General features: G+C 43.4%; 4 protein-coding genes across 9 annotated transcripts; 1 reads left to right on the top strand and 3 right to left on the bottom strand.

Moving 5' to 3' along the window:
* Positions 1-28,691: 28,691 nt before the first annotated feature.
* LOC106579209 (rab11 family-interacting protein 3) lies at positions 28,692-78,823 on the bottom strand. Of its 3 annotated transcripts, XM_014158894.2 has the most exons (13): positions 75,430-78,823; positions 54,798-54,891; positions 52,087-52,163; positions 46,495-46,667; positions 40,737-40,940; positions 38,581-38,718; positions 37,389-37,424; positions 37,097-37,190; positions 36,436-36,680; positions 34,713-34,794; positions 34,278-34,415; positions 33,675-33,971; positions 28,692-32,857 (listed from the first exon to the last, which is right to left on the bottom strand). In XM_014158894.2, exons 1-13 carry the CDS (start codon positions 77,101-77,103, stop codon positions 32,744-32,746), a joined length of 3,366 nt encoding a protein of 1,121 aa, XP_014014369.2. In that variant the 5' UTR covers positions 77,104-78,823; the 3' UTR covers positions 28,692-32,743. The 3 variants fall into 3 exon arrangements, with proteins under 3 accessions (XP_014014369.2, XP_045558503.1, XP_045558504.1); XM_045702547.1 differs by lacking the exon at positions 38,581-38,718 and having other exon boundaries at positions 75,430-78,822; XM_045702548.1 differs by lacking the exons at positions 52,087-52,163; positions 54,798-54,891; positions 75,430-78,823 and adding an exon at positions 49,131-49,437.
* Positions 78,824-80,395: 1,572 nt separating this feature from the next.
* Positions 80,396-86,529, bottom strand: decr2 (2,4-dienoyl CoA reductase 2, peroxisomal). Of its 3 annotated transcripts, none has more exons than XM_014158506.2 (10): positions 86,285-86,529; positions 85,564-85,684; positions 85,300-85,368; positions 84,815-84,866; positions 84,560-84,695; positions 84,008-84,132; positions 83,724-83,817; positions 81,784-81,888; positions 81,228-81,471; positions 80,396-80,880 (listed from the first exon to the last, which is right to left on the bottom strand). In XM_014158506.2, exons 2-9 carry the CDS (start codon positions 85,659-85,661, stop codon positions 81,251-81,253), a joined length of 900 nt encoding a protein of 299 aa, XP_014013981.1. In that variant the 5' UTR covers positions 85,662-85,684; positions 86,285-86,529; the 3' UTR covers positions 80,396-80,880; positions 81,228-81,250.
* Positions 86,530-87,559: 1,030 nt separating this feature from the next.
* On the bottom strand, positions 87,560-93,633 carry LOC106579211 (retinol dehydrogenase 13). 2 transcript variants are annotated; one of them, XM_014158896.2, is made up of 7 exons: positions 93,440-93,633; positions 93,034-93,152; positions 90,977-91,132; positions 90,685-90,789; positions 90,315-90,527; positions 90,075-90,176; positions 87,560-89,893 (listed from the first exon to the last, which is right to left on the bottom strand). In XM_014158896.2, the coding sequence occupies exons 1-7, from the start codon at positions 93,502-93,504 to the stop codon at positions 89,556-89,558; spliced, it is 1,098 nt and encodes a 365-aa protein (XP_014014371.2). In that variant the 5' UTR covers positions 93,505-93,633; the 3' UTR covers positions 87,560-89,555. The 2 variants fall into 2 exon arrangements, with proteins under 2 accessions (XP_014014371.2, XP_014014372.2); XM_014158897.2 differs by having other exon boundaries at positions 93,067-93,152.
* Positions 93,634-98,735: 5,102 nt separating this feature from the next.
* sbk1 (SH3 domain binding kinase 1) lies at positions 98,736-126,723 on the top strand. The gene is made up of 4 exons (XM_014158895.2): positions 98,736-99,504; positions 122,887-123,134; positions 123,754-123,956; positions 124,398-126,723. The coding sequence occupies exons 1-4, from the start codon at positions 99,467-99,469 to the stop codon at positions 125,238-125,240; spliced, it is 1,332 nt and encodes a 443-aa protein (XP_014014370.1). The 5' UTR covers positions 98,736-99,466; the 3' UTR covers positions 125,241-126,723.
* Positions 126,724-135,939: the final 9,216 nt, after the last annotated feature.

Genomic DNA, 135,939 nt, shown 5'->3' with positions numbered 1-135,939 from the left:
CGCCTTACAGTCAGATGCCAAGCAGTTGCCATACCAGGCGGTGATGCAACTGGTCAGGATGCTCTCGATGGTGCAGCTGTAGAACTTTTTGAGGATCTGGTAACCCATGCCAAATCTTTTCAGTCTCCTGAGGGAGAAAAGGTTTTGTTGTGCCCTATTCACGACTGTCTTGGTGTGTTTGGACTAGAAGTCGACCGATTAATTGGAATGGCCGAATAATTAGGGCCGATTTCAAGTTTTCATACCAATCGGTAATTGCCATTTTTGGACACCGATTATGGCCGATGACATTGCACTCCACGAGGAGACTGCGTGGCAGGTTGACTACCTGTTATGCGAGTGCAGCAAGGAGCCAAGGTAAGGTGCTAGCTAGCATCAGGGGCGGACTGAAACAATAATTCAGGCCGGGAATTCAGGCCATCCCAGGCCACCCTGTTCACACAAACCACCAGACCGCAAATTTTGTAGGCCAACCCTATTTGTTGATGTAACGGGTATAAAACTAGTTATACATTTGTCCACTATGTTAATCTGGGAATAAAGTTATCCACATTACAAAATACAAACATTTGGGACTGACCAACAAGTAGCCTATCAGAACAGAGTTTTCATGCTAAGGCTATGGGTGCACCCTCAAAAACTCACTAAGAATACACCAATCATAACACATACAAAATGTACAAGGCTAGACACACAAAACAATTATCCTACACTTTTTAAAAAGAGAATGAGATATACAGAGTTAGCTCAAATGTTCAAATGATTATCTTTATATTCAAGCATATCAAAAGTATCAAAAAACTTCACACACACATTCGCTGAACTTGAACATACGCTACAACAATGTAGGTAAGTATAGTACAAAAGTCGAAAAAGCACTCCTCTACAAAAAAATGTACATTACATAGTTCACTCACTGGTGTCCATAAAGCGTGGTCTCTTAATTTGGAGTGGTCTCAGAGCTGTATATTATTGTAGTAACTTGTAATGGTGGTACTAATGGCGCAAACGATCTTTGTCATTGCCTGTGCTGTGTCACACAGGCTACTGTGTTACGTTCATGGATGTATTATGGTTATGTTACTGTAGCCTGTTTTGCTGTACAGTGCATGTGCACTTTCCCTGGCTTATGTGGCATGAGTCATGACCGAATGCTAGCAAGTCCATAGTCTAGGTTTACTATGTTTTACTAGATTAAACATATTGCCTTCAAAGTCATATTATGATCGCTATGTTGCACTCATTGCTATGATATAATTCCTCCACGAAGCAGTGTTGCCAACTCCTCAGTTAGGAAAGTAGCTATTGGCTGTCCTAAAAGTCACTAGAAGTCGCTAAATGACGTCATCACCTAATTTGCATAATTGGCCATGTGCATGTAATTGTGATGGACGCTGTAGGAGAGAGGAATAACGTTGTGGGAGAGACAAAAAGTGAGTAAAAAAACACCCTAAATATATTTAGAACTACAAATGAACTTTCTTCTGTCGATTCTTGTTTTTTTTTATGTCACAATTCCAACCCTCCTCCTTTATCCGGGCTTGGGACCGGCAAAAGTGACCCAAAAGAGACACTCTGGCAGAGTTACTTAGTTTTTATTATATTTTTAATTTTTTAGTTTTTTAGTTTAGTTTTCTTAATTTGGTTTGGTTTTTAACCTTATGGTCCACTTAGGAGCCTGCAACAAGTCACAGTAAAACATGAACATTTTTAACCATAACATTTAAAAAAAAAAATTGTATACAATCTACATTAACAATCTAAATGGACCAAAAAGAGAGAATAGAAAAAACTGTCAATGGCAATGTGAGAAAATGATGGTAACTAGTCTGGCCCTAATTCAGGTTAATTTTTTTTTTTTCCAGACCCCCCTCCACACACACACAGGCTGTGCTGGCTCACAGAAAGAGTGGGTCATCTTCATTTTGGTCAAGGCTCTCTATGGCAGGTTCAGCAACTGAGGGAGCTGACTTAAATTTTATTTATTTATTTATTTCACCTTTATTTAACCAGGTAGGCAAGTTGAGAACAAGTTCTCATTTACAATTGCGACCTGGCCAAGATAAAGCAAAGCAGTTCGACAACATACAAAAACACAGAGTTACACATGGAGTAAAACAACATACAATCAATGATGCAGTAGAAAAAAAAATAAGACTATATACAATGTGAGCAAATGATGTGAGATAAGGGAGGTAAAGGCAAAAAAATGCCATGGTGGCAAAGTAAATAAAGTATAGCAAGAAAAACACTGGAATGGTAGATTTGTAGTTTGAAGAAAGTTCAGAGATAAAATATAAATAATATGGTGCAAAGGAGCAAAATAAATAAAATAAATAAATACAGTAGGGGAAGAGGTAGTAGTTTGGGCTAAATTATAGATGGGTTATGTACAGGTGCAGTGATCTGTGAGCTGCTCTGACAGCTGGTGCTTAAAGCTAGTGAGGGAGATAAGTGTTTCCAGTTTCAGAGATTTTTGTAGTTCGTTCCAGTCATTGGCAGCAGAGAACTGGAAGGAGAGACGACCAAAGGAGGAGTTGGCTTTAGGGGTGACCAGAGAGATGAGTAAGCAGATGAGTAAGCAGCTGATGAGTAAGTAATGAGTAAGCAGCTGATGTGCCAAAAAGCTGCAAAACATTATCAGGCAGCTGGTGCTCATAGCAAGCCTCACCAGACAGCTTCAGTCCATATCGAATGTACAGGATGGAGTTACGGGTCTGCAAGGACATCCGATTTCAAAGTTTGCTTTTTACCACACTCATCTGGCTGAATACTCTCTCGACTTCAGCATTCGAGTGTGGCAAGGACAACACAGACACAGCAGCCATGGCAAGTTCTTGTGTTTTCTTGCTGGACAATCCTGTCTATCTCTGCAGGGGCGTAGCCAAGGAGCTTGGGTATTGTTTCTATTCCTCCAGGGCTCTTATTGTGCTTTAGAGTTTCCTCCACATTGAAAACTGACATGTACTGCAATGCTTTGATGTTGTCTGGCAGTCTCACCCTCAACTCATTAGTGAGGGAGATGCTGAAGGCTACACACCGCTTTCGGACAATGTTTTCATCCTCAGGTGCAAGGTGGAGCTCAGCTGCCTTTGATTCAAAAAGGTAACCAAGGTACGGTTTGGGACTGATGTATCCATCTATTGGCCCTTTGAGTACATCAACATTTGCCAGTGGATTCAGCACCCTGCTGCTCACAGACTTTATCAGGCTAACCAAGCTGTCAAGTAGCTTAAGAGGATCTACTTGCTCTCCCTCAAGAGCCTTGATGGCCAACTGTACCTCACCCACCCAGCACTGACTTCAAAAAAGTCAGATACAATATGTTTTGAGGATCACTGTACATGGAGTATAAAACCTCAGCCATGTAGCAGTGTTCACTGGACTTGGTGACTGCGAAATGCAGCCTAAGCTCCTCCCACTGGTCCAAAATGCGTGAAACCGTGGGTTCAATGGAGAGCCAACGTGTGGCACACACCTTGGTTATCTGTAAAGGTTTGTCCCCACAGTTCATGGTCTTATATAGGGCCTTGTAGGCCTCCCTGTGCTTTGGAGACACTGAAAACCAGTTATAAGTCTCTCATTCTAAGTACTCCACACTACGGGGGATGGTGTCATTGGAAGCAGGCTGTAGAGAGTGGCACACAGCGAATAAGAACCAGATATTTGAGGCCATACTCCTCCTTCAGCAGTTCATGGACCCCATTGTTAAAACCTGTTGGGGATAGGGGGCCGTATTTGCACGGCCGGATAAAAAACGTACCCGATTTAATCTGGTTACTACTCCTGCCCAGTAACTAGAATATGCATATAATTGGTTGATTTGGATAGAAAACACCCTAAAGTTTCTAAAACTGTTTGAATGGTGTCTGTGAGTATAACAGAACTCATTTGGCAGGCCAAAACCTGAGCAGATTCCAAACAGGAAGCGCTCTCTCTGACCATTTCATGGCCTTCTTGATCATCTCTAACCAAAACAGGGGATCTCTGGCATAACATGACATTTTCTAACGCTCCCATAGGCTCTCAGAAGGCGCCAGAAAGATGAATGGTGGCTTTGCAGGCCCTGGCTGAAAAACATTAGCGCATTTTGATAGTGGTCGATCTGAGGACAATGAGACTGGAGGCGCGTGCACGAGCCGACACCATGTTTACTTTCTCTCTCTTTGAACGAAAACAACGACTCCCGGTCGGAATATTATCGCTTTTTTACGAGAAAAATAGCATAAAAATGGATTTTAAACAGCGGTTGACATGCTTCGAAGTACGGTAATGGAATATTTAGACATTTTTTGTCACGAAATGCTCCATGCTCGTCACCCTTATTTACCTTTTCGGATAGTGTCTTGAACGCACGAACAAAACGCCGCTATTTGGATATAACTATGGATTATTTGGGACCAAACCAACATTTGTTATTGAAGTAGAAGTCCTGGGAGTGCATTCTGACGAAGAACAGCAAAGGTAATCAAACTTTTCTAATAGTAAATCGGAGTTTGGTGAGTACCACACTTGGTGGGTGTCAAAATAGCCCGGCCATCACAGGCTAGCTATCTACTCAGAATATTGCAAAATGTGCTTTCACCGAAAAGCTATTTTAAAATTGGACATAGCGAGTGCATAAAGGAGTTCTGTATCTATAATTCTTAAAATAATTGTTATGTTTTTTGTGAACGTTTATCGTGAGTAATTTAGTAAATTCACCGGAAGTGTTCGGTGGGAATGCTAGTCACATGCTAGTCACATGCTAATGTAAAAAGCTGTTTTTTGATATAAATATGAACTTGATTGAACAAAACATGCATGTATTGTATAACATAATGTCATAGGATTGTCATCTGATGAAGATCATCAAAGGTTAGTACTGCATTTAGCTGTGGTTTGGGTTTATGTGACATTATATGCTAGCTTGAAAAATGGGTGTCTGATTATTTCTGGCTGGGTACTCTGCTGACATAATCTAATGTTTTGCTTTCGTTGTAAAGCCTTTTTGAAATCGGACAGTGTGGTTAGATTAACGAGAGTCTTGTCTTTAAAATGGTGTAAAATAGTCATATGTTTGAGAAATTGAAGTAATAGCATTTCTAAGGTATTTGAATATCGCGCCACGGGATTACACTGGCTGTTGAGTAGGTGGGACGCTTGCATCCCACCTAGCCCATAGAGGTTAATCCCCGTCATAACAGAGGCATTGTCAGTCCCTATCCCCAGGAGTTTCTCTTTTTTAAAACACTTCTCGAGGAAAGCCACAACAGCACAGGCTATAGATTTGGCATCTCCTCCCTCCAACTCAACAAGCCCCAGAAATGTTGATACAATTGTCTGCTTGGTGTCACTAAAGTACCTTATCACAACCCCCAGGTACTTAGAAACACTTACATCCGTGGACTCATCGAGGAGAAGGCTGAAACGCTGGTCACCCACATCTGCGATCAACTTTTTCAGAAAGTATGGTGCTATAACACCATGAATCATTTCTGTGCACTTTGTCCTGTGCATTTTGAAGTGGGTAGCAGCAGTGGAGTCTGAGAAAGCAGCTCTATATGCTTCTCCAATGTGATCACATGCCAGCATGGAATAGTGTTCAGCGATAGCTAATGCCATGGTGGCCTCAGCCTTTTTTGCAGAGTCAATTTCTTTAACCATAAATGGCAGTTTGTTTGGGTGGAACTGTAATAAGGCTTTGCCTTTTGAGTATGTTTTTGAGTTGTCATGTGTTTTTTTACATCACTAAGTTTGGCGTAGAAATCAGCCTTACAATACAGGCAGTATGCCCATGTATCAACTCCAATAAACGGCTTCAACCAGCCTTTGAATTCAGGGTTTGATTCCAAATCCTTTCTGTATTTTTAGTGTACAGTTTAGACTGAGACATGATGAGCTAGCCAGCTAGATGTTTAGCTTATGTCACAGAGAGGCACACACACAGTGGACAAGGTGAGTAAATGACAGACTGTGTGAGTCAAATGCAGTGATTTATTTTTGTGCAATGATTTATTTTAGACAAAGAACATTTTACATTTACATCCAGGGCGGGATCAGCCAGCGGCGGCTTCCCGCATACGCAATTCATTTGCAGTCTGGACGCGGAGGGGTGAACATCTCCTGCTCTGACTGCAGCTGGGAGGGACTACTGCGTGAGGACTGGGCCTCCTGTGAGTGCTTTGGGACAGGGGTGGGGCCCACGGCAGCACCCGCTGCTCGTTGAGAAGAATAAGAACGATACGTGCTTTCACGTCAGTCTCCAAAAGTCTCCAATAACACCAGAAAAAGTCACTAGATTTGTCGCGAGTCGATTTTTTGAAAATGTGTCGCTAGAGGGGTCTGAATACTCGCTAAATATAGCGATAAAGTTGTTAAGTTGGCAACACTGCCACGAAAACGTAAGACGTGCAAACTGTTTAGCCTACCAGCCGTTGTGTCACTACTATTAGCTAGGCTACTAGCCATGCTCTGTGTCGTGTGTGTGTCAGTGTGTGTTTTAGCTAGTATTTTTGACTGACCTGGTCCCTTACTGGTGAACATGTCGCTTATTTTGCAGCATTTAGCTGCGTCTGTGACAAGGGCGTTTCTCTTTTTTATTCTCTCCCTCTCTGCTTCACCTTTCCTTTTCTGACCGTCCATTTCGTCGTGCAACTTGTCTAAAATATTATCCGTAGAGAAGCAGGTAGACGGTTGCTATGTGCGTCGCGGAGAGACCTGATGTCATTTTTGGCATGGGGACATCGCAGCGAGAGAGTGAGAGTCGCACCTGATACGTGGATTCCCCATCAACTCATTCCTGCTTGCTATATTATCGCTGATCAAGTTGACTACTCACTGCAGGCCAAAATGACCCACAGGCCAACGGGAACTCTCCCGGTGCTCCCAACGGCCAGTCCGCCATTGGCTAGCATTAAACTTATCTTAGAAAAAACGATCAATCTTAACATAATCACTAGTTAACTACACATGGTTGATCATATTACTAGTTTTCATACTAGTTTTCAAAGCTTGTCCTGCATTGCATATAATCGATGCGGTGCCTGTTAATTTATCATTGAATCACAGCCTACTTCGCCAAACGGGTGATTTAACTTTTTAGGGTATAGGGGGCAGTATTTTTGATTTCGGATGAAAAGCATGCCCAGAGTAAACTGCCTAATACTCTGGCCCAGAGTCAAATATTTGCATATTATTAGTAGATTTGGATAGAAAACACTCTGAAGTTTCTACAACTGTTTGAATGATGTCTGTGAGTATAACAGAACTCATATGGCAGGCAAAAACCTGAGAAAAACCAACCAGGAAGTTGTTGGATTTTATTTCACTTATTAGATGTGATGCATTACCTTTTACAGTAGATGTAGGCCTAAGTATGAATGGACTGTAATGCACTAAGAGGTTTATATTGTATTAACATAGATTGAGCAACATATAATAGACATGACTAACTGGAGGGTTGCTGGCTAGTAGGAGTGTAGGCTGAGTAGACTCTTGACACACACACACACAATGCCTGGTTGTGGGGCCGCTCAAGGACAGGTGTACGGGAGGGGCTGGTAGAATGGAAGATGGCTGTAGCACAAAAGCAGAAACTGTCCTAACTGTAGCATAAAAACAGGCACTGTCCTTGGGTGTCTGACTCTCGGGTACACACATGAAGATAAGCTAGAAGACAACTATGCTTGGCAACAAAGATGCGTCTAGAGGCTGGGACCAGCCTGCACGCCAACGATAGGATGAGTAAGTTTAAACCACGCTCATCCTCCCTCTAACAGGTCAGCATTGAGCGGGAACTATCTCTGTCAGAGTATTTAATGAAGAACTTATGATGTCATTTTCAGTTCTCCGTTTGCCCTGCGAGGTGTTAAAGTGAACCCGTATATACGGAAATTGCATTTACCATTTATTCTGCTTGACTAATTCTATTAAAAAACAGCTGAAAATATATTCAGTAGCCTAGTGTTAAATTTTGTTCTGATACCAGAATTGAATTGACGCAGCCTTAACAAAGTGTAGAAATCTGAGAATTGTAGTTCTTCTTTTGAATCCCTATCGAAACTACAGTGTCTGTGGGGTCATGTTGCACTTCCTAAGGCTTCCATTGGCTGTCAACAGCCTTCAGAAAGTTTTTCCATCATTCTCCTGTTATTGGGCAGAGAATAGGAGCTCAGTCAATGAGTGGACTGCCTATGGGACAAAGGACTTGGTGATGCGCGAGCCCGAAAGTGCGCCTCTCCTTTTTCTTCTTGAATGAATACGCTATTGTCCGGTTGGAATATTATCAACGTTTTATGTTAAAAAATAACCTAAGGATTGATTGTAAACAACGTTTGACATGTTTCTACGAACGGTAATGGAACTATTTGACTTTTCGTCTCTGGTACTGGGCTCGCGCGTTATGCCTTTGGATAGTGATCTGAACGCACGAACAAAACTGAGGTATTTGGACATAAATATGGATTATTTCGAACAAAAATAACATTTATTGTGGAAGTAGGAGTCCTAGGAGTGCATTCTGACGAAGATCAGCAAAGGTAAGAGAATATTTATAATACTAATTCAGAGTTTTGTTGATGCCAGAACTTGGCGGGTAGCTGTATAGCTTGCTTCGATGGCTGAGCTATGTACTCAGAATATTGAACAATGTGCTTTCTCCGTAAAGTTATTTTGAAATCTGACAAAGCGGTTGCGTCAAGGAGTAGTGTATCTGTAATTATTTCAATAACTGTTGTAAATTTTATCGACGTTTATGATGAGTAGTTTTGTAAATTGATGTGCACATTCACCGGGGGTTTTGGTGGGAATACATTTTCTGAACATCACGCGCCAATGTAAAATGCTGTTTTTGGATATAAATATGTCACGTCCTGGCCAGTATAAGGGTTAATTGTCATTTTAGTTTGGTCAGGACGTGGCAGAGGGTATTTGTTTTATGTGGTTCAGGGTGGTGTGTTAGTTAGGAGGGCGTTTGATTTATTATTTCCGGGTTTTGAGTTATGGTCTATGTTGATGTATTTCTATGTGTAGTCTGGTTGATCTGTTTCTATGTTGAGTTAATTGGGGTGGACTTCCAATTGAAGGCAGCTGTGTGGTGTTGCCTTTGATTGGAAGTCCTATATTAGTTGGGTGTGTTTGTCTGTGTATTTGTGGGAGATTGTTCCGTGTTTAGTGTGTGTAAACCTAACAGGACTGTCAGTGTATTGTGTGTTCGTTTTTGTTATTTTGTATGTTCGTTTTGGAATTTATTAAAAGTTCAAAATGAACCATCTCAACTCTGCTGCATATTGGTCCTCATTTTCCGATGATGATTTCGCCATATCGTCCTCCGACGAAGAAATCCCTGACAAAATATGAACTTTATCGAACAAAACATACATGTATTGTATAACATGAAGTCCTATGAGTGCCATCTGATGAAGATCATCAAAGGTTAGTGAATATTTTAGCTGTACTTTTGGTTTTTGTGATGCATGTCCTCACTTGGAAAATGGCTGTGTGGATTTTCTTGTGAAGTTTATATCCTAATATAATCTAATTTTATGCTTTCGCCGTAAAGCCTTTTTGAAATCGGACAATGTGGTTAGATTAACGAGAGTCTTCTCTTTAAAATGGTGTAAAATAGTTGATTGTTTGAGAAAATGAAATTATGAGATTTTTGCTGTTTTGTATTTCGTGCCATGCTATTTCACTGGCTGTTGAATAGTATGGGACGGTCACGTCCCACCTAGCCCAGAAAAGGTAACAAGCGCATTCGTGAAAAAAGCACTGTCGTTGCACCAATGTGTACCTAACCATAAACATCAATGCCTTTCTTAAAATCAATAGACAAGTATATATTTTTAAACCTGCATATTTAGTTAATATTGCCTGCTAACATGAATTTATTTAACTAGGGAAAGTGTGTCACTTCTCTTGCGTTCTGTGCAAGCAGAGTCAGGGTACAGGCAGCAGTTTGGGCCTCCTGGCTTGTTACGAACTGTGTGAAGACCATTTCTTCCTAACAAAGACCGTAATTGCCAGAATTGTACATGATTGTGACATAACATTGAAGGTTGTGCAATGTAACAGCAATATTTAGACTTAGGGATGCCACCCATTAGATAAAATACGGAACTGTTCCGTATTTCACTGAAAGAATAAACGTTTTGTTTTCTAAATTATAGTTTCCGGATTTGACCATATTAATGACCTAAGGCTTGTAGTTCTGTGTGTTATTATATTATAATTAAGTCTATGATTTGATAGAGCAGTCTGACTAAGTGGTGGTAGGCAACAGCAGGCTCGTAAGCATTCATTCAAACCGCACTTTCCTGCATTTGCCAGCAGCTCTTCGCTGTGCTTCAAGCTGTTTATGACTTCAAGCCTATCAACTCCCGAGATTAGGCTGGCCATAATAAAGTACCTATTAGAACATCCAATAGTCAAAGGTATATGAAATACAAATGGTATAGAGAGAAATAGTCCTATAATAACTACAACCTAAAACTTCTTACCTGGGAATATTGAAGAATCATGATAAAAGGAACCACCAGCTTTCATATGTTCTGAGCAAGGAACTTAAACGGTAGCTTTTTTACATGGCACATATTGCACTTTTACAACACTTTGTTTTTGCATTATTTAAACCAAATTGAACATGTTTCATTATTTATTTGAGACTAAATTGATTTAATTGATGTATTATATTAAGTTAAAATAACTGTTCATTCAGTATTGTTGTAATTGTCATTAATACAAATATATATATATATAAAAATCAGCCGATTAATCGGCATCGGCCTTTTTTGGTCCTCCAATAATCGGTATCGGCGGCGAAAAATCATAATCGGGCGACCTCTAGTTTGGACCGTGATAGTTCATTGGTGATGTGGACACCAAGGAACTTGAAACTCTCGACCCGCTCCACTACAGCCCCATCAATGTTAATGGAGGCCTGTTCGGCCCGCCTTCTCCTGTAGTCCATGATCAGCTCCTTTGTCTTGCTCACATTGAGGGAGAAGTTGTTGTCCTGGCAAAACTCCCTATAGGCTGTCTCATCGTTGTCGGTGATCAGGCCTACCACTGTTGTGTCGTCAGCAAACTTAATGATGTTGTTGGAGTCGTGTTTGGCCACGCAGTCGTGGGTGAACAGGGAGTACAGGAGGGGACTAAGTACAAAACCCTGAGGGGCCCCAGTGTTGAGGATAAGCTTGGCAGACGTGTTGTTGCCTACCCTTGCCACCTAATTTGCACATTGGCCCAGGCAGCCAAGTGTAGGGTACAGCGAAAAGCTGTAGGCAGAGATGGAGAAGAAAGCAAGACACCCCACTTGCTGTTGTTTTTTCTGGTTCAATGAAAGTCAATGAACTAAGTAGATCAGACCCAGTTGCTATTGCATTGGTGTCTATGGGAGACCCATTCCGTTAAGTAGACCGGAACTGACAACTCTTCATTAATCCACCATCTTTGCTGTAGCCCAAGATTATCTATTATATTGCTCAGCTCAGTCGCAACTCGCAAACTTCGCAGATGTTTCTGATTAATAAACAATGCCATGATGGTGGGTGGTATCATTAAAATAAAACCCAGCCCTGAAACAAACGTTGACTCACAAAGAATTTACACATCATTTCATAGGAAAAAGACACATCATTGGCACCAATTTGCACGAAGCGGGGAGTTCGGTTTTGTCACTTCAAGCCTGAAATATCATACTTTGACTAAAACGATGACTTACATCGTTGTGCAATATCATGGGCAAGCTCTGGCCATCATTTTCCAGCTTAAAAAAGTGGAATTCTACTGGTGTGGCCATTTAAATGCAAGGCTACATTTAACACAGTTGATTCACATTGAAAACGTGTACATTAAATTAAAGTTTCCATGATCCTGCAATTGGACTTCTGGACTATTGGTAATATCCTTGGGAAAATTAAAATTCCCATTGATAAGTGAACGATGTCACCGACAAACTTTGCAGGACAGGATATCCTGGATTCCCTGACTGACGCACACTGAGCAGCTGCATGAACATGTGGACTGTGCTCTTTTAACCACATTCTTCCCAAAGATACACACAAGATCAGCCCTTAATGATGCCATCAAGCATGTGTAAAACCTACAACGCTAATGTGACATGCTAGCAACCCAGCAGTAGGCTTAGGGTCAGAAATACCCTGAAAACAAATCTGCCATTTTCAGGTCATCAACAAAATCATTATTTTTAAGAAGTGGGACTGCAGTGTGGAAATAGCAAGGAACACGTAGATGACCACTGCTTTGAGCGTTTTAGCGCCAGTGGCAGCTTAAGCATCACCCTAGTGTGTGCTGCACATTATTAGAGGAGTGCGCCTACAAAGTCCCGTGTGGATGTAGAGAAGCTGAAGAGGACTGAGGATCACCTGGGGACCAGAGAGCAATTTAACATGACTCCGGCTGGTACCCGAACTAACCTCTCCCAGTACATCATACCAGCAGCCAACTGAATGATCATCATTCACTGCAATGTACTGCAATTCAGCTCTTAGCTGCCAAATATGGCCTACATTTAATATTCATAATAAACTACTACTATGGTCGATAAACGTACATCCTGAATTGGCTGGGTAAAACTAAATTAACTCCAACTCCGCCCAATACGTTGAGATACAGTAGGCTGGTCTCCACTACTGCATGTAGTAGCTATATTCTATCTCACCTGCCAGCCATGCTCTGGTCTCAAATAGCTGATCACGGAGCTCCACCAGAAAATTCTGACTTGGCATGCTCAGAAAGACAGAGCAGACAGAAAATAGGACTCCTCGCCACACCATCCTGTGTTAGGAATAAAGAGGTTGGGTAAACCATAGACCAATTGGACGAAAGACGAAAACAGTTTCCTATTTATGACCTGTGTTCAGATATACTCACTGGTCATCGCAGTAGCGTACAGCCCAGACAAAGTCCAACAGAGCTCTGCCCATCTAAGTGGCCATCTGCAAAACACCAGACACCCCATTGAATCACATAATCAAGTCCCAGCAATGAGGACATTGTCTGAGGCGACACCAGAATACACAGTAGGGAATGATGGACATGTTTAAGACACCTCACTCAGTCACATACTAGTCTAGTCACAACAAGGGTGACATCTTATGAGGTCACAACAGGTTATACAGTGCATTCGGGAAAGTATTCAGAACCCTTGACTTTTTCCACATTTTGTTACGTTACAGCCTTATTCTAAAATGTATTAAATTACTTTTTTACCTCATCAATCTACACACAATACCCCATAATGACAAATCTAAAACAGGTTTTTAGAAATGTTTGCTAATAATAATAATAATTATTATTATTATTATTTTTTAAATACCTTACTTACATAAGAATTGAGACCCATACTCTGAATGATCGGCTATGAAAAGCCAACTGACATTTACTCTTGAGGTGCTGACCTGTTGCACCCTCGACAACCACTGTGATTATTATTATTTATTATTATTATCTATGAACATTTAAACATCTTGGCCATGTTCTGTTATCTCCACCTGGGACAGCCAGAAGAGGACTGGCCACCCCTCATAGCCTGGTTCCTCTCTAGGTTTCTTCCTAGGTTCTGGCCTTTCTAGGGAGTTTTTCCTAGCCACCGTGCTTCTAAACCTGCATTGCTTGCTGTTTGGGGTTTTAGGCTGGGTTTCTGTACAGCTCTTTGCGATATCAGCTGATGTAAGAAGGGCTTTATAAATACATTTGATTTGATTTGACTTTACTATGAGACTCAAAATTGAGCTCAGGTGCATCCTGTTTCCATTGATAATCTTTGATTGGAGTCCACCTGTGGTAAATTCAATTGATTGGACATGATTTGGAAAGGCACACACCTGTCTATATAAGGTCCCACAGTTGACAGTACATGTCAGAGCAAAAAACAAGCCATGAGGTCAAAGGAATTGTCCGTAGAGCTCAGAGAGACAAGATTGTATCGAGGCACAGATCTAGGAAAGGGTACCAAAAAATGTCTGCAGCATTGAAGTGGAAGAAGTTGGAACCACCAAGACTCTTCATAGAGCTGGCCACCCGGCCAAACTGAGCAATCGAGGGAGAAGGGCCTTGGTCAGGGAGGTGACCAAGAACCTGATGGTCACTCTGACAGAGCTCCAGAGCTCCTCTGTGGAGATGGGAGAACCTTCCAGAAGGACAACCATCTCTGCAGCATTCCACCAATCAGGCCTTTGTGGTTGAGTGGCCAGACGAAAGCCACTCCTCAGTAAAAGGCACTGAGGAAACAAGATTCTCTGGTCTGATGAACTCTTCGGCCTGAATGATAAGTATCACATCTGGAGAAAAGTCAAGGGTTCAGAAAACGTTCCGAAGGCACTGTAGAGTAGGAAGTGATGGACAGGTTTCGACACCTCACTCAGTCACATACTAGTCGAGTCACAGCAAGGGGGACATATGTGACCAGATTAAGGATCGTAGGTTTTTGATGGCATTTCCTACTTCACAGTAGGGCAAACATATTTTTTCTCTTCAGAAATGCCTTCTTGAACATGTGAACGTTCATATGCCTTAATGATAAACTTGTATGGGATCTGTAAATATGAATAAAACATTTAAATTACGAGCCTAGTTTAGCAAAGGAGAAATTACTGAGCTTTGTAGAAAGGTGATACCAGAAGAAATGGAGCCTACTGGAGCATTGACTGCTAGGTGCGTCAGAAGGGCTAGCGTGTGTATCAGTCTCCCCAGGACCAGGTGGTTAATGCCCAGCAAGTCAAAGGTCACCTGAGGCCTAGGAGTCAAGGTCAAGGAGGAATGTTTTAGTCATGGAACAACAATGTCTTTCACTTGAACACAAGATCTCAAATACAACTAAGGTGTAACACAAATACACTATACTTCAAATGAACACACACACACACACACTCTCTCTCATTGCCTCAATCTCACTTGTTAATGACCCACAAACACACACACACACACACACACACACACACACACACACACACACACACACACACACACACACACACACACACACACACACACACACCTGTCATAGTTCCTGAGGAGGGGGAAGAAGAAGTGTCCAGCAACGGGCATAACGGTTTGAGGTAGGCTTGGTTGGGGGGCGGGTGACACCCTAAAGAGACGGCAAAACAGAACACATCTTAACACTGATCAGATTTAGGTACAGTATGGTTTGAGTCTTAAATATTACTATTTTAAACAGTCCTCCCCTCAGCAGCCTCCACTGTAGTAAACAGTGTGTGACCTGTCACCTCTCTGGCTGTAGACATGTTCTTCCTTACCAGACCATCAACAGCTCTCAGACGGAGCTCCACAGAGGAGAGGAAGGCTGGGGAGAGATGGAGGGATGGGTCAATCATTCAATTAAGTCAGTAAAATTAAGAGAGCATAGATAAGCTTTAATGTCCATCTTCCACCCATCGAGAGATACTGTATCTTACCCTCCAGACAGTCTCGGAGGCTTGGTTCATCTCCTGGTCAGCTGACATGTCATAAGGGGTGAGCTCATCATCACCAGCTCAAACACACAAAGGACAGGGACATAGAGCCTAGTTAATACAACACTACTACACCATGCTTTCTTAAAGGAAAATTCCACCCAAAAACAATCTTTTGGTATTTGTTTCATTAGTCCATTGTTGAGTTAGTCCCAAAATGTTTGGCATGTCAGCAATCAAGTTTTCAAGACATAACTTTCAAAATACAGAAATACAGCCGGTATGATCTAAAATGCAACATAGTGGCTGTAACACAGTAACACATACAGTATCAGTCAATAGTTTGGACACACCTACTCATTTAAGGGTTTTAATTTATTATTACTATTTTCTACATTGTATAATAATAGTGAAGACATCAAAACTTTGAAATAACACATATGGAATCATCTAGTAACCAAAAAAGTGTTTTTCAAATCAACAAAACAAAAATGTATTTGAGATTCTTCAAAGTAGCCACCCTTTGCCTTGATGACAGCTTTGTATTGAAAACAGGGGTGCAAATAATTTTGACCCTTATCTTTCTAGATCCGTTCATCATGTGGACTGACCACAAGAACCTGGAGTATCTCCACACTGCCAAGCACCTCAACTCCAGGCAAGCCAGATGGGCCCTGCTGTTCACAGGGTTCAATTTATCCCTCTCATACCGGCCAGGATCCAAGAATGTCAAGCCGGATGCAGTGTTCCGCCGCTATAGCCCCACGATTACTACCCCGGAACCCGAGACCATCCTTCCCACCTCATGCCTGGCAACGGCACTCAGCTGGGGAATAGGGAAGCAGGTCCAGGTGTTCGTTCCCGACACTGTCCGCTCCACTCCTCCAGGCTGGCCTGCCATCCGGGCACATGTCGGACCCTGGCCTTTGTGCGACAGAGCTTTTAGTGGCCTACCATGTTCCCGGACGTGTCCGCATTCGTCACCGCTTGCACAGTTTGTGCACAGAACAAGACTCTCCAGCAAGCTCCGGCTGGTCTCCTACAACCTCTGCCTGTCCCCCACCGTCCCTGGTCTCACATATCTGTGGACTTTGTCACAGGTCTTCCCTCATCTGATGGTAACACCGCCATCCTGACCGTGGTGGATTGGTTCTCCAAAGCCGTCCACTTCATTCCTCTCCCCAAACTACCCTCTGCCAAGGAGATGGCCCAGCTCATGGTGCAGCACGTCTTCCGGATCCATTGACTGCCCGTGGACATGGTCTCCGACCGGGGTCCTCAGTTCTCGTCCCAGTTCTGGAAGGCGTACTGCACCCTCATTGGGTCGTCGGCCAGCCTGTCCTCCGGGTTCCACCCCCAGTCCAACAGCCAGTCGGAGCGAGCCAACCAGTACCTTGAGACCACCCTGCGCTGACTGGTCTCCGCCAACCCCACCACCTGGAACCAGCAGCTTCTGTGGGTGGAATATGTCCGCAACACCCTTCCCTGCTCTGCCACTGGCCTATGTCCCTTCGAGTGTTCCTTAGGGTATCAGCCCCCGCTCTTCCCTGAGCAGGAAGAGGAGGTCGGCATACCTTCTGCCCAGATGTTTGTCCGCCGCTGTCATCGTACCTGGAGGAGAGCCCGGTCGGCCCTCCTCAAGGCCACCTCCAGGTATCGATGACAAGCGGATTGCCATCGGACCCCGGCATCGTCTCGGGCAGAAGGTATGACTCTCCACCCGGGATCTGCCCCCCCGGGTGGTCTCGCAAACTATCCCCCCTGTTTATCGGCCTTTTCCCCATCCCCAAGGTCATTAGCCCCTCTGCTGTTTGTCTTCTGTTGCCCCATACCCTTCGTATACACTCCACCTTTCATGTGTCCTGTATCAGGCCCGTGTCTCACAGTCCCTTGTCTTCCATTTCCAGGCCCACCCCTCCTCCCCGTGTCGTTGATCCAGTGTACACGGTGAAATGCCTCCTGAGGGTTCAACCACGGGTCAGGGGTTTCCAGTACCTGGTTGACTGGGAGGGTTATGGCCCGGAGGAGAGGTGCTGGGTCCCTGCTAGAGACATCCTGGACCCAGCCCACATCGCGGACTTCCACCGCCAGCACCCCAGTCAACCAGGTATGCGCACAGGTAGGACGCCAGGTGGCGCCCCTAGAGGGGGGGTACTGTCACGCCCTGATCTGTTTCACCTGTCTTTGTGCTTGTCTCAACCCCCCTCCAAGTGTTGCCCATCTTCCCGATTATACCTGTGTTTTCTGTTTATCTGTTGCCAGTTCGTCTTGTTTGTCAAGCTTACTACCGTTTGTTCTGTCAGCTCCTGTTCTTTTCCAGCCTCTCTTTTTCTCGCCCTCCTGATTTTTGACCCTGAATGCGCCCGCCTGACCACTCTGCCTGCCCCTGACACTAAGCCTGCCTGCCGTCCTGTACCTTTGTCCCTATCTGGAGTTCTGACCTCTGCCTGACCTGAGCCTGCCTGCCATCCTGTACCTTTGCCTCTGTTGCTGTAATAAACATTGTTACTTTGACACGGTCTGCATCTGGGTCTTACCTTATCCTGATACTTACTTGTTGTACACTCACCTATATAAGTAGTGACCTTCTCTCCCTATCCTGTGCCAGGTAGCCGAGAAGAATCCTTAACACACGAGTCTGGAAGAAAATAAGATGAAGACTTCTGCTATTACAGAGGCTTTTCCAATTCCAACAATGACAGATTGACTAGACTCATAGTCTAGTTCACCTTCTCACTTCATACTTGTATTGGAGCAGCAGCAGTTTACAGGTGACAACAAACTGAGCCTTTATGTTCTTCAATACCAGGTTCGCCATGATCCTGGACAGAGCATCAGGCCTAGGGGAAAAAGAGGACTTACATTACAAGAGAAAGATAAATACTTTTTTGACACCTTTCGATAACCTCTAGCCATCTCCCTTTCTCTCACCGTTTGACAGCCTGCACCAGCCCAGTGAGCACACTCTAGCCAACAGCTTCCAGCACAGCCTCTGCCACACCATGTCTGAACGCATGCAGGAGGAGAGGCGAGGGGCCATAACCCCAAATACTAACCCTGCAGAGAGAAACACATAATGATGTAACCTTTCTGATTATACAATGGGAAAGTGTTGCAGTAGGCAATCATCAATGCAGGACAATCATCAATGCTGCCTTGCTTACCAACATGTCCCTGAACACAGACCTTGCCCAGTGCCTTGGCCACAAACGTCAGGGAGCAGTCTTTTCCATCTAGGAACAACAGTGTATTGACAGTGAGTGACACACATAATAACATACATTTCCGATAGGACAGTTAAAGTTAAAACAGAATGTACTATCTTCTGCAATAAATAAAGTAGACATACAAACCTCTCAGAGCCTGGCAGGTTCTCTCCAGCGCGGTGAGCATTCCTCTGGCCAGTAGTAGGTAGTACAGCTGGGGGAGGAAGGGTCTTGTTGTGGTGGTGTAGCTGGTTGGCTGTCAGGTCAGGCAGAGCCACCAGTCGGGGACCAGTCGCCTGACAGCGGGACCACTGTAGGACTGTCAGAGGACCGCTCTGAAGGAACCCGCTCTAGGATGCTGACCAAACGGTCCAGACCTGCACTGGGGCTGCTGGAGATAGACGATCACTCACTCACACTCACTCAGGGACATGTACGAGATGAGTATATCATTACCACACAGGTCCCCACCAGTAAAGACACAGTTCTTCATAGTATCCAGTAGCCCCATTGTATTGACTTTCAATGCATTGTAATGCAATTTTCCTTCCTGTCTCGCTGTCACGGAGAATGTGTAAACAGCCCAGACTTTTGTTTAAATGTTAACAATCATCGCTTTCAATAGAGTTCAGCAAACTTTGGAACTTTAATACCACTGAGATTTTTTTTAACAACATAAAATTACAGTAAGTGTATCTTTTGTATTTGTAAAATTCTTTCTTGATGATATGAAAGTGAAGTTCCAAAAGTTTCCAAAACCGTCTTGCAAGCGAGGATTAACATTAAGACATTGGGACTGTTGTACACATTGGGACTGTTGTACACATTGGCCGCGCTGAGGTCCATGGCTCAAATAAGAATCCGAGAGGGCTGGAATGGCCCCTTGGATTCTCGAGGATCAAGTATACACTATCAACATCTTCCAACATGTTTCTCACCTCATTGCGACGATACCATCCATCAGCACTAACACAATTATGTGTGCTGGGCAGCGGAAAGAAGCTGGAACCAGCATTGATGTTAATGATGAGAAACTGTAGGACCCGGGTGTTAGTGGGCTCGACTGAACTCTGCTCGCTGAGCTGAGGGGATTGTACTCTGAGACTCACTGTCCAGGTAACTGGTTAGTGTGTGTAGAGCTTTGGTCACCTTCTTCTCTTTGGAGGTATTGAGAGTTCGGACACATTGGCCCACTGAGCATTGAACAACATCTGGGGTTAGGGACTGCATCCCTCAACTGCACCTGGTCGGGACAAGATGAGCTTCAATGCATACATTATCTAAATAACTTAGCTAGCTAGTTACCTAGCTACATATTAAATATACCTAACAAAAATATAAACGCAAAATGTAAAGGGTTGTTCACATGTTTCATGAACTGAAATAAAAGATCCCAAAAATGTTCCATACGCACCAAAAGCTTATTTCTCTCAGATTTTGTGCACAAATTTATTTAAATCCCTGATAGTGAGCATTTCTCCTTTGCCAAGATAATCCATCCACCTGACAGGTGTGGCATATCAAAAAGCTGATTAAACAGCATGATCTTTACACAGGTGCACCTTGTGCTGGGGACAATAAAAGGCCACTCTTAAATGTGCAGTTTTGTCACACAACACAATGCCACAGATGTCTCAAGTTTTGAGAGCGTGCAATTGGCATGCTGACTGAGTTGTTGCCAGAGAATGTAATGTTAATTTATCTACCATAAGCCGCCTCCAACATCATTTTAGAGAATTTGGCAGTAGGTCCAACCGGCCTCACAACCGCAGACCACGTGTAAGCATGCCAGCCCAGAACCTCCACATCCGGCTTCTTCACCTGCGGGATCGTCTGAGACCAGCCATCAGGACAGCTGATGAAACTGAGAAATATTTCTGTCTGTAATAACGCCCTTTTGTGGGGGAAAACTCGTTCTGATTGGCTGGGCCTGGTCCACCCATGGCTGTGCACATACCCAGTCATGTGAAATCCATAGATTAGGGCCTACTGAATTTATTTCAATTGACAGATTTCCTTATATGAACTGTAACTCAGTAAAATCGTTGAAATTGTTGCGTTTATATTTTTTGTTCAGTATACATACATTTGGTAACAGCATAATGAGATTTTATTTAAGTAACTACTGACAGCCCAATCCCATAATTGCTATTATTGGACCAATTGCTATTGACCATCACACAGACATCAACAGAAGAGGTCCCACGTGGGGATGCTAATGATAGACACTTAATAGGCACTCACCTGAATGTTTAGCTAGCTAGCCAGTAGCCACCGTTAGGCAGGCTGACAGGTTGTATTTCCACATCGTGGGTGATAAACGACACATTTTAAACGGTTTGAAGCAGTGAATGAACATAAATGAACAAATACTATAGCCGAAAACAAGCTAAGGTTCAAATTGCTTGAAAAAGTTATTATTTATTATTCTAACTAGCTAGTATTAGCTAGCTATTTTTCACGATGGTAAAAATCGCCTCCTGCGCTCAATGAGTGCGCTAACAAAAAACGTCCTTACTGAATAAAAGTACATACTGTGTATCAAGCAAGGGACATTTCGGGTGAGGATTTTTTTAATAGCATTCATGTTGGTAACAAGTCAGAGTTTTTATTCAGACTTTTCATTTATTCTGAATGAACCTGAATTGAAAACATGAATAAACATACTAGGTGCAATTTAGCATAAGCAATACTCAACATCTTTATTTGTACAGCGGTAGGCTACTTTGAATGATTTAAAAATACATATACAATTATATGATAATATTGTACTGGTCATATAGAAACCTCAATATTCTACTAATGATTTTTTATTGTACAATCCTCTACCAGCTTTATCTAGTGAAGTGGCCAAACTGGCCAAGAGGAATATGACTACTGTACAAGGAATGATCCTTCACTCCAGTATCTCTCCTCCTCAGAACTCTGCAATGATGCCAAAGTACATCGATAAAAGACAGTACTGTGCAGTCGTCTCCATCAACCTGGCCAAGGCTTTCGACTCTGTCAATCACCGCATTCTTATCGGCAGACTCAATAGCCTTGGCTTCTCAAATGACTGCCTCGCCAACTACTTCTCAGATAGAGTTCAGTGTGTCAAATCGGAGGGCCTGTTGTCTGGACCTCTGGCAGTCTCTATGGGGGTGCCACAGGGTTCAATTCTCAGGCCGACTCTTTTCTCTGTATATATCAATGATGTCAAATCAAATCAAAGTTTATTTGTCATGTGCGCTGAATACAACAGGTGTAGACCTTACAGTGAAATGCTTACTTACAGGCTCTAACCAATAGTGCAAAAAAGGTGTTAGGTGAACAATAGGTAAGTATAGAAATAAAACAACAGTAAAAAGACAGGCTATATACAGTAGCGAGGCTATAAAAGTAGCAAGGCTAAATACAGACACCGGTTAGTCAGGCTGATTGAGGTAGTATGTACATGTAGATATGGTTAAAGTGACTATGCATATATGATGAACAGAGAGTAGCAGTAGCGTAAAAGAGGGGTTGGCGGGTGGTGGGACACAATGCAGATAGCCTGGTTAGTCAATGTGCGGGAGCACTGGTTGGTCGGCCCAATTGAGGTAGTATGTACATTAATGTATAGTTAAAGTGACTATGCATATATGATAAACAGAGAGTAGCAGCAGCGTAAAAAGAGGGTTTGGGGGGGTTGGGGGGGCACACAATGCAAATAGTCCGGGTAGCCATTTGATTACCTGTTCAGGAGTCTTATGGCTTGGGGGTAAAAACTGTTGAGAAGCCTTTTTGTCCTAGACTTGGCACTCCTGTACCGCTTGCCATGCGGTAGTAGAGAGAACAGTCTATGACTGGGGTGGCTGGGGTCTTTGACAATTTTTAGGGTCTTCCTCTGACACCGCATGGTGTAGAGGTCCTGGATGGCAGGCAGCTTAGCCCCAGTGATGTACTGTTCCGTACGCACTACCCACTGTAGTGCCTTGCGGTCAGAGGCTGAGTAATTTCCGTACCAGGCAGTGATGCAACCAGTCAGGATGCTCTCGATGTTGCAGCTGTAGAACCTTTTGAGGATCTCAGGACCTATGCCAAATATTTTTAGTTTCCTGAGGGGGAATAGGCTTTGTCATACCCTCTTCACGACTGTCTTGGTGTGTTTGGACCATTCTAGTTTGTTGTTGATGTGGACACCGAGGAACTTGAAGCTCTCAACCTGCTCCACTACAGCCCCGTCGATGAGAATGGGGGCGTGCTCAGTCCTCCTTTTCCTGTAGTCCACAATCATCTCCTTAGTCTTGGCTACGTTGAGGGATAGGTTGTTATTCTGGCACCACACGGCCAGGTCTCTGACCTCCTCCCTATAAGCTGTCTCGTCGTTGTCTGTGATCAGGCCTACCACTGTTGTGTCGTCTGCAAACTTAATGATGGTGTTGGAGTCGTGCCTGGCCATGCAGTCGTGGGTGAACAGGGAGTACAGGAGGGGACTGAGCACGCACCCCTGTGGAGCTCCAGTGTTGAGGATCAGCGTGGCAGATGTGTTGCTACCTACCCTCACCACCTGAACGCTGAGCTGTAGTCAATGAATAGCATTCTCACATAAGTGTTCCTTTTGTCCAGGTGGGAAAGGGCAGTGTGGAGTGCAATAGAGATTGCATTATCTGTGGATCTGTTTGGGCGGTATACAAATTGGAGTGGGTTTAGGGTTTCTGGGATAATGGTGTTGATGTGAGCCATTACCAACCTTTCAAAGCACTTCATGGCTACGGACGTGAGTGCTACGGGTCTGTAGTCATTTAGGCAGGTTGCCTTTGTGTTCTTGGGCACAGGGACTATGGTGGTCTGCTTGAAACATGGTGGTATTACAGACTCAATCAGGGACATGTTGAAAATGTCAGTGAAGACACCTGCCAGTTGGTCAGCACATGCCCGGAGCACACGTCCTGGTAATCCGTCTGGCCCCACAGCCTTGTGTATGTTGACCTGTTTAAAGGTCTTACTCACGTCGGCTACGGAGAGCATGATCACACAGTCGTCCGGAACAGCTGATGCTCCCATGCATGCCTCAGTGTTGCTTGCCTCGAAGCGAGCATAGAAGTGATTTAGCTCGTCTGGTAGGCTCGTGTCACTGGGCAGCGTCGGAGAACCGATGTAGTATGATTCAATCTTAGCCCTGTATTGACACTTTGCCTGTGTGATGGTTCGTCGCAGGGCATAGCAGGATTTGTTGTAAGCTTCCGGGTTAGAGTCCCGCATCTTGAAAGCGGCAGCTCTACCCTTTAGCTCAGTGCGAATGTTGCCTGTAATCCATGGCTTCTGGTTGGGGTATATACGTACAGTCACTATGGGGACGACGTCCTCGATGCACTTATTGATAAAGCCAATGACTGATGTGGTGTACTCCTCCTCAATGCCATCCGGAGAATCCCGGAACATGTTCCAGTCTGTGATAGCAAGACAATCCTGTAGTTTAGCATCTGCTTCATCTGACCACTTTTTTATAGACCAAGTCACTGGTGCTTCTTGCTTTCATTTTTGCTTGTAAGCAGGAATCAGGACGATAGGGTTGTGGTCGGATTTACCAAATGGAGGGCAAGGGAAAGCATCGTACGCATCTCTGTGTGTGGAGTACAGGTGATCTAGAATTATTTTCCCTCTGGTTGTACATGTCGCTCTTGCAGCTGGTGATTCTCTGATCCACCTCTACGCAGAAAACACCATTCTGTAAACATCTGGCCCTTCTTTGGACACTGTGCTAGCAAACCTCCAAACGAGCTTCAACGCAATACATCACTCCTTCCGTGGCCTCCAACTGCTTTTAAATGCTAGTAAAACTAAGTGCATGCTCTTCAACCGATTGCTGCCCGCACCCTCCCGCCCGACTAGCATCACTACTCTGGACGGTTCTGACCTAGAATATGTGGACAACTACAAATACCTAGGTGTCTGGTTAGACTGTAAACTCTCCTTCCAGACTCACATTAAACATCTCCAATCCAAAATGAAATCTAGAATCGGCTTCCTATTTTGCAACAAAGCCTTCTTCACTCATGCCACCAAACATACCCTCGTAAAACTGACCATCCTACCGATCCTTGACTTCGGCGATGTCATTTACAAAATAGCCTACAACACTCTACTCAGCAAACTGGATGCCATCTGTTTTTATCACCAAAGCCATATATACTACCCACCACTGTGACATGTATGCTCTCGTTGGCTGGCCCTCACTACATATCTGTCGCCAAACCCACTGGCTCCAGGTCATCTATAAGTCTTTGCTAGGTAAAGCCCTGCCTTATCTCAGCTCACTGGTCACCATAGCGACACCCACCCGTAGCACACGTTCCAGCAGGTATATTGCACTGGTCATCCCCAAAGCCAACACTTCCTTTGGCCGCCGTTCCTTCCAGTTCTCTGCTGCAAATGACTGGAACGAATTGCAAAAATCTCTGAAGCTGGAGTCTTATATCTCCCTCTCTAATTTTAAGCATCAGCTGTCTGAGCAGCTTACCGATCACTGTACCTGTACACAGCCAATCTGTAAATAGCACACCGACTACCTCATCCCCATATTATTACTTACCCTCTTGCTCTTTTGCACCCCAGTATCTCTACTTGCACATCATCATCTGCACATCTATCACTCCAGTATTAATGCTAAATTGTAATTATTTTTCGTCTCTAGGGCCTATTTATTGCCTACCTCCCTACTCTTCTACATTTGCACACACTATACATTGATTTTTCTATTTTTCTTTTCTTTTGTGTTATTGACTGTACGTTTGTTTATGTGTAACTCTGTGTTGTTTTTGTCGCACTACTTTGCTTTACCTTGGCCAGGTCGCAGTTGTAAATGAGAACTTGTTCTCAAATGACCTACCTGGTTAAATAAAGGTGAAATAAAAAAATTAAAACATGGGTTAATTTTCATGAACCGTTGGACTGTTAACCGCACACTGCCCAAGCCTATCCCAACCACAGGGACCACTGGTATACTTCCCACCATCATGACTTCCATCTGAGGACACACAGGCCCTATCTGTTCCAACACACGCTTGTCATACTGTAGGTGGGTGTCTGTGGTACCTTTATCGCTGGTGGTGAGAATGGAGCCCCCTGATACTGTATGGTAGTGAGCTCCATGGGACAGATTGCCTTACTGTTGCTCAGTATGAGAGGATGGTGTATAGCCAGTAAAGCTAAGACTGTGCTGGGCAGAGCCTTGTTGTGGGCTCTGGTAGTACATGTCCATAGCCTGCAGGTGGGGATGATGGGTTGGAGATGGAGGGGTCCAGTATTGAGAAGGCTGATCGTTTTTTTAATTTAACCTTTATTTAACTATGCAAGTCAGTTAAGAACAAATTCTTATTTACAATGACAGCCTAGGAACAGTGGTTTAACTGCCTTGTTCAGGGGCAGAATGACAGATTTGTAACTTGTCAGCTCGGGGATTCGAGCTAGCAACCTTTCAGTTACTGGCCCAACACTCTAACCACTAGGCTACCTTTCACCCCATAGTGGGAAAGGCAGGGACCTGGCTGGGGGGGTTCTGGTTCTTGGGATGGAGAGGGTATCCATAGGTCAGGGGAGTGGGTGATAAAAAAGGAAAGGCTTCCTCTGGATTGAATGGGCAACACAAGAGAGAGCTAAGACCAAGCCATTGTATTAGACAAAGTATTTTTTATTCAAAACTTAGACAGTGCTTTCGGAAAGTATTCAGATCCCTTACCTTTTACCACATTTTGTTACGTTGTTATTCCTCATCAGTCTACACACAAGACCCCATAATGACAAAGCAACATTTTAGCACATTTATAAAAAATAATAAACAGAAATACCTTATTTACATACGTATTCAGACCCTTTGCTATGAGACTCGAAATTGAGCTCAGATGCATCCTGTTTCCATTGATCATCCTTGAGATGTTTCTGCAACTTGATTGGAGTCCACCTGTGGTAAATTCAATTGATTGTATATGATTTGGAAAGGCACACACCTGTCTATATAAGGTCCCACAGTTGACAGTGCATGTCAGAGCAAAAACCAAGCCATGACGTTGAAGGAATTGTCCGTAGAGCTCCGAGACAGGATTGTGTCGAAGCACAGTTCGGGAGAAGGGTACCAAAAAATGTCTGCACCATTGAAGGTCCCCAAGAACACAGTGGCCTCCATCATTCTTAAGTGGAAGAAGTTTGGAATCACCAAGACTCTTCCTAGAGATGGCCGCCCAGCCAAACTGACAATTGGGGGAGAAGGGCCTTGGTCAGGGAGGTCACCAAGAAGACGATGGTCACTCTGACAGAGCTCCAGAGTTCCTCTGTGGAGATGGGACAACCTTCCAGAAGGACAACGATCTCTGCAGCACTCCACCAATCAGGCCTTTATGGTAGAGTTGCCAGATGGAAGCCACTCCTCAGTAAAAGGCACATGACAGCCCGATTGGAGTTTGCTAAAAAGCACCTAAAGAACTATCAGACCATGAGAAACAAGATTGAAATCTTTGGCCTGAATGCCGAGCATCACGTCTGGAGGACACCTGTCACCATCCCTATGGTGAAGCACGGTGGTGGCAACATCATGCTGTGGGTATGTCCTTCAGCGGCAGGGACTGGGAGACTAGTCAATATCAAGGGAAAGATGAACGGAGCAAAGTACAGTGAGATCCTTGATGAAAACCTGCTCCAGAGTGCACAGGACCTCAGACTGGGGCAAAAGTTCACCTTCCAACAGGACAACGACCCTGAGCACACAGCCAAGACAACACAGGAGTGGCTTCGGGACAAGGCTCTGAATGTGCTTGAGTGGCCCAGCCAGAGCCCGGACTTGAACCCAATCTAACATCTCTGGAGAGATCTGAAAATAGCTGTGCAGCGACACTCCCCATCCAACCTGACAGAGCTTGAGAGGATCTGCAGAGAAGAATGGGAGAAACTTCCCCAATACAGGTGTGCCAAGCTTGTAGCGTCATACCCAAGAAGACTCAAGGCTGTAATCACTGCCAAAGGTGCTTCAACAAAGTACTGAGTAAAGGGTCTGAATACTTATGTAAAGGTGATACCAGTTTTATTTTTTATATATATTTGCAAAAATATCTAAAAAACAGTTTTTGCTTTATCATTATGGGATATTGTGTGAAGATTGATGAGTGGAAAAAAACAATGTCATCAATTTTAGAATAAGGCTGTAATGTAACAAAATGTGGAGAAAGTCAAGTGGTCTGAATACTTTTCAAATGCACTGTATAGGCTACTATTAATCACCCTTTGCCCTCAGAAGAGCCTAAATTTGTCGGGGCATGGCCTCTACAAGGTGTCGAAAGAGTTCCACAGGGATGCTGGCCCATGTTGCCTCCAATGTTTCCCACAATTGTGTCAAGTTGGCTGGATGTCCTTTGGGTGGTGGACCATTCTTGATACACATGGGAAACTTTGGAGCACGAAAAACCCAACAGCGTTGACGTTCTTGACACAAACCAGTGAGCCTGGCACATACTACCATACCCCGTTCAAAGGCACTTAAAGTCTTTTGTTCATCCTCTGAATGGCATACATACACAATCCAATTGTCTCAAGGCTTAAAAAAATCCTTCTTTAACCTGTCTCCTCCCCTTCATCTACACTGATGGAAGTGGATTTAACAAGTGACATCAATAAGGGACCATAGCCTTCACCTGATCAGTCTATGTCATTGAAAGAGCAGGTGTTCTTAATATTTTGTACACTCAGGCTGCTTTAAATAACCTGTAGATAACACTGGGAACATTTTAGAATGCCTGAACAATTTACTAAGGAACTTACCATTTCAGTTCTCCCTTGTCATATAGAGGGACATTACTTTTTCAATCTCTGGATTTACAGCAAAATGACGTGAGAAAATAGATTAGTGGTACAATCCTCCAATGAGCCGCAATCCAGGAAATATAATTGTCTACATCACAAATACTATTGGTCAAGACACTTCGAAGTACACTGCATTCTCTCTCCATGGAAACCACATTCTTATCATGGTTACAAGATACCACTGTGTCTTCATCACGTATGTCTTCATGTATGCAGTCTTGGAAATGTGATGAGCAATATCATACGAAATAACGAGATATCATTTTATTATTTGATTTATTTTCTAATCTTACTTCATTGTTTTCTTTTACCTTTTTACAATGACTTGAAATGATAATTCCCCAAGAACAACAAGGAGTACATCATTCAGGGGATCTTCAAAGAAAAACAGAGCAGTAAACAATACATTATCCTTCAGAATAAGAATAAACTTCAGTTGTACAATTCTTGTCTCTACAATGTTCTCTTTTTCCCTTCCCATTCATTTTAAATGGCAAGCCATGCACTACTATAGTAGTGATGTTTGAGCCTTGAGCAAAACTTTCTTTGGACATTGGAAGCTAGTGTGAGAGCAAAAAATTCACATACCATTTTATATACACATTAAAGTTTTTATAATTATAATTTAACAAACTGACAGTCACATACGGTCAGTGCTTTCCAAGGGCTCGTCATCAGGTTAGTAAGAGGGAAAATTATGAGAGAGAGGCACAGTGTTAAGACTAGCAGGCCAGTTTTTCAGGGCAGAGTTGGACTCAGCAATGATAATGAATTACTTTTCTGATGATAACGTTTTCAAATTTCAGCAAAGAGAGTGTGAGCCGATAGTTAAAATGGTCAGTGAGAAGTAAAACTTCTGTTCTTTGGTCAGTTTTAAAATGATGTGGTTAAAAAGAAATTGGAACGTGTTTAAAGTGCATTAGAGAATCCCATTGAACCAAGTTTAATGTCTGGACAGAACTCTGGCCGTAGTCTAATCAGTCAGCTAGCAATCATGCTACTGTAAGTCTCACAACTAGCTGTCTAAACTACAGTAGACAGTCTGAAATAAAAAATAAACAAGGAATAAACAGAAAATAGGGTAATCCTGCTGCTGTATCCAGATAAGATATGTGGGAAGATATGTCTTACGGTTTCCTCCTACTAATGCATCACTGGCTGCTGGGTACTGTAGTAGTAAATGATTGGCTGAAGCCTCCTGAGCCTCATATCTGCTGGGGAAAGCAACCTATTACACTTAAAGGCAGAATGACTTGAACCACTCAGACAGTTCAGCCCTCTGTGGGCTGGCTTTCTGAGGCCTCACTATCTGTCACGAGGCATCAGGCGCAGCGCAACTCCACTGACCTCCATATGATATGGATCGGTGAACCTAATGATCGGTTTTAAAGATTCAGAAAGTGATATACAATAGTGATCAGTAGTTCTGTGCAGTGCCTGTTCTCAGCTGGGGCGATAACAGAGTTGGCATGTGTCACTGACGTTAACTATAAAGATAAAGTCCTTTAAGAGGCTACTGTCTGCAACCTCAGCATTACAGTGGATCACACTTCAGTTGGGTTGAAGTGGAATGACCTCACCATAAACAGATATTTTGAATTGGTCAGACGAGACTGAAGCACACCAGTGTTGCCAATTCAATTGGTGCTCAATGCCTTGAGTACAAGATATACATTTCAATCTAAAATAATCAAATATTTTTCTCAAATCAACAATTTCCCCTCGAGTAGCATTCAACCATTAAATCCACTGAATGCCAGTTTCCCTTGAGAATCCATAGATTCCAAAACTATTTACAAACTTTTCCCTCAAAAACAACTGCTATTAGAGAGAAACAACAGGGCAGAGACTGTGAAGTGAACTGTAGAATAAATATCTGGATGTGATTCACAGACGGGAGAAATTGACGTGTACGGGCTACATGCTAGAGCGGCATACACAAGACCTTCCCATGGGGGAGGATCATATTATTGTTCAGCAGAAGACCAAAAAGAAAATGATGAAAAATTCATTTTTTCCCCCCTCAACTAGAAAAATACCTAGAATCTAAAGGTTCGGGGAAAAAATGACATGTACAAGTCGTTTACATCCAAGGCCATTTTCCATGGAGCGCTGCAGAGGAGAAAAGCATGGTGACATACTGTAGCAAAAGTTTTATAGGTGGTGGAGGTGGCTGCGTTAGTTTTTTAGTATAGCTGCGTTGGTTGGTACAGTATGCATTGATGTTCATCCCTTTCACCCAGAGACAAACCACAAGCTGTCAGCAGTTCCAGCAAGTAAGAGTCAGCAACAGTGATATCCTTCAATATGTCCAGTATCTCAGTCTCATGGAGTGCATTAGCCAATAGGCAGCACTGATGACGCGTATTAATCGTCTTCCATTCTCATTTCCTCTTGCTTACGTCCAGAAATGTGGCGAAAAGTTCCGGGAAATTCAGATTGGTGCTTAGTCAACTGAGGCTCATACAGTAAAGAAGGGAGTTTTGTTGGTTTGCTGACGTCCGTTTGTCCATGAAGTCTGTTCTTCTTCGTTCCCCACTGTTCTTCAAAACGTTATTGCTTCATCTAAGTGTTAAACATGTTCTGCTCCTTTACATCAAAAAGCTGCGGGAGAGTAACGACATGTAACCTCTTCGAAAAAGGTCAGTTTTCAAATCAATTCCGCATTCTTAATGAATTCATATTGTTTTAAAACAATATATCGTCATATTAGGATTACATCCCTTCACAATAAACTTTTTTTAAACATTTTTTTTTTACAAACAATACTTTTTTTGTCTAAACACAAAAAATAAATGAACCGATTCTATTCCTTCAATAAAACATGTCAAATTATTCAGCATTATCTGTCTGAAATTTTTTTATGGAAAGTAAGTCACTTATCCAGTAAATGTTTTTGGTTACAAGCAGACCAGACATGTCCTTCCCACTGGATAAACTGGCTCCCTTTTACTTTCACTCAGCAAGGGTCCAGAAGGATCAGGTGGGTCAGTCACACTATAAAGAACAACACATCCCAGCACACTCAGTTCAAATAAAAACAACATAGCAACATTTTCTCTCAATTTGATTTAGTGTCCAAGTTAAACCATCCAATTATTTCTTGTCAGTATGACCAACATTTATGTCAGTATTTGTCAGTTTTTAACTAACCCAAAGTCAGAGCTTACATTAAAAGGAATTGATGTGGTGGAGAAGTGTTCTCGTATTGGAGTATTTAGCCCACCTGACCCCCTAGGACTCTGTTTCATTGTAAAAACAAACGGAGATGCAGCAAACAATAAGCCACTCAGCTTCACTGTGGAGACATTGAGGCTCACAAGAATGAACATGTCATTCGTGTTACTATTGTAGTCACCAAACCTTTTTAACCTTTTTTCAAAACAAAGTATTGCAAGCAACACAAAATAACGTAAAACACACATACACAAATGCATGCACTCACACACACATAAACCCTCAGGGCATTTCTTGTCCTCTACCCCAGGAAATGTCCCTCACCTGGGTTGTGTTAACTCACACTGGGAATATAATCCAAGTCAAAAGTCAAACCAGGATAAAGACTTACACTGCAAACGTGACACGGTTTATGTAGTAGGTGGCACCGCAAGTCTGTGTTCAAGAGAGCAGCCAGGGTCAACTTCATCTGACCTCGTCCCCTGACCAGTGCTACATACGGTTTTAAACATGGATTAAACACGGTTCAGTCCGATACAGGAGAACGCTGCCAAACACCCCAGGAGTTCATTTACTGAGCTCATGGTGAAAGACGGTATCGGCTGATATGTAGTGCAAGGACAATACATTTTTAGAATCATGCTAGCACTGGGGCTCATAAGATTTCATTGCCAAGAAGATATTTAAGGGGACAGTGACACGTTAACCAGGTCTTCCATGGATTCCAAGAGTTCCTCAGAGAAAACACATTTGCACACACAACCTCAGACACACAAGGAAAACTCAGATCCCTCTACCCAAATGCAGGGAAGTCATTAGAACCAAAGCCTACTGCATACAGGGGGAACAGACACACACACACAAAGCAAAGCTCAAATCCCAGGGACGTTAAACCATGTGGCTTATTTTCTCATAGACAACAGCCACCAACGGTGACAAAAAAATAAATCTTCTTTAATCTTCTTTAACGGTAATTGGAGTACTTTTTTACCACCTAATATAGTTCAATAGGTATTGCTCTCTCTGTGGTCAGTGTCAGTAGCCAGTCTTTAAGTGTTTAGCCAGTCTTTCCTAGTATGGCAGTCCAGTGAGGCGGAGAGGCCGCCAGGCTGCTCTACTCCAAGTTGGCCACCTCTACTTGACTTCCAGCATGGAGGGGTTGGACTCCATGATGGCCACGATAATGCGGTCGATGTAGTCCTGTAGTCGGAAGTTGACGTCCTCCTGCTTGCGGATGGCCTCCATCAACTGCAAAAACAAAAAAAACAGATCTAATGTTTACAAGGATAGTAACTTATTGAGACCTTTTCATTTGCACTGAAAAAGTATTCAAGATGGTAAAACGACACAACAAGATATACAATAAAGAGTTCAGCAATATACGTGAAAGATTCAGAATTGTGATGGGGCCGCCATCTGGGCACCAGGAGTCTTAAGAAATGTATTTTATTCCACCTTTAATCATCAAGGTTAAAAGAGGGAAAGGGGGATACCTAGTCATTAGTACAACTGAATGCGTCTTCCACATTTAACCAAACCCCCCTGAATCAGAGGTGCGGGGGGCTGCTTTAATCGTTAGTCTCACTAACCACATTTCTATCCAATGGCAGTAGAAACGCTTTTATGCACAAACATTGATATAATAACCAGAATATCGAAGCAAACTTGCGATGACGTGTGGTCCTCCCACTACGACGCGGGAAATCATGCAGTTTATTAGGTTACAGATGAAATAAGTTATGATGAACTTCACAGGGTGGTGAAAGTGCAAGGTGATGAGCTTGATGCTGCTTTCCAATAAATATTGAGGGTCTTATTCTGGTGACTTTAAGATCGATGCTTGGCTGCTGTTTGACAAATTAAAATAATCTCGCTCTGTCCTTTTGCCCATAATAATCTCATCACGTAGGCTATACCTGCACTGCATCTGCCAGCTGTGTGTACAAACTTTTGACTGGTACTGTATATTTATGGCCTTTACATTTTTGGCCTTCTCTGTATATCTATGGCATGTACATCTATGTGTATCTACTGTTTCCATGTATCTATCTATATTGTGACTCACCTCTCCCCGGGAGACAGAGTTGATCTCGGCAGCCAGCGACTCGGAGAAGGAGGCCGTCACCAGGTTCTTGGCTCCCTGGATGCTCAGGTTGATGATCTGGCCGTTCAGCTCATCGTTCTGCTCCTTCAGACTGCGGTTGTCCTGCTTGAGGCGTCGGATCTCCTGCTCCAACTCGGCCTCGCGGGTGCGGCTCTGGTACTCCTGCAGCCCGGCACTGGGAGAGCGTCCTCTCCTAGCCTCTGCCTCCAGCTTGTACAACTGCAGGTGCTCCAGCTGCTTCCGCAGGTCCTCAATCAGCTGGTGGAGGGAGAGAAGGGGGGATAGGAGAGAGAGAGAAAGACCGCTGTTACAGAGAGATACCGCAATAGTGAGAGATACTGCAAGAGCAACTAGTCACCAACTGTTGGAGGGGTAGGTTGAAAAATAGAAAACCTTTTTTTACATACCCAGCAGCAGAGAAATAACGAAAAGCGAAAAGGAACCCTACTCATCGACAGACCAAAACTAAACGACGGACAGGATAGCCCTCCACATTTTACGTGCATTCAGAGTCAGACGGACGTACAGTTGTCGACGTACAGGTGTCACCTCGTGACCTCTCACCTCCTGCGTGTGCTCCTTTTCCTTCTGGTTCTGGTGGCGCTCGTGGGTCAGCTTGTCGGTAGTCTTCCTCCGGGTTTCCAGCTCCTCGTTCAGCCGCTCCGTCACGTCCTCCACCTCGTCTTCCAGCTTCCTCTTCTCCTGATGAGCGAACGACAAGGAGGAGGAATGAGAGATGATAGGAGAAATACATAGACAAGGTATGGGAGGGAAGAGAAAGGACAGATGAGTGGGAGGGAAGGAAACTTGGAAAATGGGGGTTGAGGTAGATGAAAGAAGAGGTGGATGAGAGGAGAGGTAAATAGACAAGGGATTGGAGGGAACAGAAAGGAGATGGGGAAGAGAAGGAAACTGGAGGTGATAGGGAGGTGAAAGAAGACGAAAGGGAGGAGTAGAAAGAGGGGGAGAAAGACGAGGAGGAGGAGAGAACACTCTTACCTCCTCTAGTCTCTCGATGTTGGCGCGGTAACAGGGCACACAGGATTTCAGCTCACTGTTCTCCTCATCCAGCTGCTGCAGCCTAGGGCAGAAAACTGCGCAGTTAAATTACATTCACCAATGCTAGAGCCACGATACACAACACATTTGACAAAACCAATTCAATCTATTCAAATCATTCATTCAACAAATTAAATTAACATTCTGTTCCACACACTGGCACATTCACAGCTGAGCAGATACAGTACAGTACAACTGACCTAGCCTGACGACTCGCGCTCTATTCTTCCTCTGCTCTGTGGTTCGCGACATGCTTTAGTCTGAGACTGCCATCATTGAAGCCGTTTGTGGTGACGAGGGGCACGAGGGGTGTTGTACAAAACAAAGTCATCAGAGATTGGATCGTCTCTAACCAATCAACTATCAAAGCCAATGACACGTTTTCAAACCACCGCTTTACCCACGTGTTCTTGCTCAGGCCCAACCCATCGGTTTCTGGACCAATCAGACAGCCCCGAATGCTTTTGCATTTGGTGAAGGGTCAGGGAAGTACTCAGATTCAATGCGGAGAAGAAACTAACGTCCGTGGGCGTGGCCTTTGGCCAAAGCAAGGAGTCTGGGTTGTCAGGCAACAACTGACCTGCTGTGACACCTACAGGTAACTGTCAAAATAATGGAAACACCAACATAAAGTATCTTAATAAGGAGTTGGGCCACCACGAGCCGCCAGAACAGCTTCAGTGAGCCTTGGTATAGATTCTACAAGTGTATGGAACTCTATGGGAGGGATGCAACACCATTCTTCCATGAAAAATTCCATAATTTGGTTTTTGTTGATGGTGGTGGAAAATGCTGTCTCAGGTGATGCTCCAGAATCTCCAATAAGTGTTCAACTGGGTTGAGATCTGGTGACTGAGACGGCCATGGCATATGGTTTACATCGTTTTCATGCTCATCAAACCATTCACTAACCACTCGGTGCCTGTGGATGGGGGAATTGCCATCCTGGAAGAGACCACTTCCATCAGGATAAAAATGATTCACCATAGGTTGAAGGTGATCACTCAGAATGGCAGTGTATTTACCTTGCCCTGTATGGAGTTGAGTGGACCTAAACCATGCCAGGAAAATGCACCCGATAACAGAGCTGCCAGAACCCTCATTTACTCAAGTGTTTCCTTTATTTTGGCAGCTACCTGTTACAAGTCTACTCTACTGAGAAACAGCTTTGGGTTCAAGGGCTTTGGGAGGGTGGTCCTGGGGCCCCCCCTGGGTGCACAGTTTTTGCCCTGGCACTACACAGCTGATTCAAATAACCAACTCATCATCAAGCTTTGACGATTTGAATCAGCTGTAAACCAGTAGGTGTCAGTGAAGCCCCACAATGTCACTGACCGACACAATCATTGGAGCAGTGTTGACAATCACAGCCTCTAAAGGCCTATGTACCAGGCACACCTGCTGGACACCCTTGCTACAGTCACACACACACACACACACACACACACACACACACACACACACACACACACACACACACACACACACACACACACACACACACACACACACACACACACACACACACACACACACACACACACACACACACACACACACACACACAGAGTACCTGGGCAGAGCTGAGGATGCTACACACAGGATGCTAACCACTCTCCTCGTCTTACTGGACACGCACATCACACACCCACCCCCCACATACCTAGCCTGCAGGTTCTCCAGCTCCAGGCCCCTCTCCCGCTCCAGCTTGGTGAGGGCGTCCTTGTGGCGGCGGGTCTCCTGGTGCAGGTGGTCCTCAGCGCGGAGCTCTTGCTCCTTGAGCTGCTCCTCCAGGGCGTTGGCCCGGTGCACCAGCTGTAGGTTCTCCTGGCGGAGGCGCGCGTGCTGCTCCCCACTGGCCTCCGAGTCCTTCTCCAGCTCCGCCACGCGACGCTCCAGCAGGAGCACCTGGGAGGAGGACGGGGTGAGGGTTAGCACAGAACAGTGTTGTTTGTTTATTACGATCTCTTTAAGCCCACAATGGGCGGGGGGGCTACAAGTGCCACTACACTGTGTAGAATTGACCGGTGCTTTGTTGCATTTAAATGATGCTATTGAGAATTGAATGATATTTGTATTTAATGTTCAGTGGTTTCAAGTTTTAATGTCAAATGCACAGTTACAGTGAAATGCCTTTCTTGCGAGCTCTAAACCCAACAATGAAGTATAATGCTGTGTATCATACACGGCATGTGTTGTTTGACGCTGAACTCTTTCCTTTACATTGACATACAGTGCTGTATAACGCTGTTTGACACTGTTGATAAACTCGGTATGATGCCGTATAATCTTATGATGGCTGTGTTGTGATGTTGAACTCTGACCTTGTCAGTGATGTCGGTGTCAGCCAGGTCCAGTATGTCCCGGGACAGCTCACTCATGCTGTCCAGCGTCATGGAGCTGTTCTGGAGGAGGTGTCTGAAATGCCAGGGAGAAGAAATAAATGTTTGTGATAAAGAAAGCAGCTCAAAACTGTTCCGTCCTGGAAAACTTTCACTTTACAATTTCACGATAAGTGAACATAACTAGTTGTGTTTGTCAAAATCAACCATATTTTCACGTTCAATCTAAAATAATTTCCTACTGAATTGATTAAACTAACTAATTTTGACCAACCGTGCTACTTTCTTGCTGGACAGCCTCTTGCTGGAGCTGAATGGGGGGGGATAGAACAACAGAAAACCAGTCAAGAAGGGAGAAAAAACAGATGAAAGAGACAACGTCTGTCTCTTGGTGTCCTTCCGCCCCACCCCCTCATCCCTCGCTCCAAAAAGCAGAGGGATAAAGAGGTTGTCATACCGGGAGCATAGGATCCTAATGTAAGGTACATGTTCATATGCACATCTGCAGACACGCCAGAGCAATAAAACACATACACACGCGCATTTGAAATGAAACCGAAAACAAAAATGCATGTTTTTTATTGGACTGGTCTAGGAGGTAGGCCTAGACACTCCCTTTTTCAGTCCATTTTCATCCGTTTGGTGCCTAATGAACACAACCCAGACACAAAAGCATGTGTATCAGTTAAAAAGGTTGTTTTTTCCATTAGCACTCATGCTTGAACAGGTACAAGATGATTCAGTCCATTTGTAAGGTTGTAATAGAGTGAGTACTTTACATGGAATATGAGAGCAATGATATAAGCCATGCATCACTGCCAATGACGTCAATTACCTGGAAGTTAATTCAGGTGAAGCATATTTTTTTGTTGTTGTTGCAACGTTTGTCACTGCACACATGGAATTGTTTCCATGACCTTGACAGGATGCGAGATATGTATGCATGGAACTCATAAGGCATGCAATGATACGAGCAATGGGAACTCTGGGCAGACATTCTGTTGGCCACCTGGCACCAACAGCTAGAGCAAAGCGTGGCGGTCCACCAAACTCACCTTTACCAACATTGATTATGAACCTTAGAAACCTTATTTATAACGCCACAGTACAGACACCATGAGCAAGCTTGAGTTTGAGTGAGAGGTTCTCCCCAAAGCTGAGTCGAACCAAGCACTAACGTTGTCAACACACCGCAACTCACACACAAACGTGCACTGAAGAGTCAAGATGATTGGAGTGGAGATGTGTGTGACGACCTATTCAAAAACATACGCACAAATGCTGTCAAACTCTGTGCATGTGTCCGTCTGTTTGACAGTATTAAACACAACACACCTGTGTGCATCTTACAAACGGAACACAACAGGACAGCACACGCACAGAGAGCGAGAGCAGTGTGTGTTACCTAGTCAACACGGCAATACACACACACACAGGATAACTTTAGTGGTGGTGGGGAATGTTACCTATTCATCTCTAGGAAATTGAGGCGAGTGGAGAGGTCCTCCAGGCGAGAGATTTGTTTGTGACATTGGTTACAGAAAAAGTCCAGCGCCTCCTCCCTGAGGAAGCTCTGAAAGCTGGCAGGGAGAGTAGTGGGGGTGCTGGGGAGAGAAAGAGAGGAGGAAAGGAGGAGAAGGGGAGTGAGTGACGGAAAAGGGAGGTGCACCGTGATGGAGAAGAGAAAGCGTCAGGGATCAAGAGTGTAGGATCATGAGAGTTTGTGAAAAGTGAAACTTTGTGAGTAATTGAGCTGTGTGGGGGTAAACTGAAAGGATGGACTCCGTCTAAGAGCGCTGTTCCAACCAAGGGTTCTTCCCGTCCCTTCAACAGAAGGGCTACTGTCATGGGGAACACTTTTATCTGTACATTCATGTATTACTTTAGTGACTTGGCTCCGAGGAGCTGCAGTGAGGTTCATATTCACTTCACTATAACTAGCACACAAACAAACATCAATAGTTAACAGGTGTGTGTGTGCCCGCCGCAGCATCTCCTCACGTCACCTTTTCTGGCTGATTATTTACTCAGAAGAGTGCGCCTCTGTATGCGTGGCGTGTGCGTCGATTCCTGTATGCGTGGCGTGTGTGTCTCAAGGTGGTCATAGGTTCCTGAGAATCACTGCTGTGCTGTCTCAAGCATGTTCTGCTGGCTGGCCTGTAGTGAAGGACACTTATGTGAAGTAACAGCTGCAGTAGGGTTTGTGTGTAGCAGTAGTAGTGATGCAGAAGTGTGGGTTTGTAGACAGAGTGGCAGTGAAGCAGCAGTATAACACCTAGGTGTGTGTGTGTCTAGTAAGATGAGGAGAGTGGTTAGCATCCTGTGCGTACAGAGGAGTGTGTTTACACACAGCAGTGTGGAGAGGGTCAGAGAAATTCTACACTTCAGCTCTGATCAGTAGTAAGTCTCTCGGCATCACCGCCTACACTACTGCACTAACCACAATGCTCCTGCAACACACTACGAATCACAATGGCTTCATTCAAATTGCCTTAGTGCCCACTCATTCTAGTTGGAAGGAATTTACGGTTGTAAGGTTGACTTACAGAGGGAGGGAAAGGTTTAGAATTACTGGTAACTCGGAAGGAATCATTAAAGCCAATCCATTTAGGCCGGCTTATTTCCATATTGTGACCGAGAAAAACCTAGGCAGTTAGCTGGCTAAGAATTTGCAGGCATGAAAGATAGGGAAAAATATCACCCAAATGGGAATTACGCATTATCCGGCTTAGGGTCTCTGATGAAAACAGAGTGTAGGAGAAGGAGGGGGTGGAGCGACTGCAGAAAAAGAGGAGAGGAAGTGCTCAGGAGTGTTCAGGCAGAGCAGTACTGTGTCAGAAGAAAGAGAGAGGGGAGTGAGTGATCAGGTGTGGTCAGGTGAGACAGACTTAACACAGTCCATACTGGCTGGCTCAAACGCCAGCTTTGTTAGCGAGCCTATGGAAAGCCTATAACTCTCCGTTTTGGTTGAATTCCATTCAATAAATACGCTTGGTTATGTCTCCCCTTAATGACTGGATATGTGTAAGTGTCTGGTCTGCAGTAGCTCTAAAGAGTAAGCAGCAACAGGAAGAGTTGTAAGTAAGTGAACTTTGCCCTTGTTCCCTTTTACCTCGCCCTTCAGGAGCAGGAGTCAGTGGGAGTGGACTGGAAAGGAGGTCTCCAGAGAGTTCTTATCCATGTTTGACCTCCAGTCTTTCCAAACATACAGCCAGTCAGTCTTGTTATAACAGCACCAGGGAAGGTTGTGGCTAGGACACTGCAGCTGAGAATGTAGCTGGGAATGTGCCACCACCATTTCCAGAGACTAAATCCACCGTGCTACTCTATCCAGCAAGACAACACGTTCCCTGTTCCCTGACAGGAGCCAATGATGAAGACTACCAACAACTGCACTGTGTGTTTGACTTTAGAGACGATACCCTAGGAAAAAGTAATGTTATTGTTGGTAACAATGTGGCAGCTACTGTGGGTGACCTTCATCCGACACGCCAGAGTTTTGAACTGATTTGTGGCACTTAAAAACAGCAGTTGTGTCGTATATATGAACGTGTAGGCTGTCACAGTCTTACTTTGAGTGCTCAGTATGACCCTGGCTGCTGTTCTTTAGGGTGGCCCGTACCTGGGAGAAAGTAGCAGGGAGGAGCAGTTGCTCTGGTTGGGGGTCTGGAGGTGGGATGAGTCCCCCTCTCCCTCGGTTCCCTCCTCGGTGGTGTCCAGCAGCAGCTCTGAGGTATTGCTCTCCCCAAAGTCCTCAAAATGTTCCTCATCCCCGCCAATCACTGTCACCAGGGTGTGGCTGTGCAACTCAGAGCTCAGGGAGAACCTGAGGGAGAGAGAAAAGAGGGATGATTGTGTATAAAAGAGAGTGAGAGAGAGAGAGAAACATAGGAGGAAGAATACCCCTTCAGGTACACACACAGGAATTGCATATAGCCACGTTCACTGAGGTATTTTTATACATTTACCCAACTTTGTGCCTGTATTGGTGTCTGTATCAATGGTGTCTCGGGTGGAAATGCCAGAAAAATCGGGAATTTACCTACTCATGGTTTGTGGTTCTATGCCTGTATGTGCGTTTGTTCCTTACATTGTGTACAAACTCATTTACGGGCTAAGGTTAGGGCTAGAGCTTAGTTTTTACACCTGACTATCTCTGTTTATCACTTCACTGTAAAAACAGATCTGGGTTTCCTTCACCAACAGACCACGGAGGCATCGTTTCCGTAACACGGACAATCTATTTTAACACGGCTTCAACCAAATTAGAAGCGCTCAACTATTACAGTACGAGTGTGGATATGTTCCAAGTTCTATATGCAGACTTTAGAACACAGTTTGTGTTGAACTGTGATGCCTTGAAAGCAACGAGCCTAAATCCAACAAATAGAATATTTGGCATCCCAGATTAAGACAGCCCTACAAAGCGCCCGGCAATCTGGACAAGTTTTAAAATCAGTTGTCTTTAAGGGTAATCTGATAATTCATTAATCCCACAGACTCTTGGTCAAGATGAAGCACATTTAAATGTTTGTGGTCCACCGGCAATGTACATCTGATGTCTAGCTACACTCGCTGCATGAGCGTGGAGCTTTCACTGGGTTCTATGTAGGGTAAGCTTGAGGGGTGACCTTAATTGAGAAGAGACAGGGCGAAGCTTCTCGTCAAGTTTAAAATTAGCAGGCAAATCTTCACACAAATACATGGAAAGCTAAAGTTAGCCATGTTTAGCCACCAAAATCGTCATGCTTGGCTGGTCTGCGACGGCTAAATTGGTAGGTTCACCTGAGTTCAGATGATATACAGTACAGTGGCCCTGCTTTCTGTAACAAGAAAGGGTATTAGATAGCCAGACTTTCCTTTGTACCCCAACAGGACATGAAGGGTGGCTGGATTGTAGCTACATACACACAGGATATACACCTCAGCACCATTCCAAGGGTTGCTGTCATCCAATGACAAAGCCTAGTTCTATTTCTTGTGTTTACACATACAGAGTCAACAGACTTTTAACCCACTCAATCCTACCTTCAAATTCACTTTACGCTAACCACCGACAGGGTAGCCTGCACTTAGACACTGATCAACTTCAGATACACTTCAGCCTCTCTCAACCCAACATTAAAAAACAATTAACACCGACTCAGCACAACGCACAACACTTGCAACACCCTAACACTTGAACACTTTAGCATAGCACTCAAAATCTCAACCTCAATACATTTGACTCGCAACCCAACATTCGGACCCACTTACCCACTACTCAGCCCAACACTGAGGTCCCTAGTAAGGTCCCGCACATGGAGGGCAGGTGAGGAGAGAGACCGCATCTTTAAACGCCGTCCGCTGCCCCCGCGTCTCAACCTCGGAGCAACTGGAGACAGACGACCTCCAGTCAACCAGAGCGGAATCCTGAATGCTCACTGGTTACACCAACCCAAGAGGAGTACTGCCCAGTTCTTCAGTTAGGAGACGATCCCAAAGACCTTGTCCACTCAAGGGATTAGTCCATGGTACCCAGAAAATGTTACTGATAGTTGCACACTCTTCTGTCCTTGCACGTTTAATAGGTTACCACCAACTTGGTCGACTAGAAAGTCTTCCTCACAGTCTGTAACCACAAATGATCAGCCCTTACAAGTGACCAGCCGGTTGTCCCCTGTTACCACTGGCTCTTCCGCGTAGACTTGAGGCAAGACGGGGAGGCAGGCTGTGAGTGGCTGAGGGTTAATACGATTAAGGGCTAAGCAGAGGCACCAGGCAGGTGCGGTGACCGGCCCGGGCCCAGCCGAGTGAGGTAGTGCTGGGGTAGGACACGAGGGGCAGACGGGCTGGGGCTGGGTAATCCTGTTAAACTCCTAATCCCCAGCCAAGAGCATAGACTCAATCATGTAACGGCCGTCTCCCGGGGCACAGAAACTACTAGGAGGTGTTGAAAAACCAAAGCTTAAACATTTTGTTAAATGTTACTGACACAGTGTTGAGTCATCATGTGTAGGAATAGAACATTTGTCTAGGTCTTTATGCAAGAGCACATGACAGGGAGGTGGGAGTGTGTTGTTATTGCTCTGATTCACTTAATTCGTTTTTTTTTTTTATGGGGCAGGATCATCATGGGACTCATCACACGTTTCCAGTGGACTCCAGTGGAATATGATATGAGATACACACATAGGGCTGCTGTACAACAAATGCAGCGTCTTTCATGAAGCCAATTTATAATTTTAGAGTAGCACATCTGATTGCTGCATAATTCTTTATTTTTTTTATTTTTTTACCTCTGATGGTCAAAGGGGACTGTTGTGATCCCACCGATGACACCAATTGTAAACCTTTTCACCGTGACGTCAACTCAAAATGGTTGTGGTTGGTTTGTGTAACTCACCTGCAGTGATCTTCTGACTCAGTGACAGACAGGGCAATTCAAAACAGGAAATATGGAACTCAAAGAAAGAACTGAGCTGAAACGCAGAGGAATCTGCCTCAAGGAAGAATTGATAGGTGAGGCCTGAGATAGCCACAACAAGCGAAATCTAGAAAGTTGTATAAGAAAACACCTGTATGGCAAGAGTAACAGGGGCATGATCTGACATAGCAGAGTAGAAAATGGATGTTGGATAGACTTTGCAGTTTGGCAGTGGAATACATTTCTATTCAAAATGTGTCAACACGATTCAGCCCAGCGAAAGGTCAAAATACACTGAAAGTCCTTTATTTCTTGGGAAGTTCAGCCCTGGTGAGTCAGGGGACGACCTTCCATGATTCCTGGCAAACCGCTGATAGTGCAGGACTGCTGAAACAGGAGAAAATGGAAGCGCCTGCCGGCCGCGCTTTGGCCCCCATCAGCATGAAGGAAAGATAGGGCCCCTTCCAGAAAAAAAGGAAAAGAGCAAAAAAAGAGCAAACTCCACACTTCCTGGAATTCAAGGCACATCTGTTGACAGGAAGTCCAAACACATCCCTGTTAACTGGTCCACCCCCCCCCCAGATCCGTCATCTACCCGGACAGACAGGTTACACAGTCAGCAGATAAGACCTCATTCCTCTACACTTCCTCCTCCCTCGTGACTGACCCCAGCACTACAGGCAAAAACAACTAATTAAAACAGTCAGAATACAGACCCCAAACAGTAGCTACTTTCTTGAGCGGATGGTCAGGGGGCCAGAACATAATTCCAAATCATTTGTAGACTGCATATTGACCGCAAGAAGCCCAAACAGATATAAGATGACTAACACATAATAATTTCAAACCTTACTTACATTTGTGTCTGATCAAATGTATCTCTCTATTATGCAAGGGAATACTTTGGAACAGATTTCCAAAATTAAAATCACTTGGAGCTGTTTTTACTTGGGGGGCATATAAAATCCCTCGTGGGCCAAATTCGGCACGCTGGCCACCAGTTGGGGAACCCTGGCCAAAAGTAAAATCAAGTTAGCCTACATCAAAAATGAGTTGATGTAAACTTCTACAATTAGGTATCAAACACTTAAACGCATAAGCTCTTGACAGAGATATCTGGAACTGCCTGTGAAAAAGACGTTGTCAAGTGGCTGTTCCAAACAGGTTGCGAGCACTAATCTGACATCTTAGGAACAGGGTGTTGGGGGTACACACTACAGAGTGACCACAGCTAATAATCTTTGCTTCATTCTAACCATTGACTTAATTAAATCCTTAGGGGTGGAAGAACCCTACCAAAACAAATCCTTAGACAAAGAGCGCAAGACAATGGTAATATGTTATCAGTATTTTCCCCGAAGGGACAATATGTCTAGTTTTTTGCACTAAGGGGACAAACAAATTAGCATCGACTTGAAACAAACTTGTTGGGCATTGATAATACTACACAAATAGAGCTAAAAAAGGTGTCATGCTATTGCCTGATTTCCACTAACCAGAAAAGTTGAGGTAAAAGTGCAGGTAAAAGTCAACATAGAAGATGAACTTACTGTAATCATTGCAGCAACACATAACTCTCGGCCACTGAAGATCAACTTGTCTCAAAGCTCACAGTCAACCAAAAGACAAACTCAAACATACAGTGGATAGATCAGGGCACACGTAGCTGTCTCTTCAAGGTCTCTGGATTTTACATTGTGTCTGAGTGTGAGGTCATCTCGAATATCGTGCAGCACCAGAACAACAAAAAAACAAGGGCAGAATGTTCAACAACCAAAGTGTAGTTTAATAGCGGGGTAAGCAAGTTAATTTCAAACTGTCAGTGATCTATTACGCCTTTGAAAATGATGTCGATGACCTTAGATCTCTATTCTCTACCATCTGGTCCTAAGCAAATAAATACAATCGTCACTCAAAATAACTATGATCTCCAGGCTTTGTTCCTCAAATAACCATGTGCTGCATTTCATCACAATCATCACTTTATAATGCTTTATCTTGCAAGTTATCTGCCATGTGTTGAAGACAGGTCCCACTGCAAATCTAAGAGTTCAAAACACATCTGGCCAACAGTAATCGTCCAATAGTAAGACAATAACATGATCTATGTAATTTGTTAACTGATCAATACAAACCATAGTAATTAGACTAGAGGCACATTAGAGCCTGCATGCACTTGAGGAGCAGCCAGGACCAACCACCCTGGAGCAACCATAAACAAAAGGCGTCTTCAGTTAGATTGATATGATAAGACGTTTTGTTCTCGGTAGACGAAAGGTATTTTAAGCCCAGGGCCATTACAATGGTGGCTATTATTGCCTCTCTTTAATCTGTCTGGTGACCCACATAAGACTCCAAGTCGTCTCTAGAAACTAAGACGGGATACAGAGGCTTGATGATACCGAGGCTGTGATGACTGGAGCTAGCGTTAGTTTGACTTATCCTAGTTAATTACCATTACTATTTCGACCTATATGTACAATACTGTTACAGTCAAACCCTGGTGTCTGAGTGATTAGCAGTGACTCAACGTGGGTGGTATTCAGGACAGCTTCGACCTACCTTTGCCTCACCTCGATTTAGCTACATACGAAATTACAACTTTAGCTGAAGGTTAAAGGTAGACTCAGCGATATGACGTAGACGCAGAAAGTAAACTGCACGGAGGATCAATATCCGTAGCAACTAAGAGTGTTGAAGAGAGAGGCTCAACTTCGTCGCTGTTTTGGTCCCGTGGCTAGCATGTTGTAAAATCATGAAGCGTACCCGTGCACATGAGCAGATACTGTGTGCGACTACGTGCGAGTGTCTTGCATTTCGCACATCGCAATAACCGCTGTGCTGCTCAACCGTATATGGGTCGAGTTAAGGGCCGGAGGTTAGAGTTGACGATCAGGACTAACTATTGGGCCAGGGGCCTGTACTGAGAAAACTGCAAATGACCATGCAGAGGCAAAAGTAAGCCAGAACTGACCTGTTGCTGCTGTCCTCAGGGTCGTGGAGTGTGGCCTCGATGCCGCTGTCCGTCTCCACATCCTCGTGCATCTCTGGCTGGACCAGGGCTCCTGTGTCCTCGTCGGTGAACGTCTCACACTCGCTGTAAGTGCTCTCCGAGCCCAGGTATGCACTGTCCGTCACCTCGTTTTGCTACAGGAGGGAAGTAGGACATTTTTAGTTATGCTATAAGACAAAGTTAGTAATCGTATAACGTCACAATTGTGGTCTAAAGTATGTACATGTTTTGTTATTTAGCAAGACGCTCTTATCCAGAGCGACTTACATAGCAATTAGGGTTAAGTGCCCTGCTCAAGGGCACATCGGCAGATGTTTTACATAACTCCCGGATTCGAACCAACGACCTTTCATTTACTGGCCCAAACGCTCTAAACCACTAGGCTACCTGCCGCCCTGGTACACAAAGAGAGTTAAGTGGACATTATTTGAATTGAGAAATCATTAACAGGTGACTAAAAACAGCAGTATGATGTCTGGTAGGTACAGTGCATTCGGAAAGTATTCAGACTCCTTGACTTTTTCCACAATTTGTTATGTTACAGCGCTATTTTAAAATGTATTAAAAAAATACAAATCCTCATCAATCTACACACAATACCCCATAATGACAAAGTGAAAACAGTTTTTTAGAAATGTTTAAAACTTATTTACATAAGCATTCAGACCCTTTTCTATGAGACTTGAATTGTGTCGAGACAGGATTGTGTCGAGGCACAGATCTGGGGAAGGGTACAAAAAAATGTCTGCAGCATTGAAGGTCCCCAAGAATGCAGTGGCCTCCATCATTTTTAAATAGAAGAAGTTTGGAACCACCAAGACTCTTCCTAGAGCTGGCTGCCTGACCAAACTGAGCATTTGGGAGAGAAGGGCCTTGGTCAGAGAGGTGACCAAGAACCTGATGGTCACTCTGACAGAGGTCAACAGTTTCTCTGTGGAGATGGGAGAACCTTCCAGAAGGACAACCATCTCTGCAGCACTCCACCAATCAGGCGTTTATGGTAGAGTGGCCAGACGGAAGCCACTCCTCAGTAAAAGGCACGACAGCCCACTTGAAGTTTGCCAAAAGGCCCCTAAAGGATTCTCAGACCATTAGAAACAAGATTCTCTGGTCTGATGAAACCAAGATTGAACTCTTTGGCCTGAATGCCAAGCGTCACATCTGGAGGAAACCTGGCACCATCCCTACGGTGAAGCATGGTGGTAGAAGCATCATGCTGTGGGGATGTTTTTCAGCGGCAGGGACTGGGAGACTAGTGTGGATCGAGGGAAAGATGAACAGAGCAAAGTACAGAGAGATCTTTGATAAAAACCTGCTCCAGAGCGCTCAGGACCTCAGACTGGGGCGAAGGCTCACCTTCCAACAGGACAACGACCTTAAGCACATAGCCAAGACAACGCAGGAGTGGCTTCGGGACAAGTCTCTGAATGTCCTTGAGTGGCAGGGCCAGAGCCTGGACTTGAACCCAATCAAACATCTCTGGAGAAACCTGAAAATAGCTGTGCAGCGACACTCCCCATCCAACCTGACAGAGCTTGAGAGGATCTGCAGAGAAGAATGGGAGAAACTCCCCAAATATACGTGTTCCAAGCTTGTAGCGTCATACCCAAGAAGACTCAAGGCTGTAATCGCTGCCAAAGGTGCTTCAACAAAGTACTGACTAAAGGGTCTGAATACTTATATAAATGTGATATATCCGTTTTTTATTTTTAATAAATGTGCAAAACATTCTACAAACCTGGTTTTGATTTGTCATTATGGGATATTGTGTGTAGATTGCTGAGGAAAAAAAACTATTTAATCCATTTTTGAATAAGGATGTAACCTAACAAAATGAGAAGAAAGTCAAGGGGTCAGAATACTTTCCGAATGCACTGTACATACAGTAGCTAATGTGTGGGTGGACTGTATAAGCAAATCAACACCCAGTTCAGAGCTGATGACTAGAGGCTGTACTGGACACGGTTGACTCTTACGGCCTACTTTTTTCCGAGTTATAATTTTGCTGACAGCATGCATTGATATCAATTATGACTCCAGAGGAAAGATGTTTATCTGTGACGCATCCTGAGCAGATACGGAAAGAAACAAACGGTGGTAATGATTAACAAGCTGTTACGTATATCATGAAACCAAGCAGAACAGATCGTCGTACATTGTAGAGGCCAAATTGTGTAAATCTTGAGATAAGCCTGTTAAAAACTTCACATCACCAATCATAGACGGTTCATCAAAGAAAACAAGCAAAGGAACAGTATTCTCATAGGAGAGCGTAGTCACAATTCAACTGTTGCCAATGGCAGTGAAAAGCCAATTAGAGCCGCGTCCAAACAACTGATGCGGCATAAACACATTTCAGATCCAACCTGTCAGGTTTCAGATGTCCGTGCCAAGCAAAGCCTACTGTGTCAACACCTTGAGTCAACATTGACTAACACAGAGATTTCACTTCCTAAAGCTCGAAGCACAAAAAACATCAAAATGTTCAGATAGATACCCAATAGAACTTCACAAGACCTTTAGCTATAACAAGAGCCTGCCAGGTGAGTCTCAATGAGTCCAGAGCAAGAGAGCCATCATGGGAGAGCCTCCCATACCTGTCTGTGTGGAGTTCCAGGAGGAACCGGGCCCAGAAGGCTGTCCACCATGCCCAAAACCATGCTGTCTGCCTGGGGCTCACGGGCAGGAAGACTGGCCTGTAATGAAACCCCCCAGTAATTTCACCTCCTAGCGCTTCCTCCTTTTCAATCTCAGAAAGCAAGAGTGTAAAACATAGAATGCCCAACACAAAGTTCAGCTCCAGTGGGTTCTCAAAAGGGGTGGAGTCTGGAGACTGAAAGAGTCCGAAGGGTAGGGGAAGGCAAGGGTACAGCACGTACTGCCACTACCACCCCAACTACCCCTCTCATGGAATTTGATGATTAAAATGTCATATGAACGGGAGCAATGTCCCCTTTAACTTTTTCTACTTCAATGTCTCTAGTTCCTGGACCAATGTGACAGGGTGAATCATTAAGCCACCGCCTGTTCTACCTGTCTTTACAGGCTTGTATGATGTGATGAAGAGGGCCATATAAACTGTACGTGCATAGCCGTAAACTGACTAGTTGTTTACCTTAAAGGCCCAGTGCAGTAAAACATTATATATATATATATATACACGTCAGCCTGTTTTGGTGGGACGGCGTTTTGGCCGTAAATTAGTTAATAGAACAATGAGAGAGAGAGTTCCAAACCTCTCTGCCAATAACAGCTAGTTTTTACTTTTCCCCTACCCATTCAGACCACTCCCAAAAAGTCTTAGCAAAATTATTGCTTGAGAAATGTCTCTTTGCTAAAAAGCATTTATTTATTTTTTTGACCATTTTAATTAAAAACAAACCACAGTAAGGTACTAAATTGTTAATACAGAAATGATTTGATACCGAGTTAAAAACGGCTGCATTGGACCTTTAAGGAGGCAAAACCAGCAAGTTGTAAGCACAGAGTTCGAGCCATTGGAGTAGAGGAGTCTGGATTGGCTGTGTTAATGCATCTCTTCCTTATAAGAAGAGGTTTGGCCACAATGGCTAAGTATTGACAGGGAGAGATACTCTCAAAATAACAAGGGGTGAAAACACACTGGTTGGGTGTTTTTGGGGACGTAAACAAGCCGGCTGAGAGCGGGAAGGACCAGGAAGAGGAAAAGTAGGAGGAGGAGGGTGAAGTGTTTGGTTTTCTCAAGGCAAGCAGGCCCTCCGCCCAGCTACCTCACCTCTCCTGTTTTGAGAGCAAACAGGGTTAGAACAGTGTGGCCATTGAGTGAGGAACCTTACTGCCAGGACCCCAGGGGAAAAACAACGAGTTCAGGGACACAGGTGTGGCGTCGATATTAAAAGCACCAACCATCAACTCTCCCCAAACTCCGTCCAATACGGCTACCACTATTTCTTAGGGCAAGACATTTGTTAGAAATGTATACTGTAGTGATACAGCAGGTAATGTTTAATTCAATGTCATGGAGAGGACACCCAAAACTGATTTTAAGCAAACCATTTCTGCAACTATCTTCCCTGTGTTTTTGGAGGTGTGTGCAATAACTAAAGGCTAGTAGTTGTAATTTTCCTGTCCCGTGTGGCTCAGTTGGTAGAGCATGGTGTTTGCAACGCCAGGGTTGTAGGTTCGATTCCCACAGGGGACTAAAATGTACATTTAAAACGTACCCAAACCAGATAGGTATTATTGGAGGGCTAATACAAATGAAAGTCCATTGGTTGGACTTAATTCAACCTGTCAAGTAAACTCTAAGACCTAAGTGTTTAAGTGCTAGGTTAGAGCCAAAGCTTGCCTGGCCAGACCACTGCTGTATATTATACTGAGACTACAGACTGCACTAATTAGCCATACCAATGGGGGGCGCTGAAACTACAGTGTTGGAAGCAAACTGACTGAATAATATTCTGCCTATTTATTGCCTTACCTCCCTACTCTTCTACATTTGCACACACCATACATTGATTTTTCTATTGTGTTATTGACTGTACGTCTGTTTATGTGCAACTCTGTGTTGTTGTTTTTGTCACACTGCTTTGCTTTATCTTGGCCAGGTCGCAGTTGTAAATGAGAACTTGTTCTCAACTGGCTTAACTGGTTAAATAAAGGTGAAATAAAAAAAAAAATGTAAAAACAGTCGAAAGAAAAGGTCTAATCTTCATATTCATCATCTCCAGCACCACCCCAAAGTCAACCTATGTGAAAATGGCGCGTTTATGTTTCATAGTAAAAAAGATTAAAAAGATAAGTATTTCCAATGACATCATCAACCAATTAGTAGGCAACGCCTACTCACAATTGGTCAAAATCACACGATGCCCACCGATGTCATTGGAAACACTTATCTTCCACTATATTTTTTACTACAAACATAGAAACCCACCATTTTCACCATGTTGATGTTTGGGTGGTGCTGATGAGGATGAAGTAGAACATTTTTGAATATACAAGTCCACACACAAGAGGAGTCAGGAATTTTAGATATGTCTACTGCAGCTGAAAAAACATAACAGCATGCGTGTGTAAAGTACGACCAGACTCCAACCATTCAATATTTAGTCAAAAGAAAAATACGACGTGAAAACTCAGCCGGATGTCATTCGATGGGTGCCAAACCGTAGTGTTCAGCATGCGGAATATTCACAGTGGGGTAATGGTAGCTTTTCTGGCCACTTGCTGAAAATACTGTGGGATGTGTGAGTGCACAGAGACATCAGCCTGGGAGCTTTATGCAAATGGGCAATGGGAACAGCACAACCGGACCACACAAGACCATAATAAATTACAATGGACCGTCACAGTGGTGTTGTAACATCACAGTGGTGTACCATGCTATACACGACTGCTCATTCACCACCCTGGCCCATATTATGCTGCTTTATGTTGGGGGTTCATAAACTGTGGTGCAGTCAGTCACACTGCTTTCCTGATGTACTTAAGTCTGTGTGAGTGGTCATATTGCTGGTAGTAACTGTAATGTAACCAAGAACTGCGATGACTATATCCAATGACATCACCCACCTCATCGTACTCCTCTGGGCAGCCCACGGCTCCGTCCCCTGGGCTGAAGTGCACATCGTAGAGCTGGGGCTCTGTCCCTGCAGACACAGACAGGACAAGGTCAACACACGCAGGCCAATAACACACAGCAAACACATACAGAACAAAGTCAACACAATGCTATGGTAAACACAGAGCCAATATGCCAACGAAAACATGACAGAACAGCGCCACTACACAGGTGTAATACAGTAAACAGAGAAAATACTGTAGGGTCAACTCTAAGAGTTAAAGATTTAACTACAGGTTAGAGAACGAATAATAGGCTGCACTGTATAAGTCAAGCAAATCAAAAAAGAATTTCAGCTTTTTTATTAAAAGTGCAAACCTTGAAAGTATACAGAAGGGGGGGGACACTAAATGTCTGAAACAAAGTCAAATGTGCAATGGTCAACTACAGTGCTTATTTTACCGTACATGTCTTCGCTGCTCTATTTAGAAAAATAGTCTTTATGCTTGGAGTAACAATCAACATTATGTAACAGTCACATATCAAGGGCTGCCGTGTACACAGTGTGAGTGTGTGAAGTGTGTGTCAGCTAAATCAACCAATAAAAAGAACACGAAATGACCCCTATCAAATTCAGATTTAGAGACTCCAATGAAAGCACCTGCAGATAAGTGCTGTGAAACCCGAGACCAACCAATCGGGAGTGGACAGTAGGTTGTTGGGCCAGACTCCCAGCAGCCATTGGGGCAGGCTCCTGTATCTAGTTAACAAAGCTCTGAATAACACCCTGCTGCTGAGCTAAGAACACAAACAGTGCTCTTGACAGCAGCGGTCGCTGGACCACATGCAGGTTGTACCTTGGTCTTACGTAACAGCCGCTGCTGCTCAGGACTGATACAAATGACTGGCCAGTTAAGTAGAACATAAAGTCTCATTTTGTGCTGGGAGGAGGTTCGCTTGAGAGGGTTGCCTGTCCCTCTGTATAAGGCGGCAGAGCGCTGGACTCGCTTGGCACCGACTCAAAAAGGGTCACAATGGACAGACACATATTGTATTTTCTAAGAGTTGACAGACTTTATTCAAGTCGTCTCCCTATGCTACACTGGCTTAGCTATACCAGACATGCCATAGACACCACGGGGGGTAAGGTATTTCCACTGCCAACAGGCTTTCTTTATTAAAAACACATCCAGCCAGTAACCGACAGAGAAATGACAAGGAGAAACCAAGTTAAAATTAAAATAAGTAAACATTGTAAATGAACTGGGATTCCAGTTGGAGCTGGAATAGCAGGTTTTTTGATGTGACTCCAAAGAAACGAGGTGGGGGTGACCAGTGCAGAACACTTGTAGCCCTGAGCTAGGTTGGCTATACAGACAGATGGACTGGAATTCTGACAACCAAGTGTGAGAGGCCTGGGAAGTTAAGGGTGACTCTTTCTCCTGTCCTTTGTGAGGTCTCATGAAATGGATAAGGAGCTGGCATGAGAAGAAAGACATAGAGAGACGATCAGAAACGAGTGGGGGGGAGAGACAGAGAGAGAGAGAGAGAGAGAGAGAGGAGAGACACTGAATTATTCAGGCGAATAGGACTCAGCCCAGTCCCTCTCCCTCCCTCCTTCATTCTCTAGCTGAAACCTGGCCTAGCAGAAGTCCATGTGCCTCGTGTCTCATGCTTTCCAGAATATTACTTATTAACGGTCCGGGTAACTGGAGCGGTTGTAACCCAGAAAGCACAGGGAAAAACTCCAACACAGACCAACAGCAAAGCAAAGAGCTGTGGTGGCAGCCAGGGCAACAACACTGTTGCGATGACATCAACACAAACCTCTGCAGCACGCTAACACAGCTAGTGTGTGATGTCAACACTGTCTCAGTATGATGATGTCAGCATAGCCCAAGCTTGACATTCGTTACCATAATGATGGCAATATTATGACTCATAACAGGATTGCAGTGGAATATTTGTTTTTTTATTCCACCGGTTTCATTTGCAGCAATCTATGATTTTCATGGGTGGCCTGAAAAATGGACATTGTGTAAACAAGCAGTCTACGGCCTACACATACTTTTCAGGACACATCTCTCACTCGTCCTTGAAGTGGATGAGAGAAACCTGATGACTCAGTAGTCAGGCACATGATACATTGCTTCCATTGTTTAGAAAAGGAAGGTTTATAGTAGGCTAGGCCTTTGTATACTTTCCCACTTTTTCTCAACTCATGAAATGAGCTGAGGAGGAAAATGTTCCGTGAAAGAAAACCAAAGTGATTTGAGTGCAGTCTGAATGAAATTGGGTCACTGTTTTTTTTTCTCCTCCTCGAAACCTTTCACCTTAGCTAAATGTGAGCATATGAACAATGGCCGCTGCAATCAGGAAGAAGCTGGGATAGATAGAGCCTGATAGGACCGACATATGCTACTGGTCAATGGTGGCCCTGATCTTAAAACTGAACAGCTCTCCATATTGTTAGAAGTAGCAGACTTAATGAAATGATAGCAATTGCAAATAGACTCCCATACATCATCATTTGAACTATCTAGTGGATAGCGATACCAACTGATTGACAAAAGACGCCCCCATTTTGTCCGATTTTCTTGGCATGTCAGTGAGAGCACATAGGCCTCATTTTCAAGCTTTCAAAGGCGTTTCCAAATAAAAGTCCAAGCTATGATGGCAGTCGTGGTCATCACAGCTTTGTAAGAAAGATCCTCTGACTCACCTCCATTGCTGATGGCCGAGATTCCTCGATGGAAGTCCTCGAAGCTGATCACCCCCAGTCCACTTGGATCCAGGAACTTGGTCAGATCCTTCACCTGTAATAAAGACAGCCATGATGGACCTTTCAAACACACTTAGACACAGCAATCAAAAAGCTCACTTCACCATATAATCAAATCAGCTGTGTTGCCTCGAGTGCTTTGTGAGTAAATCAGATTGCATTCTGTCCAAATTAACGTGATGTACGGGCAATGCTTACACATGGTAAAAATTAGCGAATAGAATTAAGGAACAGCGGAATGCATTCAAATTGAAAGGTTGTAGCTTTGCTAACGCAAAGGACATTAAAACAAATGGACTACCTAAAATTACTGATTTCATTGAGCTTGGTCACGTAATGGAAATTTGTCAGGGACGGCAAAAACATCATTGAAAATTCGGCAAAATTATTGAACTGTCTCACTGAGCCTTCTGTGGTTAGGCTCCTTCAACTGGGATGATGTTTCTTTTCAAGACAAGATAATAAGAACCAATAAAAAAGTGCTCTGACCTCCACAGAATCATACGTTTCTGCACACGTAGACATATTTCTGATTTCGTAACTCTTTCATAAAAGGTACACGGGAATGCGCTTCAATTTTACAGGACTGCAGTGTCCTCAGACAAGGTGAGCTTATGGGTTGAGCTCAAGTGTCTCACCTCCCTCAACACAAGCCCAACACGTCTCTATAAGCCTACTCAAAGCAAAAGACACACACACACACACACACGCATGCACTCTCTCTCACACACACACACAATGCAAAACCTTGCTACCACAACTTGCATTTTACAACTTAAATAAAGATTTCTATACACAAAGAGACAGAGTGCACCTAACCTGGCACTCAAATGACAAGATACAATCAGTTATGTGATGTCCCTGTATCCATTCCCCGGGTAACCTGGCAACAAGAGGTGGTATCCAAGGAGATAGGCCTACTAGTGTGTGTGCACTTTACACCCTAATGTATAAGAACTAGACCGAACAGCCAACATAAACATTGTTGTGGGGCTGAAATGTGGAATGGGGGAATATGGAATGCGCTTCATTGTTTTGTTTTCCTAAAGGTGAACTGCACTCACTGATTCCGCATGTGTTTCTTCCGGTGCTCATTAAAAGATTCAGCGGCCATTACTGAAGCCCAAACGAGAGTCGTCTTTGGGGTATGGCTTAATGTGGGTGTATCTTGGGTGTGTCCTTGCCATTCAAATCACAACAAACAAACAAGGGCAGTAGTGAGTAACTCAGTAACAGCGAGGTGAGGTAAGCTAAGCTAGCTTTGCTAAGGAGACAAGTTGATGTTGAAGACGTCTCCCCTCCTGACAGACTCACCATCTCAAGATGATCTGCTGGTTCAGTTCTAGGTGTAGGCTAAAGCCTGCGCTGACCTTATGTTTAGCCAACCTGGCAGTATTTAGATAGCTAGCTAGCATAGCAATATTTATCTGTCAAATCCCAGTTATATCAACATAGCAAGAAGTACCAGTGTCTGGGATGTGTTTCATGAGACACTCATTCGACAACACCTTGCTACTAGAGTAGCTTGCAACTTCAAGTTTTATCACATCATCTAAAGACATGTTACCGTGGAAATGACAACAACTGCGAGTTGAATTCCCGGTCTTCAGTCAGCTCAGCTGTCAACACAAATGTATATTTAAAACAAAAGAATATATGGTTTTAAGTGAGAAAAAGGCATTATATTCACATGAGCACCACAATGCCTACTCCACCCATGCTCTACTAAGGTTTTCCAGCACACAGCTTTGACCTACTACAGTAGCGATGTTGGTCTATTGTACTTCAAACAATGTGAATGCTTCTCAAATCGCCTAATTCATACTCTTAGAGGAGGTGCTCCCACAATAATGTGAATTGTACCGCATAAGTTAAAGTACTGGATTCTTTACACACCACACTAATCCCATTCCATTACCTTTTCAAGCTTTTTTTATTCTATGAAAACAAGCTTTGCTTTTATACCTATAAGACTTGATTCAGCAAGCTGTTTTGTCTTGTTGTAATGTGGTGCCTAACTGTATATCCTTAAAACATTTTTATTTAGCAATACATGTCATTGAGAAGAAAAAAAAAATCATAAAATCTTTTTGGGGTCAGTAGGTGCCCAACACAACACTAGGTGGTGTGGACACAGTCCCTCATTTATTAAAGGTCTATTGAGCCTGTCTGCATTCCTGATTTCCCTAACCGTTAGCTTACCTGTGTAATATTGACATAAGCTCAGAAACACTTGTTTTGCAATCATGGTCCTGTTTTATCAATTGCTGCTTTGACATTTTTTTTTTTTAAGTTTAATGAAAAATAAAACAATAATAGACTGTATCTTGATTAGATAAGTATTCAACCCCTTGAGTCAATACAGTCACCTTTGGCAGCGATTAGTCTAAAAGCTTTGCAAACCTGGATTGTACAATATTTGCCTTTAAAAAAAAACATTCTTCAAGCTCTGTCTAGACAGCCAAGTCGTTCCATAGTTTTTAAAGCAGATTTAAGTGAAAACTGTAACTAAGCCACTCGGGAATATTCAATGCTGTCTTGGTAAGCAACTCCAGTGTATATTTGACCTTGAGTTTTAGGTTATTGTCTTGCTGAAAAGGTGAATGCCTCCTAGTGTCTGTTGCTTAGCTCTATTCCATGTATTATCCTAAAACCACTCCCTAGTCCTTGCCGATGACGAGGATATCCATAATATGACGCAGCCACCACCATGCTTGAAAATATGAAACTTGGTACTCAGTGATGTGTTGTGTTGGATTTGCTAATGCTTTGTATTCTGGATAGAAGGTTAATTTGCCACATTTTTTTTGCAGTATTACTTCAGTGCCTTATTGCAAACAGGATGCATGTTTTGGAAAATGTGTATTCTGTATAGACTTCCTTCTGTTCATTCTGTCATTTAGGTTAGTATTGTGGAGTAACTACAATGTCTGCAACTGTTTTAAAATGACCATTGGCCTCATGATGAATCCCTGAGCGGTTTCCTTCATCTTCGGCAACTGAGTTAGAAAGGACGCCTGTATCTTTGTAGTGACTGGGTGTGGGGTACAGAGCTGGGATAATCATTCAAAAATCATGTTAACAACTACTATTGCACACCGAGTCCATGCAACTTATTATGTGACTTTTTACTCCTGAACATATTTAGGCTTGCCATAAAGGAGTTTAATACACTTCAGCTTTTAATTTTGTATGAATTTATAAACATTTCAAAAAGCAAAATTCCACTTTGACATTGTGGGTTATTGTGTTTACATCGGTGGCAAAAATAAAAGATCCCAGAAATATTCTATACCCACAAAAAGCTTCTCTCTCTCAAATGTTGTGCACAAATTTGTTTACATCCCTGTTAGTGAGCGTTTATCTTTAGCCAAGAGAATCCATCCACTTGACAGGTGTGGCATATCAAGAAGCTGATTAAACAGCATGATCCTTACACAGGTGCACCTTGTGCTGGGTACAATAAAAGGCCACTCTTAAATGTGACCCCTTTCAATAAACTAGGAGTATGTTGTGGGTCATGACTTCACAGGAGAGCTGTTTGAAAGTAAAGTTTTTTTGGTTTTTTTAACACGTGAACTTTCATGTGCCTTCATAACAAACGTGTATGCCATCTGTAAATACAAATAAAATTGTTAAATTACAAGCCCAGTTGGTTAAGTCACAGAAAAAGACAGCAACCTTCTCGCTAGCCATGATTGGCTAAGTTAATGAGTAGGCTGGACATGGTGAGTTTTGATTGGTCTGCTATATAGCACGCTTCTGTCTATTTGATCTGGTCAGAATGTGTAGGTAATCCTGTCTAACACGGCGTAACCATTTTGCTGTACCGTTTACACCTTCTGTAGAGACCCATCCACTTAGCAAGATGTGGCTGGGGTTATTGCATTTTCACGACCCAGTGTGTCGTCATCTAATAGTTATAAAATATTTTTATCTGGACACTGAATTTTTTCCTTACTGTAGGCTACTAATTTTACCACTTTTAGTCTTAATCTTTACTACACTACTCACTGTTTAGCACATGACCTCACATGTGAATCCTTAAAGAGATGGGTGGGACTGGCTTAAGAGGGTGTGAACAATGCTGAATGGGTGTAGACAAAGGAGAGTTCTCCAGTAGATACCAAAACATTCAAAGGCCATTTTCTAAAAAGTAGAGTTCACAATTTGATCAACATTCAAAGCAGAATTACTTTCCAATTGTTCCTCAAATGCAGTGTATGATATACCATTTTGTAGCGCTGTCTCTGCTTTTATCTAATGTAAAATAACACAATTTCAAATTTTTCTACAGAAGACCGAATCAAGGTGGCCGGTCACAAATGTGCAATTTTGTCACACAACACAATGCCCCAGATGTCTTAAGTTGAGGGAGCGCACGCAATTGGCATGCTGACTGGAGGAATATCCAACAGAGATGTTGCCAGAGAATTTAATGTTCATTTCTCTACCATATGTTGTTTTAGAAAATTTGGCAGTACGTCCAACCGGCCGCACAACCACAGACCATGTGTAGCCACACAAGCCCAGGACCTCCACATCCGGCTTCTTCACCTGCACGATCACCTGACACCAGCCAACCGGACAGCTGATGAAACTGAGGAGTATTTCTGTCTGTAATAAAGCCCTTTTGTGGGGAAAACTAATTCTGATTGGCTGGGCCTGGCTCCTCAGTGGGTGGGCCTTTGTCCTCCCAGGCCCACCCATGGCTGTGCCTCTTCCCAGTCATGTGAAATCCATAGATTAGGGCCTAATATATTTATTTAAATGAACAGAGGAGTGCTGTTTCATTTGCTCGGAGACTTTCTCCGGTGAGATTTACTTTTTTGCCAGAAATTGCTATGGAACATCCAGGTGCTCTTTTGCAAACATCAGATGTGCAGCAATGTTTTTTTTTGGACAGCAGTGGCTTCTCCCGTGAACATCCTTCTTGTTTAGTGTTTTACGTATTGTAGACTCATCAGAGATGTTAGCATGTTCCAGAGATTTCTGTAAGTCTTTAGCTGATTCTGCTTTGCCTCATTGAGCATTCTGCACTGTGCTCTTGCAGTCATCTTTGCAGGACGGCCGCTCCTAGGGAGAGTAGCAACAGTGCTGAACTTTCTCCATTTATAGACAATTTGTCTTACCGTGGACTGATGAACATCAAGGCTTTTAGAGATACTTTTGTAACCCTTTCCAGTCAACAATTCTTAATCTTAGGTCTTCTGATATCTCTTTTGTTCGAGGCATGGTTCACATCAGGCAATGCTTCTTGTGAATAGCAAACTCACATTTTGTGAGTATTTTTTATAGGGCAGGGCAGCTCTAACCAACATCTCCAATCTCATCACATTGATTGGACTCCAGGTTAGCTGACTCCTGAATCCAATTAGCTTTTGGAAAAGTCATTAGCCTAGGGATTCACATACTTTTTCCAACCTGCACTGTGAATGTTTAAATTATGTATTCAATATAGACAAGAAAAATACAATTTGTGTGTTATTAGTTTAAGCACACTGTATTTGTCTATTGTTGTGACTACAATGAAGATTAGATCAAATGTTATGACTAATTTATGCAGAAATCCAGGTAATTCCAAAGGGTTCACATACTTTTTCTTGCCACTGTACATACATTATTGACTGCTCAGTGTTCTGCACCAGCAGAGGGTCTGTGCTACTTCTTCCACTCATGCAGCAAACAAGATTTGCTTAGAATTTCGTGGCATTATTAATAGTATGAAGAATACAATTGAACATAGCTGAATAAACTAGAAAGGATATTTTCTCCAAACGATTTGGGGGAGTGTGCTCTGTGTTGAGCGGTTAACAAAGAAACAGGTCCTCCTATATATGCTTAATTTAGAGTTATGTAACTTTAGTTGATACAAATGTTGATACAAATGTTGGTAGGTGATACAAATGTTGGGCTATATGTTTTGATGAGACTGATGATGATTTGAAAAAGTCGCATGAAAGGCATGAGCTCTGCTTTGTTTTTTGCGCAGGCTATACACACTTCATCAGTCTCTCACTCACAATTTGACAAGCATTTCATAATGCCTCAAATTTCCACCTGCATCCCATTTGTGTGGCTGTAATGCCCCCTAAAATCCATGCATTTTGTGGCCAGTGGCCATTGTGCCCTTGGGCTGAATATAATAATTATAATGACCTTCTCCTGGCTGTGTGCCGAAGCACCTCTCACTCACATGGCTCTCTGTCAAGTGATCAGGTCTTTCTCACAGGCTACAAGTGAAGGCAGACTGACTTCATGACCAAAATGATCCTATTTACACTTTGTAATGTTTCTGACTCATATCGATACCACATTTATAACCAGAGAAGTTGGTTCTAGGAGGCAGTTCTCTTTAAAGAATAGGCTCCAAGAAATAATATCACTGCTAGTCGTGACCCAATTTCTATAAAGTTTTAGATACAAATGCAGTATGTTGCAATTACACATCCCATACTCATTATGCTGTCATTCCATACATGTATCATTTACAATTAGCTGGGAGGTTAAAGGAAGTTTGTGGGCAAAACACAAGCAGAAGCCTTGGGAAAACATTCAACATGAGAGTAAACCGAGACAATAGATGACATAGTACCACAATAGATAACATAGAACAAATCTGACTGGGTTTAACATGGCCATTCAACAGAGGCTTTAACTTTGTGAATAGACTTTCCTGTTCGGCACTTTTGTATCAGTTACACACACCCAAACAGTCGATCTGCTTAGCAAACATAAGCTATATCTAAAGAGGTAGCAGCTGAAACTCTTAGCAAACTGTGGATTGACTTAGCCTGAGAACTACAGCCCTCAAGGTGATAGACCGATTCACTTTACCTGCTTGAATATTAGATTCTCCAGTACTTTTGTATACTTTTTAGCCAGCAGTTCTGAAAGTAGCGTTCACGAGCCACATGCAGATATGTGCACCACGTCATTGCGCTCTCACGCTCTGCTGTTTGTGCATCTTGCTAGCTGTAACTCAAATGAAGAGGGGCTGAACCTCATTGGCTGGAACTCAAATTTCTAGGGGGCTGGCCCAGGTGGGGTAAAATGGAACTGAACAACTTCCAGTAAACAGTTGCTTTCAAATCAGAGATTTCGTGGCTAATTGAGGTAAAACAGTAATTCTGCTCATAGATTATGCACGTACAAACTACACATTGACACATCCAGCCCAAAGCGGGAGGTTTAAAAAAATACAAGTTGCCAAAGTTCCAGAGCATGTCTTTAAACACAACTGAAGTTTTAAAGGCAAGATCAGACTTGTTTGCCTTATTGGTGGTTTAACACTGAAATGTTGATATAAGATTTCAGGTTAAATTTGATAGCCAAGCGCTCGCTGCTATGCAAATCTTTCATAAATTAGGTTGGTCAGGAAGTGGATGGCGGTGAATAGATGGGTCGTTTAAAGCGGTTGGAAGTTATAAACAGCAGTAAATGAGATGGAGATTGACATTTGACAGGTGAGAGTGAGTGGGTGTCTCCCTGCACTTGAGCTTTCGATCCTCCTCAGAACAGGCCACAGACAACCGGAGCGCAGGGTCACCACAGCACAGGAAACACCTCTCTTCACACCTCCAGTTAGAGAATAGGTGAGACCAGCACATGTAGGTGGGGGTTTCACTACTGTCAGTGCTGTGCTTTTGTAGTCCTGACAGCAAAAAAGGCAGGGAAGAAAGACCCCACCATATGTACAGTAACCCAACGAGAACGGCCCTGGGGGGACAGTCTGGGGAAAGCACTAGTCATAATATCTCATGGGCCAAAATGGGCATGTCCTTCCATTTACATGGCAGTGAGAGCCTGGATGGATGGTGGTTATTCTGGGTTTCCTCTATTTGTGTCTAATCAGTGTTCCACGCAGACCACAGTTGTGCAGTAAGACGCAGTAACATGCCGAGAGTGAGATGCTTATTCCTATGGGGGGTTTCACAACAGCGTGTCTTCAACAGAGTATTACTGTGCTGAATAACTATTACTGACACTTCACTAGCAATTGCCTAGATGGATAGGGAGATGGAGCTAATGGGAGATTCTCTCTGTGAACAACAATGGAACACACACACAGACAGGATGGGGGTTTGGGACAGGGCATCGGACATTCCGCTGAGGATTAGTGGGAATGTACGTAAAAGCAGGACAGGGGAGGCTGACTGGCTGGCTGTCTGTAGAGGGGAGAGGGAGGTGGATGGACAAGAGCTGCCTGCCACCACCACAATGCAGGGCCAAGGGCTTTGTGTGGAAACTAGGTCAAAACCCACTGGAGTGTTGGTTGAAAAGAACCTTGTCCAATTTGTGATCTTCCAATTCCCTGATAAAGCCATGTCTTCACTCCTGGGGTGACCTTATTTTGAGGGTGATCAATGTGCGATAACGGAGGGTTAGGATTGTGGCTGTGAGTTATGCAGCAGGGCTTCCTGTACAATACACGCAAGTTACTTATTTACTGTAACATTTTCTGATCATCAGACCTCAGGGAAATCAAAACAACTGTGAGACAGACTAAAAGGCTGAGGTGGCTAGACTGGCTACATCATGAATCCCCGCCTGCAGTCTCATCTCTTTCATTTGCTCCGCTCTTCCCTCTCATTCTCATTGACTCCACATCATCACATTCAGGCTCTTCCTTCATCTCAGTCTTCTTTTCTCAGCCCAGTTACATTTTTGTCCCTTGCCACTAACTTGTCTAACCCTTCAGATCTAGGGTTGAATGGCGGGAACCCGATTACCGAGATTTAAAAAGCGTGAATTGGAACGGTTAAATTATATGCAAAGTCTAAATCTGGCTTCTCTATGGCCTCTGCATGATGAATCACCAACGGTCATGGTGGAGACAGACAGCCCATCTCAGTATGGAACGCAGCTCACAATGCATGTAGACCTATCATCTCATGGTTTTTCTTGGAACAGGTATGCCTACATTTGCTGCAGCATAGTCTATGCTACAGTAATACAAAGACCGAATGTATGTCTAATTTATCCATCTCCATCTGGCTTTCGGGGGGTCACCTTGTTTTTTTAATTGTAAAGATGTTTTTTTTTTTTGTAATTGCAGCTGCAGAGCTTTAAAAACAGCCTATCACTCACGTGAGCACAATCTCGCAGTCTTTCTCCAACTCCATTTAAACTGCATCCAAAATAGATCATCCTATTCTACACTGAACAAAAATGTAAAATCGCAACATGCAACAATTTCAAAGATTTTACTGAGTTACAGTTCATAGAAGGAAATCAGTATATTGAAATAAATTAATTATTCCCTAATCTACAGATTTCAAATGATTGGGCAGGGGCACAGCCATGGGTGGGCCTGAGAGGGCCTAGGCCCACCCACTGGGGAGCCAGGCGCAGCCAATCAGAATGATTTTCCCCCACAAAAGTGCTTTATTACAGACAGAAATACTTTTTACATCAGTACCCCAGTATAGGGGCTTAGCCACTGTCAAAGGTCATTCTGTGATGGAGTATATACACTTACATTCAAGTCATTTACCAGACGCTCTTATTCAGAGTAGTGAGTTCATACATTCATACTTTTTTCGTACTGGTCCCTCATGGGAATCGAATCCACAACCCTGGCATTGCAAGCGCCATGTTCTACAAATTCTTCTTGTTCCCTTTTCTTTCCTCCGATCCACACTGTTGCCTGATTGTCCCACACCTCTTCCTGGAATGTTTCCGGGATGGGATTTGCATTCAACTCTGAGGCCCCATTAACGGATTAGGACATCCATGCAAATATCAGATATCACACCGTACATGCAATAGCTTCCCTCGTCTACAACTATCAACGCAGAGAATGTCCTATGCAGGCCTAGCAGTGTAAAGTTAGCTAGGTTAGATATTAATTCTCCTCTGCTCAGACCTACCTGTGAAACATTTTTAGGTACATGAGAGATTTGCCAAGAGCTTCCACCACAAGGAAAATAAAGTGATTTGTGAAGCTTACAGGCACAATAAAAATCCACAAGGACAGACAAAATGTACCACATAAAATAAGTTGCTGTAAACAAATGTTATATGCCCATTGCCCACACTGTCATGCTGAACACCACTTTCTATTGACTTTTTATAGGGTATATTTTGTTTGTGAAATGGCATCCTTCACATGACTATGCTAAACTGTCATTGAATCGACAAATACCAAACCCACTCATAAGGTCATTAAATAACATTCTTCAAATTCTACAGATAAGTCTGTCTACTGCTTGCTTACTTTCCTTAATGAAGAACGCAAACCATCTAAGCCCATCTTTCTCTCTCTAGTCATGATAGGCCAGGCGGACATCTGAGAAGCAATTGAATAAGCTGTAAAGGGCGCAAGCTTTCCCACAGCTCATGGAAACCAGACATGCAATACCTCAGCTCAACGAGAGACACTGAGGTAATCAAATCTGCACAACCTGGTTTGCGATCCAAAACAAATCCTTGATAAACATGGATGTCAGGAAAACCACAAGGATACTATGGAGCTACTCATGGAAGAGGCCACCAGAAACCAAACACCATGGAATAACACTGAGTTAGACTACACCAGCGATCTAGGAGGGTTTCCCAAATGTCATGTTAATTTATCTCTCTCCATAAAAAAACAAGATATGGTACCTCGTGGTGATGGTCCAGAGTGAAGCAGTCCCCCCTCCCTCTCAGAAAACGGGGTCGTAGGGAGGTGACGGTACCCTACACATTTCGGTATCCTACACATTTCAGCCCCCCTGACTCTGGGGAAATACAACGTTCTACTTAATCCTCCCTAACCACTCAGTCTGGGGAGCCAGAGATACCTACGGGGTGTACAGGAAAAAACAGGGCTGACAATGGTGTTATGAACTGGGGGAAGGGGATTTAAAGAGACGATTAGTCAGCCAGCAATAGAGCCTGCTAATCTATCCTGTTCCCGTTGCAAAGAAATCACTGTCAATGTTTTGACTAGGCCTAAATGGTGGTTTGACTCGAGTGACTTTTGTTTGCCAACCACTACGCACTAACTAACTTGTATAATGTTGAGTGCATCTGTGCTTAAAATGCCATGGTAAAATCTAAAATCAGGGAAATGAGGTTAACAAAATAGAATGTCTCCTCTGAAAGAATTGTGGATAAAGCTACAATGGAAGTTCTTTAATTGCCTAAACCCCCCCACATTCCAAGATCTTCCTTTCAGCAACCACATTCAGGGTCAGTCCTGAAATTCTGTTCTAGCCTACAATTGGCAAGATAGGCTAAATGTGCTGAAGAAGGCCTATACGGAATGGTAATCATTGAAAAGATAATTAAATCGTGAATGTGTGTGTCACCAGTTACAATGGTATTTGCATCCAACCTTTCGCCTATTATTTGCAACTGAAAGGTTGGGTGCTTACAGGAAGTAAGGACTACTTGTTATAAACATACTTTTGTGACTGGCACAAAAGGCAAGAATGTTGGACAGAGGAATGAACCTGACACCTTTTTTAACTTTATTGTTTATGTACCGAGTTTGTGTACATATAACCACATCCAACACCTTGGCCCAGCCATGTCCTCGTAGACAAATAATAAAATGAACTCCATGGTCTTGCAGAGAAATAAAGCAGGGTGGATTCTGAGTAAAACCAAAGGACTATGAAAAAAAACTAAAGGGGGAAACTCTAGCCTATACCCACATACAATTATTTTCACAAAAAGGGATGGAGGCCAATCAAATTATTTATTTTACACCTTTCACCGCCCAACAGCTGTGGAAGGCATTTTAATGTTTTTCTTTAATTGGCCTCACTTCCTAGCGAAGTAAAACCGCAGAATTTAAGTGATACTTCGGGTGTAAAGCAAGATGCCTGGGATGGAGAATGGGTGAAGGTCATAGCTGGGGCAGGATGGCGCAGCCATTACACATGAGATTATGCAGTACAATGGAGTGAGGTATGTTGCCTATGGGCAGATTTGATCATCTTCGTGGCTTGTTTTGCAGAATAAGAGGGCTGGAGGTACCAGGCCTGTCCTGTCAGAATTAATTTCAGCCTGTATAATTTCCTTCAGATTTATCACGATTTTCATGCCAAATCCCAGCTATTGAACACTGACCAATGAGAGATTAGGCAAAATATTAATCCAAACAAGGTTAAGAATGAGTGGCAGTGTTGGCCAAATCTATTCTCAAATCCATTGGCCAACAAGCATTCTCTGGGTTTAACGGGAATAAGTGACCCGAGATCATCCTCAGATAATTCATTTCAAACCTAAGCTATAGAGCATGAAATTACTCTCAAGCCTTGTCTGATCATGTTTCAATAGTGTGTTCACAAACCCTTTGTGACCTATTGTAGTCTAGTTTAGAGGTCAACCGATTAATCGGAATGGCCGATTAATTAGGGCCGATTTCAAGTTTTCATAACAATCGGCATTTTTGGACACCGATTTGCCGATTTTTTTTTACATATTTTTTTTTAATTTAACCTGTTAGGGCTAGGGGGCAGTATTTACACGGCCGGATAAAAAAACGTGCCCGATTTAATCTGGTTATTACTACTGCCCAGAAACTAGAATATGCATATAATTATTGGCTTTGGATAGAAAACACCCTAAAGTTTCTAAAACTGTTTGAATGGTGTCTGTGAGTATAACAGAACTCATATGGCAGGCAAAAACCTGAGAAGAGTGGCCTGTCTGACAAGTTCTTGTTCTTCTTGACTCTCTTTATTGAAAACTGAGGATCTTTGCTGTAACGTGACACTTCCTACGGCTCCCATAGGCTCTCAGAACCCGGGAAAAAGCTGAATGATGTAATTCCAGCCCCTGGCTGAAAAACATTAGCGCCTTTGGTAAGTGGTCTATCAGAGGACAATGAGACTGAGGCGCGTGCACGAGGCGACCCCATGTTTTAATTTTATCTCTCTTTGTACTAAAACACAGATTCCCGGTCAGAATATTATTGCTTTTTTACGAGAAAAATTGCATAAAAATTGATTTTAAACAGCGGTTGACATGCTTCGAAGTACGGTAATGGAATATTTAGAATTTTTTTGTCACGAAATGCGTCGGGTGCGTCACCCTTCTTTACCCTTCGGATAGTGTCTTGAACGCACGAACAAAACGCCGCTATTTGGATATAACTATGGATTATTTTGAACCAAACCAACATTTGTTATTGAAGTAGAAGTCCTGGGAGTGCATTCTGACGAAGAACAGCAAAGGTAATAACATTTTTCTTATAGTAAATCTGACTTTGGTGAGGGCTAAACTTGGTGGGTGTCTAAATAGCTAGCCCTGTGATGCCGGGCTATCTACTTAGAATATTGCAAAATGTGCTTTCACCGAAAAGCTATTTTAAAAATCGGACATAGCGAGTGCATAGAGGAGTTCTATATCTATAATTCTTAAAATAATTGTTATGTTTTTTGTGAACGTTTATCGTGAGTAATTTAGTAAATTCACCGGAAGTTTGCGGGGCGTATGCTAGTTCTGAATGTCACATGCTAATGTAAAAAGCTGGTTTTTGATATAAATATGAACTTGATTGAACAAAACATGCATGTATTGTATAACATAATGTCCTAAGATTGTCATCTGATGAAGATCATCAAAGGTTAGTGCTGCATTTAGCTGTGGTTTGGGTATATGTGACATTATATGCTAGCTTGAAAAATGGGTGTCTGATTATTTCTGGCTGGGTACTCTGCTGACATAATCTAATGTTTTGCTTTCGTTGTAAAGCCTTTTTGAAATTGGACAGTGTGGTTAGATTAACGAGAGTCTTGTCTTCAAAATGGTGTAACATAGTCATATGTTTGAGAAATTGAAGTAATAGCATTTCTAAGGTATTTGAATAACGCGCCACGGGATTCCACTGGCTGTTACGTAGGTGGGCCGAAATCGTCCCACTGGCCCTAGAGAAGTTAACTAGGCAAGTCAGTTAAGAACACATAGTGGGTTAACTGCCTTGTTCAGGGGCAGAACGACAGATTTTTACCTTGTCAGCTCGGGGATTCGTTTTTGCAACCTTCCGGTTGCTAGTCCAATGCTCTAACCACCTGCCTTACATTGCACTCCACGAGGAGCCTGCGTGGCAGGCTTACTAACTGTTACGCGAGGGCAGCAAGAAGCCAAGGTAAGTTGCTAGCTAGCATTAAACTTATCTTATAAAAAAACAATCAATCTTAACATAATCACTAGTTAAAACTACACATGGTTGATGATATTACTAGTTTATCTAGCGTGTCCTGCGTTGCATATAATCGATGCGGTGCCTGTTCATTTCTCAATGAATCACAGCCTACTTCGACAAACGGGAGATGATTTAACAAGCGCATTTGCGAAAAAAAACACTGTCGTTGCACCAATGTACCTAACCATAAACATCAATGCCTTTCTTTAAAATCAATACACAAGTATATATTTTTAAACCTGCATATTTAGTTAATATTGCCTGCTAAGATGAATTTCTTATAACTAGGGAAATTCTGTCACTTCTCTTGCGTTCCGTGCAAGCAGTCAGGGTATATGCAGCAGTGTGGGCCGCCTGGCTCATTGCGAACTGTGTGAAGTCCATTTATTCCAAACAAAGCCGTAATTAATTTGCCAGAATTGTACGTAATTATGACATAACATTGAAGGTTGTACAATGTAAGAGCAATATTTACACTTAGGGATGCCATCCGTTAGATAAAATACGGAACGGTTCCGTATTTCACTGATAGAATAAACGTTTTGTTTTCGAAATGATAGTTTCCGGATTCGACCATTTTAATGACCAAAGGCTCGTATTTCTGTGTGTTATTATGTTAGAATTAACTTTATGATTTGATAGAGCAGTCTGACTGAGCGAGGGTAGGCACCAGCAGGCTCGTAAGCGTTCATTCAAACAGCACTTTCGTGCGTTTGCCAGCAGCTCTTCGCAATGCTTCAAGCATTGTGCTGTTTATGACTTCAAGCCTATCAACTCCCGAGATTAGGCTGGTGTAACCAATGTGAAATGGCTAGCTAGTTAGCGGGGTGCGTGCTAATAGCGTTTCAAACGTCACTCGCTCTGAGACTTGGAGTAGTTGTTCCCCTTGCTCTGCATGGGTAACGCTGCTTCGAGGGTGGCTGTTGTCGATGTGTTCCTGGTTCGAGCCCAGGTAGGAGCGAGGAGAGGGACGGAAGCTATACTGTTACACTGGCAATACTAAAGTGCCTATAAGAACATCCAATAGTCAAAGGTATATGAAATACAAATCGTATAGAGAGAAATAGTCCTATAATTCCTATAATAACTACAACCTAAAACTTCTTACCTGGGAATATTGAAGACTCATGTTAAAAGGAACCACCAGCTTTCATATGTTCTCATGTTCTGAGCAAGGAACTTAAATGTTTGCTTTTTTACATGGCACATATTGCACTTTTACTGTCTTCTCCAACACTTTGTTTTTGCATTATTTAAACCAAATAGAACATGTTTCATTATTTATAGTCTTCACAGTTCACATATACCCTGACTCTGTTTTCAAGAGAAGTGACACATTTTCCCTAGTTAAAAGAAATTCATGTTAGCAGGCAATATTAACTAAATATGCAGGTTTAAAAATATATACTTGTGTATTGAGTTTAAGAAAGGCATTGATGTTTATGGTTGGAGCAACGTGTACCTAAGCGATTATATACAACGCAGGACAGACTAAATAAACTAGTAATATCATCAACCATGTGTAGTTAACCTCTTACATCTAGACGTTCCGCTAGCGGAACACCTGCTCCAATATCCAATGATAGGCGTGGCGCGAATTACAAATTCCTCAAAAATACAAAAACGTACATTTTTCAAACATATGACTATTTCACAGCATTTTAAAGACAAGACTCTCCTTTATCTAACCACACTGTCCGATTTCAAAAAGGCTTTACAGCGAAAGCAAAACATTAGATTATGTCAGCAGAGTACCAAGCCAGAAATAATCAGACACCCATTTTTCAAGCTAGCATATAATGTCACAAAAACCCAGAAGACAGCTAAATGCAGCACTAACCTTTGATGATCTTCATCAGATGACACACCTAGGACATTATGTTATACAATACATGCATGTTTTGTTCAATCAAGTTCATATTTATATCAAAAAACAGCTTTTTACATTAGCATGTGACGTTCAGAACTAGCATACCCCCCGCAAACTTCCGGAGGAATTTGCTAAGAATTTACTAAATTACTCACGATAAACGTTCACAAAAAAGCATAACAATTATTTTAAGAATTATAGACACAGAACTCCTCTATGCACTCGATATGTCCGATTTTAAAATAGCTTTTTGGTGAAAGCACATTTTGCAATATTCTAAGTACATAGCCCAGGCATCACAGGGCTAGCTATTTAGACACCCGGCAGGTTTAGCCTTCACCAAAATCAGATTTACTATTATAAAAGTTTGATTACCTTTTGTTGTCTTCGTCAGAATGCACTCCCAGGACTGCTACTTCAATAACAAATGTTGATTTGGTCCAAAATAATCCATCGTTATATCCGAATAGCGGCGTTTTGTTCGTGCGTCCCAGACACTATCTGAAATGGTAAATCAGGGTCGTGCGCATGGCGCAATTCGTGACAAAAAAATTCTAAATATTCCATTACCGTACTTCGAAGCATGTCAACCGCTGTTTAAAATCCATTTTTATGCCATTTTTCTCGTAAAAAAGCGATAATATTCCGACCGGGAATGTCCATTTAGCTAAACAGAGGAAAGTAAACAAAGCTTTCGGTCGACGCGGGCACGAGCCTGAGTCTCACAGTACTGTAACCAGCCACTACCCAAACGCGCTACTTTTTTTCAGCCAGAGCCTGCAAAGCCACGATTCAGCTTTTTACCGCCTTCTGAGACCCTATGGCAGCCGTAGGAAGTGTCACGGGACAGCTAAGATCCTCACTCTTCAATAAACAGAGACAAGAAGAACGACACCTTGTCAGACAGGCCACTTCCTGAATGAAACCTTCTCAGATTTTGGCCTGCCATATGAGTTCTGTTATACTCACAGACACCATTCAAACAGTTTTAGAAACTTTAGGGTGTTTTCTATCCATATGTAATAAGTATATGCATATTCTAGTTACTGGGTAGGAGTGGTAACCAGATCGGGTACGTTTTTTATCCAGCCGTGAAAATACTGCCCCCTAGCCATAACAGGTTAACTAGTGATTATGATTGATTGATTGTTTTTTTTTATAAGATAAGTTTAATGCTAGCTAGCAACTTACCTTGGCTTCTTACTGCATTCGTGTAACAGGCAGGCTCCTCGTGGAGTGCAATGTAAAGCAGGTGGTTAGAGCGTTGGACTAGTTAACCGTAAGGTTGTAAGATTGAATCCCCGAGCTGACAAGGTAAAAATCTGTCATTCTGCCCCTGAACAAGGCAGTTAACCTCTTGACGGTCGCCTAGGATAGGGGGCGCCACAGCGCATTTTGAAAAAAATGTGTGCCCATTTTAAACAGCCTACTACTCAAACTCAGAAGCTAGGATATGCATATAATTAATACTTGTGGGTAGAAAATACCCTAAAGTTTCTAAAACTGTTTGAATGGTGTCTGTGAGTATAACAGAACTCATATGGCAGTCAAAACCCCGAGACAGATCGAAACAGGAAGTGGAATTCTGAATTGCGAACTCAACTTCATCACGTTGCCTATTAATCACACCATGAGCTATGGTTCATTGAGCACTTCCTATTGCTTCCACTAGATGTCCCCAGTCTTTACAAAGTGGTTTGAGTCTCCTACTGTTAAAACTGAATGAATGAGACGCTGTGGAACGTGGTCACACGGAGAGGGCCATCACCATTATGACGCCGGCGCCCCTGGTTACCCTCCCCTTTCGAAACGTTTTGAAACACAATGCAATCGTCCCCCTCGAATCTTATTGGCTCTCTTGTTGAAAAACGCCCTGAAGATTTATGTTATACAACGTTTGACATGTTTGAACGAACCTAAATGGAAAAAAAATGCATTTTCTCGAAATGGCTGTCCCGCGGCCAATGGAGCATTTGGATCAGCCTTCAGACGCGCTAACAAGAACAAGCTCTTGGAACATAAAGGAGTAATTTTTTCGAACGAAAATACATTTGTTGTGGACCTGGGATTCCTGGAAGTGCTTTCTGATGAAGACAACCAAAGGTAAGGGATTATTGACAATAATATACAAGACTAGATGTGATATGCGATTGTTCCAAGATGGCGCTGACCTGTAACGTTAGCCTATTTTTCTGAGTATCGCATCCCCTTTCATCGCAAAGTATGATTACCCAGTAAAGTTCATTTTAAATCTGGCATTACAGGTGCTTTCAAGAGATATTCATCTATAAATCTTAGAATGACAATATTACATTTTAAAAATGTTATCGAATAGTAATTTAGTAAATTGTAGCTCTGTTTCATCGGATGCATTTGAGGGAAAATAGTTAGTCAACGTTACGCACCGATGTAAAATGCTGTTTTTATAAATAAATATGAACTTTATCGAACAAAAGAATGCATGTATTGTGTAACATGATGTCCTAGGTGTGTCATCTGATGAAGATTGTCAAAGGTTAGTGCTGCATTTAGCTGTTTTTTGGTTATTTGTGATGCATGTGGTTGGTCGGAAAATGGCTATGTGGCTACTTTTACGATATACTCCTCTAACATAATCGAATGTTTTGCTTTTGCTGTAAAGCCTTTTTGAAATCGGACAACGTGGTTCGATTCAGGAGAGGTGTATCTATAAAACGCTAAAAATTGAAAAAAAAAAATTATAAAATGTTATTATGCTAATGGCGATATGATTTTTCGCTGGATGTCGAGGCCGCACAGGGGTTAACTCACCGTTCCTAGGCCGTCATTGAAAATAAGAATGTGTTCTTAATTAACTGACTTGCCTAGGTAAATAAAGGTCTTAAAAAAATATATTTTTTTATTTATTTATTTAACCTGTTGGGGCTAGGGGGCAGTATATTCACGGCTGGATAAAAAAACGTACCCGATTTAATCTGGTTACTAATCCTACCCAGTAACTTGAATATGCATATACTTATTATATATGGATAGAAAACACCCTAAAGTTTCTAAAACTGTTTGAATGGTGTCTGTGAGTATAACAGAACTCATTTGGCAGGCAAAACCCTGAGACATTTTCTGACAGGAAGTGGATACCTGATGTGTTGAATTACCTTTAAGCCTATGCCATTGAAACACACAGGGGTTGATTAATGTTTTGGCACTTCCGATTGCTTCCACTAGATGTCACCAGCCTTTACAAAGTGTTTTGAGTCTTTTACTGTGAGATCTGACCGAACAAGAGCCATGGAACGGTGATGGCCGATTAGACTCTGGCGCGAGTTCATGTTGGGTACCCTCGTTCCAATACGTTATAAAAGAGAATGCATTCATCCACCTTGAATATTATTCATGTTCTGGTTAAAAAAGGCACTAATGATTTATGCTATACAACGTTTGACATGTTTGAACGAACGTAAATATATTTTTTCCCCTCGTTCATGACGAGAAGTCCGGCTGGCTTAGATCATGTGCTAACAACACGGAGCTTTTTGGATATAAATGATGAGCTTTTTTGAACAAAACTACATTCGTTATGGACCTGGGATTCCTGGAAGTGACATCTGATGAAGAGAATCAAAGGTAATGGATTATTTACATAGTATTTTCGATTTTAGATCTCTCCAACATGGCCGTTTGTCTGTATAGCAAAGCATATTTTTCTGGGCGCAGTGCTCAGATTATTGCAAAGTGTGATTTCCCAGTAAGGTTATTTTTAAATCTGGCAAGTTGATTGCGGTCAAGAGATGTAAATCTATAATTCTTTAAATGACAATATAATATTTTACCAATGTTTTCTAATTTTAATTATTTAATTTGTGGTGCTGACTTGACTGCCGGTTATTGGAGGGAAACGATTTCCTCAACATCAATGCCATAGTAAAACGCTGTTTTTGGATATAAATATGAACTTGATAGAACTAAAAATGCATGCATTGTCTAACATAATGTCCTAGGAGTGTCATCTGATGGAGATTGTAAAAGGTTAGTGCATCATTTTAGCTGGTTTTATGGTTTTGGTGACCCTGTCTTTGAATTGACAAAACATTACACACAGCTATTGTCAATGTACTCTCCTAACATAATATAACTTTATGCTTTCGCCATAAAACCTTTTTGAAATCGGACAACGTGGTTAGATTAAGGAGATGTTTATCTTTCAAAGGGTGTAAGATAGTTGTATGTTTGAAAAATTTGAATTTTGACATTTATTTGGTTTCAAATTTGCTGCTCTTGAAATGCACCTGCTGTTGATAGGGTGCACCACGGGTGGCACGCTAGCGTCCCACATAGCCCCAAGAAGTTAAAATCGGCCAAATCGGCATCCAAAAATACCGATTTCCGATTGTTATGAAAACTTGAAATTGGCCCTAATAAATCGGCCATTCCGATTAATCGGTCGACCTCTAGTTAACACGCATGCAGAACCCTTTCAGATGACCAATCCACCATGACCTTAAAACTGCCTCATGCACTGACTGGGAACTGAATAGCAAAAACAATGCACAGACAAAAATCTAAAAAGAGGTGCGTCTCACCTGGTCAGCCCCATAGGCAGCAGCAAACTCCATAAACTCCTCAATGCGTACAAATCCATCCCCATCCTGGTCCAGAGCGTCAAACACTGCCTTCAGAGGTGACGGGTCTTCCTCTCTCTGATTCACTACAGGGACCATGGAGTCAGACCCCACCATCTTAGAGAGTGACAGCGTCTCTACTGTTTGTTCACTAGTCCATCCAGAGTCAGAAGACAAACCATTCAACTCCAGAACTGGGCAATCAAAACTATCACGTTTGTGACAACCCATGGTTCCGGCAAACAGGTCCAAGTCTGCCAACCTTTCCCCATCACGCTGTTCAGTTTGTAAGGCAGGAACACTGTCACCCTGTATAGCCCCAGGTGGTTTCAAGTCCCACGTTTCCTCATCGGGCAGCGCGTCTGAGGTTAAGCACTGATCCAGAGCCATTTCCTCCTCTCCCTCATGTTTGGTAAAATCAAAGATAATTTTGTCTTCCATCAAATCTTGGGGGCCATTCTCCTTGGAGCTGCAGCCACTGGGCAGGTGACCAAGGACCGAAGCATCTCCGTTGGAGAGGAACTTTGGCGACGGGGGTTCAATCGATGGTGAAGAGTTCAGAAGGAGGGACGAGTCCCCCTCACCTCTGTGCTCTGATAGAGTCAGGATTGAAGTAGCCAACGTGTGTTCCTGTTCTGAATCCTCTGCAGGCGATGCACCCGTGTAGGTAGGTGACTCAAGAGGAGTAGGGCAGAGGCTGAGGCTGCTGTCACAGTCAGGAACCTCCAGATCCAGCAAAGGCACAGATCCCACCTGAACCCCTGGCGATTCGCTAGCGCAGTCAGTAGGGATGGCGTCGTGTGAGAAGCTGCTCTCAGGTAAACCTTCAGGGGTACTGTTACTGACTGTGGGTAGATCAGTCACAGGTTCCTGGAATAAACCTTTGTCCCCGGTTTCAGGTGACACAGTCTCCCCGCCCTGTAAGGGAGGAGGGAAGCCACTGTCCTCATCCAGTGATAGGAGTAAAAGCTCCTTACTGACACCCTGTGGGTTCACCTCACCTGAAGGGGCAGGGCTGGGGGAGAAGGGGAAGTGTTCAGATGAGAGGTGATCTACCAGCAAAGAGGAAGCCTCTGTGTTGGTATCTGGAGTCCTATCTGAAACCTTCACAGGGGAAGGAGGTTCACTGAGGGTTATCAGCTCCTTGTGGCTGTTAACAGAGTCTGTGTAACTCACAGGTGGATCTTGCAGGGAATTTAGTTCCTCGCACACTGAGTTGTCCCTGAGCAAATCAGTGGTTTTGGAGAATAACAGCCAAGGTAGAGGACTGTCGCTTACATTGTTATGTTCCTCAATTTTGTCTTTGAGAGGCGATAACTCTGAAGGTTTGTCCAGGGGAACATCTTGGGAATGATTAGATTGATCTCCCTCCCATGGCAAAATCTTGTCTCCACCAGAGTAACTGGAGGTCCTGAAAAGACTGTCTAAATTTAAGGCGTTCTCCTGGAAAAGCTCTTCCAGGCATAGAGATACATCCTGGTCAACTTTCTGAAAATCCAAAGCTGTCTGACCACCTTTTCTCTGAGGCATTATGGCTCCTTTGTCTGAATCCAAGAGGATGAATCCATGGGAGCTTGTGCCTTCTGGATCCCACTCAGAACGCCCCAGAGGGCTAGACATCAGAGTCTGTTCCATTTAAGTAGATAATTCCTGAGCAAATTTGAGAAAGCTTATAATTCCTCTTACTTGAAAGTCAAAATCCAATTCTTTCTCAATTTCAATATTGCTATTCTACACATGGTAGTTGACATCCTTGATTAGATCAATTGGCAAATTTTGCATGATGGTAAATAAAAACCTGCCTGTCTAGCTCCGAATTTATGACATCTCAGCACTGTGTAAACACCTTAGCGCTTATAACCAGCGCACTCCCTATATTCATTGACTTGTCTACTTGCCATAATTGTTGATGTTGCCTTAAATGACCCACTACTCGTGCATTTACAGTGACTAACCATGCATTTTTTAAAATGTTTTCAACAACTAATCCAATGTGCATTTTCAGAAAAACGTATAATTCATTCCATAGAATTATGAACTTTGATGTATACTTTAGAATGCAACATTCATTGGTGACATGTGGCTTCACAAAATAGCACAGACTAAATAGAAATGTTCTAAGAACCAAACTATTACTGGGGCAACAGGCTAATGTCCATATCGATCCTATTAAATTACTCTATTCAAATAGTTAGTATTCTAATTCCATGCCAATGTCATACAAGGACTATGATATTACAAGAAAATATGAAGTGACATCACACACAAAAAGATGAGTTCCTGTGATAGTAAGGGAATTGATCAGTTTAGCTTGATAGAAAATGGTCAAACCTGACCAAGGAAAAAGGAAGCAAATGATAAACACGGCGTGCTATCTAAAACAAATTCACTGTCCCCATCTCAAGCATCATTGGGACGGACTAATTTTAGCTGTCAGTTGCCCCGGTTGTTGTCAAGCATCGTCTTGCTAATACAGCTGACTGCCAAACACTTCAGTCTGAAAATAAGCTGAACATGGGATTCATGCTATACATTGGATGCAATAATATCTAAATATCACCAACGTTTAACTACTTTTAACATGTACTAATATGTGCCACTGGGTTATCGACAATTTGGTTTCAAAGTGTGACTGTAGCTAACGTCAACTGGTTAACCAGCTAGCTAGCTAGCTTTTAGCCAATGCGAGATGTGTTTAACTTGACAGTGGATTATAATACGCCAACCTTCGAGTAAATAAATAGCTAGCTTGCTAACTTAGTTAGCTAGCAACGCTGAACTCCATGTAAAGCATGGCAATGCTTGCTGACTGACAATAACGTGTTTGGCAATATTAACATTGATTTAACACTAAGGCGTCCAAGCATCCCTATAATATCCTGAAGGAAGCTCGGGCTAGTTAGCTTGTTAACTAGCTAGCTAACGAGCCAATTCGTCAGTCTCTGATTCTGAAGCAAAATTAGACTGAATATGAAGACCTTCAGCTAATTTCCTTTTCCCATTTAAGTCAGTTTATTCGTTCTGACGATAATTCTCATTTACATCCGCGTTTTGTCTTTTTCTCCAGACGTTTCGAATCCAACAATCATCCACCTGTGTCAGGAACAAATTCAGTCTGCTTGCTTAAAATGTCTTCAGCTTCTCCCGGCCTCCCGAAATGTATTTACCATCCTAACGCTCTCCAAAGACATGATTCTCCGTCTGAAGATGCTTCTGTATGTGTCAAACATACAAAATATGTTGCCACATTTCTTAACCGTGATTACAGCACTGAGGTATAACGATATAAAGGAGCGCAGAGGCCGTTCACACTGTCATCAGCATCAGCAGCAAATGCCCGGCCCTTGCCATCCCTCAGCCGCATACAGCGGTGACGTTTCACGCACGCGCACAGAACGAACCGCAGTCCAAAATACGATGCAAAATACCTGTGTAGGCTTTTAATTGCATTGTCTAACCATTGTTTATTTCATACACTATATATACAAAAGTATGTGGACAACCCTTAAAATGAGCGGATTCAAATATTTCAGCCATACCCGTTGCTGACAGGTGTATGAAATCGAGCACTCAGCCATGCAATCTCCATAGCCAAACATTGGCAGTAGAATGGCCTTACTTAAGAGCTCAGTCACACAACGGCTGTGTGCTGAAGCACTAGTGTGTAAAAATCGTCTGTCTTTGGTTGCAACACTCACTAAAGAGTTCCAAACTGTCTCTAGAAGCATCGTCAGTACAATAACTGTTAATCGGGAGCTTCATGAAATGGATTTCCATGGCCGAGCAGCCGTACACAAGCCCTTGATCACCATGCGAATGCCAAGCGTCGGCTGGAGTTGTGTAAAGCTCACTGCCATTGGACTCTGGATCAGTAGAAATGGATTCTCTGGAGTATCACGCTTCACCATCTGGCAGTCTGACTGACGAATCTGGGTTTGGTGGATGCTACCTGCCCCAATGTATGGGGCCAACTGTAAAGTTTGGTGGAGGAGGGATAATGGTCTGGGGCTGTTTTCCATGGTTCGGGTTAGGCCCCTTAGTTCCAGTGAAGGGAAATCTTAATGCTACAGCACACAATGACATTCTGGACAATTCTGTGCTTCTAACTTTGTGGCAACAGTTTGGGGAAGGCCCTTTCCTGTTTCAGAATGACAATGCCCCCATGCACAATGCGAGGTCCATACAGAACTGTTTTTTGAGATTGGTGTAGAAGAACTTGACTGGCCTGCAGAGCCATGACCTCAACACCATCAAACACCTTTGGGATGAATTGGAACACTGACTGCGAGCCAGGCCTAATCGCCCAACCTCACTAAAGCTCTGAATGGAAGCAAGTCCCCACAGCAATGTTCCAACATTTGGGGTGACCAACTCCATATTAATTCCCATGATTTTGGAATGAGATGTTCCACGAGCAGGTGTCCACATAATTTTGGTAATGTAGTGTATTTTTACATTCATGGCGATGCACATTCTCCAAAAGACTTCACCTAGCACCAACAGTGATTGAGTGGTACCCAGCCTTTCTCATGTAGGCAATAGATTAAATGTACTTGGTTTTCTTGGGCTTTGTTTAGCATAATAATAGTGAACGAATAATGTAAAGGGTATATTGGCAAGTTCAACATCTTAGCAACACAACACACATTGAATCCAAAGCAAAGGTGCCAATTTCTACTTCATTGTACATTGGCGCCCCCCTGTGGCAGATTTTAGTTAATGCATATTAATAATAAATGTATTATCTTTCTGGCTATACTATTGGTGCTACTGTTTTGTTCGCCATTTATCTAGAGCAATATGGTCATACAGTAGGGCATGCAATGTGAAAACTCAGTGTTTGCTTGGAGGAGTCATTTTGAATACTCATGTTCAGTACATGTATGATGAGGTTAGAAAAGTGTTGTGATATTCGAAATGGAGGCAGTTTTTAAAATGTCATTATGTCAAGGTTTATTAGGAAAAGTTCTGGACATTGTGTATGGAAATTGTAAGTGCTTTACAATGTAATTTCAACAACTAGCCTACATGATTCAACAACTACAGAAGCCGATTTTACTAATCACGTTCATCAACATATTGATTCTTAATCCAAAGTAGTTATTGTAGTTAGAATTTTTTTAAATGGTGTGGATTAACTCATTATCCAACGCTTGAAACATGATTTGGCCAATCTATCCCGTTTTCAACATGTGGCTGTGATGTTCTTTTTAGGTAAAAAAAATTCTGTCAATATTTTTGTGTTTACCTCCTACTGTCCACTTAACCACTATAAACTATGGTAGCTTTCCAGTCTCAAAGATCGTACATGGCAAATCCATTGATTTATATTTTGCAGATTATTCCAAATCTGCCACTTCATCTTCATCTTCACCATCTACTTGTCTCTCTTCAGTTCAGCTGACCAATAGCCTGAAAGCAAAATAAACACAATTTAATTTGAAGACTATCTGCATATCAAATAATAACAGTCGATGCTTCTCTATCTAAAGTGTCTTTAGGCGAAAGGCCACAGAAGAAAATGGAACACAAGCCAGACAATTAAGCAATCAATTTTGCCCAACTCAGGGCAAAACACTACCCCTATAACTATGCCACTTACTCCAATCAATCAAATTTTACATCAGCCGATGTCACAAAGTACAGAATGTTTTTTTCTTCTAGATTAAAGATAAATGCACTCTACTTATCCACAACACACTTCACAACGTCCTCTTCCCCTAGACCTACAGCTGCACCTCCTTTCCTGTACTACACACCTGGGACAGCGAGAGGGGCCGTGTCAGAGTTTAGCAGATTGAGAGGAAGCAATACCGAGCAGCAAGGACACGTCATTGGCTGAGGTGAGCCAGCTCCCGCCGTCAGCCACCATAATGTGGCCCGTCACATAGGAGGAGGCGCGGCTGGCCAGGAACAGCACGCTGTGGGCCATCTCAGTCTTGTTGCCTGCCCGCTGCAGCGGAATGGATGAGAAGGCGCCCATGCTGTCTGCTCTGTTGCCACCTGAATACAGGGGGGGGGGGGGGGGTGAGAACAAGTATTTGGGGCAAAGAAAAAATGAGACTGAAGAGGACTTAATTTAGTTTACCTCTCCTAAGGCTCTGCTCTTGATACCTTTGACCTCACTAGCATAGAAATAACACAGAATTACCCAGATCTACTTAAGTGTATACAAAAACATACTTCATTAAAAGGTAGAGAAGAGTGGCAAAATTTATCACTAAAAAGTATGTGTGGCCATATGTGAGTTTGGCACACGGCTTAATCAATCAAACATGTTTATCAAATCCGAGCCAGGCAGCCAGAGATCCTTACCCAGTCTACGGAAGCCCTCTGTCCCAGAAATAGGACCTGGTGCCAGGGTGTTAACCCTTACCCCACTTGGTCCCCACTCAACAGCCAGGTGCTTGGTCATGGCATCTGGGGGAGAGAGATGTGAAAAGAAAAATGGTAGTGGGATGAATAAAGAGATGGGAAGTTGTTAGTGGGCTTGCTGTTATATCTGAGAAATAGTGCCGAATCAAAAGACTACAGCTACTTCTACCAAATACATGGAACCACATAAAAACATAACAATATAGTAACAATCATATACAGTTGAAGTCGGAAGTGTACATACACCTTAGCCAAATACATTTAAACTCAGTTTCACAATTCCTGACATTTAATCAGAGTAAAAATTCCCTGTCTTAGGTCAGTTAGGATCACCACTTTATTTTAAGAATGTGAAATGTCAGAATAATAGTAGAGAGAATGATTTGTTTCAGCTTTTATTTCTTTCATCACATTCCCAGTGGGTCAGAAGTTTACATGCTACCAAATACTAATTGAGTGTATTGCCTTTAAATTGTTTAACTTGGGTCAAACATTTCATGTAGCCTTCCACCAGCTTCCCACAACAAGTTGGGTGAATATTGGCCCATTCCTCCTGACAGAGCTGGTGTAACAGTCAGATTTGTAGGCCTCCTTGCTCGCACACGCTTTTTCAGTTCTGCCCACACATTTTCTATGGGATTGAGGTCAGGGCTTTGTGATGGCCACTCCAATACCTTGACTTTGTTGTCCTTAAGCCATTTTGCCACAACTTTGGAAGTATGCTTGCGGTCATTGTTCATTTGGAAGACCCATTTGCGACCAAGCTTTAACTTCCTGACTGATGTCTTGATATGTTGCTTCAATATACCCACATAATTGTCCTTCCTCGTGATGCCATCTATTTTGTGAAGTGCACCAGTCCCTCCTGCAGCAAAGCACCCCCACAACATGATGCTGCCAGCCCCATGCTTCACGGTTGGGATGGTGTTCTAAGGCTTGCAAGCCTCCCCCTTTTTCCTCCAAACATAACATGGTCATAATGGCCAAACAGTTCTATTTTTGTTTCATCAGACCAGAGGACATTTCTCCAAAAAGAACAATCTTTGTCCCCATGTGCAGTTGCAAACCGTAGTGTGACTTTTTTATGGCGGTTTTGGAGCAGTGGCTTCTTCCTTGCTGAGCGGCCTTTCAGGTTGTGTCGATATATGACTCGTTTTACTGTGGATATAGATACTTCTGAGCCCGTTTCCTCCAGCATCTTCACAAGGTCCTTTGCTGTTGTTCTGGGATTGATTTTCACTTTTCACACCAAAGTACGCTCATCTCTAGTAGACAGAACGTGTCTCCTTCCTGAGCGGTATGACGGCTGTATGGTCCCATGGTGTTTATACTTGCGTACTATTGTTTGTACAGATGAACGTGGTACCTTCAGGCATTTGGAAATTGCTCCCAAGGATGAACCAGACTTGTGGAGGTCTACAATTTTCTTTCTGAGATCTTGGCTGATTTCTTTTTATTTTCCCATGATGTCAAGCAAAGAGGCACTGAGTTTGAAGGTAGGCCTTGAAATACATCCACAAGTACACCTCCAATTGACTCAAATGATGTCAATTAGCCTATCAGGAGCTTCTAAAGCCATGACATCATTTTCTGGAATTTTCGAAGTTGTTTAAAGGCACAGTCCATTTAGTGTATTTAAACTTCTGACCCACTGGAAGTGTGATACAGTGAATTATAAGTGAAATAATTTGTCTGTAAACAATTGTTGGAAAAATTACTTGTGTCATGCACAAAGTAGATGCCCTAACCAACTTTCCAAAACTATAGTTTGTTAACAAGACATTTGTGGAGTGGTTGAAAAACAAGTTTTAATGACTCCAACCTAAGTGTATGTAAACTTCCAACTTCAACTGTAGTTATAACACTGTAACGTTTCTTACCGTTGGCAGCCTTGGCAGAGCCAGCATGCACCTGGAGAGCCTGACCCCTGTAGCCAAGGGTGGCAGAGATGTTTACAATGGCACCCCCATGGTCCTGAACACAAACATCAGACATGATCAAGTCTATCTATCCATACATTTTACCAGAAGTATGACTATCTGAGGTAATAGCACAACAATGAAAAACAAACAGGAATATCCATGCAAGTCATGCGAAAAGGTAGGTAGTTAGATTGAAGGAAATTGATTGAAAAATCTCAGTGCATACTGAGAGTGTGCCGTACCTTGAACCACTTCTCATAGACCACCTTGCTGGTGTTAAATGTACCCATGGTGTCTATCTCCAGGACTGTCTTGAAGGCATTGAAGGAGAGGGAGGTTGCAGGGCACAAGAAGTTTCCAGCAGCATCTATAAAATAAAATAGATCGCTAGACAGTTCCTTACATATTTCAAACAACCAATATTAACACGTTTCCATTCGAAATTGGATATTAAAATGAAAATGTACAAATGTAAAGAAAGACTGAGATTGAAATATTGTGAAATGCAAATCAAGTTAGAAACGTAACAAAAATGATTAAAGGCAGAACAGATGATGACTTCGTGATCTGAAATAGGCCTATATGATAACAGTTGATAAAGAGAGATTGACATAGCTTGAGAAAATTCAATAATTAAAACAAAATGACACTGCTTTCACCCCATCATAGCTTCATTAAAATCAATTTCGCACACAATTTCACAGCAGAGCCAATTTCATTTCACCCCAACCTACAATGTTAATGTATGGGTGCATGCGCATGTCTGTCTGTGCACATGTGTGTGTTCTACATACTATTAATGAGGATATCAATCCTGCCCAGCTCTTTCAGCGTCTCGTCCACTGCAGCGGAGATGGTCTGGGGCTGTCGCACGTCAACGGTCAGAGGGAGACAGTGGCGTCCCGTCGCTGCCATCAGCTTCTTAGCAGCCTGGAAGAAAACACAGACTATACATCAGCATGATAAATCAACATTTATTCAACGTTTATTCAACATTAAATCAACATCGTTTTTTTGTTTGGTCTACTACACAATATAAGGGTAGCGACCTCTGTCAGCTTTTCCAAGTTTCTGCTGGCAATCACTGTGTCACAGCCGTGCCTGAAAGAGACAAAAGGTGAGAGGTTAGGGGTGAGGGGCATGATGTTCCGTGTGTGATGACATGCGGCATAAGGTTTTAGTTGTCTCTAATGGTGGTTTGCGGATGACACAAGGAAGCTATAGGTAGAACACAGTGGCATAAGGTGAGCCGTCCCAGGTGTAGGCAGGGTACAAGGCCATGGGAATGTGATAGATGAGGGGTGAGGGGTGCAGGGACATGTCAAGTGAAAGGTGCAAGTTTAAGGCTGAGATCATGTGGTGTACTGAGAAGCCAAAGGTGACAGAGGCATCATTCAAGGTCTTAGGTGAAGAGTAATATGCTCTATAGGTAAGAGAAGATAGGCAGACACAGGCAGTGATAACCCAACCAGAGGGTTAAAGTACAGTCTCAGGGAGCATGGAGTAGTACGTCAAGAGACTCCAGGTACAGTACCTCATGAGCACTTCAGCTATGCGCAGTCCAATTCCAGTTCCCCCTCCAGTTATGAACGCCACTTGGTCTCTGTGAAAAGATATTGTTAAAAAATGATGTTAAGTACCAGTATTATACAAAGCGCCCTATGTCTGTCATCTTTTCCTATTACATCACTTATGGTGATAACATGTCCCTATAAAATCTACTGGCCATTGCTTTTGTTCCAAATGAGAATGCACAGCTCAAGTACAGTTGGTACGTTAAGGTTGTATTTCCACTTACTTAAGTAAATCTGGACTGTAAATGTGAGTGTATGAAGTCATGCAGTCATCTGTGTCTACATCCTCGGGCAACTCTCCCACCCTCTGTGGCTCTGCCATACTGATGTTCCAAAGGTGCCTGGCTGTAACAAAAATATTCATTTATTACACTTCTAAGGCACACTTTGTGCAATGTAGCAATCGCTGGGATATAGACTGCATTGCAGACTGCATTGCAGACTGAAGATGCATGGAAGAATTTAAAGTTGACAAAGGTCAAAGATTTTTTTATAACCCAAAGATAGACCACAGCCAATCGTTTCCAATGGGAGCAAATGAATCATAGTAGGCAGAACAAGCACGAGCTAACGAGATCCTACTGGCGCGTTCTAGCATGTATTTGCATATTTCGGTTAGAGAACGCTTAGTCTGAATCTCAATTCGCCCTTGCACTACAAAACAACGGAATTTGTTTTGAAACTTTGGCAAAAAGTAGTATGTTCGTAACATATTTTAGTTTTGGGAACAGAACACTGTATTGAGATCAAACGTTTCATCGATGAGAAAATTTGCAGAATGTCGTCCAAAATCCATCTCGCTCCGTCTTCTCCCACTGCCGGCCACTGGGCTTCCTCTCATCACCATATTTGGTGTTGATTGGAAACTCCAACCGGATGCTTCAGATTTCTACATCCGGTAAAACATCTGGCTTATTGTTCTATCTATGGTAAAGTTGCACTCACCGAAAGTGTTGTTGTGTTTTTTTCTGTTGTAAGCGTTTGCTCTGTAATGACACCGACGCACAAATGTCTCTCGACGACCAAATGCACTCTGTTGCAGATTAACTTCACAAATTGCGACTGAAGACGTTTACAAATTCACTAAATTGTCAAACAGCAAATTTGCTCTCTGGTCATGAAAATACTGTACCTTGAACCTATTTTTTGTGAAACGACAAGTGCATTTTGGGATATGTAGTTCAAGAGGGGTCTGTTCAAGAGCGCAAACGTCATACTCATGCTGTCATTCTGTACAGGAGTTTCCCATCCATGCAGAGGATAGAAAATGTGTTCTTTGCTTATTCATAAAAATGCTGGGATAGAATATCTAGTGTTGTTTTTTTCTGTTGAGATGCTTAAACTATACTGAAACAATTTATATATATATATATATATATATATATATATATATATATATATATATATGCAATATGCAATAATTTAATAATTTTTACTGAGTTACATTTCATATAAGGAAATCAGCCAATTGAAATGAATTCATTAGGTTCTAATTTATCGGTTTCCCATGACTGGGCAGGGATGCAGCCATGGGTGGGCCTGGGAGGGCAGTCTGAAGTGCTGGTGTGCAATAGTCTGTGAAGTGCCCTTGCACTACTAAACATCACCATTTAAAAAAAAAACTTCAGCAACAATTAAAGTCTACTAAACTTAGTCCACTATGTTCGTAACACATTTACCAAGACTGGACAGGGGCGCAGCCATGGGTGTTAGTTTTTTTCCACAAAAGGGCTTTATTACAGACAGAAATACTCCTCAGTTTAATTTCGGTGACTGGTCTCAGACAATCCCGCAGGTGAAGAAGCCAGATGTGGAGGTCCTGGGCTGGCGTGGTTACACTTGATCTGCGGTTGTGAGGCCGTTTAGACGTACTGCCAAATTCTCTAAAACGATGTTAGAAGCGGTTTATGGTAGAGAAATGAACATTAAATTCTCTGGCAACAGCTCTGGGGGACATTCCTGCAGTTAGCATGTCAATTGCACACTCCCTCAAAACTTGAGACATCTGTGGCATTGTGTTGTGTGACAAAACTGCACATTTTAGAGTGGCCTTTTATAGTCCCCAGCACAAGGTGCACCTGTAATGACTACACTGTTTAATCAGCTTCTTGATATGCCACACCTGTCAGGTGGATGGATTATCTTGGCAAAGAAATGCTCACTAACAGGGATGTAAACAAATTTGTACCCAAAATCTGTGAGAAATAAGCTTTTCGTGCGTAGGGAAAATTTCTGGGATCTTTTATTTCAGCTCATGAAACATAGGACAAACACGTTACGTTTACATTTTTGTTCAGTATACAAATGCCTCAAGGCTCACTCAGACATTATAGACATGTTTCTAAATTCTACCTCAAGGCAAGAATGAATAAATCACTGCAGAACCTTCAGATAAGATACAGAAACAAAAAGGTAATTGTTCTCATTGTCAAAAGTGTTTCAGTAACACCATATTCTAGGTGGCCATTAAAGAATATAAAGCATTTATTAAATGTATCTGTGCATGTTTAGGGAGAGCAATAACAGTGTCTCTTTTATGGCCCTTAATAACCATATGTAAAAGTCTTTCTGGTATTCCACTTCACAAAACATTACCTGCTTTTCCAAATCAGAGGGATGAGGAAAACCCTTGATCTCCTATTATCCTCAGCTTTTTAGCATGGCACCAGGGAGTGTCATTGCTGGTAAACTGACACCAGATTTGGCTGGTGAATGGTATTAGTTTCCAGGGATCGATGCTCATCAGAGTACATTCGGATGGTGGATGGCTTTCTCTCAATCTGAATTTAGGGATTTTATTGACAGGAAGAGCCCTGTGAAATGGATCCCTCAGATAGTTCAGGGCTAATATATCCAAAGCACTTAGGCTGTATGTATGCCAACAGTATCCATTAATGCATGCCAGCCTGGACAGATTTATCAACAGTTTTCTGACTCCAGATAGTGAGATGATGTGTTGTTATAAAGCAACAATGCAGCTACAGGAAAACATCAAGACATGTAAGTAACATTTTTGGTGAGACACAGTCAAAGCTTGCAGAAGCTCTGTGGGGGTTAAGAAATGTTTTCTTTGGTCTCCATTTTCTTCATTACATAAGTGGTCAAAATGTCTTTCCCTTGGAGTTTGATAGCTCCCCACTAGGTGGTGGTAATTGGCAGATTACAGTTTTTAAAACACTAGCAGAGCCTGTAGAATACTAACCCTCTTCCTCACAAACAATTAATAATACATAAACCAGCCCAAACAAACATGACAGGGTTAAAGCATAAATACAGCTCCAGATTCCACAGTATGTGCTTATCTTAATCATGTCTTGTGGGAGTAATCCGAGAATATATATTTTTAAGTGTTGGATGTATAATGCAACTCTAGGTATCTCATTATTGCGTATCCACTTCTGACTCCGACTGTCACTCTAGTATTGTTAGATTAGCTCAGTGAATAATAGTATAATCAACGATAAGCAACTGCTTCTCCCGAGTGGCGCAGCGGTCTAAGGCACTGAATCTCAGTGCAAGAGGCGTCACTACAGTCCCTGGTTCGAATCCAGACTGTATCACATCCGGCTGTGATTGGGAGTCCCATTGGGCGGCGCACAATTGGCCCATGGTCGTCCGGAGTAGGCCGTCATTGTAAATAAGAATTTTTTTCTTAACCGAATTGCCTAGTTAAATAAATGTTAAATGTAAAAAATAATATGACAGGGGAACCCTTTCCCTTGAGCCTCATCATGGCCAGATGAGGCAACATTATACTGTACCGCATTACACACAGGCTCAAGCTCATTGCATGTGTAGTTCAGTTCATAACACATTACAATTGTTTTAATAACAGTGATTTCCATTTCATTCCGTCTCAGAGTATCTGGGCATGAAATGTTTCCATAATTATTCAAGACCTTCAATTAACATTAAAATATAACTTGACAGTGGTTGGAATGAAAACCTGCTCCCTCTGGAACCTACTGTAAGCCAACACTCACTGTGCTGTTGGACAAGTCACTTCTGGATCATTGCCTCGAGAACATCTCCAGATGTATGAACACTGGACAACCAGGTGAAATCAAGCATTAGTCTGTAGCATATGCATATGTCTCACGAGCCATAATCGAAATCCCCAACTAGCTCCGATTTCATATTGTACATTCTCTTGTCGAGAGAAAATGGCGCCTATGCAAAGTCAACCGTTCACTGTGACCTCTTCCCATATCGGGGCTCATACTGCAGGGTTCATTCCTGTTTGCTCAAGCACTGACAGTGGGTGCTTGGCTCTGATCTTTGTGTCTGGGTCTGTGCTGGGCTTCTCTTGGGCCCCATTTGAGGCTGGCACTGCTGCTGATGGTGCCTGCTCCTGCTCCAGCCCCATCAGCCTGGCACTGGCCTCCCACAGCCTCCGGGACACCTCCTGGTCGAGGGCCTTGGGTGCTGGCTCCTTCTCTATCATGACATCGTAGTAACAGCCCGTAACCCCCTCCAAGTCCTCGGCCACGGCCAGATAGACACTAGGCTGGGCCCCCAGCTCTGGCCCCTTCACTAGGAGGGTGAAGAACGGACCTGCAGGGAGAGACAGTAGGGGTCATTTGGAGCATTTTGTGAATAACTTTTCCTGAGTGATTGGGAGCTTCAACTATGACCTACTGAGCCTATTCATCTAAACTGATATGATGGTTTAGCAAACATTTTCACGTGAGTGGATCTCTAAGTGTAATAGACAATGAGAAGGCGGCGGACTCACTGAGCACTGAGCTGGAGAACTGCGATTGGTGGAGGCCAGTGTGTCTCCCTAGCTCTGTGGCAACGACCCCGGGGTGTAGGCAATTCACAGTGACCCCAGTACCTGTCACAACAAAAATTAAGAACACAGTAATCAATAGAAAATACAAACCCAACAACACAAAAATAACAAACCTACCCAAACAGAGTACAAACCTATCCACCCACACAGAGAACACACATACACACACACTGGACTTACCTTCTAGCCTTAGAGCCAGTTCTCTTGTGAATAGAACGTTGGCAAGTTTGCTTTGGCAGTAGGCCCGTTTGGTGTCAAACTTCTTATTGTCCCAGTTGAGGTCGTTGAAATCGATCTCCCCGACGATGTGGGCGAGAGAGGTCAGGTTGACCACTCTGCTAGGGGCAGAGTCCTTCAGCTTTTCCAGCAGCAGATTGGTCAGCAAGAAGTGACCTGAACAAAGGAACACAGTAACATGAACATATGACAATGTCCATATGCTCCTATATTATAGCTATGTATTTATAATACAACGTAAAGCAACAGTACGAAATAAAACCCTGTAGAAAGCGCACTCTAGTTGGGAGTATTCGGGAACTCAGAAGCTTACCTAAATGGTTCACTCCAAACTGTATGTCAAACCCATCCTCTGTCTTCCCTGCTGGACATCTCATCACTCCTGCATTGTTTATCAGCACATCCACATGCTTTTCCTCTGCAACAACATGAAGAAAACACACACACAGAGAGACAGAGAGAGAGAGAGAGAGAGAGAGAGAGACACACACGTCTGAGAATAAGGTGTAGCTCAACTCATAAAGGTGCAAAAGCTGCTAAAGTGGCCATTACTTCCAATGTGTCTCATTTGAGTTGATGTCTCTCCAGTGCGTATTTTAACTCACCTTGGTTGACTCTCTCTGCAAACTGGCGGATGGATTTGATGGAGGCCAGGTCTATGTGGCGTGCGTAAACATGAGGATTCAGTGTCTGCCCTCGGATCTCTTTGGCAGCCGCCTCACATTTCTCCATATCCCTACACCCCATAATGATTCGACCACCTGATTGGATGGAAGAGGATAGGAAATGGGAAAAAGTAGCTACAGTTGAAGTCGGAAGTTTACATACACTTAGGTTGGAGTCATTAAAACTAGTTTTTCAACCACTCCACAAATTTCTTGTCAACAAACTATAGTTTTGGAAAGTCGGTTAGGACATCTACTTTGTGCATGACACAAGTAATTCTTCCAACAATTGTTTACAGACAGATTATTTCACTTATAATTCACTGTATCACAATTCCAGTGGGTCAGAAGTTTACATACACTAAATTGACTGCGCCTTTAAACAGCTTGGAAAATTCCAGAAAATGATGTCATGGCTTTAGAAGCTTCTGATAGGCTAATTGACATAATTTGTGTCAATTGGAGGTGTACCTGTGGATGTATTTCAAGGCCTACCTTCAAACTCACTGCCTATTTGCTTGACATCATGGGAAAATCAAAAGAAATCAGCCAAGACCATAGGAAAGAATTGTAGACCTCCACAAGTCTGGTTCATCCTTGGGAGCAATTTCCAAATACCTGAAGGTACTACGTTCATCTGTACAAACAATAGTATGCAAGTATAAACACCATGGGACCACACAGCCGTTATACCGCTCATCCTAGAGATGAACGTACTTTGGTGTGAAAAGTGCAAATTAATCCCAGAACAACAGCAAAGGACCTTGTGAAGATGCTGGAGGAAACAGCTACAAAAGTATTTATATCCACAGTAAAACAAGTCCTATATCGACATAACCTGAAAGGCTGCTCAGCAAGGAAGAAGCCACTGCTCCAAAACCGCAATAAAAAAGTCACACTACGGTTTGCAACTGCACATGGGGACAAAGATTGTTCTTTTTGGAGAAATGTCCTCTGGTCTGATGAAACAAAAATAGAACTGTTTGGCCATAATGACCATCGTTATGTTTGGAGGAAAATGAGGGAGGCTTGCAACCCGAAGAACACCATCCCAACCGTGAAGCACGGGGGTGGCAGCATCATGCTGTGGGGGTGCTTTGCTGCAGGAGGGACTGGTGCACTTCACAAAATAGATGGTACCATGAGGAAGGGAAATTATGTGGATATATTGAAGCAACATCTCAAGACATCAGTCAGGAAGTTAAAGCTTGGTCACAAATGGGGCTTCCAAATGGACAATGACCCCAAGCATACTTCCAAAGTTGTGGCAAAATGGCTTAAGGACAGCAAAATCAAGGTATTGGAGTGGCCAACAAAGCCCTGACCTCAATCCCATAGAAAATGTGTGGTCAGAACTGAAAAAGCGTGTGCGAGCAAGGAGGCCTACAAACACCATCTGTGTCAGGAGGAATGGGCCAAAATTCACCCAACTTATTGTGGGAAGCTTGTGGAAGGATACCCAAAACATTTGACCCAAGTTAAACAATTTAAAGGCAACTATACCAAATACTAATTGAGTGTATGTAAACTTCTGACCCACTGGGAATGTGATGAAAGAAATAAAACCTGAAATAAATCACTCTCTCCTATTGTTCTGAAATGTCACATTCTTAAAATAAAGTGGTGATCCTAACTGACCTAAGACAGGGAATTGTTACTTGGATTAAATGTCAGGAATTGTGAAAAACTGAGTTTAAATGTATTTGGCTAAGGTGTATGTCAACTTCCGACTTCAACTGTAGGTTAACTCATAATGAATACTAAGGTAGTCGTTCTGGCTATTTTCTCAAGCAATTATGCTTGCTTGAATAACTTGTAACAACTAGCCAATCACAAAATAGTAAAGACAAACATTAAATAATAATACTATAATAATAGCCAGTGACCAGAATGGAATATAATTGCATTGTCTAAATATGTGCTCTGTAGCCTACTAATAAGCCCTTGAGTAAAATAAGTGGTTAGTTGCCGCTCTGATGTAGCCAAATGCTCTGTACCCCTCTTGGCCAGTTCTTTGGCTGTCTCTTTACCGATCCCAGTGTTGGCTCCTGTTATGACTACGGTCTTCCCTGGTATTTTAGCTTTACTGGGACAAGGGCCTCCAGTAACATGGTTCCTATGGGGAGAATGACACAATCATAATTCAGAGTGACACACAAGCTGTAAGAGATGGTTTAGAAAGGTTTTGGCTACACATTACAACATGCAATGCAATGTTAAATAGCACTGTGCATTATATATCTTTAACTGTGACACTGGCAGTTTCATAACATCAAACTCCTGATGGATTGGGGAGCTTTGTCAACCAGGTGCATAATACTACAGAAGTATCAGCTGATGGCAGATGGTATAGTTGTTAAGATTCATCTAGCTTTTTGAGAAGGAATTTCTTATGCTACTCACTTCAATAAAACAGCGCACCCAAACACTGTTCCAAAGACCGAGACGGGCAGAATATATTTGCTCATCGTTTACGAAGGTTTACACACACAAATAACATAAGACAGGTTATAAAACCGCGAACAAACAGGAGACTATCATAATATCCTCATGGACAAGGTTAAAGGCGCATGGTAATACACGTCAACCAGTTCACAGGCGTCTGACCAATCACAACGAAAACATTCGCCAATAGCATTATGGGACTTATAGTGTTATTTATATATATATATATATATATATATATATATATATATATATATATATATATATATATATATATATATATATATATATATATATATATATATATATATTTAGAACTGTGGCGTTACTCTCTTGTAAGACAAAATGTTGAAGGTGCTATGGAGAGAAATAGTAATGACGTATTTTTGTAGGCACTAACTCGACAATGGTTAGTTGGACAAAGCTAATGGGGAATTGAATGGCGTTTTTGTAGGGTTTTTGAATAAACCCCGAAAATAAGGGCTGTGGAGGATCTTATACATTTTGTTCTATGACACAATCTTCTTCAGCTAGAGAGGAGGAGGAAGAGCGAGGCCCAATTCAGCGGAGATGCATCCACCAATCTAAAGAAAGGATAGGCAGGAAATAGACAGCCCATAGTGCTGCCTTGTGGACAATGAATCCCATTATTAGGGCCAAAAACTAAACTTATGAACCAGAAGTATAAAAATAGCACATATAGAACAGATCTACCTCTTCTTAGACTTGCTTTCAATGAGAATGACAGATTTATAACTCACATGTGCACAATAAGATACATATTGCACCTTTAACCACAGAATTAGTCATTAGAATACTTAATAGGAACTCTATGATGTTAACATTCTAATTCAGCAAATGAAGAAGAACTAGGCTTACTTGGTATTAAATCTAAGTCTTTGGAGTAGGTGTCCCAACTGACGAATACCCCTGCAGAAGCCTGAAGTGCGGTGTGACATTTTGATATTCCCACTCTTGTGATGGGTTATAAACTAGTGTCTGTACATGTTTCCCAGCTGTTCTATATTTGTATCGTTTGTCAGTTTTTTAGTGCTTTTTAAGAACAACCATCAATTAAATCTTTGTGAAAGTGTAACACTAGTTCTACAGCTGCACCATTGAGAGCATCTTGACTGGCTGCATCACCGCTTGGTACGGCAACTGCAAGGCACCCGATCGCAAGGTGCTACACAGGGTGGTGAGTACGGCCCAGTACATCACTGGGGCTGAGCTCACTGTCATCCAGGATCTCTATACCAGGAGGTGTCAGAGGATGGCATAAACTATTGTCAAAGGTTCCAGCAACCCAAGCCATAGAATGTTCTCTCTGCTACTGCACGGCAAGCGGTAACAGTGCACCAAGTCTGGAACCAACAGGACCCTGAACAGCTTCTACCCCCCAAGCCATAAGACCACTAAACAAGACTGCTAAATAAATTATCAAATGGCTACCCAGAATACCTGCATTGACCCTTTTTTGCACTGACTCTCTTGCATTGACTCTATGCACACACACTGGACTCCACCCACACACTAACACATACATACAAACCACTGGAGGCTGCTGAGGGGAGGACGGCTCATAATAATGTCTGGAATGAAGTAATGGAATGGCATCAAACACATGGAACCATATGTTTAATGCATTTGATACCATTCCAGCCATTACCACGAGCCCGTCCTCCCCAATTAAGGTGCCACCAACCTCCTGTGGTAAACACACACACTACATATGCCCACACACACATAACGTGCACACATGCATACTGACGCCATACAAACACTCACACACACACACACTTTTCATACTCACCACACACGCTGCTGCTGCTGTTTATTGTCTATCCTTTTCCCTAGTCACTTTAGCGTTATTATATGTACATAGCTAGCTCAATTCCCTCGTACCCCTGCACATCAACTCGGTACTCGTACTCCCTGTATAAAGCCATGTTATTTTTACTCGTTATTGTTTTTCGTTATTCACTGTGTATTTATTCCTCGTGTCATTATTTCTATTTTTATCCTTAACTCTGCATTGTTTGAAAAGGATCCATAAGTAAGAATTTCACTGTTAGTCTACACCTGTTGTTTACGAAGCATGTGCCAAATAACATTTGATTTGAATATGTGTTTATTGTACTAACATCTACTGTAGGTGTTACACTATCTCTGGTAGGTGCCTTTAACAAAAAAAACTTTAACAGTCACACCCACACAGGGCTTTGGTCCAGTGCAAACAAAATACATTTTGGCGATAAAGTAATCCTTCTAACCCCCCCCTTAAAAGATTTAGATGCACTATTGTAAAGTGGTTGTTCCACTGGATATTATAAGGTGAATGCACCAATTTGTAAGTCGCTCTGGATAAGAGCGTCTGCTAAATGACTTAAATGTAAAATGTAAATGTGGCTTTTATTATTCTTTCCTTATTATGGCTCTAACGCCATTATTATGACCTCTTGCTCGCTCGCTCTCTCTCTCTGTCTCTCTCTCTCGCTCGCTCTTGCTCTCACTTGCTCTCTCTCTCTCTCTCTGGTACAGGGTGACCCCCTGTCCGCATTGTACATTAGGACATGTCTTATTGATGTTCTCTAAAGAGATGCTGATGATCCCAGACACGTCCTCTCAAGCTGACCCAACATCAGTGGAGTAAACAAGTCTCCTATGCTGTCAGAACAGCTCAGTGTCTAAGCCACATTTATAACCAGGGGTGCAACTTTCACTGGGGACAGGGGGGGAAATGTCCCCCCCGCCCACATTCTGAAATTGCATTTTTGTCCCCCCCAGTTTTATCATTGGAATGTGATACAAAACGAGGCAACAGTGTGTTTTAGGACCATGCGGACACCTCCGAGCGGTCAGATAGGCTGTTTGGAGTGTTTATCCGACTGGATAAAAAAGTATATTAAAAAAGTATGTCCCCACCACTTCTAAAACCAAAGTTGCACCCCTGTTTATAACACACATCTAAGCTCTCCATATCTAGACCACCCTCCCCTTGATCACTCTCCTCTTGTTATATAACACTGGGACATTACAAACAATGTATGGGGCAAGGATGGATATCCACAGACCTTCTTGCACTGGCAATAGGAAATAGAGAGAGACAATAAAGGCTAGGAAGATTACATTTCATGATGACATTTTTTGCCAAGCTTTGATTTATTTTCAGTGGAATTAGAGAACAAATGTAAGCATGACAGGCCACTGATGTTATTATATCCTTTTAGAAAGAAAAACATTGCAGTGAAACAGTCCACTGTTTTATAGTTCACTTTGCTGAACAAGAAAACAAGTTTGAGAACAGAGAGAAAGGAGGCCACCCCTGTAAATGAGAGGAAGAGGTGACACACAAAAGTGAAAACTAGGACAAGAGCAATGAAGGTCTGGTGTCTGAAAAAAGAGGAGAGAGGGAGAGATGGAGGAAGGAAGGAAGGAAGGATACAGAGCAACTTCTCTGGAGAGAGAAAGAGTGTGAGAGAGAGGGAGAGAGGGGAGAGCAGACAAGTGGTGTTGCTCTATTTGTTCACGGCTCAAGCCCCCCTGGATTTACTTGACCCACACCGCTCCCTGTTGTCAGTCCACAGTACTTGACCTTCAACATGATTTATGACAGCCTAGTTCTCACTCTCTGCCTCACTGCTTCTTGCACAATTCCCAAAGAGTGTGAGAAGTCTTGAACTTATCAAAAGGTGAGATCATCGAACTGATGATACTTCATCAACAAACTGTCTTTTCAATACATGTTACTTGAACAGGAAAAGACTGCAATAGAATACCCTGAGGTCACTGATATTGTTTCAAGACATAGGTAGATGCAGACATACTCTCAGTACTGACATACACTCACCGAACAGTTTTATTAGGTACGCCCATCTAGTACCGGGTCGGATCCCCCTTTGCCACCAGAACAGCCCGAATTCTTTGGGGCATTCTACAAGGTGTCAGAATCGTTCCACAGGGCCCTTGGTCCTTGCTGACACGATGGCATCACACAGTTGCTGCAGATTGAACGACCGCACATTCATGCTGCGAACAGCCTGTTCCATCTCATCTGAAAGATGATCTATTGGGTTGAGATCTGGGGACTGCTCAGGCCACTCAAGTTAACTGAACTTGCTGTCATGTTCCAGGCCATGTTTTTTCACTCCTCAGTTGTCCAGTGTTGGGGATCGCTGGAGCCGCTTCTTCTTGTTTTTAGCTGATAGGAGTGGAACCCGGGGTGGTCATCTACTGCGTAAGCCCATCCATGACTGAGGAGTTGTGCATTCCGAGGTGCCGTTCTGCACACCACTGTTGTACTGCACCGTTATTTGTCGGTTTGTGGCCCGCCAGTTAGCTTGCACGATTCTTTCCATTCTCCTTCGACCTCTGTCATCAACAAACTGTTTTCGCCCACAGGACTTCATCTGACTCGATGTTTTGTTTGTGGCAAAACTCTCGGTAACACCTAGACACTGTCATGCGTAAAAATCCCTGGAAGGCGGACGTTTCTGAGATACTGGGTCCGGCGAGCCTGGCACCGACGATCATACCACGATCAAAGTTACTTAGGTCACTCTTTTTCCCCCTTCTAAAGTTCAATCAAACAGTAACTGAATGCCTCAATGCCTGTCTACCTGCATTATATAGCAAGCCATGGCCAGGCGAGTCACTGTCTGTAGGAGCAATCCATTTTCGTGAATGGGGTGGTGTACCTAATAAATTAGCCGTGTAGTTGTTACAGAGGCTGAAGCTCCTTTTTCTTTCCTCTTCCATGGGCTGATCCTGTCCTGGTTATGTGTGTAACCAGCTTATCTTCCACACCCTGCAGGCCTAGGCTGTCTTAGTTCTGGAGCAGTGGGTCTTGAGTGGAACAAATGGCCAGCCTGAGGGGGATATGGCGATGACGAGTTCCCAACCATTCAACTCCTCTACTCGTCAACCTTTCTGATCCGTGATTTCTGATGATGCTCACAAAGGATTAGTGGGGGACTATGCGCTAAGGTTGATAAGGTTATCCCTGTTATTCTAATCCCATTCCACCAATCCAATCTATTCAGGATGACAAAGATCCCTGCATGCCTGCCTGTTGTTAAACATGGCCAGGGAACCACCAACCAGTAAATTCATTGACAGTACTTGAGGCCATAAACTACTGAATTATGCAACAGTCATTGGTGTGGTAAGTCAAAGACATATTGGGAACAAACCCCAGGCGCTAGGACCCAGTGCACGTGAGAGCGCGCTTCTGCTGCCAGAAGGTGGAGTGGTGGAGACGACGAGACGGGAGGGGAACAATGAAAGAGCTGGCTGGTAGTGCTAAGCAGCAGAGAGATTGGGAACAGTTGTGAAAGGGAGAGTGAAAAGCAACAATAGCACCCTGATTCAAAGAGGACAAATGGAGAAACTGTGAATAGGTGCAGATAGAGAGTCGGGTCATTTTCCACGCAGGCTGAAAAGTATGGTGCAAATGAATGGATTTGGTGTGGTGTTGAATTGGGTCATACAGACCCCAAGAAGAGCGAAAGATAAACACACACCCGCCCCTAGTTGCCTCGCAGGTTGAGGGTGGATGTGCGCTTTCGAGAGACGAACGGGCAATCTTACCGACCATCGCCAAACCATAGAAGATAACGGAGTCAATTCTCCATTGGCACCGAATAACCCTAAATAGAAGAGCGCCTTTACGCACGGAACCGAACAGAGAATTACTACCAACACAGACGAGAAAACAAGACACAAAGACGGACCCGAAGTCAGTTCACACTATAGGCTATTCATTTTTCAGACAAGAGAACCCTGCATAATTGAAACAAAAACACAACTGCAGTTTAAAAAGAAAACTTTCATATATGGACTCATTCGTTGATGTTGAAATACGATTCATTTCATTTAAAATAGAATAGTTAAAAAAAAACAGGAGATCTCGTCGGTTTATTGCCACCAAACCCCGGTGAATCAACCGGTCAGTTGAAGAGCGCAGGGGCTCCTCGCGCTGCGCAAATGCAGGACCATGGAGGAGACAGACAGGTCGCCAGCAGGTGAGTTAAGTTACAACCTCTGATTGGACTTCATTATCACAAACACAGATCATTAGCATATGCATACATCTTGGGAAATATGATGCAATGGCAACTTGAATCATAAACGCAATGAACCGTTATTTATTGGTCAGTCTGTGTTTGCTTGTTTGTTTCTATGTATTGTGCTTTAGGCTATGTGCATAATTTTTAGTGTAGCCTAGTCTCTAAAGATTTTCAGTGGACTTTATTTATTTGCAAGTGGATTGTGGACTATTCATTCAACAAATTGTGATCATTATTTCACATAGATTTGAAGAACCATATTCACCAGGCTTTCACTATTCACCTATGCAATATGTTTTCTTTGAGGAAAAGGTTCAAAATTGTCTCTATTGTACCTATCTCCTTTTTTTTTTTTTTTTTTTTTACAATAAAAACGATTTGATGAGCACAGGCATACCTTCAAGGTAGACGGGCTATTCAGTATATTCTCCAGGTGAACTTGAATGTGTGTTTCTCTCTAGGTGGATGTGATTGAGTTTCCCTCCACACATTTCCATAGTGCATGTACATTTTAAATCAGGCAGGATTTCCTTTCCCAGCCAGCACTTTGCATTTGTTATTTAGCACCATTATGCACTAACAGAGTAACAAAATGGGCACTCGGAAGCACCATAAAGCGAGTGTACACTCTGGTTAGTGGCGTTAATATCTCACTGATAATGGCATGTAATACATTTAAATGAGTGTCTGACTTTATTGAACAAAAAACAATAAAAGCAGTGAGCCTTCTGGGGTGTAATGGAACATGATGACGGTGAAGAGTTGGACATTCATTTTACTCACCATTTATTGCTTGATGATAAAGCCTTTACTTCCTTTACCTTGCAGGGCAATCACAGGACCATTGTTCACTAACAGCTTTGTAAAGTGTTCTTTAACAACTTTGTGAAGCCAGTATGTTACTGGACTATATGAATAAATCACACTACATTTTCACTCTATATACTGGAAAATAGTTAAATCCCATACTGTATAATTCATGGTAGCCTATCAGACACTGTAGCGTACCATATATATAATAGAACACGCTGTACTGTCGACAGTATGCACACCACTCTGCCCTGTTTGGCAATTAACACAGTGCACTGAGCAGTACACCTACTGTATAGCCTATGCCCTGTGTAGCGGGTAGACAGGGGGCAGGTTGGACACGAGAGACCTGGTGGGCTGGTAAATCATGACACACTTTGGTGGCAGATAAATTGATGTGCTTAACTGAATGGAAAGGCGTGATGTTAGATCAGCGGCATCTACAGCGGCGGCATCCCATCCGAAGTCAATGAGGCCAGAGGAAAGGGGAAGGAACGAGTGAGAGGATTGGACTTGATTAGATTGCAGCCCATCTGGTTCAGCGATCACAGCAGCCTCAGCAATCAATCCAGCCTGATGTCACCACAGGGTTGGTGTTTGGCGGTAGAATCCCCCCATCGTCATGGTAATACATCAAGGCCTGATTCTCTGGTTACAGTGGTCCCCTCCAGCCAATGGCCAAGTTTCTCTTTAGATCCTCCTCATCATAATACAGCCAAACTGTGTCTCTCTCCCAGCCTGTATTAGACTCTTCTAGACTCTAGTCTACTACAGTTGTTGTCAGTACAGCTGTGGAGTCACGGTTACCCTTCCATTTCATATCAAAGAGATTAATTATCCTCCCTGCCTTGGGGAAGGCTGCTGTGTTTCGCTCCCATTTCATGTCCTCAATCCTATAGTGTCAGTCATGACATTAAACATTCCTACACTGTAGTGTGCACACAGGGTGAGGGGGTATACAGTATATTTTCCTATTGGCTGGCTGAGCACAGCTTTTTGTCTGTTGAGTGGTTTTGTGTGGCTCTACTGTTTTGATAATTGCTTTTGTATGATGTAGACTAGTCATTTCATGTTGAATGGTGCACTACATCCTTGTAGTTCAATCCATTGTAGTTAGCAGTAGCAGACTGTGTAGTTTCTTTGAATCTAGCTGCTCTGCTCACAATAGAGCAATAATAGATGGACAGTTGACTGCTCTCTGGGTGTTTACCCTCGGGTAGGGTTACCGCTCTGTGCTGCGGTCCGTGTTGTCCAGTCCCTCTCCGCGTGGTGGCGAGGTGATGCCTTACTGTGCCTGACCGTCCCTGACCGTCCCTGACAGCTCTCAGCAGCAGCAGCAGGTGTTGAGGCAGGCATGAGAGAGAGAAAGAGAGAGGGAGTCAAGTGGCGCCCGCACGGCCCACAGGCTCAGTGGGGGGGTGGAGGACAGAGAAGAGAGAGCCGGATCAGCAGAGTGAAGGTGATTTGTCAAAATGAGTGGATGTGGCCCCGGCTGCTGGTCTGTCCAATCACCGGCCAGCAGGAAGTCTCCAAGGTTACGGGCCTGTGTGAGGAGAACTGAGGAGTGCTACTGTAGCTGGCTCTCCTCGTACCTGGCTCTACTGGCACGCGTGCTGTTATGGTAGATGATTCAGTTATTTACAACTGAGTGGTGGACCGCGGAGCTAGATAACACTCACTCACAGGGCGCTCCAATTGAACAGGGTGTTTATTGAGGTTATATTGAATAAAGTGTTTTGTTGTTCCTCTTAAGCATGTCCTCGGTGCTCACAAACTGTGATACAGTGCGTTTGTGTGTGACAGTGGAGGCCCCTCAGAGAAGGAAGGGGAGGACCATCCTACTCAGTGAATTTCCTTTTTTATTTTCTTTAAGTTGAAACTATACTAAACATATTCACGTCACCAAATGTTTTATTTTTTTATTTCACCTTTATTTTACCAGGTAGGCAAGTTGAGAACAAGTTCTCGTTTACAATTGCGACCTGGCCAAGATAAAGCAAGCAGTTTGACACATACAACAACACAGAGTTACACATGGAGTAAAACAGACATACAGTCAATAATATAGTAGAAAAATAAGTCTATATACAAAGTGAGCAAATGAGGTGAGATAAAGGAGGTAAAGGCAAAAAAGGCCATGGTGGCGAAGTAAATACAATATAGCAAGTAAAACACTGGAATGGTAGATTTGCAGTGGAAGAAAGTGCAAAGTAGAAATAGAAATAATGGGGTGCAAAGGAGCAAAATAAATAAATAAATACAGTAGGGGAAGAGGTAGTTGTTTGGGCTAAATTATAGATGGGCTATGTACAGGTGCAGTGATCTGGGAGCTGCTCTGACAGCTGGTGCTTAAAGCTAGTGAGGGAGATAAGTGTTTCCAGTTTCAGAGATTTTTGTAGTTCGTACCAGTCATTGGCAGCAGAGAACTGGAAGGAGAGGCGGCCGAAGGAGGAATTGGCTTTGGGGGTGACCAGAGAGATATACCTGCTGGAGCGCGTGCTACAGGTGGGTGCTGCTATGGTGACCAGCGAGCTGAGATAAGGGGGAACTTTACCTAGCAGGGTCTTGTAGATGACCTGGAGCCAGTGGGATTGGCGACGAGTATGAAGTGAGGGCCAGCCAACGAGAGCGTACAGGTCGCAGTGGTGGGTAGTATATGGGGGCTTTGGTGACAAAACGGATGGCACTGTGATAGACTGCATCCAATTTATTGAGTAGGGTATTGAAGTCGAGGATCGGTAGGATGGTCAGTAATAACTGGTTAAAACACTGTTTTGCAATGAAGGTCTACAGTAGGCTCAACAGCACCCTCTAGGGTAGACCAATGGTGTAGCCGGAGGACAGCTATTTTCTGTCCTCCGGTGGGTAGGTTGACTTCAATACAAAACCTAGGAGGCTCATGGTTCTCACCCACTTCCATAGGCTTACACAGTAATTATGACGACATCCAGAGGACGTCCTCCAACCTACCAAAGCTCTTGCAGCATGAACTGAAATGTTGTCCACGCAATCAAAGGTTCAGAAAATTACTCTATTATTAACGGAAGCATAAGCTGCATAAACTACAGCTAGCTAGCACTGCAGTATGGTGAGTTGTTGACTCAAGAGAGAGAAGGACAATAGTTTAACAATTTTGAGCAAATTCATTTATCTTTCAAAATTAAGGAGATGCAGCAGAGGGAGAGAGCTAGCTATATTTCGTTGTGTTGTGCACTGAAATCCACAAGTGAAGGGAAAAGCTGGGAGGAGGAGAGTGCGTAGATGCGAGAAAGAATTACACAACGAGCAAAGTGATGATGCTGTATGTGGTTCCTATGAAAGTGAAATGTGTGTGCGGGTGATCAGGGGTGTATTCATTCTGCTGATTCGGTTGCAAAACATTTCTTAAACAGAAGCAAGTGAAACGAAACTTGGATGAACCTACCTGAATTTGTCCAATAGAAACTCTCGTTTTAGTTGCAAAACGGAATGCAACTATTTGGACTAATGATTACCCCTCAGATCAGCTAGATACAGGCAAGAGTGTGCAAAACGGTATTGAACGTGTCACTGTCTGTCACCCTGATTACTTCAATTTGTCTCTCGACCTGTGCACCTACATTATGAACTTTTATTTGTAGGCTAGGTTGTAGCAACCGCATGATGGGTATACGGCAAATGTGAGTCCTATCACCTATCAATGTCATATGAATGACGGTCATCCAATATGCTGTAATAGAAAGTGGCACCTACCGACATGCACGCGCGTGTGTGAGTGAGAGATTATGAATTTTCAGCTGAGACAAAAGGTAGAGTCCATTAGGGCCTGGGAGAGAGAAGTGAGTCAGACTATGAAATCAAATTATTTCTTTCATTAGTCTCCTGTTTACATTTCTCAAGAATAGAGAAGAGGGAATTGAGAAGGTGGACTTTAGAACCTATGAAGAGCGCAAACTCTCCATATTGATTTGCTGTGTGGACATTTGCTGTGTCAGACACCCACTTTTTAGAATCAGTAGGCCATTTCCTCAGAATGGAATGTAAAGAGCGGCCATGTTGTTTCATTTCATTGAAGGTTTTTGACCACTCTAACACAGCAGATAAAGTAGACCTAATGATGACATTAATACAGCTATGATTGAATAACGTGAGCTGTCCAAAGTAGTGCCCCAGTTTACAGGCAATTCACCATAGCGTTTAAATTAAGCTTTTTTTTAAAATATTCTTTATATCGGTTGATTCGCCTCAACTCAAGCTTATGACATGACCTTCATCACAGAATGAACTTTTTTCTCACAGGCTACAATTAACTCTGATTGCGTTATTCAAACAGTTTTAATTAAATGGCCAGACTCAGAGTATAGGATGCTACTGTGAAGATGAGATCCCTACTGCAGTATTAAAGTCTAAGAGAGAGTTGTCCACTAGAAGTTGCCAAGCTGCGTCTATTATCAGGGGAGACGGTTCCCATGGAAATGTAATGTTAAAGGTCCAATGCAGCCGTTTTTATCTCAATATCAAATAATTTCTGTGTAACAATTAAGTACCCTACTGTGATTGTTTTCAATTAAAATGGTCAAAAATTTACAAAAATAGCTTCTTTGCAAAGAGCAATTTCTCAAGCAAGAATTTTGCTAGGACTGTCTGGGAGTGCCCACTGGACAAAAACTGGTTGAATCAACATTGTTTCCAGTCATTTCAACCCAAAATTCATTGTGATGACCAGGGGCATCATTTTTCAAAAATCTGAAACAGCTTTTTCCTGCTATCTAGAGACAAAATCGTTATGCTTAATTCCATGTAAAAAAGTATATTGTTCTGCATATCTAAGCATACCTCTTGAGCTGTCTGTATCCTCCTGACTGTTTTTTTAAACTAAATATGTTTCTCTGCATCTTTGCAAAAATTGTAAATGATTGAAAGGAATGTGAATCTTATTCAGTACATTTAGTAATTGCTTTTCTAAAGTCTACCAACCTTGCCAGCAGGCATGCCAGCTAAGATAGTTAGACAAGCCAGCTACTCTAACTTGATTGATAGCCTGAAATGGCTTCTTGGTAGCTAGTTATGAGGTTGCGAGATTGGGAACCTATCTGGGCTACCTAAAGGCAACTTCATAAAATTGCTAGGTGGCTAGTAATATTACAGAGAAACAACAACCAAAAATACGAATACCATTTTTTTTTTAAACAGGACAAATCTGAGTGGGCATGTGCCCCTGTGTCCCCTATGGGCATGATGTCTTTGGTGATGATGTGGAAAACTAATTGAATTTGCAAAAACGCATCAACGTAAGGGAATTTCGTATTTTTGGGTTGATTTCACATTGAATTCATGTTAGTTGACAACTCAACCAAATGTAAATCAAAACTAGACGTTGCACTGACATCTGTGCCCAGTGCGTGGGGAGAGGAGGTTAAGGGTAAAACGTGGGGAGGGTAAAACGGAAAACTAGCTGTTATTGGCAGAGAGGTTTGAAACTCTCTTTCCCATTGTTTTATTAACTAATATACTGCCTGGTGATGTCACCAGGCAGACCAAAACTCAGTCCCACCAAAACAGGCTAAAATTCAGGCGGTCTTTTCAAACAGCTCTTACACTAACATGGCATCATCAATTTTCACAATTGCACAGTATTATTCCAACCTCATAGTGTGGACATATATATAAAACACAGGAAATCATATTTTTGACTGCACTGGGCCTTTAATTTAACACCAATATGAAAGACAAAAGAGCCTAATTATTGATGTGTTCTCATGTTGAGATGAATGGAGATGAATAGGCACTCAAACACGAGGCCAATATTGTACAGATAGAACATTACAGTGAATATGGGAAAAGGATGAGATGAGGCACGAGGGATCAATTATAGATTCAAGACAAAACAATCTTTACACAAAACAACGCTAAGTTTAGTAAAGAACAAAGGAGACATACAGTACCTTCAGAAAGAATTCATACCCTTGGACTTCTTCCACACTTTGTTGTGTTACAGTCTGAATTCAAAATGGATTAAATAGATTTAAAAAATCCTCACCCATCTATAGACAATACCCCATAATGACACAGTGAAAACACGTTTTCAGAAATGTTTGCACATTTATTACAAATAAAAAACAGAAATACCTTATTTACATAAGTATTCAGACTCCTTGCTATGACACTACAAATTGAGCTCAGGTGCATCCAATTTCTTTGATCATCCTTGAGATGTCACTACAACTTGATTGGAGTCCACCTGTGGTAAATTCAATTGTTTGGACATGACCTGTCTATATAAGGTCCCACAGTTGACAGTGCATGTCAGAGCAGAAAATATACCCCCATAAAGTCCAAGGAACTGTCCGTAGATCTCCAAGATATAATTGGGATGAGGCATAAATCTAGGGATGGCTATTAAACTGTAACGGCCGTCGTCAAAATGAGACCAAGGTGCAGCGGAGGATGTGTTCATCATGAATCATTTTAATGGACCGAATGAACACTTTACAAAAATAAACCAAAAACGACCAGCAACAGTTCTGTCAGGTTTAACAAAACTAAACAGGAAAAATATTCACCCACCAAAACCCAAAGGAAAAACAGGCTGCCTAAGTATGACTCCCAATCAGCAACAACGATGTACAGCTGTTCCTGATTGGGAGCCATACCCGGCTGAAACAAAGCAATCCCACACATAGAAAAACAGACATAGAATGCCGACCCATGTCACACCCTGGCCTAACCAAAAATAGAGAACAAAAAACCCTCTCTATGGCCAGGGCGTTACATAAACAATTTCTAGAGTGTTCCGTTTCCAAGAGCACAGTGGTCTCCATCATATGAAAATTTAAAAAAAATATGGAACTACGCAGACTCTGCCTAGAGCTGGCTGTCCGCCCAAACTGGGCAACCGGGCAAGAAGGACCTTGGTCAGAGAGTTGACCAGGAACCCAATGACCACTCTAACAGAACTACAGAGTTCCTTGGCCAGGATAACAGTCTCTACAGCACTTCACCAATCTGGGCTTTATGGGAGAGTGGCCAGATGGAAGCCACTCCTGAGAAAAAGGCACATGACAGCACGTGAAAGACTCTGAGATAAGACAAAATATTCTGTGGTCTGATGATACTATTGAACATTTTGGCCTGAATGCAAAGCGCTATTTCTGGAGAAAACAAGGCACAGCTCATCACCCGTCTAACACCATCCCTACTGTGAAGCATGGTGGTGGCAGCATCATGCTATTGGGATGATTTTCAGCGGCAGGGACTGGGAGACTGGTAAGGATAGAGGGAACAATGAATGCCAAATACAGGGAAATCCTTGATGAGAACCTGCTTCAGAGTGCAAACGACCTTAGACTGGGGCAAAGATTTACGTTCCAACAGGACAATGACCCCCGAGCATACAGCCAAAGCAATGCTGGATTGGCTTCACAAGAATGTGAAAGTCCTTGAGTGTCCCAGCCATACAAACTGAAACAAAAAATAAAACATTTTGGCATTAGTCTCGCAGGGTTCATCTCTATTCTCATCTCAAGCCAAGAGTTTGTTCAGTAAAGGTCGTCTGGCTATTTCACTAGCCATCTCGTGTCTGGGCGTATGGAGGTCCAGGCTGTTACTGTAGACCATTTTAATATAATAATACAGTTTTTGCAATTTAGCAGAAATGTTTGTGTGTGTGTGTTGTTCACGCAGTTTCTTCTGTCTGTTAGTGTGGACTATTCTGGACCTTAAATGGTATGTTTTTGTCTGTTAGGGCATTCTGGGCTTTAAAGGGGATGTCTTATCTGTTAGGGTTAGCGAAGTAGACGACCTCTGCGCTGATGGCTGCTAGAGGTCATTTTGCAGTTCACAGCACAGGAAACATTGCAGAAAATACCTAATGGCTGCATGTGGTGATCTCTAGAGTCTAGAGCAGTGTTACTCGCTATTTTCTGTAAGGGGGCCACTTTGGGTTGAGACAATTATTCAGAGGGCCGCACAGATCTTTCATTTGTTGTACTTTTTCTTCCAATATTATCAATTATCAATTGAGAGAAAATTCAGAGCAATAGAGCACATGCAATTGATTTGATGTACAGCACTTCACAAATATATACATACACACATCAAATAGGCTACATCACATGTATAAGACCCATATTAAGGGTTACCTCAGTAGTTGGATGAGCGAAAATGTCCCTTCTGCTCCTTGACTGAATTCATTCTAAATGTGTAGTCTGTTGTTGTTATCCTTGTGAGGCAATCCAGGTGTGCATTGGTCAGTCTGTTTCTCTGTTTTTGTTTCACAATGTTCATTGTTGAAAATGTTGCTTCACGTGAATAAGTGCTGACCAAAAATTGTGTCACCTTTTGCACACACTGCTTCAGAAGTGGATACACTGTGTCTGACACAAGGCTCCAGAAATGTGTAACACCTGATCTTAGTTCACCTTGCAATTTGTCATGTGCCTGCAGCTCCACTATCTCACTCTCTATTCCAGCACGGTCAGGACAGAGGGCTGTGATGACTGGGGTCAGAGATGACACTGGCACATGAAAGGGGTTCTCAATGAAGTTGAAAAACTCGAACTCCATGATATTCTTGAATCTTGACTCAAACTCTGTCAACTCTTCCAACACACGCACAAATGCATCATAGCTAAAATGTTGCAGTATGTCTGGGTTGGATGTGGTGACTGCTCTGAGCTTTGGGAAATGAACAAACTGTCTGTCAAACAAACAGTGTGGTGATTTTATTTTGAAATGCTGTGACCACACTCAGCATTTTGCCCGGAGTTTTAGCTTTCCCTTGGAGCTGGAGATTCACCATGTTCAGGTGGCAGGTGATGTCAGTTAAAAAAGAAAGCTTTAATATCCACTGTGGATCATCCAGCTCTGACTCCTCTCTCCCCTTGCTTGCAACAAATTCACGGATTTGAGGGAGGAGAGAGAGAAATCTTTCCAAAAACTCTGCCACGAGACAGCCATCTCACCTTGTTGTCAATTATCAAGTCGTCGTATTCTGTCTGGCATTCCTCCAGCAACTCGCGGAATTGCCGGTGATTCAGTGCCCTCGCAAAAATAATGTTCACCCACGCACACGACTTTCTGCATCACATTCTGTAAGTCTTTGAGTGCTTCCTGATGAATGATACAATGAAACGTAACAAATTCGGGAATATCCTCTCTCTTTCTCATCAGACCTATGAGTCCTTTCTCCTTTCCTCGCATGTTTGGGGCACCGTCAGTGCACACAGATGCCAGATTTCACCAGTCAATATTATCAGCAAAAAATGTAACAAGGACTTTCAGAATATCCTCTCCTAGTGTTTGTCCCTAAAGAGGCAGTGAACATAGAAGTTCCTCTCTGAACGACTCATTTTGAGGGAAGCGGACCCAAACACATAATTGGGCAATGTCACTTACATCAGTGCTTTCGTCAAGCGCAATACTAAAACACAGCGCCACGGATATGTCAGTTATCAGTTGCTTACTGATGTCCTCGTCAATGTCTTCTATCCGTCTTGTTATTGTCGAGTCTGAGAGTTGCAGTCCCTTAATTTGCTTTAAAATAGCTTCCTTGTTTGTGAAATCAGCATACAATATTTTGGCTGAGGCCAAAAAAACATTCTTTGACAATTTCCGCGTCTGTGAAGGCCTTGTTTCTCGCGAATATCCAAGCAATCTCTGCAACAGTGCTAGATCTGTCCATCATTTGTTATTGTCCTTTGAGCTGCGCTATTTTGTTGTTTCCGATGTTGCTTTGTGGCAGATATGTTTTGTCAAAGTTGGCATGATGTGACTGGAAATGTCACTCTACATTTGCTCCTTTAAAACTATTGACTGCCTTCGGGAAAATAAGACAAAGTGAGCTGGTCCCATCATGCAGTTCAAAAAAATACTTGTCTGTCCATTTCTCTTGGAACTTTTGGTCGATTTCCTTCTCTTAGCCATCGAAGCCACATTAGCTATGTTAGCTATGTTAGCTAGCTGCATTTCCCCGCCGCCATCTTCCTCATTTTCCTGGTTCTCTGGTGGTTGTTTGTTCATAGCTGTCACGTTATTCTCCAGCTCTTCCCCCTCATTTTCTTTGTCAATAGATTTACGTTTCTTTTTTACAATAAATCGATCCATGTCGCCAGACTGCAAAATTAGCTAGTAGCAAACTGATATGTGTCGGTTGCTGTAGCTGAGCAGTTGCGTTTTATTTCGGCAAATGTTCTATTTCGGCCTTACTGTTCAACAGCTGTGCTATACTGCCATCTATCTGCCATCCAGGGAACAATAGATATATTCAATGAAGTGATTCAGGCCTGCATTAAACACATTGAATTGAAATTGTATCATTGTTATGTATTATGAATGGAAAATCGGAAAATCACTGTGAGTCGGAAATTAAGGGCTTGCGGACCGCAAGCGGACTGCGGGACACGTAATGAGTACCACTGGTCTAGAGCAATGAAGGTTCAGAGGTGCTAAGAATGACATGAATTGGGAATGAGAAACTGGAATAGATCTCTCACTGCAATCTGCTCACCCATTTTAATGGCAGTCATACTGTATTATTTAACTAACATACCTTTATTTAAGTGTTTTGATCTAAGTAGATACAGTTGAAGTCGGAAATTTACATGCACTTAGGTTGGAGTCATTAAAACTAGTTTTTCAACCACTCCACAAATTTCTTGTCAACAAACTATAGTTTTGGCAAGTCGGTTAGGACATCTACTTTGCGCATGACACAAGTAATTTTTCAAACTATTGTTTACAGACATATTATTTCACTTAGAATTCACTGTATCACAATTCCAGTGGGTCAGAAGTTTACATACACTAAGTTGACTGTGCCTTTAAACAGCTTGGAAAATTCCAGAAAATGATGGCATAGCTTCAGAAGCTTCTGATAGGCTAGTTGACATCATTTGAGTCAATTGGAGGTGTACCTCTGGATGTATTTCAAAGCCTACCTTCAAACTCAGTGCCTCTTTTCTTGACATCATGGGAAAATCAAAAGAAATCAGCCAAGACCTCAGAAAAGAAATTGTAGACCTCCACAAGTCTGGTTCATCCTTGGGAGCAATTTCCAAATGCCTTAAGGTACTATGTTCATCTGTACAAACAATAGTATGCAAGTATAAACACCATGGGACCACGCAGCCGTCATACCGCTCAGGAAGGAGAGGAGTTCTGTCTCCTAGAGATGAACGTACTTTGGTGCGAAAAGTGAAAATCAATCTCAGAACAATAGCAAAGGAGCTTGTGAAGATGTTGGAGGAAACAGGCACAAAAGTATCTCTATCCACAGTAAAACAAGTCATATATCGACATAACCTGTAAGGCCGCTCAGCAAGGAAGAAGCCACTGCTCCAAAACCGCAATAAAACAGCCAGACTACAGTTTGCAACTGCACATGGGGACAAAGATCGTACACTTTGGAGAAATGTCCTCTGGTCTGATGAAACAAAAATAGAACTGTTTGGCCATAATGACCATTGTTATGTTTGGAGGAAAAAGGGGATGCTTGCAAGCCGAAGAACACCATCCCAACCGTGAAGCAGCATCATGTTGTGGGGGTGCTTTGCTGCAGGAGGGACTGGTGCACTTCACCAAAGAGATGGCATCATGAGGGAGGAAAATGATGTGTATATATTGAAGCATCTCAAGACATCAGTCAGGAAGTTAAAGCTTGGTCGCAAATGGGGCTTCCAAACGGACAATTACCCCAAGCATACTTCCAAAGTTGTGGCAAAATGGACTAAGGACAACAAAGTCAAGCTATTGGAGTGGCCATCACAAAGCCCTGACCTCAATCATATAGAAAATGTGTGGGCAGAACTGAAAAAGCGTGTGCGAGCAAGGAGGCCTACAAACCTGACTCAGTTACACCAGCTGTCAGGAGGAATGGGCCAAAATTCACCCAACTTATTGTGGGAAGCTTGTGGAAGGCTACCCAACACATTTGACCCAAGTGAAACAATTTAAAGGCAATGTTACCAAATACTAATTGAGTGTATGTAAACTTCTGACCCACTGAGAATGTGATGAAAGAAATAAAAGCTGAAATAAATCATTCTCTCTCCTATTATTCTGACATTTCACATTCTTAAAATAAAGTGGTGATCCTAACTCACCTAAGACAGGGAATGTTTACTCTGATTAAATGTCAGGAATTGTGAAAAACTGAGTTTAAATGTATTTGGCTAAGGTGTATGTAAACTTCCGACTTCAAATGTACATATGTGTATGGATCATTTGAGTGTGTAGACTCTATTCAGTTATTTTAATGATATACACTGGCTCAATAAAGCAAGGGACATAAGGATCTCACACCCGTGAAATCCGTATATATCCATGGTGCCACTCTTTTATAGCTGCTGAAGACAGAGTGGGATCAGAGAGCAGTATGGGAGCACAGTGTGGCATGTGGCCTTAACTGAACATTTACGCTGAGTCGTGAGGAAAGAGACCCGGTGGAGAAGCTCTGCCTCCCTCATGCAGCGTCGCAGCTGCTCTCTGGGAGAGATAGAAAACACAATGGCCCTTTGATAGTGTCACTGCCGGACTGTGTGTATGGGGGCACACACACATATTCAAATGAGTGCACAGACACACATAGACAGACGCTCACACACAAACCAATACACATGCAAACTGAGCTCAGTCACACACTTATGCACACACACATTCATTCAAACCCAGACTCACACATAACCCTCCATCAACACACCCACAAAGCACTTTGCAGGTTCCCATTTCCTGGTTCCCATTTAGAACTTTAGGCTGCAGCTGATGTATCTCTTCCCCTCATCACATTCTGGGTCTCTTAATCATACACTGCAAAGGAAATGAGGTAGCAGAGTCTTTGGTTCGGGGGTGTTTTTGTCTTAGTGGAGGCTGAGTAATGCGATTAGACTTGATGCCGGAGCGTTACATGTTCCCCCGTGGAGCCCTAGGTGGCTGCAACTAGCAAGCTAGAGCTGAAGGAGAGCCAGTAAACAAACATTCATTATGATTGATGGATCAGGAGCGGGATGGGGGATCCGGTCTAGTCAATCTGTTTCTAACTTTCAAAGGCTATTTGGGCAATTGAACCAAACCTGTTCAAAGCTGTTTTTTGATAGCAACAAATGAGCAAAATAGATATAAATCCAAGATGGCGTAGCAGTCAGACGTCTTTGTCATTTCGTGTCCCTTGTATATATATTTTTACATCCTTTTCTTCGCATATCTTTAAAAAATATTTTCCTAAACCTCAACTTCTAAATACTCTCCTGCAACCCGCCTCACCCAATGTGGCGTGGATCTATTTACTTCGAATCTGGAATCCCTCAACTGAAGCTAGCCAGCTAACTACCTACCAGCTATCAGTCATCAAACCATTGCTAGCTGTCATCAGCTAACCTTTAGCTCAGAAAGCTCTCGCCAGTTCGAACAACGTGACTCAAACCAGAGCTTAACGGACCTATTATATACCGACATAATCTGCCCGAGGATTCCAACAGGCCCCTCAGGCGCGACGTCCGCTGAAGGCCCATTCTGCTAACCGGCCTGCTAGCAATCTAGAGCTACTTGGAACCCTACTAATTCCACAACAGGTCTATCGACGTCTCCGCACGAAGAGGCAAAAACAGACTTACCCCCATCGCAACTTCCCCCAAAGGCTAACTTGCTAGCCCCAGTCTGCTAACTGCTAGCTTGCCTGCCCCGGTCTGCTAACTGCTAGCCCCGGTCTGCCAACTGCTTGCTTGCTAACCCGGTCTGCTAACTGCTAGCTTGCCAGCCCCGGTCTGCTAAGTGCTAGCTTGTTTAGCCCCGGCCTACTAACTGTTAGCTTGTTAGCATCGGCCTGCTAACTGTCTGAATCGCCGTGTCCCCAGTCAGCCCAACCAATCACTGGACCCATATGTTCACTTGGCTATGCATGCCTCTCTCTAATATCAATATGCCTCGTCCATTACTGTCCTGGTTAGTGATTACTGTCTTATTTCACTGTAGAGCCTCTAGCCCTGCTCAATATGCCTTAACCAACCATGTTGTTCCACCTCCTACATATGCGATGACATCACCTAGTTTAAACGTCTCCAGAGACTCTATCTCTCTCATCATTACTCAATGCCTAGGTTTACCTCCAATGTACTCACATCCTACCTTACCTTTGTCTGTCACGCCCTACCTGAGAGAGTCGTTTTTCTCTGTTTGGTTAGATCAGGGTGTGACATGGGGTTGGCATTCTATGTGTTGTATGTCTATGTTGTTTTTTCTTTATTGGCCGAGTATGGTTTCCAATCAGAGGCAGCTGTCATTCGTTGTCTCTGATTGGGAATCTTACTTAGGCAGCCTTTTCCCCACCTGTGTTTGTGGGTTATTATTACTTCTGTGCATGTTGTGTGTATACACGCCACAGTTGCGTTACGTTTCTTGCTGTTTACCTTTTTATTGTTTTGGTTCGGTTTTCTTCAAATAAAGATGTGGAATTACCGACACGCTGCGCCTTGGCTCATATATGACAGGGAATTTGAAGATAGAGAACGTGATAGAATAACCCACCACAAGAAGGCCAAGCAGCGTGCGCTGACTGGGAGGACGAGCTGGACCGGGGTGAATCAACAACAGAAGCCCGAGAGGCAGCGGCAAATTATTTGGGGGGCACACGGGGAGATTGGCGAAGTCGGGGTTGAGACCTGAGCCAACTCCCCGTGCTTACCGTGGGGAGCGAGTGACCGAGCAAGCACCATATTATGCGGTGATTCGCACTGTGTCGCCAGTGCGCACTTACAGCCCGGTGCACTCGGTGCAAGCTCCTCACAGTTCCCGTGCTAGAGTTGGCCGTGAGCCAGGAAGAAGTGTGCCGGCTCAGCATTCCTGGTCGCCAGCGCGTCTCTTCGGCCCAGGTTATCCTGCGCCAGCTCTACGCACGGTAACACCATTCATCAGCACAAACCTTATTAGTCCTGTACCAGCGCCCCGCCCTTGCTGGGCTACAGTGACCATCCAGCCAGGACAGGGTGTGCCAGCCCTGAGCTCCAGACCTCCGGTGCGCCTCCACGGCCCAGTGTGCCCTGTGCCTGCTCTGCGCACCCAGTTTCCTGTGCGTCTCAACAGTCTGGTGAGACCGGTTCCAGCTCCCCGTAGGAAGCCTCCAGTTATGATCAATGGTCCGAAGCCTCCAGTGATAATCCATGGCACGAAGCCTCCAGTGATGATCCATGGCCCGGAGCCTGTAATGATAACCCATGGCCCGGAGCCTGTAGTGATAATCCATGGCACGAAGCCTCCAGTGATGATCCATGGCCAGGAGCCTGTAGGGATGATCCATGGCACAAAGCCTCCAGTGATGATCCATGGCGCGGAACCAAATCAAATCAAATCAAATGTATTTATATAGCCCTTCGTACATCAGCTGATATCTCAAAGTGCTGTACAGAAACCCAGCCTAAAACCCCAAACAGCAAGCAATGCATGTGAAAGAAGCACGGTGGCTAGGAAAAACTCCCTAGGAAAAACTCCCTAGAAAGGCCAAAAACCTAGGAAGAAACCTAGAGAGGAACCAGGCTATGAGGGGTGGCCAGTCCTCTTCTGGCTGTGCAGGGTGGATATTATAACAGAACATGGTCAAGATGTTAAAATGTTCATAAATGACCAGCATGGTCAAATAATAATAATCATACTAGTTTTCGAGGGGGCAACAAGCACGTCCGGTGAACAGGTCAGGGTTCCATAGCCGCAGGCAGAACAGTTGAAACTGGAGCAGCAGCACGGCCAGGTGGACTGGGGACAGCAAGGAGTCATCATACCAGGTAGTCCTGAGGCATGGTCCTAGGGCTCAGGTCCTCCGAGAGAAAGACAGAAAGAGAGAAAGAGAGAATTAGAGAGAGCATATTTAAATTCACACAGGACACCGGATAAGACAAGAGAAATACTCCAGATGTAACAGACTGACCCTAGCCCCCCGACACATAAACTACTGCAGCATAAATACTGGAGGCTGAGACAGGAGGGATCAGAAGACACTGTGGCCCCATCCGATGATACCCCAGAACAGGGCCAAACAGGCAGGCTATAACCCCGCCCACTTTGCCAAAGCACAGCCCCCACACCACTAGAGGGATGTCTCCAACCACCAACTTACCGTCCTAAGACAAGGCCGAGTATAGCCCACAACGATCTCCGCCATGGCACAACCCAAGGGGGGGCGCCAACCCAGACAGCAAGACCACGTCAGTGACTCAACCCACTCAAGTGACGCACCCCTCCCATGGACGGCATGGAAGAACACCAGTAAGCCAGTGACTCAGCCCCTGTAAAAGGGTTAGAGGCAGAGAATCCCAGTGGAAAGAGGGGAACCGGCAAGGCAGAGACAGCAAGGGCGGTTCGTTGCTCCAGCCTTTCCGTTCACCTTCACACTCGTGGGCCAGACTATACTTAATCATAGGACCTACTGAAGAGATAAGTCTTCAGTAAAGACTTAAAGGTTGAGACTGAGTCTGCGTCTCTCACATTGGTAGGCAGACCATTCCATAAAAATGGAGCTCTATAGGAGAAAGCCCTACCTCCAGCCGTTTGCTTAGAAATTCTAGGGACAATTAGGAGGCCTGTGTCTTGTGACCGTAGCGTACGTGTAGGTATGTACGGCAGGACCAAATCGGAAAGATAGGTAGGAGCAAGCCCATGTAATGCTTTGTAGGTTAGCAGTAAAACCTTGAAATCAGCCCTTGCCTTAACAGGAAGCCAGTGTAGGGAGGCTAGCACTGGAGTAATATGATCAAATTTTTTGGTTCTAGTCAGGATTCTAGCAGCCGTATTTAGCACTAACTGAAGTTTGTTTAGTGCTTTATCCGGGTAGCCGGAAAGTAGAGCATTGCAGTAGTCCAGCCTAGAAGTAACAAAAGCATGGATACATTTTTCTGCGTAATTTTTGGACAGAAAGTTTCTGATTTTTGCAATGTTACGTAGATGGAAAAAAGCTGTCCTTGAAACAGTCTTGATATGTTCTTCAAAAGAGAAATCAGGGTCCAGAGTAACGCCGAGGTCCAGTGCAGCTATGATGGGGTCTAAAACCAGACTGAAGCGTTTCGTATACATTGTTTGTCTTCAGGAAGGCAGTGAGTTGCTGTGCAACAGCTTTTTCTAAAATTTTTGAGAGGAATGGAAGATTCGATATAGGCCGATAGTTTTTTATAATTTCTGGGTCAAGATTCGGCTTTTTCAAGAGAGGCTTTATTACTGCCACTTTTAGTGAGCTTGGTACACATCCGGTGGATAGAGAGCCGTTTATTATGTTCAACATAGGAGGGCCAAGCACAGGAGGCAGCTCTTTCAGTAGTTTAGTTGGAATAGGGTCCAGTATGCAGCTTGAGGGTTTGGAGGGAATTTGAAGATAGAGAACGTGACATTGTCTGTACACTATGCCTTGAATCTATGCTATCGTGCCCAGAAACCTGCTCCTTTTACACTCTGTTCCAAACGTGCTAGACGGCCAGTTCGTATAGCCTTTAGCCGTACCCTTATCCTACTAGGTGACATAAACTGGGACATGCTTAACACCCCGGCCATCCTACAATCTAAGCTTGATGCCCTCAATCTCACACAAATTATAAATGAACCTACCAGGTACAACCCCCAAATCCGTAAACACGGGCACCCTCATAGATGTCATCCTAACTAACTCGCCCTCCAAATACAATTCTGCTGTTTTCAATTAAGATCTCAGGGATCACTGCCTCATTGCCTGCATCCGTAATGGGTCTGCGACCAAACGACCACGCCTCATCACTGTCTAACGCTCCCTAAAACACTTCTGCGAGCAGGCCTTTCTAATCAACCTGGCTGGGGTATCCTGGAATGACATTGACCTCATTCCGTCAGTAGATGATGCCTGGCTATTCTTTAAAAGTGCCTTCCTCACCATCTTAAATAAGCATGCCCCACTCAAAAAATGTTGAACTAGGAATAGATATAGTCCTTGGTTCACTCCAGACCTGTCTGCCCTTGACCAGCACAAAAACATCCTGTGGCGTTCTGCATTAGCATCGAATAGCCCCCGTGATATGCAACTTTTCAGCGAAGTTAGGAACAAATATACACAGGCAGTTTGAAAAGCTTAGGCTAGCTTTTTCAAACAGAAATTTGCATCCTGTAGTACTAACGCAAAAAAGTTCTGGGACACTGTAAAGTCCATGGAGAATAAGAGCACCTCCTCCCAGCTGCCCACTGCTCTGAGGCTAGGAAACACTGTTATCACCGATAAATCCACTATAATTGAGAATTTCAATAAGCATTTCTCTACGGCTGGCCATGCTTTCCAACTGGCTACCCCTACCCCCGTCAACTGCCCGGCACCCTCCACAGCAACCTGCCAAAGCCCCCACCATTTTTCCTTCACCCAAATCCAGATAGCTGATGTTCTGAAAGAGCTGCAAAATCTGGACCCATACAAATCAGCCGGGCTAGACAATCTGGACCCTCTCTTTCTAAAATTATCTGCCGAAATTGTTGCAACCCCTATTACTAGCCTGTTCAACCTCTCTTTCGTATCGTCTGAGATTCCCAAAGATTGGAAAGCTGCCGCGGTCATCCCCCTCTTCAAAGGGGGTGACACTCTAGACCCAAACTGCTACAGACCTATATCTATCCTACCCTGTCTTTCTAAGGTCTTCGAAAGCCAAGTTAACAAACAGATTACCGACCATATCGAATCCCACCGTACCTTCTCTGCTATGCAATCTGGTTTCAGAGCTGGTCATGGGTGCACCTCAGCCACGCTCAAGGTCCTAAACGATATCATAACCACCATCGATAAGAGACATCACTGTGCAGCCGTATTCATCGACCTGGCCAAGGCTCACCACATTCTTATTGGCAGACTCGACAGCCTTGGTTTCTCAAATGATTGCCTCGCCTGGTTCACCAACTACTTCTCTGATAGAGTTCAGTATGTCAAATCGGAGGGCCTGTTGTCCGGACCTCTGGCAGTCTCTATGGGTGTGCCACAGTGTTCAATTCTCTAGCCGACTCTCTTCTCTGTATACATCAATGATATTGCTCTTGCTGCTGGTGATTCTCTGATCCACCTCTACGCAGACGACACCATTCTGTATACTTCTGCCCCCTCTTTGGACACTCTGTTAACTAACCTCCAGACGAGCTTCAATGCCATACAACTCTCCTTCCGTGGCCTCCAACTGCTCTTAAACGCAGGTAAAACTAAATGCATGCTATTCAATCGATCACTGACCGCACCTGCTCGCCTGTCCAGCATCACTACTCTGGATGGCTCTGACTTAGAATACGTGGACAACTACAAATACCTGGGTGTATGGTTAGACTGTAAACTCTCCTTCCAGACTCACAGTAAGCATCTCCAATCCAAAATTAAATCTAGAATCGGCTTCCTATATCGCAACAAAGCATCCTTCACTCATGCTGCCAAACACACCCTCGTAAAACTGACCATCCTACCGATCCTCGACTTCGGTTATGTAATCTATAAAATAGCCTCCAACACTCTACTCAACAAACTGGATGCAGTCTATCACAGTGCCATCCGTTTTGTCACCAAAGCCCCATACACTACCCACCATTGCGACCTGTACGCTCTCGTTGGTTGGCCCTCGCTTCATACTCGTCGCCAAAACCACTGGCTAAAGGTTATCTACAAGTCTCTGCTAGGTAAAGCCCCGCCTTATCTCAGCTCACTGGTCACCATAGCAGCACCCACTCGTAGCATGCGCTCCAGCAGGTATATCTCACTGGTCACCCCCAAAGCCAATTCCTCCTTTGGCCGCCTTTCTTTCCAGTTCTCTGCTGCCAATGACTAGAACGAACTGCAAAAATCTCTGAAGCTGGAGACTCATATCTCCCTTACTAGCTTTAAGCACCAGCTGTCAGAGCAGCTCACAGATCACTGCACCTGTACATAGCCCATCTGTAAACAGCCCATCTATCTACCTACCTCACCCCCATACTGTATTTATTTATTTACCCTGCTCCTTTGCACCCCAGTATCCCTACTTGCACATTCATCTTCTGCACATCTACCATTCCAGTATTTAATTGCTATATTGTAATTACTTCGCCACCATGGCCTATTTATTGCCTTAACTTACCTCATTTGCACTCACTGTATATAGACTTTTTGTTTTCTTTTGTTCTACTGTATTATTGACTGTATGTTTTTTTTTCTTCCATGTGTAACTCTGTGTTGTTGTATGTGTCGAATTGCTACGCTTTATCTTGGCCAGGTCGCAGTTGCAAATGAGAACTTGTTCTCAACTAGCCTACCTGGTTAAATAAAGGTGAAATAAAAAAATAAATACACTGCATAGACAATGTGCAATACAGTTTTCACTCCTAGGTAGAAGACATGCTGCGACTTACAGTATGTCTATATATCTCTCTCTAATCGTGACTGATAAATTAGTATTTGTGTTCTTATGGAAGATATTTAGCGAGGCACACTTTTATCATTTGGCCTTGTTTATTCTCAGCATGGCTCCTGAGAGGCGTCACTGCAGACCCTGGTTCGATCCCGAACTGTATCCCAATCGGCCGTGATCGGGGGTCCCATAGGGCGGCGCACAATTGGCCCAGCGTCGTCTGGGTTAGGGGAGGCCGGGGTAGGCCATCATTGTGAATAAGAATTTGTTCTTAACTGACTTGCCTAGTTAAATAAAGGTTAAACAAAAACAAATACAAAATGTGAACGTCTTAGAAATTAAGGTGGCTCCAAATAGCTGTGTCCTATTTCAGTTTCCTCCCTCTAATTCATCTTACAATATTTATTACTTTCTTCTCATAAGATATAGCTGAGTAATCTCAAATGGACGAGAGGAAGAACAAAAAGCTGGGCTGTGGAGGGAGGGAGAGGAGAAAGAGCCTTCAGTGAACTTGTGTGTGTCTGTGTGTGTGTGAGAGAGAGAGCCAGAGTGCTCGCTTTCCAATGTTCCAGCTCTGTGTGAAGTACACACTGTTGGGGTTTGTGTGTGTGTTGATATTCATGCACAATAGACGACATCTCCATGTGAGATCAGCCTTGCCTTATCAATAACCCTATCTGTGTGTACAGTACAAGTAAACACACAGCACGTACAAACAGTCACACATAATGACAATGGTAGAGATGAATACATTTGTTTGTTTTTTAGGTCAGCCTTGCATTCCGAATAAGCTTATCTATTGTGTCATAGAGTGTAATAAAGTGTTGATGCCCTATACGACCACAATGTCCTCCAATGGTCAGTCCGCCCTATTGCAAAGTACTACCAAACATCTCAGCGACAACTTTTTCAGGGTTCAGCAAATTGAGTCGGCAGCTAGCCCAGAGCCACTACAAGCCAAATATATTTACTGGGCACAACTAAAGTAATCCCTTTTTCTTCCTTCACGCTATCGATTGTATGGAAATGCATTTCTATTGGAAAAGGCACTTGAATATAATCTGGATTATATTATTATTATTACATTATATCCACCACTGTCTTTACCATTTCTGTGTCAGCTGTTTCTATCCCTACATCCAACTGCCCAGCTCCATTTTCGTGTACTGTCAAGGTCAATATTATCTGCATGAGTTCCTAGAAGATCAGCGACCCTTAGACCCAGTCTAAGACCCATGTCTAACTTCCCAGAGGGACTCTATGTCCAATATGTTTACCAGGCACCAAAGGAGGCTGGTGGGAGGAGCTATAGGAGGACGGGCTCATTGTAATGGCTGGAATGGAATCAATGGAACCGTATCAAACACATCAAACATATAGAAACCATGTTTGATTCCATTCTATTAATTCCATTCCAGCCATTACACAGAGCCTGTCTTCCTATAGCTCCTCCCACCAGCCTCCACTACCAGGCACACAACCCAATCCCCTTCTGCTCCCCTGCCACTGCATTGATTGTATGCAAATGAAGATGTACTCGAACCTGTCGGTTATGCACTGAGTGGACAAAACATTAGGAACACCTTCCTAATATTGAGCTGCAGCCCCTTTTGTCCTCAGAACAGCCTCAATTCGGATTTTACAAGGTGTCAAAAGCATCCACAGGGATGCTGCACCATGTTTCCTACAGTATCAAGTTGGCTGTATGTCCTTTGGGTGGTGGACCTTTCTTGATACACACGGAAAACTGTTGAGCGTGAAAAACCCAGCAGCGTTGCAGTTCTTGACTGACTCAAACAGGTGCGCCTGGCACCTACTACCATACCCTGTTCAAAGGCACTTAAATAATTTGTCTTACTCATTCACACTCTGAATGGCACACATACACAATCCATGACTCAAGGCTTAAAAATCCTTCTTTAACCTGTCTCCTCCCCTTCATCTACACTGATTAAAGTGGATTTAACATGTGACATCAATAAGGGATCATAGCTCTCACCTCAGTGTAGTCATTCACTTGCACATAGGCAAACAAGCACACACACACGCATACACACACAAACACACACACAAACTAAGTCAAAGTTGTCACGTGTGTGTGGGATCGCCAATAAGCTTGCTGTATTTAGCAGGAAACTCTCCTACTCTTTATTGTCTCAGACATGACATAATCTTATGTTTGTGTGTTCTCTTCTGTCCCCAGTGTGCCCCACAGTGTCAAGGCGAGCCTGTCTCTGTCTCCGTCGGGGCCGGGCCAGGTGGGCAGCGGCAGGGGCTCTCCCACCTCCAAGGTTGGCTACTGCGGTGGTGGCGGTGTGCCTGTGGAGGACATGCAGGCTCTGGCCATAACCTCCCTGTCGGCTGCAGATGTGGCCAAACACTACGAGCACATTCGCAAGCTGGGCAAGGGCACATACGGCAAGGTGGACCTGGTGGCACACCGCACACAGGGTGAGTCAGAGGAAATGCATGGGTGTGGCGAAGGGACATTGTTGGGAGCAAAGGTTTCAATAGAGTTTACACGGTCATACCACAACAGGACCAGAGAGCCAGATGGTGCAATAGAATGTAGGCTAAATCAAGAGTTCAATGAAACTGGGCACCACAGTGACAGAGTGTTTGTGAGGTCAAAGGTCACGATAGTGTAAGACTTTAGGGTGAAAAGGCTCTTTAGGTTGAGAGTTCATTAAAAGGTTACATGCCATTAAGGTGAAGAGGGCACTAGACCGGGTTAAAGTGCAGTGGGAGCTTTCTAAGAAGCCCTGATTGCACAGCTGTGTGCTTAGTCAACAGCTGAGGGTGTGTTTCAGAGCACAGAGGCAGCTGGTACAGAGAGGGGAGTGGAGGAGGTTTCAGATACACAGAATCAGATTGCACTGGCATATTTAGTTCAATTCACTTAATAAATGTCAGTTTAGTTTATACATTTGCCTTGACTCTAAAATATTGCTCTGATACTGTACAGTATTTTGATACAGTCTGTCTTCTGAAGTGTTGCCAAACATCTTTTCCCATGGGACATTCAAGTATTCATTCATTCATTCTGTTCTTCTCTGTGTGAACATATCAGGCACCAAAATGGCTCTGAAGTTTGTGACAAAGAGCAAGACGAAGCTGAAGAGCTTCCTGAGGGAGTACAGCCTGACGGGCACACTGAGCTGCAGCCCCTTCATCATCAAAGTCCTGGATGTACTCTTCGAGACCGAGGATAGCTACGTCTTCGGACAGGAGTACGCCCCCGCGGGAGACCTGTTCGACATCATTCCCCCCCAGGTACTGTTCTGGATCATGCTTATCATCTGCCCACCAATCACTGTTCTCCCACACCTTAGCCAATCAAGCGCAGTGTTTCAAAGCAATGTGGTTTTAACAAGCCCTTCTGGGATTGGAGCCTTGTCTAAGTCCCTACTCAGATTTGAGCTGCATGCTCCTTTAGTGTGTACTGTAAGGCTCTCGTTTAATTCCAGTGCTTTTCAGTGGAGGGCTACCTTTGACTCAAAGGTTCTTACTCTAGGTTGTTAAAGCTGAGTGCAAATATAATGCTTAACAAAACCTATTTTGTCCCACTTTACTCCCTCTACACCCCTATTCGGTTTCTTTGTCATTTAATTTATTGCACTTAGTTTTCCTCCCCTCCACTGTACACTAAAACAAATCTGTTCACCCCTATTTCTTTCTTCCCTCCTTCCTCCTTTCCTATCCTCCTCCTTGTAGGTTGGTCTTCCGGAGGAGATGGTGAAGCGCTGTATGCAGCAGCTGGGTCTGGCTCTGGACTTCATGCACAGCAAGAATCTGGTGCACCGTGACGTCAAGCCCGAGAACGTGCTCCTCTTCGACCGTGAGTGCAGACGCATCAAGCTGGCTGACTTCGGCATGACACGGCGCGTGGGCTGTCGCGTGAAGCGTGTGAGCGGCACCATCCCGTACACGGCGCCAGAGGTGTGCCGCGCCAGTCGTGTCGAAGGCTTCCTGGTGACCACCAGTCTAGACGTGTGGGCCTTCGGTGTGCTTGTCTTCTGCATGCTGACAGGTAACTTCCCTTGGGAGGCAGCGCTGCCCGCCGATGCCTTCTACGAGGAATTCCGCCGCTGGCAGCGAGCGGGTTGCCCCACAGCTGCCTACCCGTCCCAGTGGCGCCGCTTCACCGATGACGCCCTACGCATGTTCCAGCGGCTGCTCGCTGCCGAGCCTGAGAAGCGCTGCGGCGTGAAGGACGTCTTCTGCTTTGTCAAGTACGAACTGGTCAGCGAGCTCCGACGCCGCGCCTCCTGCCGAGCCAAGAGAGGCGAGAGGTCCAGTTCGTCTGGCGTATGCTCCGCAAGCTGTACCTCCAACTCCTCTTCGTCTTCCTCCTCATCACGCTCCCACAGACACCCAGAGCCCTCCACCCCCCCTGGGACGACCTCACTCCTGCGCCCAGCGCCCCTGAAGAGGAGTGTCCTCTCTGACACCCATTCCCCTCAGGAGGAGTCTCCTGGCCAGCACCACTCTTCTCCGGGCCGGGAGAAGACCAAGAGCCAGATGGTGATGGCTACTGCCATAGAGATCTGTGTCTGAGAATGAGGGGATGAGCAGCAGTATTTGTGGCTGTTGCCACAGCGATAGGAAGCTGTGCAAAGTAATAGCGACTGCCATTGAGACTGGAGTGAAAGGTTGACGTATTACAACGCTGCCGAGAAGAACCCCAATGTCAAATTCCTGACTGTGCCACAGAAATTGGTATCATCACTCACAGCAGCGTACTATAGGACGAGTCATCACTAGAGCATGCGTTTGTCATTTTGATTTGTGACCTATGAGTCGGAGAAGCAACATTCAAGAGTCCACTGACTGACACCGTTCAGCCATTTTGCTTCTAAGCCCACACAGTAACACTGCTAATGATGCTAACAAAAGAACAACGCTAGCCATTTCAAAACAAGGAGTTTGGTAGAAAGACGCAATGCTCTCTGACGTCACATCTATTCTCTCCTTTCTCCCTCATTTCTCAATTTTTTCTCTTTCTTCCTCCGCTTCTCTCTCTCTATGAATATATTTAACCTCGGGAGGCCGAAACGTTAGCTGGTCAGGTGACTTAAAGTAGCTGATCTGAGGGCCAGTGATCCAATAGGGAAAACTGATCTTCTAGCTGACATATTGCTGAACCAATGGGATCTCACAGATTTTCTGGACATTCCAAAGTGTGAAAATAGCTATGGACAATAGGGGAGAAGGATTGTTTTTCAAAAGAAGAAAATATTTGAAAGTGACTCTCCAATGGAGCAGTTACTATGACGACAGGACATTGCTCATCTAGACTGTCTGGACTGAGACAGGACCTTGCTGTCAGACATCGAGAGATTCTAATTTGGGCAAAAGTTCGTCCTCTCCTCGACTCCTCCATCCTCTCTCCATGATCCGAAAACCAATAAGTGTTCGAGTGGTGGAGGAGAGTGTCAATTCGTTAGTAGGCGAAAGAAGGAGCCTGCTCACCTCCTCGATTACCTACTTCTGCAGAGGAAGCACAAGAGTATCCTCGTGGTGGCAAGCGCGGAAGTATTTTAATACCTGCCCCTTTGAATCAGCTGTTGTTTTCTTGAAGGAGAAAAGCATGCAAACATTTAAAAACGATATGCTACTTATCCTTTTATCTATAAAATGTCTTGCACAACTATCTAAATTCGTTTTTTATCACTTCAAACATTTATTTTGGGGATTCCACCCATGGATATATAACATATATCTCTATGATTCCACCCATGTAAACATAATTTGCCTAATATTGTGCGAGTGGAGAGTCTTGTTTCATATATAGTAAGCGAGAGAGGGAGGACGCAGGAGAGAGGACACAGGAGTTGAGCAAATCCAAATGAGATTCCCCATTATCTCAGGACATCTTAGCGGGTCACTTCCTGTCTCACAATGACTTCCTTATTAGGATTACAAGTGATTTCCTCTGGTAGACAAACAGTTTAAAAGGACACATTTCATACTGTGTGCTCATTGGCTCATACAGGCACAGGTATCTTCAGGTGTGAAAATAAATGATTTATTATATTGACATTCAAATGCTTGGAAGCTGTTATAGAATAGAGTCCAGGGATTGCTTATTTTATACCCGCTATTTGTGTGTGTGTGTGTGGGGGGGGGGGGACTGTGGGTGTGTATGTATATGGGTGTGTATGTGTGTGTTTGAACAACTAAATCACACGCTCTTTGTAATGGGGGAGAGATGTTAAAAGGGAAAATTGACTTTATACTGTAAATATTTCATATGTGAAGTGGTACACTGTATTATCGTCAGGTAGTTCAACCATGTAGCTTTACTAATTTAGTTTTACTACTGGGAGGGGTTACAGGATTTTATGTTCTTTTTAGAGCAATGCACTGTATGTAGCAAAGAAATATGGCAAAGTATGTACAGTATATGAAAGCTATAAAAAGATAATGCTCTGTAGTGGTGAATCATGGTGCAGGAGCCCGGGACGATATTTGGTGGACAGTAGTAGCCTTTAGAGTGTTGGGAGGGATCGGACCAGGGCCCATTGGAATAGTACTGTTTAACACTTGTAATGTCTCTCCCTGAGCACATTCTGAACACCGTGACCCCATCATGACCTGAGCACATCTTGACCATCAATAGTCCCCTTCGCCTTACTCACAACTCAATTCAATCAAGTACTTTACTGAATTACTGCTTTACTGTATTACTGCACACATTCATACTGCATAACATTACCAAAGCAATTCCAACACAAGTGTTCAAAGATCCCATGTTCACTCCAGGCTCCTCAAACCCCCAGCCACCCAATTTTCCCACTCTCTGTCCTTCACCTTTTTCTCCTTTCTCTCTCGCTCGCTCATTCCTCCCTCTCATCTGCCTGTCTTTCTCCTGCGAATGAGTCTCTGAGCCATGTTGTGTTGTCTGGTGGGATGATCTCTCTCTCCCCCTTTGGCATGCTGTGGGCTGATGATCAATAGAGGCTGTTGCATGGCGAGAAAAAAAGAAAACGAGTTACGTAAGTGTAAAGGATGTCACGCTGCTTGCTTAGCGAGTACAGCTTCCTCCTCAAACCCAGGACCTCTGCACACATGACCGCCCTCCTGAAGTGTTTTACCCGTCGGCGCCACGCCAAAGCTAGTTATTTGCTGGCGCAAGTGGGAACACTACAGGTTGAGGAGTAATACCCTGACTACACCGGTCGCGTCGTGTGCGCAAGCGTTGCAAAATACATTTTGTAATCTATATTATTCAATTATTACACCCACACTGCTCGCGCACGCCAACGAGCGTCTGCATTGCCAAGGGCTAAAATAGAAGTCAGTTCTATTTGTGACGCAGATCGCGTAAGTTTCACACATCCGCATGTGCTAGATAAGCATCTAAAAAGCACACTGTGTGCTGCTTTATCGAGCGTTCATCTCTATTTATCTGCTAAGCTGCCGCTACTGTTATGTCTTACAGGTGTGTGTGTGTTTGTGTGTGTATGTGTTTGTTTGTTAGTGCATCTCACCCTTCCCTTCCTTCCTTTCAATGATGACAGACCATCATCCCTGTTGCTATAGTGACAGTCAGTGTTTTTCTGGTTAGTTTCTCAGCTCCTGTCCACTCCCAAAACATCAAACATAATTGACTTGTCTGGTTGTTCTGCAACAACACCTCCCAAGTATGAATAACAACACCACCCTGCTAGCCATGAGTTCTCATGGCAATTGCCGTCTTCACATGTATGTATGTATGTATGTATGTATGTATGTATGTATGTATGTATGTATGTATGTATGTATGTATGTATGTATGTATGTATGTATGTATGTATGTATGTATGTATGTGTGTGTGTATACATAGTTTGGACACACCTGCTCATTCAAGGGTTTTTCTTTATTTATGCTATTTTCTACATTGTAGAATAATAGTGAAGACATCAAAACTATGAAATAACACATATGGAATCATGTAGTAACCAAAAAAGTGTTACATTAGAAAAAGTGTTTAGATTCTTCAAAGTAGCCACCCTTTGCCTTGATGACAGCTTTGCACACTCTTGGCATTCTCTCAACCAGCTTCACCTGGAATGCTTTTCCAACAGTCTTAAAGGAGTTCCAACATCTGCTGAGCACTTGTTGGCTGCTTTTCCTTCACTCTTCGGTCCAACTTATCCCAAACCATCTCAATTGGGTTGAGGTCGGGTGATTGTAGAGGCCAGGTAATCTGATGCAGCACTTCATCACTTTCCTTCTTGGTCATATAGCCCTTACACAGCCTTGAGGTGTGTTGGGTCATTGTCCTTTTGAAAAACAAATGATAGTCCCACGAAGCTCAAGCCAGATGGGATGGCGTATCGCTGCAGAATGCTGTGGTAGCCATGCTGGTTAAGTGTGCCTTGAATTCTAAATAAATCACTGACAGTGTCACCAGCAAAGCACCCCCACACCATCACACCTCCTCCTCCATGCTTCACGGAGGGAACCACAGATGCGGAGATCATCCGTTCACATACTCTCACAAAGACACGGCGGTTGGAACCAAAAATCTGAAATTTGGACTCATCAGACCAAAGGACATATTTCCACCAGTCTAATGTGCATTGTTCGTGTTTCTTGGCCCAAGGAAGTCTCTTCTTCTTATTGGTGTCCTTTAGTAGTGGTTTCTTTGCAGCAATTCGACCATGAAAGCCTGATTCACGCAGTCTACTCTGAACAGTTGATGTTGAGATGTGTCTGTTACTTGAACTCTGTGAAGCATTTATCTGGGCTGCAATTTCTGAGGCTGATAACTCTAATGAACTTATCCTTTACAGCAGAGGAAACTCTGGGTCTTCCTTTCCTGTGGCGGTCCTCATGAGAGACAGTTTCATCATAGCGCTTGATGGTTTTTGCGACTGCACTTGAAGAAACTTTAAAAGTTTTTGAAATGTTCCGTATTGACTGACCTTCATGTCTTAAAGTAATAATGGAGTGTCGTTTCTCTTTGCTTATTTGAACTGTTTTTGCCATAATATGGACTTGGTCTTTTACCAGATAGGGCTATCTTCTGTATATCAACCCTACCTTGTCACAACTCAACGGATTGGCTCAAACGAATAAGAAGGAAAGAAATTCCACAAATTAACTTTTAACAAGGCATTCCTGTTAATTGAAATGCATTCCAGGTGACTACCTCATGAAGCTGGTTGAGAGAATGCCAAGAGTGTGCAAAGCTGTCATCAAGGAAAAGGGTGGCTACTTTGAAGAATCTCAAATATAAAATATATTTTCATTTGTTTAACAGTTTTTTGGTTACTACAAGATTCCATATGTGTTATTTCATAGGTTTGATGTCTTCGCTATTACTCTACATTGTAGAAAATAGCAAAAATAAAGAAAAACCCTGTAATAAGTCGGTCTGTCCAAACCTTTGACTGGTACTGTATATACAGTTGAAGTCGGAAGTTTACATACACCTTAGCCAAATACATTTAAACTCAGTTTTTCACAATTCCTGACATTTAATCCTAGTAAAAATTCCTTGTCTTAGGTCAGTTAGGATCACCACTTTATTTTAAGAATGTGAAATGTCAGAATAATAGGAGAGAGAATGATTTATTTCAGCTTTTATTTCTTTCATCACGTTCCCAGTGGGTCAGAAGTTTACATACACTCAATTAGTATTTGGTAGCATTGCCTTTAAATTGTTTAACGTGGGTCAAACGTTTCGGATAGCCTTCCACAAGCGTCCCACAATACGTTGGGTGAATTTTGGCCCATTCCTCCTGACAGAGCTGGTGTAACTGAATCAGGTTTGTAGGCCTCCTTGCTTGCACACACTTTTTCAGTTCTGCCCACAAATTTTCTATAGGACTGAGGTCAGGGCTTTGTGATGGCCACTCCAATACCTTGACTTTGTTGTCCTTAAACCATTTTGCCACAGCTTTGCAAGTATGCATTTGGTCCATTTGGAAGATCCATTTGCGACCAAGCTTTAACTTCCTGACTGATATCTTGAGATGTTGCAATATATCCACATAATTTCCCCCCTCATGATGTCATCTATTTTGTGAAGTGCACCAGTACCGCCTGCAGCAAAGCACCCCATGCTACACGGTTGGGATGGTGTTCTTCGGCTTACAAGCCTCCCCCTTTTTCCTCCAAACAGTTATCTGGAATTTTTCAAGCTGTTTAAAAGCACAGTTAACTTAGTGTATGTAATCTTCTGACCCACGGGAATTGTGACTAAGTGAATTATAAGTGAAATGATCTGTCTGTAAACAATAGTTTGAAAAATTACTTGTGTCATGCGGAAAGTAGATGTCCTAACCGACTTGCCAAAACTATAGTTTGTTAACAAGAAATTTGTGGAGTGGTTGAAAAACGAGTTTAAATGACTCCAACCTAAGTGTATGTAAACTTCCGACTTCAACTGTGTGTGTGTGTGTGTGTGTGTGTGTGTGTCAAAAAAATAAACGTCCTCTCACTGTCAACTGTGTTATTTTCAGGAAACTTAACATGTGTAAATATTTGTATGAACATAAGATTCAACAACTGAGACATAAACTGAACAAGTTCCACAGACATGTGACTAACAGAAATTGAATAATGTGTCCCTGAACAAAGGGGGGGTCAAAATCAAAGTAACAGTCAGTATCTGGTGTGGCCACCAGCTGCATTAAGTACTGCAGTGCATCTCCTCCTCATGGACTGCACCAGATTTGCCAGTTCTTGCTGTGAGATGTTACCCCACTCTTCCACCAAGGCACCTGCAAGTACCCAGACATTTCTGGGGGGAATGGCCCTTGCCCTCATCCTCCGATCAATAGGTCCTAGACGTGCTCATTGGGATTGAGATCCGGGCTCTTCGCTGGCCATGGCAGAACATTGACATTTCTGTCTTGCGGGAAATCATGCACAGAACGAGCAGTATGGCTGGTGGCATTGTCATGCTGGAGGGTCATGTCAGGATGAGCCTGCAGGAAGGGTACCACATGAGGGAGGAGGATGTCTTCCCTGTAACGCACAGCATTGAGATTGCCTGCAATAACAACACGCTCAGTCCGATGATGCTGTGACACACCGACGCCCCAGACCATGACGGACCCTCCACCTCCAAATCGATCCCGCTCCAGAGTACAGGCCTCGGTGTAACGCTCATTCCTTCAACGATAAATGCGAATCCGACCATGCGTTCCTGGTGTAACTCGGGCAGTTGTTGTTGTCATCCTGTACCTGTCCCGCATGTGTGATGTTCGGATGTACCAGTCCTGTGCAGGTGTTGTGGTCTGCCACTGTGAGGACGATCAGCTGTCTGTCCTGTCTCCCTGTAGCGCTGTCTTAGGCGTCTCACAGTATGGACGTTGCAATTTATTGCCCCGGCCACATCTGCAGTCCTCATGCCTCCTTGCAGCATGCCTAAGGCACGTTCACCCAGATGAGCAGGGACCCTGGGAATCTTTCTTTTGGTGTTTTTCAGAGTCAGTAGAAAGGCCTCTTCAGTGTCCTAAGTTATCATAACTGTGACCTTAATTGCCTACTGTCTGTAAACTGTTAGTGTCTTAACGACCGTTCCACAGGTGCATGTTCATTAATTGTTTATGGTTCAATGAACAAGCATGGGAAACAGTGTTTAAACCCTTTACAATGAAAATCTGTGAAGTTATTTGGATTTTTACGAATTATCTTTGAAAGACAGGGTCCTGAAAAAGGGACGTTTCTTTTTTTGCAGAGTTTATATATACACTGCTCAAAAAAATAAAGGGAACACTTAAACAACACAATGTAACTCCAAGTCAATCACACTTCTGTGAAATCAAACTGTCCACTTAGGAAGCAACACTGATTGACAAAACATTTCACATGCTGTTGTGCAAATGGAATAGACAACAGGTGGAAATTATAGGCAATTAGCAAGACACCCCCAATAAAGGAGTGGTTCTGCAGGTGGGGACCACAGACCACTTCTCAGTTCCTATGCTTCCTGGTTGATGTTTTGGTCACTTTTGAATGCTGGCGGTGCTTTCACTCTAGTGGTAGCATGAGACGGAGTCTACAACCCACACAAGTGGCTCAGGTAGTGCAGCTCATCCAGGATGGCACATCAATGCGAGCTGTGGCAAGAATGTTTGCTGTGTCTGTCAGCGAAGTGTCCAGAGCATGGAGGCGCTACCAGGAGACAGGCCAGTACATCAGGAGACGTGGAGGAGGCCGTAGGAGGGCAACAACCCAGCAGCAGGACTGCTACCTCCGCCTTTGTGCAAGGAGGAGCAGGAGAAGCACTGCCAGAGCCATGCAAAATGACCTCCAGCAGGCCACAAATGTGCATGTGTCTGCTCAAACGGTCAGAAACAGACTCCATGAAGGTGGTATGAGGACCCGACGTCCACAGGTGGGGGTTGAGCTGACAGCCCAACACCGTGCAGGACGTTTGGCATTTGCCAGAGAACACCAAGATTGGCAAATTCTCCACTGGTGCCCTGTGCTCTTCACAGATGAAAGCAGGTTCACACTGAGCACGTGACAGACGTGACAGAGTCTGGAGACGCCGTGGAGAACGTTCTGCTGCCTGCAACATCCTCCAGCATGACCGGTTTGGCGGTGGGTCAGTCATGGTGTGGGGTGGCATTTCTTTGGGGGGCCGCACAGCCCTCCATGTGCTCACCAGAGGTAGCCTGACTGCCATTAGGTACCGAGATGAGATCCTCAGACCCCTTGTGAGACCATATGCTGGTGCGGTTGGCCCTGGGGTCCTCCTAATGCAAGACAATGCTAGACCTCATGTGGCTGGAGTGTGTCAGCAGTTCCTGCAAGAGGAAGGCATTGATGTTATGGACTGGCCCGCCCGTTCCCCAGACCTGAATCCAATTGAGCACATCTGGGACATCATGTCTCGCTTCATCCACCAATGCCACTTTGCACCACAGACTGTCCAGGAGTTGGCGGATGCTTTAGTCCAGGTCTGGGAGGAGATCCCTCAGGAGACCATCCGCCACCTCATCAGGAGCATGCCCAGGCATTGTAGGGAGGTCATACAGGCACGTGGAGGCCACACACACTACTGAGCCTCATTTTGACTTGTTTTAAGGACATTACATCAAAGTTGGATCAGCCTGTAGTGTGGTTTTCCACTTTAATTTTGAGTGTGACTCCAAATCCAGACCTCCATGGGTTGATACATTGGATTTCCATTGATTATTTTTGTGTGATTTTGTTGTCAGCACATTCAACTATGTAAAGAAAAAAGTATTTAATAAGATTATTTATTTCATTCAGATCTAGGATGTGTTGTTTAAGTGTTCCCTTTATTTTTTTGGAGCAGTATATATACATTGGCAATAGAATGGCCTTACTGAAGAGCTCAGTGACTTTCAACATGGAACCTTCATAGGATGCCACCTTTCCAACAAGTCAGTTCGTCAAATTCCTGTCTTGATAGAGCTGCCCCGTCAACTGTAATTGCTGTTATTGTGAAGTGTAAACATCTAGGAGCAACAAATGGGTTTCCATGGCTGAGCAGCCACACACATGCCTAAGATCACCATGCTCATTGCCAAGCGTCGGCTGGAGTGGTTTAAAGCTCGCCACCGTTGGACTCTGGAGCAGTGGAAATGCGTTCTCTGGAGTGATGAATCACGCTTCACCATCTGGCAGTCCGATGGACGAATCGGCGATTGGTGGATGCCAGGGGAACGCTACCTGCCCCAATGCATAGTGCCAACTGTAAAGTTTGGTGGAGGAGGAATAACGGTCTGGGGCAGTTTTTCATGGTTCGGGCTAGGCTCCTTAGTTCCAGTGAAGGGAAATCTTAATGCTACAGCATACAATGACATTCTAGACGATTCTGTGCTTCCAACTTTGTGGCAACCGTTTGGGAAAGGCCCTTTCCTGTTTCAGCATGACAATGCCTCCGTGCACAAAATGAGGTACATACAGAAATGGTTTGTTGATATCAGTGTGGAAGAACTTTACTGGCCTGCACAGAGCCCTGACCTCAACCCCATCGAACACCTTTGGGATGAATTGGAACGCCGACTGAGAGCCAGGCCTAATCCCCCAACATCAGTGCTTGACTTTAGTGATGCTCTTGTGGCTAAAGGGAAGCAAGTCCCTGCAGCAATGTTCCAACATATAGTGTAAAGCCTTCCCAGAAGAGTGGAGGCTGTTATAGCAGCAAAGGAGGGACCAACTCCATATTAATGCCCTTGATTTTGGAATGAGATGTGCAACAAGCAGGTGTTCGCATACTTTTGGTCATGTAGTCATATATATATATATATGGTCATGTAGTCATGACCATATATATAGTAGTCAGTGCCTTCAGAGAGTATTCACAACCCCTTGACTTTGTCCAAATGTTGTTGTGTTACAGCCTGAATTTAAAATGGATAAAGTGTATATTTTGTGTCACTGGCCTACACACAAAACCCCATCATGTCAAAGTGGAATTATGTTTTTAGAAATGTTTACAAATTAAATAAAAATGTAAAGCTGAAATGTTTTGAGACAGTAAGTAGTCAAACCTTTTGTTATGGTAAGCCTAAATATGTTCAGGAGTAAAAATGTGCCTAATAAGTCACATAATAATTTGCATGGGCTCACTCTGTGTGCAATAATAGTGTTTAACATGATTTTTGAATGACTACCTCATCTCTGTACCCTACACATAAAATTATCTGTAAGGTCCCTCAGTTGTCAAACAGTGAATTTCAAACACTGGTTCAACCACAAAGACCAGGGTGGTTTTCCAATGCTTAACAAAGAAGGGCAACTATTGGTAGATGGGTAAAAATAGAAAAAGCAGACATTGAATATCCCTTTGAGCAAGGTGGACTTATTAATTGCACTTTGGATGGTGTATCAATACACCCAGTCACTTGGAAGATATAACTCAGTTGCCCAAGTGGAAGGAAACTCCTCAGGGATTTCACCATAAGGCCAATGGTGACTATAAAACTGTTTCAAAGTTTAATTTGAATGGCTGTGATAGGAGAAGCTGAGGCTGGATCAACAACATTGATACGAACCTAAACCGCAGACTGAAAAGAAGGAAGACGGTACAGATAAAAAATATTCCAAAACATGCATCCAGTTTGCAATAAGGCACTAATGTAAAACTGCAAAAAATGTGGCAAAGAAATTAACTTTATGCCCTGAATACAAAGCGTTATGTTTGGCGCAAATCCAACACACCACTCGTCATATTTTTAAGCACTGCATCATGTTATGGGTATGCTTTTCATCGGCAAGGACTAGGGAGTTGCTTAGGATAAATATAAACGGAATATAGCAAAGCACAGGCAAAATCCT

This window comes from Salmo salar, chromosome ssa19 (genome assembly GCF_905237065.1).
Source record: "Salmo salar chromosome ssa19, Ssal_v3.1, whole genome shotgun sequence".
NCBI classification, from domain to species: Eukaryota; Metazoa; Chordata; class Actinopteri; order Salmoniformes; family Salmonidae; genus Salmo; species Salmo salar.
Note: the sequence above shows the minus strand (reverse complement) of the source record. Positions and strands in the feature narration are given on the sequence as shown.

Coding starts and splice junctions, on each gene's coding strand:
- LOC106579209 (XM_014158894.2), bottom strand. CDS start 77,103: ATGGAACAGACTCTGATGTCTAGCCCTCTGGGGCGTTCTGAGTGGGAT. Junction 54,892..75,429: donor CTGCCTATGGGGCTGACCAG/GTGAGACGCACC, acceptor TCTTTATTACAG/GTGAAGGATCTGACCAAGTT. Junction 40,941..46,494: donor CCTGAGGACAGCAGCAACAG/GTCAGTTCTGGC, acceptor TCTCTCCCTCAG/GTTCTCCCTGAGCTCTGAGT.
- sbk1 (XM_014158895.2), top strand. CDS start 99,467: ATGCAGGACCATGGAGGAGACAGACAGGTCGCCAGCAG. Junction 99,505..122,886: donor GACAGACAGGTCGCCAGCAG/GTGAGTTAAGTT, acceptor TTCTGTCCCCAG/TGTGCCCCACAGTGTCAAGG. Junction 123,957..124,397: donor TCGACATCATTCCCCCCCAG/GTACTGTTCTGG, acceptor TCCTCCTTGTAG/GTTGGTCTTCCGGAGGAGAT.
- LOC106579211 (XM_014158896.2), bottom strand. CDS start 93,504: ATGAGCAAATATATTCTGCCCGTCTCGGTCTTTGGAACAGTGTTTGGG. Junction 91,133..93,033: donor CAAAGAACTGGCCAAGAGGG/GTACAGAGCATT, acceptor CCATCCAATCAG/GTGGTCGAATCATTATGGGG. Junction 89,894..90,074: donor GTTCTCCAGCTCAGTGCTCA/GTGAGTCCGCCG, acceptor CTCTCCCTGCAG/GTCCGTTCTTCACCCTCCTA.
- decr2 (XM_014158505.2), bottom strand. CDS start 85,661: ATGGCAGAGCCACAGAGGGTGGGAGAGTTGCCCGAGGATGTAGACACA. Junction 83,818..84,007: donor TCTATGAGAAGTGGTTCAAG/GTACGGCACACT, acceptor GTTTGTGTTCAG/GACCATGGGGGTGCCATTGT. Junction 80,881..81,282: donor TGACGTGTCCTTGCTGCTCG/GTATTGCTTCCT, acceptor TTTTGCTTTCAG/GCTATTGGTCAGCTGAACTG.